This window comes from Chelonoidis abingdonii, chromosome 19 (assembly GCF_003597395.2).
Source record: "Chelonoidis abingdonii isolate Lonesome George chromosome 19, CheloAbing_2.0, whole genome shotgun sequence".
In the NCBI taxonomy this organism is placed as follows: Eukaryota; Metazoa; Chordata; order Testudines; family Testudinidae; genus Chelonoidis; species Chelonoidis abingdonii.
This window is the reverse complement of record NC_133787.1, coordinates 20,384,169-20,528,347: the sequence shown is the minus strand read 5'-3', so window position 1 is coordinate 20,528,347 and position 144,179 is coordinate 20,384,169. Positions and strand designations below refer to the sequence as shown.

At 42.3% G+C, this 144,179-nt stretch overlaps 3 protein-coding genes across 4 annotated transcripts in view; 2 read left to right on the top strand and 1 right to left on the bottom strand.

Moving 5' to 3' along the window:
• Positions 1-52,438: 52,438 nt before the first annotated feature.
• Positions 52,439-67,541, bottom strand: CCNE1 (cyclin E1). 2 transcript variants are annotated; one of them, XM_032764182.2, is made up of 12 exons: positions 67,448-67,541; positions 67,080-67,130; positions 66,859-66,949; positions 66,483-66,551; positions 58,664-58,806; positions 58,443-58,578; positions 56,881-57,027; positions 55,445-55,540; positions 54,936-55,070; positions 54,721-54,832; positions 54,482-54,639; positions 52,439-53,095 (listed from the first exon to the last, which is right to left on the bottom strand). In XM_032764182.2, the coding sequence occupies exons 2-12, from the start codon at positions 67,091-67,093 to the stop codon at positions 52,973-52,975; spliced, it is 1,224 nt and encodes a 407-aa protein (XP_032620073.1). In that variant the 5' UTR covers positions 67,094-67,130; positions 67,448-67,541; the 3' UTR covers positions 52,439-52,972. The 2 variants fall into 2 exon arrangements, with proteins under 2 accessions (XP_032620073.1, XP_032620074.1); XM_032764183.2 differs by lacking the exons at positions 58,443-58,578; positions 58,664-58,806.
• Positions 67,542-67,882: 341 nt separating this feature from the next.
• On the top strand, positions 67,883-119,924 carry LOC116815656 (uncharacterized protein F13E9.13, mitochondrial-like). The gene is made up of 7 exons (XM_032764185.2): positions 67,883-67,999; positions 68,299-68,374; positions 70,131-70,213; positions 83,674-83,854; positions 99,827-99,977; positions 102,268-102,395; positions 115,228-119,924. The coding sequence occupies exons 2-7, from the start codon at positions 68,302-68,304 to the stop codon at positions 115,416-115,418; spliced, it is 807 nt and encodes a 268-aa protein (XP_032620076.2). The 5' UTR covers positions 67,883-67,999; positions 68,299-68,301; the 3' UTR covers positions 115,419-119,924.
• Positions 119,925-135,440: 15,516 nt separating this feature from the next.
• Positions 135,441-144,179, top strand: part of C19H19orf12 (chromosome 19 C19orf12 homolog) — a 56,585-nt gene continuing 47,846 nt past the window's right edge. Inside the window, exons 1-2 of the mRNA XM_075073648.1 lie at positions 135,441-135,557; positions 142,485-142,573. The gene's annotated coding sequence lies outside the window, so the exon portion shown is untranslated. The remainder of the gene's footprint in view (positions 135,558-142,484; positions 142,574-144,179) is intronic.

The following is a 144,179-nucleotide window of genomic DNA, read 5'->3' as shown; positions in this document are numbered from 1 at the left end:
TCTGCCTATAAATGTCCTTCTGCTCTCTGTTATTAGCCTTAAGAATTAATATCTTAATTTGCCATACAATAGTCCAAATTCAACCTGGTGTAAGTGGTGTTTGCCACTGACTTTGACAGAGTTGTATTTGTTTAGACAAGATCTGAATTTGGCCCAAAATCTTTATATCACAGTTTTCTGTAATAATAACCCCACTATTACCACTTACATAATGGGCCCACAGGGTCAAAAAAGAGGCTTAAAAATATAATGCCAGCCTCACAGAATCGCTTAGGGGGAAATTTTCAAAAGTGGTTTCTGATTTTGGGTGCTCAGTTTATGAGTGCCTACCTGAGACATCTACAGTCTGATTTTCAGAAATGCTGAGACCCCACCACTCCAAGATAAGTTAACAGAAACTGAGGGGGATCAATACCTCAGAAAACCAGGACTCAGCTGTCTAATGTTGGGCCTTAAAAGTGGAAGCACCCAGAATTAGAGGCCACTTTTGCAAATTTGAGCCTCTGTTGCTAAAGTCACGCAAGAAGTTTTCAGATTTCCTGGCTCCCAATTCTGTGCCTCAACAAGAAATCTATTCTCTTTACCCTACCACATAATTTTTGGCTACTCTAAGCCACCAGATTTGTGTTTGGAGCAACCCCCAACCTTCCTTGTGGCAATGGTTGGTGCATTGAAGACAGGAAGATGTTGGCAGCACAACTCCAGAGAAAGCCATGAGGGCAGGTGACACAAGGAGCCTTGGAAAGTAATACAGACGGGACAACCCCTCTTCACTTGCTGTAGCCCCTTGGAACTCAGAACATCTATGGGGCAAGAGGGTTGTACCCACACCATAGCAATCCCCTCACATCTCCCTCTAGCCATAGAAATTCTGAGCAGAAATGTGATTTTTTTCTGAGTATCTTTAGCCCTCCTGTAGGTTCTTCTGCCAGAGGACATGCTTGGCCCTTGGCTAGCTACAATACCTTTAAATTGCAGCATTTGCCCACAGACAACTAATTACCAAGCAGTAAACTTTAATTACAACTGGTAAATTTTAAAAGGAGAGAAAAATATTGCTGCTTATAGACTTAAAAACAAAAATACAAGAATAAAAAGGAACAAAGTAAAATAAATAACCACTTTTCTGCAAAGGCTGTAAAATATATAAATAACATTGAAGAATGAAGTCAGCAGTTAGTCAGAATATAAATAACAGAAACTACCACAAATAGACCAGGTCATAAAAAAGTTATAGATAAACTAAGGAGGAGCAGTACACTAGAAAAATATGATTTTAAATCAAATTCATAGAAGCTTCTTTCTAATGTTCTATAACTCAGAGCTTAGAATATTTTTTTCACTGTAAGAACTTATACAAAAATGACAAAGAGGGAAAAATATATAAAAAGTCAAGAAATAATGACTTTTTAATCTTTGATGATATGTCTCAAAGGGTAACTTATCTGTGAGGACTGCAAAATTTAACCTATCATTTTCATAGTGACAACAGAATTTATAGTTCAAAGATTTATAGATTTGAAACATTTGGAACTGGACCACCTGGCTCTGAGATAGCCAGTCCCAGCCCCAGTGCTTCAATAGCTAGATCTTTTCTAAGTGAACAAAAGCCAAACCTCAAGTCATCAGCAGCATCTGGCTCCAATAAAGCCTTTATCCAACATACAGTATTCAGAAATATACTACTAAATTAACAGGATGTGTCTGAGAAATAGAGCTACATAAATGAACAGACGGAACCTCGCTGTGTTTCCTTTGAGAAAGTTTGAACAAAGTATTGAATCTGTGTCTCTCTCTAGATCATGAAGTGTCTGATTAAAACTGGATACATGTACATTAAATTTTTAAAAATCTGTTCAAATAACATTAAAAGGTCAATTCCAACCCAGACTGGTGTTGTGAAGGGAGACATTGACAGTTGTGTCCTATTGGCCAGGAAAAGATTTCCAGAAGTGCCTGAGGGACAGGTGGTGCAATGTCCTTTGCTGCTGCTCTAAATGGGAGCACCATATGCCCCCACCTAGCATAGGGAGGGAGGCCTGACTGTTATGGGTCTTTTACAGGAGTGGGTGGGTGAGATTCTGTGGCCTGCAATGTACAGGTCAGACTAGATGATCACGATGGTCCCTTCTGGCTTTATAGTCTATGAGACGGTAGTGTGCCATTGAACTGGCTGGAAATGGTTTCTGCCTATCATAATACACCCATGCCTTCCCTTCCAGCATTAGGGAGCAATCCTGCCCTTCTCTTGCAGATGAGGAAGAGGCATCTGACACTCAGCAAACTGGAGCTGACAAGGGACGGCTCTAGCACTATGGGACAAATCACCCACATCTCCCAGATGGGAATTCAAGACTCAAAAAGCAGTGGAACCACTGTGGTTCTGCTATGTGAGGAACCAGTAGAAGGCTGTAGATAAACCATGCAGCAGCATGGTGGTTGAACTGGGAGGGAGATACTGGGTGGTCAGCAGGAGCACAAGCTATGAGGATCTACTGGCCAAGACCTCTGAATATGACATATGCCACAGGTTGCCAACAACTGATGTATCCAAAAGAAAGTCCACTTATCCAGGCTTTGGAAGCACAAATTTAGCCTTAAGTGTTTAACAAAATCAAATCTATTCACCATACCCCAACCTGCTGTGCCTCAGTATAGTAGGAGTTTCAGAATAGTGGGTGATCTCACATCTTATAAAAACATAGGCATAATTGGATGAATGTATTGTATTGGCTGTATTTTCAGTTCTGAATTTTCTTGTTTTACTGGATTTAGGCTTCACTCTTAGGCATGGGCGGCCTGTGACCCGGCTGTTTGGGGAAGCTAGCCCCCAGCTCCTTCCCTTGTGCCCGAGGTGCCACCCCTCCCCTTCCTTTTCTTCCCCCCACTGTCCCCACAGGAGCCCAGAGAACCCCCACCATGGCCCCTGGCTCCCAGGTGGCCAGGCAGCATGGTTGCAGAGCCCCCAGCCCGGGTGCACTGGGCAGCCAGGCAACAGAGCCACAGCACTTCCAGCCCCGGAGCACCAGGTGGGCAGCACGGCCCCAGTGCCAGCAACCCTGAGTCCTCACAGCAGGCCAGCCAGCCCCAGCCCCAGCCAGCCTGGGCCAGGGCAGAGTGCCAGGAACTGCAGCAGGAGGGGGCGTGAGGGCAGAGCATGGACGGGGCCATACCAGGCTGTTTGGGGAGGCACAGACTGTGATACCCATCGCCCATGCTCTTAAGGCTCAGTCCTTCCCCCTTGTACAAAGTGGGCCATGTCCTTTGGTCATGTCCTCAGTGCACTGGAAGGCAGGCTTGAAACAGTTATTTTGTCTATTTTGGGATAGTTTCTGTTTTTCAATTGCAATTCAGAAATAAAACTCTTAAAATAAAGTTTTCCTTGACATATGATAACTGCATTTGCACTGACAAGTGCAGGAGACACATTTATTGACATTGTAACAACTCCTTCAGGACAACGCTTTTTAAAAAAAGTGAAAGACTAAAGATAAACCTTCCATAGATATTGTAATGAATCTTTCATTGATACCATAACAGCTCTGATTAAATTCTTGTATAGGGAACAGCTCATTTAAAAAAATATCTTTGTTGGCTACTGCATGGGGTCTACGGCTCCTTCAGACCCAATATGGCAGCAACGGGAATGCTCTGACTCCTACTTACTTGTTGAAAAAGTTTAAGATTTTATGAAATTGAGAAAGTGATATGTACACTCACATTAGTATGTTAGTATGTTAGTATGAATTGTATGATTTCTTGCATAGATTGTGTGAATTAAAAGGCTAATTTGATCATCCAATTACCATGACTGCACGTGCAGATTAGAGCAATTTCACACGTAAATGGTAATAGACTGGGTACACAATTGCTGCATGACAAACACTGTAATTATGCCTGTACACAGGACACAGGATTGCTTATCATTCTAAAAATCTGTTCCTTGCTGTATAGTGTTTAAGGACTTCTCTGCACAGCACAATTTTCTGTTTTGAGGATTGTGATATAATCTGTGGCAGGTAAGCAAATGGACTAGAGCAGGAGTAAATGCAATACATAACTGAGAACACTGAGGGAGTTTAGGGACAGTGTCAGGCTCAGAAGTAGGAGAACATCAAGATGGTGGAATTATTACATTTTACAAGCATGTGTGAGTAGGTGACTCTCCTACCCTGCTTTGAACAGAAGTATACACACACATCATAGGAGGTCCAAACTTAGCTTCTTTCTGGGTCCAAATGTATCCCTTTCAGAGACATTGATCTTGTGACGTGTCATTCCATATTCTCTATGAAAACATGCTATATGAATATGACATAACTGAGATATACTTTATGCAAGATGGCTCATGTGAGATATCTTTGGAAAGGTTATGATTTACTGAATGTGATTATCCTATTTGTATGCATCTATCATTTCTGTAACTGAAATTAGGAATATTGACTCTGTATCTGTATTTCGATTGTGCTCCTTTGGGTGACACCCACTGCCAACACTCCAAGTACAACAGTGGAAAAGCCAGACAGGGCGGATGGCCCATCAACAAAGACAATGGACTGTAGAAGAGCTTAGTCTTCCTGTGAATATGTGGGTCAGCCTGTGAAGAATGGCTACAGGGGCCCCACATAATCAGGTGGTCTTGTTACCTGATACTAAAACATTACCTGGGATTTCTTGTAACTTTCCACTGTAAGGGAAGAGGGGGTCAAACTAGGAAACAAAGGACTCCTGCCTTATGCAAATCCTATTTCAGGGTGGAAAGTGAGGTAATTCAGGTTTTGAGTTCTCCCCTGCTACCCTATCCAAGATGACTGCTGGAAACAACTAAGACTGAACAGGGGGAAAGAACTGGGCCCAGGCTGGAAGGGCGTCTGGCCTGTGAAGAAGGTTATTAAAACCACATTTAGGGTGAGAACTCACATGTAACCAGTTTCTTTAGTGTATTAAGCTTCGTGTGCGTGCTCTGTTTTATTTTCTTAGTCATCTGCTTTGTTCTGTCTGCTACCTCCTTAACTACTTAAAATACACCTGTTACACTTAATACATTTATTTCTGGTTTATAATACAACTCAGTTTATGTGATTTCTAACTGGGGGATGGGGGAGTGAGAAATTCTGCATACCCTCTTCCACATTGAGGAAGGGGGCAAATATAATATATCTTTGGGTCTGTACTCCAAGGGAGGTGGACATCTGAGTGCTGGAGTAAATCCCTTAAGCTGAATCTTCCCAGAGCTGATCTGCAGCTGGGTGTGCCCCTACCTGTGTGTGTGCTGGAGGAGGTTTTAAGATCCTGGCTCAGCAAGACAGGTTAAAGGGGGCCCAGGCTGGCAGAACAGGTAGATTCAGTGGTATCTCAGCACATCAGGTGCCTTCCCAAGGGGTCCAACCCATCACAGGTCTATTGCATGAAAACACCACATAGTCCTTCATGGTTGGAAGTCTCAGCTCAAAAGGGCCAGGATTATACTGGTATAACCCCTTTGGAGTTTAGAGAGCATGGCCCCTTTAAATCTTTTTCCCAGGAGGAGGGGGAGAGTAAGAAAAAGGAGGGACACTCCAGGGGGCAGCGCTGGAGCTCCAGGGAGAGAGAGGAGAGCCAGCTGGCCCTGGAAAAGTGAAGCAGGGGGAACCTGCCTGAGGAGGACAGGAACCCGGAGCAGCACTGTGCCGGGGGAATCGCCCGAGAAGGACAGGCAGGAGCTGGACCCAGTATCACAGCTGCCCAGAGCTGTGTGGGGCTGTGACTCTGCACTGGGAACAAGAAGGGAGGTTGTAGCTAGTTAAGTGGGGAGGTGGTCACTCTGTGGGGGCACCGGAGGGGTTTGCTGGGGAGAGTTCACTGGCACCAAAGATAACCAGGAGCACCCAAGACTCACCACTAGACCGGAACTTTGTTCAGGCCTCCTGAACTCTGTGTGCAGACACATTACTCAGTGTCTGCCGTTCCAGACTGTGCTACCACTGGGCCCGTGGGGTTTTGGTTTGAATGCAGTCCTGTTTTACTGCTCCCCCTATATTTCCCCTTGTTGTTTTTCTCCTCTCATCCCTCTGTAAATAAATATCTCCCTTTGTTATATCCATTGTACTTTTCCTGTGGGTGTGTGTGTTCACTCTGGGGTGGTTGGAACAGCCCTGGGGTGGAAGGGATTTCTCCTGCTGCATTCCTGCACGAGCCTTCTCTTGGCCAGAGCTGCCTGCAGAGCAGACTCCATCTTGGCCACAAGGGCGCTAAAGTTACACTGGCAAGGTTACAATGGAGACATATTGACTGAACTATGTGAGAACCTTCCTAACAATTGTCTGTCCTATGCCTGTGGCTCTAGCCTTTGTTTTCATAAGCACCAGATTCACATACAGAATCTCTTTTTTTTTAATGAAGAAAGGCATCAGATCTTCAAATCTGTAGACTCAAAGTTCTTTGGAAAAATCAAAAAATAAAAGCTTAATATTAAGGGGAGTAAAACAGAGAAATATATGCCTGAACCAACTAATAAAGTTTTGTGTCAACCAAGCCATAAGTTGGTAGAGATTTGCTGGGCTTTAGTAATAACTGAAGTAGCAAGAGTTTCCTTATAATACGCTCTTAAGAAAAACTCCAGAGTTCAATGTATCTGAACAGCATGCTTTAGGTTCAGTTTACTGAAGTCTTTTGTGCCATTTATGGACCATTTCTGCACATAAAGCAGGAAATTAGTGCACTAAAAATGACTGATGCACCAAATTAGTCTGTTTTCATACTCACAAAATCCCAAAGCAGCTGTATTTAACTTTGACCCAAGCATTCACCTCAGGGGTGAATTACCTAGAGAAGCTGGAATCGGATGGAAAAGTACTCACAGCTCTAGGAAGTATATTTTGTATATTCACCAATAACATTTTTTCTTCCAAAAACATAGGTCCCACATGCCCTGTGTAAGGCCCTATGTGGCCATAACAATCACTGGAGCACTGAATCCCTACAGTACTGCTCCACCTCAATACCTGGTCATTTTTATTCTTTCCATCACTGAGGTGTATCTTAGAAATTCATTCCAGTTAAAAAATTATGCTGTTTAAAAAATGTTTTGATTTGTCCTCCTATCTGGCTTAGTGCATTTCAATCTAATTAAAGCAGTGATCATATTTTTTCTCAAAACCGTCCCTATTAATAACCACTACATATCTGTATCTCTGCTTTTCCTAACCTGAAGTATTTGAGTGGTAGCGCCCAAGATTTAAAGGAAGGCCCTACCCTCACAACTTCAACGCATAAAGTGAGGGAAACAGAGTGGTAGAGAACACATGGAAGATCCATGCCTGCATGGGGCATGATAGTTCAGGGGGGTTCTGGAGTCAACAAGCTCCACATAACACATGTGCTCCCCTTGAGGCCTGCTGTCAACAGAGTTGAAGGTCTGACCAATCATTTAAATCAGTGACCACACCCCTTGGTGTCATGCAGCACCTCTGAGCATGTTAGCCAGTCTCCCAGACTAGCATAAAGAACAAATGATCTTCCTTTGTAGGATTTCTGAATTTCCAGGTATCATACAGAGTTCAAAGTTGTTCTAGAGGAAGCACTTCCAGGTTAGCCACTCTCAGAATCCTGGGTGAAGGTACGCAGGACTAGTGGCAGGAGCTTGGAAGCCATGAACTGAAGCCAGGGGTCAGAGCCAGTATCATGCCCAAAGTGTCTGCCAGAAGCTCAAGCTGGAGTCAGAGTCAGGAATCAGGCTGAGGTATCAGAAGCCATGTGGGGATCCCAGGGTCAATCAGGAGTCAAAATCCAAGTCAGAGGAAAGGCCAATACCAAGAAATGAGAAGCAGAATAATCATAGTAGCTAATCAAGGACCTGCGTTGTTTCCTGGACCCTGTTACTGGTATGTCCCATGGGCTTATATAAGATCAAGGAGCCAATAAGTAGTCGCTAAGACCATTGTCTGTTAGATATCTTGAGGCACAACTTCCTGTGGCGTGCAATCTCTGTGGCTTGTGGGTCATAGGGAGCAGCCAGGTTACAGCTGCTGCTGGGTGATAATGTGGGAGTGTTAGTGGGTTCAAATCCTGCTGAACCTTAAAACCAATAAAATAGGGTTGAATTGTGTTGAAGTCCCCACTCAAGACTAGGGGAACCCTTCATGTCCACTAATTGTACAGTTAGGCCTTGTCTACACTACAGGGTTTTGTCTACACAAGTTACGCAGACACTCAGCCATCGCTGTAATTAAACCGCTATTGCATGTCCATACTATGATCCTTGTGTCGGTGGAGTGCACCCACAATAGCGGCTCTTGCATCAACACAGAGAGCAGTGCACTGTGGGTAGCTATCCCACTGTGCAACTGGCTGCAAGGTGCTTTGGGAAGGGTTTGCAATGCCTCATGGGGGCAGGTACAGCATCACATGATGAAGGTTTCTCATAGGCATCCTACTAGATTGCCAGCCGTTTTTCAACTGTCCTAGTATCCTGCAACCCAGTGATCTCTGGAAGCATGGATCTTGCAATGCTGTTCAGGATTGTGCTGTGTGTTATGAACACAAGGCTATAAGAGGAACCAAACAAAGGGCTATTCAGCTGGGGGATGCCTTGAAGGAGCATATTAACAATAAGCCACAGTAATGTGTGTTGCTGGAGTGTGCTGAGCCTGGTATTATTTTCTTGTTCCATGCTATGGACCTTGTAATGATTGCTGTGTGTGCCCAAAGAGTAACACATTTTAAATCACTTTTTAAAGTAGCACTTGGTACAGACATTGCTGAACACTAACAAAAGAAGCCCATAGAAGTGTATGTGCGTGTGTGTGTGTGTGTGTGAGAGAGAGAGAGAGAGAGAGAGAGAGAGAGAGAGATGGTTGCCAACCCTCCAGAACTGGCCTAGAGTCTCCCGGAATTGGCGTTGACTTCGCGATCTGGGAGATTTTAATAGGATATCTTAAGAAAATGACATTCTGTCATTGGGGAGGGGGGAATCTCCGGGAATAGCTTCAGTCAGAGTTGGCAACCCTAGAGACAGACGTGTTGGGGGAGAGTGAGTGTGTCAGGACGCTGTCTCTTTAAGTTCTGACAGCAGCTGGAAGCAACCAATCCTGTGGCAGAAGATGGTTCAGGACAGCGCTGTCCCTCTGTCCTTCCACCCACCTCCCAGACAGGCAGTAGAAGCTCTCCCAACATAGCACTGTCTACACAGGGGGTTATCACAGAATCATAAAAGATTAGGGTTGGAAGAGACCTCAAGAGGTCATCTAGTCCAACCTCCTGCTCTAAGCAGGACCAATCCCAAGTAAATCCTCCCAGCCAGGGCTTTGTCAAGCCAGGCCTTAAAAACCTCTAAGGATGGAGATTCCATCATCACCCTAGGTAACCCATTCCAGTGCTTCATCAGCCTCCTAGTGAAATAGTGTTTCCTAATATCCAATCTAGACCCCCACCTCACTGCAACTTGAGACCATTGCTTCTTGTTTTGTCATCTGTCACAACTGAGAACAGCCGAGCTCCATCCTCTTTGGAACCCCACTTCAGGTAGTTGATGTTTGCTATCAAATCCCCCCTCACTCTTCTCTTCTTCAGACTAAATACGCCCTGTTCCCACAACCTCTCCTTGTAGGTCATGTGCCCCAGCCCCCTAATCATTTTTGTTGCCCTCCGCTGGACTCTCTCCAATTTGTCCATATCCTTTCTGGAGTGGGGGGCCCAAAACTGGACACAATACTCCAGATGTGGCCTCAACAGTGCCAAATAGAGGGGAATAATCACTTCCCTCAATCTGCTCGCAATGTAATGTAAAGTAATGTAGCCCAATATGCCGTTAGCCCTCTTGGCAACAAGGGCACACTGTCGACTCATATCCAGCATCTTGTCCACTGTAATCCCCAGATCCTTATCTGCAGAACTGCCACTTTGCCAGTCGGTCCCCAGCCTGTGGCAGTGCATGGGATTCTTCCGTTCTAAGTGCAGGACCCTGCACTTGTCCTTGTTGAACGTCATCAGATTCCTCCAATTTGTCTAGGTCACTCTGGACCCTGTCCCTACCCTCCAGCATATCTACCTCTCCCCACATCTTAGTGTCGTCAGCGAGCTTGCTGAGCGTGCAATCCATCCCATCATCCAGATCATTAATGAAGATGTTGAACAAAACCGGCGCCAGGACTGACCCCGGGGCATTCTGCTTGATACCAGCTTCCAATTAGACATCGAGTCGTTGATCAATACCTGTTGAGCCCGATGATCTAGCCACCTTTCTATCCACCTTATAGTCCATTCATCCAATCCATACTTTTTTAATTTGCTAGCAAGAATACTGTGGGAGACCGTATCAAAAGCTTTGCTAAAGCATATCCACAGAGCCAGTTATCTCATCGTACAAGGCAATCAGGTTGGTCAGGCATCACTTGCCCTTGGTGAATCCATGTTGACTGTTCCTGTTCACCTTCCTCTCCTCCAAGTGCTTCAAAATGGATTCCTTGAGGACCTGCCTGATGATCTTTCCAGGCACTGAGGTGAGGCTGTAGTTCCCCAGTTTCTCCTTCTTCTCTTTTTAGACTGGTTCTGACAGAGTTAGGCTGGTATAACTATGTTGCTCAGGGGGTGGATTTTTTACACTGTAGAGTGACATAGTTATATCGATAAAGGTCTGTAGTGTAGACCTGTGCTGAGTCAGATCCTTATACCATCATGCTGACAAAACAATTAAAGGAATGGAAAAAGAAAAAAAAAACCCACAATTTGGAGAATTAACCTAATTTTGTTAATCAGAGAATTTTCCAAATCCTTTAAAATTAGATCCACTGTAGCACAGTAAAACCTCTAGACATAATGGAGAAAAGGTGTTCTAAATGTCTATAAATGGAGCTCCCAGGAAGAGGTCATGCCTCACTGTGAGGCTGCCATATCATCATAATTCTTTACCGTTTGAATGAACTGGAATATGTAGAGAACTGGACAAGAAAAACCAGGAACAGAGCACAGGAGTCTCAATTCCTAACTACAAACCTCTAATGCAAAATGACCATAAAAGGCAAACAGACCAGGCAAATTCTGCTCTCGGTTATACCAAATGGGGCTTCCATGGGTGAATACCAGACCTTCATTTTTAAAAGCTCATTTTTTCTTTTACTTATTCACATTGGGGGACAATGAAAGACAGGAGATATCACTGAGCAGTCTGATTTTTAAATGATTATACTGCAAGGTGAATTTATGTATAATAACATTTGCTTACATTTTAGCATTTTGCAAGTCAGTGAGCAGATACCCACAAGCCTGAGAGTCAGAGATGGGCCAAAACAGAGTCTTCAGCTTGAGCCCCTTTGAATTTCTGGGTCATTTGGAAATGGATCCTTAGATCCTTGATACAATCCAACACTGAACAGGCCTATCTGTCCAGTTTCAGTTTAGAAATGACCAAAATCTCAAGGGAACAGCTTGCAAAAATTTTAGCACTGTCAAATTCAATCCTCAAGTTCTATCCCCAGTTCTTCCTCAAACCATGAATATAAACTGGAGTCAAATGTCATTTCCTCAGCCCAGCTGTCTTTAGCATGAATGAAAATTACAAAATGCCTAGAGAATATTAACATGTCTTTTATATCTCCGAGAAAACGTTCAGTTACTGATCTCTGAAAAGAGCAGAGTTCTCAAAACCTTCCCATTCCTGCCACACAGTGGATCATGTGCCCTCAGCATTAAAGGGGGGTAAACACTCCTAAATATGCAGTGAAATCCACCCTCCCCTATTGTCATCAACTGAGTAATAAAATTCACACAGCTAAGTGAGAGATTGTTGTTAATTATTTTATACAGTCATTCCCAGTTCATTCTCTCTTGTGCAACACTGAGGTCGGTTAAGTGCCAAAGCTTGCTCAATACTTCACCTCCAAAATCATGCACGTGCAGAGCAGAGAAGGACAGACTGAGGGTACGTCTACACTATGGGATTATTCCGATTTTACATAAACCAGTTTTGTAAAACAGATTGTATAAAGTCGAGTGCAGGCAGCCACACTAAGCACATTAATTCAGTGGTGTGCGTCCATGGTCCGAGGCTAGCGTAGATTTCTGGAGCTACTGTGGGTAGCTATTCCATAGCTATCCCATAGTTCTCGCAGTCTCCCCCGCCCCTTGGAATTCTGGGTTGAGATCCTAGTGCCTGATGGGGCAAAAATCATTGTCGCGAGTGGTGCTGGGTAAATGTCATCAGTCATTCCTTCCTCTGGGAAAGCAACGGCAGACAATCATTTTGCACCTTTTTTCCCTGGATTGCCCCTGGCAGCACCATAGCACGGCAACCATGGGAGCACGTTCCAGCTTTTTTTCCTGTCACCAGTAGGTGTACTGGATGCCGCGACAGGGCGATACCTCGGCAGCGCCAACACAAAAAAAAAACAGCAGCAAGCGTTCATCTTGCCTTGCATGACAGCAAAGGACGGTTATCAGTCGTCTGTACCGTCCGCTGCGCCTGTAAATGCATGAGATGATGGTTTATCTAGTTGGTTCTGGTACCATCATGCTGCCTGTCAGGGTCCCTGGCTGAGGTCGCCCTGGGGCACAAAGACAAAAATTGGGAAGTGACTCCCCCGATCAATCTCTCTTTAATGTATCTAAAAATAGAGTCCAGTCCTGCCTAGAAAAAATATGGGGCAAAGTGTACTAAGAAGAACCAGTGGTATCAGAAGAACGCAGAGAGCCACAGCCGCTCCGTGTAGATCCCGACCAGAAATGATGAGCTGCTGCAATTCTAGGTGTCCGCACAACCCCACCCGTTGCTTCCCTCCTCCCAACCTCCTGGGCTACCGTGGCAAGGTCCCGCCCATTTGTGTGAGGAAGTAAAAATGCAGGAATAAGAACACACGGACTTGTTAGTGAGATAAAATGGGTTGGGAGGCAAGCCTCCTGGAGTATGACAGTCCAGGCAAACATTAAGCAGTGCGGGGGAGAGGACCCAGCATGCCCACTGCATGATGGTCCAGGCGATACATCATCTTTTCTTACACAGGAAAGGGAGGGGGGCTGATGGAGCTCAGCCCGCCCAAAGTTGGGGTATGAGAAGACGGTTACCAGCCGTTGCCTGGTACGGCATCTTAACTGGAGGAATGGGGACCGAGTCATTCCTTTTTTACCCAAGCGTGCGCCGGCCAAAGCTCAACCTGAGCCAGCCAGGACCACCACGGGGCTGATGATGGGACGACCAAATAGGCAGTCCTCTGCATTGTCTGCCACCGGGAGGGAGAAGGGAGCAATAACTGCTTCTTCCACTGGCCACGCACCGAACGGGTCTACCAGCACATGTCCAAGTAGACATAGGGTACTTGAAAAAGCAGAAAGACGATGTTTTTTTCCTTTTCTTTCAACGGATGGGGAGAGGGATACCATTGACGAGCCTAGTAGCCTTGGATACCCCAAATGTGTTTGATCCTACAGGCGATGGAGCGTCAGCCAAGAATAGCGATATGCTTTTCAGAGGACTTCTGGGGGGGACTGTGGGATAGCTGGAGTCCTCATGTACCCCCTCCCACTTCCATGAGCCCATCCATTTGATTCTTTGGTTCATTACGGCTCGTGTCACGCAGCACTGGCTTGACTCGTATCACGTAGGCATCCTGAATTTTTCCAAAATGCTGTTTGGCCATTTCCGTCTTCTGTCACGGAGCTCTGATAGAACAGATTGTCTCCAAACAGGCGAGCAGATCAGTACTCTCCCATACGGTCCATGTCTGGAAGCCCTTTTTTGGATTTTGGGACAGGCATTGCCACCCATGCGAAATCAGAGCCCACAGCTGGGCAAACAGGGAAATGCAATTCAAAAGTTCGTGGGGCTTTCCCCTGTTTACAACTGGCCCAGGCATCTGAGTTCAAAGATTGCTAGTCGCAAGAGTGGTCACAATGGTGACTGTGGGATACCCGCCCGAGCCAAAATACGGCATGTTGCGGCAGCACTAACCTAACGATATGGGTCAACCTGATTTTTAGCGCTACCCATCTCTCGTTGGGGAGGAGTACAGAAACCGGTTTAAAGAGCCTTTTATATCGATATAAAGGGCCTCGTAGTGTGGATGGGTACAGCGCTAAATCGGTTTAACTCTACTAAAATCGGTTTAAACGTGTAGTGTAGACCAGGCCTGAGAGGTGGATTTCTTCAGGCACACCAAGCAGGGCACGTTTGCCAATTGATTACTAAACCTAGCAGAGATCAGACAGCTGAGATTGAGGAGAACGTGATATTGTAGCATGCAGCAAGTACTGAGGCTAATTCCAGACCAAAGGGGAAGTAAGATAAGAGGAAATTTATGAGTAAGCTCTTGAAGTAATGAAACGAAAATAATGTTGATTGGCCTCATTTACAACTGTTCAAACCAGATTGTCACCACTGCAGTGGTGAAGGATCAACTGACAATCATTTCTACTACAGAGAAACAGGAGTTACCTTAAACTGGTTGAGAGAGAAGCTCTTCCTAGGCCCTCTGGCGACAGCATGGTCTAGCAGTGTGAGCACATGACTAGAAGGCAGTTAGTTCTGGCTCTGTGACTGGCCCTGGGCACTTCATTTAGCAGATCTTAGCACACAGAGGCTAAAGTTATGGGTCCCTTACAATGCTTAATAACAACAGTGACAATAATAAGCTCACTGCCTCACTTTCTCCCTCTGTAGTATGAGGAGAGTAACAGCCACAGCAGTGGTGAGAGGAATAGCTGGTTAGTATATAGAAAGTTCATCAGAAGATAAAAAGCACAATATAAGTGCTAAGTGTTGTTATTGTCACGGTTATTTAAACTAAGTCAAATGTTTGCAGAGGCAACTATTGTTTCTCCCTTAAGAAATGTAAACAGAGAGATCTGTCACATCACACAAAGTGAATTACTTAAATTAGTGCTTCTCATCTACATGTGGCCAGCTAGGGCCCAATACTGCTCCCACTCCCACAGCTGGGCACCCACCACACAGAACCATGTACACCAACACTAATGCCCTTCCCCACAAACCCATCCACCTACCACTTAATGAAGATTATGCCTATTCCACCTCTTCTGGGGCTCTCAGTACCCTCTAAATGCCCCCCTTTCTGGACTCTCAGGGGTCCTCAGGCTTCTGGATTTTTCATGTGCCCTCATGACTCCCGCCTGAGTATCTCAGCCCCTGGGTTCCCAACAGCGACGTTCTGGGTCCCTCAGCCTCCCCCTCCCCATTCCCTGCCCCAGATCTATCAGAATCCCTCTTGAACCCTTGTGGCCCAATCCTCTCTTTCTGGATCTCTCGGGGGACCCTCAGTTATCCCTTATGGATTCCCCCCATGTCTCCATCTAACTCTTTCATGTCCCCCCTCCACTCACTCTGTCTCTCTTCCTGAGGTGGCTGCAGGGGGAGAAATAGAGTTGGGGACCTGGAGGGCCTCTCTGATCTGCTTCCCCTGTTCACAGAGCCCCCTAGTCCCTTCCAGTCTTCACCAGTCCCCTTCAGCCTGTGCTAGCACTACAGGGTCTGGGACGTGGCAGAAACTTGGGGGAGGGGGTTGGGGGGGAAGAGAAGAGATGGGAGGAAGTTAGGGGGAGGAACAGCATGAGCCACAAGAGTCTGGCTGCTCCCCAACGAAAGGGCTAGAGCACTGCAGGAGGAAAGGAATGGAGAAGGAACCGCATATAACATGCGATGTCTCATGAAAGTGCTCAGACTTTGTGGCGAGGGTGGCCCTAGGCATTTTGCCAGCCAAGGTGGAAAACATTTGTGATGCCCACCCCCACCCCCAAGAAAAGCCACAAAAAAAACAAAACAAAGCAAAAGAAACAAACAGCTTAGAAGCACACAGTGGTATGGCACCCCCTTCCCCCCTGGACATTGGCCCCCACTGTGACCGCCCTGCTCTCCTCCCCCTAGAACTGGTCCTTGTGAAGGGCATAGTATAAGAATCTGAACAGAATGGAATAGGCCTTTATTTGCACTGGCTGCAGGTAGGCCCAGTGGGCACTTGCCTATGAAGCCACCCTTAATATCCACCCAAGCTTCCCTGAGGTCTAGTTAGGCTCAAGGATGCACTATAGACATTGAGAAATGAACATGGCCAATTGACTTTAATGGGAGCAGGACTGGGCCCTTAACTTTCAAATAGTCTCAAAGTTGTGAACTTCTTTGAGTCTCAACTCCCACTTTGAGTAACAGACATATCCTGCAGCTGGTTCATCTTCTCCCAAGCACAGCATACCTAAAGTCTTCAGAGAGCTGCTAACACAAATCTTTTGATGCTGCCCTCTGATGCAAGGCTGGTGTTACACATTAGCAGAATCACGTGACCAAGACCATATGATCATCATTCTCCTATCCCAGTCTGAATAAGAAAGACCATTCTAAATTACAGCAGCTGATAAAACCAACAAATCAAAATAAAACATAGTGCATCACCTTTATTCTATCAGTGGTCTCAAACTTTTGTATTGGTGACCCTTTTTTATACAGCAAGCCTCTGAATGTGACTTCTCATAAATTAAAACATATTTTTTATGTTTAATACTATTATAAATGCTGGAGGTGAAGCACAGTTTGGGGGTGGAGGCTGACAGATCGCGACCCCTCATGTAATAACCTTGCAACCCCCTGAGGGGTCATGACCCTCCATTTTAGACCCCCCTGTTCTAGACCCTATTTTTAGAATGTAGGACAATTGTCTCCCAGATACTGTGTAATACACTAATCCAGAAGCAAGATAGAGGGAAATAATGCCACTAGATCGAATTGATCACTATTGTAATTCCAGTGAAGCCACTGAATTTGCCCTATTATGTTTATACATTTGAATGTCATTATGTTCGACTATTTGGAAAACATTTGCTACTTTTGAGTTTGAACATAGCCATCAAACCATGGTTTGCTCAGAAACGTTCATAGCCAAATACCAGATAGTACTCAGTTCTGTGAAATCTTTTGTCTCTTCCAGGCTGATGTATCATGTTGTGACTAATTTTGCAGGTCATACTACATTATGTCCCGAGCTGTAATCAATGTAGCATGCCTGATAAAATCACATATGATACCATGCAGCACAGTACGTAAGATTTGAAATTATGGATGGGGAAATGGCAATTTCCACATAAATACTGACTTAATTAAGAATGAAACAAAAATTCACTCTATGTAAACACTTGTTGTTCAAGAATGCAGTATTGTACCTGAATTCCTACACCTGAAAAAGTAGGTTTATTTCTTTAAGGTTTACATTTTAATATTAAAAACAGATTTTTTAAATTAATCCTAATCTACAAATTATGACACAATCGGTTTATAATAATAATATTGCCAGGTTTATGGAAATTAGTGATTTCCTGTGTAGATCCCCATCAATAAGCAAAATGAAAGCTAGAACTATGCAATACTTGGTGATTTTACTTCGCTGACTATTGTTTTGTTCAGTTCATGTGGGCTCATTCCTTTGGTGTTTCACTTTGTGATTCAGGTTCTAGCAAACCACAACACTCAAAATGAAATCCAGCTGAAATGACCAAGATTTGCCTGTGCTCATGTCAAAACCATCCCAAGCCAAAAAAAGTCAATCGCCTCAAAGGTGGCACTCAAAGTTTTGCAGGATTGGACCCTTAGATTGTAAATTCTTTAAAGTAAAAACCAGTCATTTTTATTTGTCTGCAAAGCACCATGCATATATATGGTGCCATATATATAATATCTAATAAGAATATTCAGAACAGGATGATGTTCTTTTCCAATCTGTTATATTTGCATAAGTATATACTTATCCACAAGATGGCAGTAGAATCTTTGAAATATCCTAGCTAGATAATCAATACCTACATGCATTTTTAAATAAATGGAAGTACAACTGTTTGATCTCGAATTATAACATTTAATATTGTAAGATGAAAGTAGATTTAGTCTGAAACAAGCACAGTGAAGCTAAACATGTTTGGAACATTCTTTCACCCACTTCTTTTATGAACAAAGAACAAATCTAAATAATGTCATGGGCTGATTATAAATCTCAATCGATTAATCAGAGCTTTTCATTCCCAAATTCCCAAACACTCCCCTCTTGATAACTGTCATCCCACCCAGCACATCCGCACATGCTCCTTCTTTCCCTAATGCAGGTTTAGAAACCAGGCACAGGGGACTGATACTACATGCAGATCATTTTTTTAAAAAATGAAATGAAAATAACTAACGAGGAACAGTAAAACTGTAAAGTGGTCTTCGACTTCCACTGCTCCTGTAGAAGTGTTTGCTAGTTCATTGCATATAAAATAATAACTAAGTTGCCCAGAGACAACGTTCTCTTTTCCTTCACTGTATTGATGCTAGAGACTGGTCCAAATCAGCCCAGTACCTTCTAACTATAGGAAAGTTTCAAAACTGATCTAGAACTGGGTCTCAGCTTTGTGACTCAGATCCACCTCTGAGGGATGCTAGGACCTTGGGATAGTACTGTTCACTCAATAATACTCTTACCTTATATGTTCATACTGAAGGTAAAAGTCCAGAGAGTGCCTGTGTAATGAATCTCCCACAGTGTGATCTTATATCAAAGTCGGATTTCCCTTTTTATCATCTCTCTGGAGGGGATTATAGAACGAAATGAAAGTATCTCTAGAAGGTAGCTTAGTTCAGCCTGATTCCCTGGGTTTAGACCCGATAGGCGAGAGACCAGGAGAAAGCAGAATCATTGTAACCGCTATCTTTATAACAACATTGCTTTCTTCACCTTATCAGGCTCTAACAGTTTCACCATATTAAGTGCAGCTTGTTGTGACTCCAGCTTACAAAGGCTGGAGACTGGAATACTTGAAATGCTGTTACCATAATAAAAGGAGAAACCTTTTTCTTAAATATTTTTACAAAACGGCATACGCCCCCATCCAGTCACAGAGGAAATGCAATAAATCACTTGTAAGCAAGTAATATTCCTGGAGCACCAAGGCACAAAATTTTTTAGGGACCCTTTCCCCATCAAACATGCTAGACATTAGGTTTGGGGAGAAGTTTTGAAACATTGAATGAGACTTGGACCTTCTGTGATTTCATAATCAAAAGCTGAGTCAGGCTGGACAGGCCTTGACTTGCAATGAATGGGCCATGGCTGATTCTGCCAGCACAACGGACCGGCCAGGCATGACATGAGGCACTAGACAAGCCAGCCAGTGCTTAGATGTAATCACAAGGCATAATCACTGACCCACTTTCAAATATGATACCATAAAAATTCTACCTATGGTAAATAAATCTTGGAGGGTTAAGGGTTTTTCCATCCTAAGGTTGAAAATATTAACACTGAAGCTCTGTTCACACTGTGATTTTTTTCCAGGCAGCTCATCCACTAATAGAGGTGCTATACATCTCCTCAATTAAGCAGTCAAGGCATTCTGAATAATAAATGAGCACAGGAAGGACTCAGTGATGCAACTAGAACCCAAATCCCCTGGTTACCCTTGCAAGTGCTCTGCCAGTTGAGTTAGTGGAACAGTTCTGCAAGCTCAAGATAGCAGAAAATACTCCAGCTTTACAGTGCCTTTCTGTACTCACTCCATCTGGATAAGTGAAACATTTTAGGATGAGGGCTTTCTAGACATCCCCATGTGGCCTTTCACTTGTTCTACCCTCCCAGCCACTGCACAGCCCAAAGGGGCTGATGATTAAAGGACGCAATTCGGTAAAAACTGAGACATGTTGATATAAACATCCAAACCCCCACTCTTGGCTGCCTCTCTTCCTTCTGCTCACAACAGCAGTCAGTTCCTTGCAGTCTTTAGGATGGCTGCTAGAAAAGCACTGAAAACAGATCCTGAAAAGTCAGCAAGAATAAGGTGAATGTGGCAAGTTAAATAACCTCCTCCTGTGCTCCCTTTGTAATGTAACAATCCTCTTTAACAGTGAAATACGGGGGAAGAAATAAAAAAGGAAAGAGAATCAACGTAATTAACGCATCTGTAAAGGACTGTGCCATCTTATGTGCCTGCATGCAGCATGGCATCACATGCACCATGTGAACCTGACTGGGGCCTTTGGACACTGCTATACTACTAATTAACTTCCAGCTAGATCGGTGCAAAACAAGTTGTGCTTTTTGCTAGAGAGATTGTCAGAGAACAGCTACGAGAAAGAAAGTTTGTTTAACTTTCATTTTTTATTGAGCAGCAAAAACCAGATAGACTACTGCCTACTGTACGTGCACCTTAGAGCAAAGGGCGAGATAACTATACAGTTTACATATTAACCTTATTAATGAAGCTATAACCTGATAGAGCCTATTAGTGTGTATTTGATACATAAATAAGGCTAACGTAAATGTCAGGAAGGACAACCCATGAACATCAAACAAGATCAATTTTTCGTTTACAAGAAATTATGGGTCTCCCCCATTTGGGATGTTTTCTCATCATTTACACCTGCAAAGTGGATGTAATGGTATAATTTTACACTCACTTTGGATAACATTTTACACTTGCTTAAAATACTACACAATGTGCAGCAGAGTGGAGACCCAGGCCCAATGACTACATATACACCTCTACCTCGATATAACGCTGTCCTTGGGAGCCAAAACATCTGAGCATGTTATAAGTGAAACCGTGCTCTATCGAACTTGCTTTGAGCCACTGGAGTGAGCAGCCCTGCTCCCCCGGAGCACTGCTTTACGCGTTATATCCAAATTCGTGTTATATTGGGCGGCGTTATCAAACAGTTCATTGTTTGGGTGGGTGAAGGGACAATAAGCAAATCCAAAACATTGGCTCTCAGGAACCTGTAGAAGTAGCTAAACCCAGCAACTAGTCAACTAACTGTTTCATGATAAATACAAATGTACTTAAAGTAAAACATCACTGTATCTTGGGGGGGTGAGCCCACTTTTCAAAATTCAAGTTTGGTACCTACATTTATAGTTTCATAATTAAGTGCTAAATACAGGTATCTACTCATGGTGCCTAAATTAAAAATTTTGGTGACTCTGATGTAGGTGCCTAACATTAAGTGAAAGTTTAATCTGGGTAATTTAGAAACAGGAAAGTTTAGAACGTTTGCAAATAATTCTTCTATCCAGTGTGAACTCTGCATGTCACAGGCAGCACAAGGGGACCATGTGATGTGGTACCTTCTCATTTTTTGCTTCAGTAGACTCATTTTTTATTGAATAGCAGAGTAAATATTTAAGTAAAACTAGTGTAAACTGTTGGCAGGTATGCCATGCTAAGTAGCAGTCATTTACTTTTAAATAATTAAAAGTCAATATACAAGCACAGCGTTCTTGTTTCAGTGCAGAATACAGCACTGAAGCTCTGTCTACTCTATGTGCTCTTTCAGAGCCTGATTTACTAGCACAACATTTAGCCCAGCTTACTTTACAAAAAAAGTTGTTTTTAAAATTCTCCTACTTTATGGAATGATTTTAAGTGTTTTGGCTGAACAGACCCATTATTTCTATGTAATGCTAAATTCACGCTACTTGATAAAAAGGGCCCTGATTTCCTTTGTATTATGCATAATGGAGGTGTCCGGATGACTTTAATGATATTTAATTCAATATTTGGCCGTGTTTAATTAATTAAATATTTAAACATTAAATACTAAATATGATGTGATATCTGCTTGGTGGACATTATGTCTCAATAGCCATTAGTCATTTAATAGAACTCAAATTGGCCCTACCAGGCTTCCCCCAGCTAAGTGAGGCCTTAAGTATAGGCACTTTTGGATCCTCATTAATAAGTAACTGAGGCTGGATTCACACTAAGTAGCCACACAGATATCCCTATTAACTGAAATGTTAATATCTCTAGCTGAGAGGAGGCTCTCCAGTCCAGACAGCTGAGGATGTACTGAGAATAAACTAATGAGATGCGCTGCTTTTTAAAGTGATTTAGACCACAGCAACCCCCCACCCACCACCCCTGCTGCATTGTTAAAAATAGTAACACAAATGCTCCTCCACATCACACATTTGTGGCACTCCTTGCTAACCCAGCATCAGCAGAGATCTGCTGGACACAGGATGCACAATGGAAACCATCTGCATGATTCATAAAGAGAAAGGTCCTTGTTACAAGCTCTTCAGTGCCACCTGCTGGGCTCTAGCTGAAAGAGCCATGGTTGGAGGACTCTTGCTCTTCACATGAAAGAGTGGGAAGTCGTGAGCAGAGAACAAAGGTGTAAAGTTGTGTAGATGCCTGTGGTCTCCCAGCACATACAAATAAAATATCCTGCCTATTTTTAGGTTAGCTTCAGGGAATTTTACACCAGTTACACGGTTTAGAATTCACGTACATTTACACTCACTGCCAGAGCCACGTAAAGTGGCTATTGTGTAAATGAGAATCCGGCTCTCTATTCCCACCACCTGCCATATTCTCCATAACCGTTCATTATGGCTTTAATTTATCAAAACATTGATGCATGGGCCTAGCTTTAAGCATAGGAGTAATCCCATAGAAGTCAACAGAACTGCTCAAGTACTTAAAGTTAAGCAGGTGGTCAAACGCCTTGCTGAATCAAGGCATATCAAAAGTGACTCAGGCTTTCAAACTTTTATGATGTTTCCCTGCTATAAATAATATTTTAAAGGCTTCTGTGGTCTTGCATTTCCTATTTCATTATTGTCTATTCCCAAGACAATCACCTGTGGAGAGGATTTAATATTTTTTCATCCCAGTGATATTATTATTTTTTACCACTAAATCTTATTGGGCAACAATATCAAATTATATATTTTCTGTTTCCTTCCTCATTTCAATTTCATCAACACTGCATGGCAATAATTTCACGAATGACTCATCTGGCATGGGGGAATCCCGTCTCTATACCATCCCTGCCTTCTGACCACAGCATAAAGAATGTGTTGGGCCAAGTTGGGCCAAGTGCCCACTGTACTCCAGCATCCCAAGCCAGCATAATGGCCTTTGGGGGATCCAGTATAAACTAGTGTAATTTAGAACAGCCCAGAGATGGTTCCGAGTGACACTTCCCCCCAGACCTATTCCCAGCAACACCAGGAACTGGGGAGGTGAGAGCACAGAAGTGGCTTAAAGTCACCTTTGTCCCCATCCCCTTCAGCAGCTTTTAAAGGTATATTCCTTTTGGGTGAAGTGTGGTCCTGTGCTAGGCCTTATGAAGGTCCTTTGTACAGGAGCAAATAAACTCTTAAGGAGGGAGCCATATACCAAGAAATTCGCTCCTGGAGGCACTCACCTGTGTTCTAAACTTGGGACCAAATCCATATTGTTGTCTTCCATTAGGAAATCCTGTCTGGTCTCTTTGTAGCGATTGTTTGATTATAGTCTCCTCTTTGCTGCCAGCACTTAGCATAAGTTTTAATTTCTACATTTTAAAAGGAAATTGATTTGTAGGATCCACAATTATCTCTGGATTCACCCTCCTTGGAATCAGTGCAATTAACAGTAGCTTGTTGCATGCTTTCCAGGAAACTACTCTTTTCTAAAATTTCAGCAAAGACTCAACTTAATAAGGGAATAAGTTGTTGCCTAAAAGTTGTTAGGAGCTTGGCTCCCTAGACTTCCAGCCTTGGGTTTCTCCCAGACTTTGCTGTTTGTAGTCCTTTACTCTCCACCAACATATGTGCTCCTCTAATCTAATTGCATCTTTCTCTCCTAGAACTGGCAGTTTTGATTTGTTTGAAATACTGTTGTGCCTGCTCCTGGGATTTGCACATTTTGACGTACATAAATTTGTATAGAAATCAGATCCAGGTCTTCCATTGCAAAGATCTCCATGATGGAGTTATTTATGAAAGAAAGGGTATCTCCTCCTCCCTCTCCTGCTGTAAGACTCACAAACCTCAGATTAAATTTTCTTTCTTCAGCCCCTGCCAGTTTCTCCTGGATCCTGGCAATCTCAGTTTAATTTTTACTGATCAAAGCTTGGGCTGCAGATCCTCTGCTGTCAATGCTCTCAGTCTAGTGCTCTGCTCCTGATATTCTCTCTTGGAATCCTCCTTCATACCAGGTTTAATATCAATTACTGTTTTCTGCACAGACATCATTTGGCCAGTAAGGAGAATATAATTCTAGAATATTTTTATTTGTTGCTTCAGGGTTTCCAACACCTGATGTCTGCCCTATGTCTGGCTCTAGAGGATCTGATTCTAGATTAGAGTCAGCTGATGAATCAGTCATTTTACCTTTGTATTTCATCCCTACCAGCTTCCTGAGGTTCTTAGAAGTTGCCATCTCAATACTTTGGCGGAGGATAAATCAGTCCTGGTGATGGATTTCTGTGGAGGTAGAGCAACCCTCTGCCATCTTGGTGACTGCTAGTTGCATCCATTTCCATTTCAAGAAATTGAAACAGTGCCTGGAGCCATTGGGTTAGGCCCTTTAAAGTAATCTAAAGAATATAAAATGTCAAACATTAAGCAGCACATTCACTTTCCAAATTACTAGCTAGCTGTGCAGTGTGGATTTACTTTTCAATTTTAGTGCATCTTGTTTTGCAGTGTCAAGCTGTCAGAAAACACAGCCTAAAGAATACAAAACAAATAGAAGTGTCACACTTACTAATCATTCAAGCAACTAGCTCCTCTGTCCCATATTATCTGCACAGCCCACAGTGGAGTGAGTGGGTCTGAATTGCTCACAATCTGGTCCACTCCCCTGGATTACTGCTATCCCAGTTCTTTCTTGTAGTAGTTTTGTATGCTTGTTGCTTGCTGTTAAAGGGCTTTTCATTTTTTGACAATTTATAAATATGTATTGGAACTGAAGGATGCAGGTGAAACAACTGCTGTTTCTTTTTTAAAACAAAATTAAACATGCCATACTTAGTTATTCATGCAAACCATCAGCCTGTTATCTCTGATTATGCAGGTGAATATGAGTGAATGAGTCCATTCATCAAAGTAAACTGTCAGAGGCAGGAACACAGTTTTAACCTACCCTTACCTATTTTCTTTTGTACTTATATTTCATTATCTTCAACAGGCAGTTCAGTTGCCTAATACTGAGAGTACCTATTTCTCTACAAGTGTATTTTAAGGAGCTTAATCAACCTTGAGAAATTGGTGGAGAAAATCTGCACTTACCTATCTATTGCTTTAAAGCATTGCTTCATTAAGCTATTTTAAGCGCACAGTCCGGAACATATGGTATTTCAAGAACAGAAGCTGAAAGCACAGTACATATGTATTCTTTCACACATGTATTCCTTCACGCAGAGAGCATTCAGAGTTTAAGTATTTTGGTAAGCCTCTTTATGTGTACATGTATAAGTATGTGTGGGAAAAATAAGCAGAAATAAACTTCACACAGAGAAATAAATGACACATTTATTTTCATCTCTGCTCCAACCTGCCCCATACCAACAGTGAAAGCTTAGGATATGTAAACTTGAGAAAACAAGAAATATTTTATCAAATCATCTGAATTTATGGAAAGTGCCTAAGTTTACTCTCATTTTTTAATCAAGAAAATCCATTCCAGCTGGTAGTAAGGCATGGATTTAGCTCAGGATGGTGACCTGTTCCAGCTTTTGGCATTAATGCAACTCTCATTTCAACAGGAGGCAGCTACAGGTCATGAGACATGGCGGAGGGCATTTTGGCAGTGGCTTGTCACCCTGAGAAGGAAGAGGAAGCAGACTTTGGTTAGAAAATCTTGCAAGCTGCATGCAGACATGATGGAGAGGATACAGCTAATGCAGGTTTTAATAGCTGTAGAATCCCCTGAGCTGACTGGTTCTAGAGCAGGGCCGTAAGCACAGAGTGGTGCGATCATATTGTCCTATGACAATATGGCTCCAGAACTTCCATATGAAAGACACTGTCATGGAGCCGTGTGAGGAGCTTGCCCCGACCCTTCAGCACCAGAACACGCAGATGAGAGGCCATACGCATCCAGAAGTGGGTTGCTATTGCTATCTGGAAGCTGGCTCAGTTCAGTGGCTAATCAATTTGGAGTTGAAAAGTCAACTGTGGTGCTGTGGGGATGGAGATTTTTGGGGTAATTACTGCTGCAGTTTAGCCACAAATGGTGAAAATTCCTAAGATCCACAAAATATTAGCTGGCTTTAAGAGAATAGGGTTCCCAATTTGTGCTGGGGCTATTGTTGGCACACATCTGCCCATTGTTTACTCACCTTCAAAATGCCCATAAGTATGTCAGAGAAAGGATACTATCTCGTTTGTTATGCAGAGCTTGATTGATTGACCACAGAAGGAGATTCAGAAACATTAATGTCAGATGCACCTGCAGTGCATGACACTAGGGTGGTCAGAGGATCAGAGTTTTAACTTTTTTGGACTAGAAGGGACTTTATTCACTCCTCATAAAATGGATATCAGCAGGTGTCTGTGTTCACTGGGGACTCAGCCTATCCTCTACTGCCCTGGCTAATGGAACTGTATCCTGATTTCAGACCACCTGGGCAGAAGGAGGTTTAATTACACACTGAGTAGTTGCAGCATGGTGATAGAATGTGTATTTGACTGACTGAAGGCAAGATGGCGCTGCCTACAAATTGCTCAGATGCAAATGTGTATAATACCATTCATGTTGCTGGTAACTTCTATGGTAAACTACACCAGTGGTTCTTAACCAGGGGTATATGTACCCCTGGAGTAAGCCGAGGTCTTCCAGGGGATACATCAACTCATCTAGATATTTGCATAGTTTTACAACAGGCTACATAAAAAGCACTAGCAAAGTCAGTACAAATTAAAATTTCACGGACAATGATTTGTTTATACTGCTCTATATACTATATACTGAAATGTAAGTACAATATTTATATTCCAATTGATTTATTTTATAATTTTATGGTAAAAATGAGAAATTCAGCAATTTTTCAGTAATAGTGCGCTGGGATATTATTGTATTTTTGTGTCTGTTTTTGTAAGTTTTTAAGTGAGGTGAAACTTGGTGGTACTCAAGACAAATCAGACTCTTGAAAGGGGTATGGTAGTCTGCAAAGGTTGACAGCCTCTGAACTACACAACATATGTGACCATAAGGGAGAGAATTTGAACCAGGAAAGGGTGCATGTCTGTGCTTGTTTATGGGCCTGATAGAGGTAAGCAGGAAGAGCATCTTTGATCACTGAAGCTGGGCCCAGTAGACTGAGGGAAGAAAAGGATTACTTGTATGCTTACATCCTTGCTTTACAGGGGGCATGCATGGGGAAATGTGGTGATGTGGGATAGTGTCATTTACCCACAGTACACATATCAATTTATCTAGTGCTGTTATAAGACTCTATTAAAAGCTTTGGTTTAAGCTTCCTGCCTATTTATTGTTTCCCAAGCGCTCACGCATCAGTGGATTGTGTACCCAAATACTTACATAAGAACAAAACAGGCGCCCCAGCTGCCACTTCACAGAGAGTGCAAATGTTAATAGGAGTGGAAAGTGCAAAGATAACTAACAAACAATAAAGCAACATCACTGGTAATGGAACTGCACATCAACACTGCACTTGTTCTCTTTCCCCTACCATTGCATGGAAGTCGAGTGAACAGGAAACATCTGCCCCACACATTTACATATTTCCATTCCAGGAGTTCATGAACTGGCTCATTGCCCACCCACAAGTATCCAGTGGCTGCAGGATGTAGTAATGTGGAGCAGTGTCCATTGGAGATTGCTGCATCAGAGCAGTCAGTGTGTAGAGGCGGGTACTGGAATCTGTTGCCTTCTGGCCATCAGGCTAAGCAATTTCTCGAACAGTTCCCTCTGCTGTTGTTGTTCCTGCTCTTTCATCATCCTGTCATTTTCAGTGAATTTCACCTCATTCTCTCCTCCCTCTCCAGCATTTCTCTCTGCATTTCTATGTGATACTCTGATCTGTGGCCAAAGTCCTTCTGTGTGTCCTGCAGCGAGTCATCCCTGAGCCTTTTGCAAGAGATATTTTACTGCCTGGTGACTCATCAGCAAATTACTGGAAAGTAGAACTGGCCAAAATTTGTGATTTTTGGTTCATGAGAATTTTTTTTTTTTGGAATTTGGGTTCATTCTACATCAAAATTAAAGCAAATTTGCCCAAAGTCTCTGAGAATCAACAATTTTGTTTAGGAAACACTGAAACATTGCCTTTCCAAAATGAAACGTGGAACTGACATTCCTGAGTCTGTGGCTCAGGGACAGTTTGTTCCCAAAGCTGCCTGACTCTAGTAAAACCCTGCCTGTGGTTTGATAAAGGTCTTGTCAAATCTGTAATAGATTTGGTGAAACATTTGCTTTGGTGAATTGCCATTTTCCAATGAAATTCAGAACTTCAACCAGCTCTAGCAAAGTAAGCTAGGTAGGAGGTAATGGAAAGTTTGCCCTGTTCAGTAATCTCAGACCATCTTGAATTTCTCTTCTATGAAAAGCTTTCAAGCATCATCAACCAGGGGTGGACTAAAATTTGGAGGAACGATAAACAGGATGCTGAACTAAGATTCAAACACTTCATTATAACAGATGTGGCTTTTCAAATTACCCTGCATGCACAGCAGACTTGCAGTTACCAAGAGAATATAAACAGCTCTGCACTTAAGCTGCAGGTCATACAATGGGACATACAATCTAGACTATTTTAGACAATACTTTAATGCTAGTGTCACTGCGAGAATAAACAGATTGCAGTATGTATATGAATATGCATATATGCTTTATGCTGCATGTGTCCCTGCATCTGCCGGCATTGCTCAGTTTAAGATCCCAGCTTTGCACACATGTAATAGAATAAATCAGTAGTTGCATGTTTACATTTCTTTTCTCTGCTTGCATTCCATCTTGGATCATGTGTCCAGGAGGAAAGGAGAGGAAAAGGAGCCAGGAAATGACCTCATTTCCACCTCAACTGAAGCAAAGGCCATCCCACAGCGTAATATCCTCCATGGCAATAATTACATTGGTAATAAACCAGCAAACCCCTCCCACTTATGTTGTAATTTCTCCCCACACAATAATAAAGATGGCAGCAGTGACTTAACCAGCTGCAGTTGTGATGGTGCATCCTCCTGCTCCGTTCCCAAGCCCCTTCCCCAACAGATCCATGGGCTCCGGGCCATCATCATTCTCCAGTCCCCCTGCACATGGGGTCTCCAGACCCTCTGCCACTGTGGTCTCTTCTGGCCCCTCTGGTCCTCCTGGCCCCTTTCCATATATTAGTTCATTCAATGTCCAAAGCTCATCCAGCGTAACTGTGAGCTCTGTACATAGCTCAGAGCTGAACACCCAGTCAAACTCCTTGTAGTCAGGTCAGGTTGAGGGGGACTTTCCAAACTTGCTGTTGGTGTTTTCTTCTTGCAGTATGAAGTCTTCAGGTTTTTTAATCTCTCCCTCCATTGAATTGCCATCTACTTAATCCCTTCCTCTGCCAGCCTCTTGGTGCTTCTATCACCCCAGTGATGATTTCAGGGTACATCTCCCCAAACTGTGGACTTTACTGACCTCACACTAGATGTCCCTCCGAGCCTTGGTGGGAGCTCTGGCCAGCGAGAAGCGTGCTGGGAGGAGGATCTCCCACATCACATTTCTGTTCAGGTACTGTTTGAGTGCTGTGCAGAAAAGGAGCAGGCACATAGAATGTGAGGTTTAAACACCAATTAGCTACATATCAACTGGTAGGTGACTTCTGGTGCAGACAAAGGGAGTCGGTAGAAAGGCAGGAACGTACAGTCCTTGAGAACTGTGGAAAGGCATTGTAGGACTATCAGCACCCAAGTTTTGTAACCTGGGTTAAAGCCTTCATCCACACTCAAAGTAGGTGGGTTAGAGCCCAAATTAAATAGCAAAACTCAGGCTCTAACCTATAAGAACATCGATACTGGGACAGACCAAAGGTCCATCTAGCCAAGTATCCTGTCTTCCATCAGCGGCCCATGCCAGCTGCCCCAGAGGAAATGAATAGAACAGGTAATCACAAGTGGTCCGTCCCCTGTTGCCCATTCCCAGCTTCTGGCAAACAGAGGCTGGGGACACCATCCCTGCCCATCCTGGCTAATAGCCATTGATGGACCTATTCTCCATAAACCTATCTAGTTCTTTTTTGAACCCTGTTATAGTCTTGGGCTTCACAAGACTTGGCTTACCCAAGCTGGGTAAGCTAGTCTGGTTTCAAAGCACATATTAATCCAGGTAAAAGGTTTGTTGTGTGCGTGGACAGTACAGAGGAGGAGGAGAGAGCTGTTAAAGCTAAAACACAGGTAAGAGCCTGGATTAACTCTGAAGTGAAGACATACCTTGTGTGGGTGAGGTGCTCTTATCTCAATCTTTGTCCTAGGGGGCATTTGGAAAGGATGATCCCCTCCCCTTTCAGATGTTTTGGAAATACATGCTCATGACCAAGGCTGGTCCTAGAAGAGGTCTAATTGGCACTGCTCTGCATTTGGAGAGGCCCCAAGCACTCAGAGCCCTCCTGTGAGCTCCTGTCCATGACTTGATGATCTCCTCCCACACAGGAACCCAGAGATCCAAATCCAGAGGGACCCAGGGACCCTCAGACTGTTAAAATGAGAATTGCCCAGTCCATTTTGAGTAACAGCATTTGGAAAAAGGGGTCTTAGTATGAGCCCAACAGGAGAGGAAAGCAGGAGGCAAAACATAGCTAAGTAGTACCTGTCACAGTGTCAGGGTAACCTCACCTGCACTCTCCCCCCCATAACCCCTGGAATGGACCATTCCAGGAGTGCTTAGTCGGGCATCCTAGCATCACCTATCTCTGGGCAGGGACCCTTGTCCCACTCCCTTCTGACTAGGGGTTCTAAGGCTGCACAGCTCCCTGCCTTACACTGTGATAGCTCCAGTGTCTGTGTTGCTTTCTCTCCGAGGGCAACAAACTATGTTGTGCCCACAGTTACAAGTTACCACATAGCTCTTTCTAAGCAAGCACATTTATTTTAAAGTATACAGAGAAATATTTTTTTTAAATGTTCCTATACTCATGCAAAAAGCTTACCAGCCATCAGCAGTTGGTTTCATGGAGCCATAGTAGGTTGAAGTCTTTCCAATTCTCCTGAAAAGGTTGGGAACCCCTTGGATAGAAGGTCCTGTCTATTTGCTGCATCAAAAAGGCAGTCCTGGATCAGTACAAATGCAGCCTTTTTATGCCCAAACCCCTTTCTTTGTTTCCTATTCCCTGGAAACACAACTTGAATCAGTATATGCAAACCACTCCAGGAGCTGGTACTTCTCTAGAGTTGTTTAGTCTCAGTGACTCACCTTAATCATTTTCCACTGTTTTTAGTTCCGGTAGGATCTGTGGTAATCCTTCTCCATGAAGTAAAACACAGTCATTCACAAACCATTCATAAATTTCATACAAAGCCCTGTAAGATACTGCACGGGGTTGCCATGTCTGTCACTGTACCCTCCACATTACTTTTCTCAGGGCCTTTTGACAGCTGGGACTGACCCTGTGGCAGGGAAAGGGGGATTGATGGCCTAGGTAATGCAGGAGAAAATAGGCTTGATGGGCTACCCTTGGTCCCTCCAAGTCAGAGTGGAATCAGATTGACAGTGCAGCATGTGGGCAGTGTGTAGTGCTTCTGTCTGTGCTCTACTTTTTCTGTTGAGAACTCTGAAGAGAATTACAGTCTCCAAGGTCCTGCCCTAGAACCACAGAAACACAGACAGATTTTTTATTCTTATGCATTAATCTTGTGTCATGTACATTTTATATTTCAGCTCCTTTATAAAAAAAGTCAATCAACCTGCCCTTGAAAGACCTTTGACCTCTCCCTAAATACCCCAAAGTTACACATGTGAGTCAATGAAAACAGATGGTCTGGCCTCTATTTCATTTCTTATTTGTGTCCTATCCATTTTTAACTGAATCTGAGGCTAGCACAGTCACTGCTTTTTATTGTGCATCGCACCCTCTGGCTGGTTTCATCAATGTCCACGTTAAAGGAGACTCAGCACAGGATAAAATTATTTCAAGCACACTTGTTTTAAATAACTGACCAGGCAAAAATAACATTTAGGCAAAAAGTCAATGTACCATAATGCCTAACTGGCAAGAACGTAAGTGATTTGCCCAGCAGTTTCTGCCTGAACTGTAACAGCTTGCAACAGAAACCAAGCTAGAGTACATGATCATAATAAGAGGCCTATACCACCCTGCCTGTGAGCGTGTATCTCCCATTAATGTTTTTTAATACCTTTATCTTTATCTCAGGGTGCACACACACACTGGGAAGGGCTGATTACTGTTTAATGTGACACATTTGGATCATCTGTGCAAAATTTGCAAGTTAATTAATTGGTTACAAATCTTTTTTTGAAGAACATTAACGTTGTATTGAAAAGTACTTCCTGCTTGGGTAATGTCAGGAGGCTGTTGACGCCTTCCTGCCTCCCACTGTCTTATGCCTTGCGGACATCGCTTTCACCATTGATTCAGCTCATTTTGGTGGAAGCAGAAGAGTAGAATTTTAAATCTTCAGTGGCACTCACAGTAAGCCACTGTCCCTGCTGTGCTGTTGAAGGCATGCGATGCATGAGGAGTATAATTGGCCAGACACGTTCAGGGTGGAGTGGAGGGGAAGGAGGACTGTTTGCAACAAAAGAACCTCACTGTAATACAATATGACTTTTTGGCATTGGAAAAAATCCACACCATTATACCATCCATCATATACCCAGTGGTTGAGGCAGTTTGACAGTGAGATTATTTAATGTTACCCTCCTCCCCTATTGTTGCAGTGTTTTGAACACTGCATATGTATTCACAGTTTCCTTTCCATTCAAATCTCTTTCTGACCTTCTCTTACTCATTTCCAAGGTGCCCACTGACCTTCATGCTAATTTATGATTACTAATAGATAAGGATAATGTGACTTCTGAACTGTACTTTTGTGTGCACTGTACTACTTGATTGGCATATTCTGCATTTCTTGACTGGACTGAGATCGTTTGAAATTAAAGCAGATCCTGGTAGACAACTTTCAAAGCTTTCAAAGTGCCAATGAGTGTTTAGAATTGCACTTTAAACGTGGCAAGCTACTGCAACATTCTATACACCTGTGAACGAAGCAAACTGAAAAACACACATCACCCCCTTTTTACCACAGACATGTTACACATGTCTCTTATTAGCTATTATGATTAGCTTTAATAGTATCACAGTGTACTTAAGCATACTGTTGATACAGTAATTCTTTACATATTGCATCTGATACAAGGACCTCACAGCACTTTACAGACATCCAGTAATTAACCCACACAACCCCTGTAGTGTATGTTTGTGGTGAAAAAGAGTCCTATTTTGAGCTAGGCCCCTGACTTTCTGGATCGCTTTTGAGAAGTCACTTCAAATCTTTATGACTCAGTGGGTAACATTAATCTGGCAATCTGAGTCACTAAGAATTAAAATGAGTTTTTAAAAGCTAGCCAGAGTCAGCAGCATAATTCAGAATAGAACTCAGGAGTCCCAGACCTCATTCACCTGCTCTAACTATCAGAAAATACTACCTCTCTATGATTCAGTAATAATGACAAGCATATTTCATACACAAATGGATTATTATTGGAATCTCATAGATGAAGCCATTCATCTTGTAAGGCCCTTGGGAATTTGAGTAGCTGACACATATCAAGACACAGAGAGAGAGACAATAGCAAACATGCACCACAAAGGCATGGTGAGCAGAGTCATGTACAGAAATGTCAAGAGGGAGAGAGGTTAAATGGAGAAGTAACTCCTTATCTGACACACAGTTCTTTATCATTCAGAAGATGTATGTACCACTACATGTTCTAAGCCAGTTTTTCAAATACCTTAAGAACACAGGGTGAGATTTTCAAAAGTACGTTAGCGAGTTAAATAGCTAACTCCCATTGACTTCCACTTGCTTTTGAAAATCCCAAAAATATACAGTGTCCACTTCGGTTATTTGCATACATAATTATCTAATTTGCATGCACAATGGCAGCAATATTATTTGTAAATTAGGCACACAATTGCACAAGGATTTTGGACACACAGTTGCATACCTAAATTATTTGAACATCTGGCACTATAGGCTTTTGCAATGATTAAAGGGAAGAGCAATATTCTTTAGGCTTCATATCTAGTAAGTACTCTGGTACCATCATGACGGGTACAATATGAAGACCCTGATTAGGATATAATAGAAAATCAATAATGAAATAAATAAAGTTGGGTCCCACATCTTTGTGTACACATACTCCTTTTACAAGTGTTCTGCAGTGGGTTGCTATATGAAGGTTGTGTGAGGCTCACAGCTGGACAGAATACAAAGCACCATGTGAACTTTTCTCAGGTTATACAGAAATTGGCGACAGGCAGTAGTAACCAGTTATTCCTTTCATTCTGAATAGATCATTCACTCTACCATCTTATTTAGTCACTGGTTCTTTTCCCAGAGTGACAGATAATATAACTGGCATCAGTCAGGCAATCATTGTACAGACCTTGACACAATTACAGTTTCCATGTCATTAGATTAGAAAATACCAATAAAAGTGACCAGAGTTTTTTCAAAGTGCAGTTGGAAATGCTGACTGCATGTATATGGAGTGATTAGGTGTTTCCACATACACACAAAAAAGTGGGGGAAGGGAGTGCAGTTGGAATACACAGCCAGCACACACACAAAAAAAGTTTCAGCGTATGAATATGCATCTTATCATAGCAAAATAAGACAATCTTCAGCAGCGATGCCAAGCATGCAGATTAATGACAACGCTTCTGTGAAAATGGCCTTGCTGACTCAGAACACGTTGTTACGAGATGCCAGATTTTGTAAGTAAGCAAAAATGTTGAGCTGTCTGTTTGCTTTAAACAATTATGTCAGCCCTGCAAGTAAAATACATTCCCTCAATTGACCTCTCCACAACAGCAAGGTGGAGTAGCATCTCACTGTCTCTTGGGCTATGTCTACACTGTAGCTTATGTCGGCAGAATTTATGTTGCTCAGGGGTGTGAATAAACTACTGAGCGACATAAGTTACCCTGACTTAAGCGCCAATGTGGACAGCACTTTATCAGCGGGAGAGCTTCTCCCACTGACATACTTTTGCCACTTGCAGAGGTGGTTTTATTATGCTGATTGGAGAGCTCTCTCTCATTGACTTAGAGCATCTTCACCATTGATGTAGCTGCCCTGCTGCAGCACTGTATGTGTAGACATGCCCTTAGTTTAACACAGATACCCTGGGACAGCTGGAGATTTCCAGCAGGGAAGGAAGGGAGAGTGCAGCAGTACAGGGGTGAAGGATATGGATCCACCTGGGATGCTACTGGATTATTGTAGTAAAGAATTATTAAATTAAAGATTTAAAGATTATTGCAGGAAAGCCTACAAGGCATGTTGTTCATTTGTATTACACTGGCACCCAAGGCCTCAAGAAAGACCAGAGCCCGTTTCTGTTAGGTACTGTACATAACACACAGTAAGAAACAGCCTCTGCCCAGAACAGCTTGCAACTGAAAGGCCAGATTTTCAGAGGTGTTCAGCATTTAGTAGTTCCCATCGTTCCCAATAGAATCTTCAGCACTTTTGAAAATCTAACATCTTTATAAAGACCCTGATTACAATAGGAAAATTCACACTGGTGTAATTACTTCAGTATAGTTACATGGCTGGAAGTTTCTCTGATGTAGACAGGGTCTTTGGTGCCCAAAAGAGAGCTGAGCTATTTTGAAACTTACACGGGTGCCTAAATGGGAGCTGAGGTCTTTGGAAAATCTAGTCCTAAATACACAATATAAAGGTTGGGTGAAGGAAGGTAATTACTATCCACTTCATAGGTAGGGTTCTGATGCAGAAAGAGATGAAATTAACTATCCACAGTCTAGAAAGTTTGTGGCAGAACTAAAAATTGAACCAACATCCAGAGGGTTGCAGTCCAGTACATTAAGCACAAAACCAACCTTCCACTTCCACTCAATGGAAGAAAATTAAAAGGTAGGAGAAATATTCTGAGACATTGAAGCAGACTATCAACATTTTTAGAACTTGTCAACTGTCACCATGCTGCTGTCTAAAGAAATGTCTGCTGTCAATCACAGCAGCAAGTTCATATTGTAGGTATCCAAGACAAACACCCCACCACTTTCTAAGGACTCTTCTCTGGATTTACCCAAAACAGCCCAGGGCCAACCTTCACATAAGGATGTTTACATTAAACCTAAACTATTTTTACAATGGCATGACAGATATGCAGGAATAAATGTTTACACAGGGGAGTTATACCAGTATACTATAGCGGTGTAATTATGCTGGTAAAATTTGGCTGGTAAATTTCCATATGCAGACAAACCCTAAGAGCTTCTAAAGCAGGGGTCGGCAACCTTTGGCACGCAGCACATCAGGGTAATCAGCTAGCGAGCTGTGTGAGACATTTTGTTTACATTGACTGTCCGCAGCCACGGCCTCCCACAGCTCCCAGTGGCCAGGAACGGTGAACCGCAGCCACTGGGAACTGCTGGGAGCCGTGCCTGCGGACGATCAATGTAAACAAAATGTCTCGCGTGGCCTGTCAGCAGATTACCCTGATGGGCCACGTGCCGAACGTTGCCGACCCCTGTAAACTATCTTTTCCCTTGAGCTAACTGAATCTACCATTTGTAGTTTACCTCTTAGGCTGATCCTTGATCTCTAGGCTAAACCATAACATTTCTAACCTGGCACTAATCTTTGAGGCATGTTCAAACAAGCCTTTAGAAACGTGATAACTACATTGAGTAAGCTGGCAAAATTAGAGGGAAACTTTAGCATAGACATACCTTAAATATTCCATTGTCATTATCTTCACAGTCATTTAAACAATATGGTTGCATATGGCAGATCACGCTGGGTGCAAAATGACTAGAATGCCAGAAACCTCATGCCAAAAGGACTGATTGTGGCATAAAACCTTTATGAAACCAAGCAAGTAGTCGAGAAAGGTTTCTTCATTTCCATCACACCACAGCATCTGCAAAGTTCTGATGAGGAGGAAAAAAATAGCGAGTCAAGGCTGTTTATATCTGCTGACAGAAATAAGTATTTCTCTTTGTGAGTTTTCAAGTTTCTTTGCAGATCTCAACCTCAGACTAAGCTGTCTATATCATGGTAGGAGAGCCATGTAGGTTGTGTGGAGAAACTAAATATTGGACAGGGAAAGTTTAGAGTTTTAACTTTTTTATGATAACACCTTGCAGCATGCTAGTAAAGGTCTTTCTGACAGGGTGCTCTACTTTACTGCTATGATGGCACCTCCTCTTGGTTGCTCTAGGGAATAGCTCCTGAGGTTGACACCCCTTCCCACAGTTGCACGCCATCCTCTGCCTCTCTCTCTCTCTCTCTCTCTGTCTGCAATCCCTCTCTTGCTCCAGGCACTGCTATGGTCTCTTCGTGACTCAGCCCTCTGGCCAGTTGCTCTACATGTTTCCTCCTTCTGGGATACCAAAGTCTTCTTCAACAATCCTGGGCAGTCTTCCTGTTCACTGCCTCTTAGCACCACTCTTGCACTGGCTGGCAGTGGAACCCAGTCCCATCCTGTACTCCGGGTTCTGGCACAGGGCCCCTCTAGCAATCAAGGTCTGTTCCCTTCTAGATCTTACTGCCTTTCCCTGAGCCCTGTCCTACCTTCCTGGCTTCCCTTCCTCCTCCTCCCCGGATTTGTCAGCACAACCACACCTCCTTTCCCTCAGGGAGTGACTGCAGACTTTCCCAGCCACCCCTTCTGTTTTCATTTTCCTGTCTTTTATAGAAGCCCTGCCTGTCTCTCACAGGTGAACTTCTCTCTGACTAGCTGCCTCCAGCCTGTTTGCAGTCTAACTAGCTAATTGGACCCACCTGGTCCAACTCAGCTCTTGCAGGGCCATAGTGTATTTTACAAAAGTACTAAGGTCTTAGTAACACAAGACCTCCCTGCACCATTCTGCTAACTATAATAGAATGCGCTTCTCATACTGCAACTGTACATAAAGCCAATGGTCTTTTAAGTTCAACCCAGAAAAAAAAATGTGCATACATGGATATACAGGGATTACTTAGAACACTTCCAGTGCTACGTTCAGGTAAAGAGAGAACACTGAGAACATTACATAACAAACACCAAAATTTTGATAATCCTTTAACTTCTGGTATTTCAACCTCCCAACTGTCATCAGGTGAGAGGGAAATATAGTTTGCCATTGCCAGTCTTGAGTGAGTAGGATACTTTAGCAGCATCCAAAAATCATTTATAATCATCATAGTCCAGGAAACAGATCTAATTTTCTCAAAAATAATTTGGCAATTCACTGGGCAGAAAATTGCTATTTCTGCTCCAACACTGAATTCCATTTTTTAATTATTGAAATTTCTACTATGTGCAATAATAATATTCTTCATACTATCTCTCCTTCTTGGTTCAAACATACCATCAGCTTTTTCAAAAGGAATCATGCACTGAGCAGACATAGATCTTGTTGCTCAGGGTCAGTCATTCTTAACTTCGGAACCAACTCCTGTGTATGACAGAGGATGAAAGTTTGTGTATATTCCAGGACAAGTGGTTACCAAAATCAATAGCTTTTGGTAGCATGAAATTCTTACTCTAAATCTTGTTCTAATGTGCTCATCAACTGGTTATACTGTAATAATTAAAGGATAATTCTCATCTCCAGCATATATGGATCAAGAACATGTTTTAATATGGTTAAATGTAAATTTATATATCTAGGAACAAAGAATGTTGGCCATACTTACAGAAAGGGGGACTCTATCCTGGGAGGCAGTGACTCTGAAAAAGATTTGGGAGTCATGGTGGATAATGAGCTGAACATGAGCTCCCAGCGTGACACAGTGGCCAAAAGAGCTAATGCGATCCTGGGAATCTAAGGTAGAAATAAAGGGGTTATTTTGTCTCTCATATTTGGCAGTGGTGCTACCACTGCTGGAATTCTTTGTCTAGTTCTGGGGCCCACAATTCAAGAATGTTGATATATTGGAGAAGGGTTAAGAGAAGAACCACGAGAATGACTACAGGATTAGGAAACATGCCTGATAGTGATAATTGAAATAAATTGAGCTCTTTTAGAGTCTAACAAAGAGAAGGTTAAGGGGTGACTTGTTTACAGTCTATAAGTATCTACATGGGGATTAAATATTTAATAATGGGCTCTTTAATCTAGCAGGGAAAGGTACAACATTATCCAATGGTTCGAAGCTGAAGCTAGACAAATTCAGACTGGTGATAAGGTGTAAATTTTTAAGAGTAAGGGTAATTAAGCATTGGAACAATGTACCAAGGTTCATGATGGATTCACCATCACTGACAATTTTTAAATCAAGATTGGATGTTTTTCTCAAATATCTGCTCTAGGAATTATTTTCAGGAAGTTCTACAGCCAGTGTAACACTGGAGCTCAGTTAGATGATCACGTTGGTCCCTTCTGGCCCTGGACTCTGAACGTAGAATTTATTGTGAAAACAAAGCAAACTGAGCATCCAGTTCCACAAACAGAGTCACTAACCCGGACATATGTGGCACTCCACTAAAGAGAATGGTATGTGACACAGATACCAGGTGTCCATGCTAGTGAATATGTTTGCAAATTCAGAAACCTAGACAATAATGGAAGAGTGTCTTGACTCATAGATTAGCAAACGCAAAGGCATCCGTATGCAGTGATTAGTCATCCTGTAGAATTCATCAGCTTAGAGCATTGACTCATTTCATAAAGGATAACAAAATACTCTCCAAGGGCAACAATTTGCGATGTCTGGCTCAAATCAGTCCCGGTTAGAAACAGCTGAGAAGTAAAGGACTCCAAATACACACATACTGGTTGGGAGCTACATACCAAGGATTATCAATGCATTTTTAAAGATATACAAAGACGATAAATTAGCTGCTTTATACAGATTGTCTCCAGAAGCTTAGTGTTTCCTTTTTCAGTTCCTTCTGGAATGTAATACCTTCACTGTAATGCCTACTGGAATGTAATACCTTCACTGATCTGAATCAATAGCCTTAATAGGTAGTTTATAGTTACATACAAGGTGCATCAAAACTGATGAAAACTGAGTGCATAATTCTTCACAGGCACAGTTCCATCAATGCAAACCAGAGTCAGAGCTATAACCCAGACAAGGCCCACCCCATCACCTGTGCGTAGAAGGGGGCACTTGGGCTGTCCCAGTGTGGGCAGGAGTGGGAGGATACACTGATTTGTCCTCTGCGCATGTCTGGAAGAGAAAAGACACAGTGGGTTGGTCCACAGCTAATGTGTGTGGGCACAGAGGGCATGTGGGCTAACCACCTGTGTGAGTGTCCAAGGAGCCATGTGCATGTGGGTGAGGGGGCTATAAGAATCAGCTGTGTGTGTATGTGTGTGTGGGGTGGAGTATGAGGATATGGAAAAGTGATGGACTCCTATCTCCCAAATATAAATCTCATAGCCTGCTTTATGGTTTTAAATGCATAGAATAGATTTCCCACTCCTGCAAGAAAAGACTTTATTCATTACATCGGCCCAATACAAAATAAAGCTAATACCTCAAGGAACTATCTTGCAGACACACGGAGACATTCTGAAAACAAGGACAAGTGGCAACCCTACAACGATCTAACTAGCTGAAAACACTTCATTACTTTATATTGTAACATTATAATCGACAAGAGCAAGCCTCAAGCTAAGGCTCAGCACCCTTCTTCTCTTGAGCAGAGCTTTCTTGGCTTCTATTTTCTAATACAGACCTTTTCAAACCAATACCTGCAAGCCCAGACCATTATCTCCTTTATTTATGATCCTTGTCCGTCCACATTCAAAATTACTGCTGCTCTTCCCAGCCAGGATCTTTGCTGCAGTGACAGCCATTCCATCCACTAAAGACTCACTCTGGCATCTGCTCTGACAATGTTCCACTGATGCTGAATAAAAGATCACATTTAAATCAAACCAAACAATATCCCCCAATTAAGCTCTTTCAATATAAATCACAATTTAAAGCAGTCCCCCCATGTGAGCACACTGGAAACCCTTGCTAGTCAGCATTTGAAGCCTCCAGCCTGTCCACATTCCCCTTTGAAGAATGCCTGCTGGCTGCTCATTTACAATTACAACTCTTTTCAATTTCTCTCTCTCTTCTTTTTTTTTTTTTTCCATTTAAAAAGATTGAGAGGAATTTAAAAAAAACCCCTCATCCATCAGATTTATCAAATACAATTTCAGAGGTAAAGTCAGCTGCAACTACACACTATGAGACAACACAGACAGCTGCAGCTATGAAAGGAACAGTTGTAATTCACAGCTGAGGTGCTCTGTCCTAAGTTTAAAGGCTCAGTCCTACAGTGAAGTCGATGGGGCTGCTCATATGCTTAAACGTAAGCACAAGCTTAAGTGCTTCGCTGGATCGGAGCCAGAGTGCTTGGCACCTCACACGATCAAACCCTAATTGCACAGATCTTGATCAGTAGATTTGGGGGTGAGTACGTGCTGGATTTGTTATTTGTGTGTGCATATCTTTCTCACACTTCTTTAAATTAGCCTGACATTATCATTATTTATTATTTGCATTATTGTAACAGTTAACTTTGTGTGAGGCTTGAATCTGACAGATTTTCTGCCTTTCTCCTTGGGTAAGTTGGTAACTAAATAGCTAATAATAGAATAATGAAAACAAAAGATTGAATTTTTTTTCCAAGGGAGGGGGATCCAGACAGAAAATAATAATAAATAATAATAATGACATTTGTGTGAGAAACCAATGTGTGTATGAGCAGCATGGGTACATCATTCTTCTGAGATAACAGTCATATGCCATTCAAGTTGTACAAAAGCTAGGATGAGAGAAAAGGACATAGGGTGAAATTCTGATCCCACTGAAGTCAATGGCAAAACTCTCGTTTACTTCAATAGGGATCAAGATTTCACCCACTATGTCAATTTTTCCCCACAGAGAAAATTTCAACTACACAGCTGTTCTCTACTGTGGGTCGGACCCCACTTTAGTGGGGTTGCCAGGGCTGGCTTAGAATTGCTGGGGCCTAGGGCTGAAACCCGAACCCCACCACTCAGGGCCAAAGCCAAAGCTCAAGGGCTTCAGGTTACAGGTCCCCTGCCTGGGGATGAAGCCCTTGGGCTTCAGCTTTGACACACTCACCTCCCTCCCCCCATCCAGAGAGGCGGGGCTCAGGATTTGGCCCCCCCACCCAGGGAAGTGGGGTTCGGGTGAGCTCAGGCTTTGGTCTGCTCTCCTGGGTTGTGTAGTAATTTTTGTTGTCAGAAAGGGGCCACGGTACAATGAAGTTTGAGAACTCCTGAACTACAATATTGCAAACACTCTGCAATACCATCTGAATACATAAGCGATTACACTATTACCCTCCTCCCAAACCCACTCCCACTACCAAAAAAATTGCTTATTTCTGAAGATATAATTCTATAATTGCTGTGAGGGTTCAGTACATTAACAGCACCCAAACACAACCATCTCTCTTTTTATATGAATACTGGCACATTCCTAGTTTGGGTTTCTTCGTATGGTCCAGTACATATGAAAATGCTAATAAAAGACAAATGGGTGACATGCACGATTGTCAGAAGGTTTTTCCCCTAGCGATACCCATCGGGTCGGCTGTGAAGCCCCCTGGAATGGTGCCTTCATGGCCATGTATATAGGTCCCTGCCAACTCGCCACCTCTTCAGTTCCTTCTTGCCGGATACTCCAACCAGGAAGGGGGTGGATCTTGGAATGGACATGAGCAACACGTCTTGAAGAAGAACAGTTATGAAAGGTAGGTAACCGTTTTTTCTTCTTCGAGTGATTGCTCATGTCAATTCCAAGTAGGCAACTCCCAAGCAGTTTCTCTGAGTTCACCAAGTTGCAAACTGAAGCAGGGCTCTACCAAATGCGGCATCATCCCTAGCCTGCTGTGTGATGGTATAGTGCAACATAAAGGTATGGATAGATGACCACGTTGCCGCCCTGAAGAAGTCCTGAATGGGAACCTGCACCAAAAATGCTGCAGATGAAGCCTGCACTCTCGTGGAGCGCACAGTCAACTCTGGGGCTGGAATCTTTGCCAGGCTGGAATCAGCACATCCTGAGGCTGGCCATGATCCAATATATCTATTTTGAGATGAGGCAACCACATCTGCATGCAGTATTCAAGATGTGGGTGTACCATGGATTTATATAGAGGCAATATGATATTTTCTGTCTTATTATCTATCCTTTCTTAATGTTTCCCAACATTCTGTTTGCTTTTTTGACTGACATTTCACTTTGAGTGGATGCTTTCAGAGAACTATCCACAATGACTCCAAGATCTCTTTCTTGAGTGGTAATAGCTATACCCCATTGTATTATATGTATAGTTGGGATTATGTTTTCCAATGTGCATTACTTTGAATTTATCAGCATTGAATTTCATCTGCCATTTTGTTACCCAGTCATCTATTTTTGTGAGATCCTTTTGTAGCTCTTCACAGTCCACTGTGGACTTAATTATCTTGAGTAGTTTTGTATCATCTGCAAATTTTGCCACTTCACTGATTACCTCTTTTTCCAGATCATTTATGAATATGTTGAATAGGACTGGTCCCAGTACAGACCCCTGGGGGACACCAATATGTAGCTCTCTGTATTCTGAAAAATGACCTTTCATTCCTACCCTTTGTTTCCTATCTTTTAACCTGATACTGATCTATAACAGGAACTTCCTTTTTATCTCATGACAGCTTACTTTGCTTAAGAGCCTTTGGTGAGGGACCTTGTCAAAGGCTTTCAGCCATGTAAAGTTCTTCATGTTGCTCCTGCCAAGGCACATCTACTGTGACCTCTAGCGATCACCTTTATGGGAGCGGAACACCTGCCTATTCACTCCTTCCTGCTCAGACCTCCAACAAGAGTGCCAATTGCCATATGGACACTTCTCCACAAGAAACTGAACTGTGTTGACCAACTTGTTTTATACAGTATCAGAGGGGTAGCTGTGTTAGTCTGGCTCTGTAAAAAGTGACAAAGAGTCCTGTGGCACCTTATAGACTAACAGATGTATTGGAGCATAAGCTTTTGTGGGTGAATATCCACTTCATCAGATGCATGTGGTGGAAATTTCCAGAGGCAGGTATAAATATGCAGGAGAGAATCAGTCTAGAGATAATGAGGTTAGTTCAATCAGGGAGGATGAGCCCCTGTTCTAGCAATTGAGGTGTGAATACCAAGGGAGGAGAAATTGCTTTTGTAGTTGGCAAGCCATTCACAGTCGTTGTTTAATCCTGAGCTGATAGTGTCAAATTTGCAAATGAACTGAAACTTAGCAGTTTCTCTTTGAAGTCTGGTCCTGAAGTTTTTTTGCTGCAGGATGGCTACCTTTAAATCTGCTACTGTGTGTCCGGGGAGACTGAAGGGTGCACCTACAGGTTTTTGTATATTGCCATTCCTAATATCAGACATGTGTCCATTTATCCTTTTACATAGGGACTGTCCAGTTTGGCCAATGTACATAGTCTGGCTTGGTTTGTATAAGCTATCAAAGCTCTGTCAAATGGTAAAGATTTCCAGTCATCATTCACCAGAGCAAACTCTGAAATAGCAAGCTAGTTAGAGCCACAAAATATTTTAGGCTATTTGACAGTCCCCTGAGACATCCAAAACTCTTAATCTGCTGCTTTTAGTATGAACAGCCTCTGCAAAGACAAAGTGTATTAGAATTAAACAAACTTCATTATCTTTTGCCTTTCTCTGAAAATTTGTGCAATTCTGAAGAAAATACAGTTGTATTTAAATTCAGATTTATAATTATTTTTCATGCTTTAGCTACCACCAAGAGATCTTATACGATTTATAGAGGTAATAACGTATTTAAACAGTCAATTTGCTGAAAATTTAACCATAACAGTGGATTAATGGTCAATCTATTAACATTCAAATATATTATGTTACTTGAATCTGGGTTTTGGACCCTTCGTGGTATATTCTCTTCATAATACATTAACAAAATATATACTCTTTACTGTTGATATTTCCAACATTATCTTGTTTGCTTTTTCTTTCATTATAAGCAAAAATTATGTTTGTCCACTGAGCCTTTTCCAGGACAAATGTCATAATTCGTGCTTGCAGAGGCAATGAAAAATTAAAGGAAATGATGTTAGATGCTAACATTAAATGTCAAAAAATGATTTTAAGTGATTACTAATATGCTAGTGTGTATGCATTTTATTCAGAAAACCTTTTAAGCATATTCATCTGGGAATATTCAACTTATTATGTAGAACAATATGATATTAACATGCTAGCTCCTATTTAATGCTTTGGTTCATAGCAACAAAAATACCAATGAGAAATCATTAAACCAATATGTGATTTTTGCAGTATAATAGGTCCATGTTTGGAACTATTGGAAAAACTCACTGAGCTCAAACTGATAGAAAATTGCAATGATCAGGCAAAGTACAGCAATGTTGTAAGTGTTAACAGATTTCAGAAAGTGATTTTATGTTAATTCAAATGTTAATGTTCACAGCAGTTGAAAGGAATGCAAGTCTGTGAGACGAGATAGATAATGTAGTCAATAAGAAAGCAAAGGGCACACAAAAGGCTTGCTTTTTGGTGCAGGATGGTGAGTTTTATTAATTATATTTCCTTTAGAAATGTAATAATAACATGTCAGTAATCTACACAGAATGTATTTAATTGATGTTAATGATTTCACTGTTCCATTGTTTTTGCTGGTGGAATCTCTCCATGCCCGCTCTGGCCAAAATGCGGCTAGATGGGTCCTGAAAATCCTTGCCTTTTAACACTCTTCTCTCTTAGGGCCTTATCATGCTCCCAGTTAAGTCACTGAGAGTTTTGCCATCAAGCCTATAATACTCATACCATCTCCATACTCCTGTCTTTCATCCAAGTCCTCTCACAGCTATCTCCTCCAACCTGCTTTCTGAATCTGTTAAAATCACTAACCATTCAGCAGAGGCCACGAAGGATTGATGGGTTTGCCTTTTCTCCCTCTTCTCCAACCTAAAGGACTAAGCACACAGAACCTGCACACTTGGGAAGGGAAATAAAAGCAATAATCAAACCTGTCTTCTAGTTTTGAGTAAAAAATGCTACTAAGGCCTCAGGGCAAGCCTGGACTCTATTGTCTGTAATACATATAACAGACTGATGGGTGCAAATGCGCACACATACATCTGAACACCAAAATGTTTGTGCTCCAACATCCAAGATTTTTTATGTATAAATCCAAAGTAGGATGAGCTCAGTAAGTATAAAGGGCCAGCTCACCCTGTGACAAAAACAAAATCAGACGTGCAAATATGAAGGCTATATGGAGGCATAAGTGCTAGAACTATGGGTGTGGGGGGTGCTGCAGGACCCCCTGACTTGAAGTGTTTTTCATTATATACAGGGTTCAGAGTTTGGTTCAATGGCTCTCAGCATCCCCACTATACAAATTGTTCCAGGACCCCTGGCTTGAGGTCCCTTAAAAAACATGACCCTTAGAGCACTTGTCCCTTTAAGCCTTGCCAGTCTCTCAGCTCCATTCACAGAACACAGGGAAGTAACACGTTACTCTGAGTAGTAATACGTACTGTGTGCACACTCGTTTCATATTATCCAGGGTGCAGCCACTCCAACACCTCAAACCCAAGTAACCTGGCTTTAAGAAAATGATCTGTAGGGATGTTATGAGACAAAATCCACTTTGCAATATGAGGCCTGGACACAGAGCTGTAGCACAACCATATACAGGCTACGGTAGCAGCCACTACATCACTTGCATGAACTCTCAGAACACTGTGTAGCCCTAAACAGCCCTGTGGATGCATGCTTCTATGTAGTTTGACTATTTAGTGTAGTCCTAGAGTGCATACAGCTTGTGGCGCTCACAAGCATAATGTGTTTTAGCTGCACAAAATAGGTGGCTTCTTTTTGTTATTTAACAAATAGATCTTTCACACCTTCCTAGTGTAATTTGAAACATAGGATAGCAAATGATGTGTAGAAAATAAACCTCTTCTTTGGTACCGATCTTGTCTTCTTGTCATAATGAACTCAGGGATAATCCAATAGGATCCTTTGATGGCCTGAATGTTGTACCATTTCCCTGTAGAACAGAGGTGGTCCAGGCAGCAAAACATTTATTAAATTATTCTGTTGTCATTGGTGAGGGGAAAATATGTTTAAATATAACAAAATGAATATTGAGAATTCTCAGGGATATTTTGTTATGTTAATAACTGTTTCCAGCTGTCCGCTTTATGTTAAAGGACTGACTCATTTTCAGTTTGGGTGAGAAGATGATTTGCTTTTACCTCGCAGTCCTTTTGCACTCACCCAAACTACTCATGTGAAAATACTTTAATATGAAAAAAACATTGTCTGGAGCAATTATTATTCTATAGTTTGAAGCACAGAATACTAATAAAACAACTAAAGATAAACCAACCATTTCTCATTCTGCAAGATTTAGGCCAAAATTAATACCTGTCTCTCTGACTGATTTGCCACTTCACAAATTATGATTTAAAAACAGAAGTTTTTATTTTTTCCTTCACTTTGCTAAAAACTATGTTCCAGTATGTGTGTAACTGGGCTTGTGGGAGACATCCCTAGAAACGTTAAACACTGAAAAAAATAGAAAATGCACAATCAGCATTTTGCAGAGCTGGTTGAGAGGACAAAGGAACTTACCTCCTTTGAGTGGCCTCTAAAGGGTGTCTCACAACTGGACCTTACTGGGAGCTCAAAAATATTACTGATAAGTACTTTGAAGGTTAATGTAATATGAAAGAACTATTGCCTATTGAACTCATCACTCCCAATAATTATTAGCGTACACAAATGTTACTGAAGGAACACCCGTTTGCAGCAACTATAGCCTCTAGAATAAAGAATCCAATTAAAAAAGCAACAGCTGAGTATGAGGGTTATTAAAATACTGTTCTGTAGTGGTACTCAACCTTTCCAGACTACTGTACCCCTTTCAGGAGGCTGATTTTTCTTGCGTACCCCAAGTTTCACTTCACTAAAAAGTTACTTGCTTACAAAAATCAGACAATACAGAAGTGTCACAGTACACTATTACCGAAAAATTGCTTACTTTCTCATTTTTATCATATAATTATAAACTAAATCAACTGGAATATAAATACTGTACTTCCATTTCAGTGTATAGTATATAGAGTGGTATAAACAAGTCATTGTATGAAATTTTAATTTATACTGATTTTGTTAGCACGTTTATTGTAGCCTGTTGTAAAACTAGGCAAATATCTAGACGAGTCAACGTACCCCCTGGTAGACCTCTGCATACCCCTGGCTGAGAACCACTGGCGTACTGTATTACTCATTTTGCCTTTCTTTTTGATGACGTAACTCTAGGATTCAGGTGAGAAATACTTTTCATACTATTCATTCTAGTTACCTGATCAGTATGTATTAAGTGCACACAAGTGAAATCAGACCACAATAACTGTAGACCTGGCAAGGCACAGCTGTTGCTGCGTCTCAATTTTATAAACACTTGGAAAAAAAGAGAAATACTTCCTGCAGTTTACCGGTTCTATACAGTCATTGCAGTGGGTGCTTAACTTCCAGTCAAGTTCCTGTATTTTTGGTTCATTTCATTAGTCTCCTCGCATGCATATTAGAGTTACTGGCCCAGATTCAGAGTTCAACTGATTTACTCTAGAAGGGGCTGCAAAAACTTAAAACTTGTGCAAGTAACACGCTTATTCCAGCTAACATGTTGCAGTTGCAGATTTGCAGTTTCAATTTTTCAGCTTTTGTTTCCTTGCACTACCATGGAGTCAGTTGGCTAATGAACATTGTTATTTGTGAAAGAAAGTAATTTTGATGTGGGGGGGTGGAAAAGGAGGGAAGGAAGGGACACAAGTCTTGGAATATCTAAGTTTTTCTTCTATTTACACAGTAACTAAAAGAATCAGTTTCTAATATAGAGAAATGCATGTGATGTTGAGCAGTGTGCACATGGTCTTTGCTTTTCATACTGGGAGCCTAATTTCTATGATGATGCTACTTTCCTGGAATACTTTCCTTTTTTGGGATGAATAAAACATTTCATATGGTTAATTTAAGGGTTTCTTTCTATGTTGGTAAAACAGACTCAAGACTGCAAGCATAATTTACTTCTTAACCAAGACGTGGCGTAGTTTCAGTGTCAAGGTTGTCTTTTTAATCTCAATTTGTACAAATACCCAGGCCATTTTATTATACTTTTGAAGTTCAAAAGACAACTCATTTTTGGCACACTATTTAGGTGGCATTTTAAAAAAAGACTTTTTATAAAAGCTAAGACCCCTCGAAATTTTTTTTAATTACAATGGAAGGTATTTTTAAACAATTCAACATTCCCTACCGTATATGAAATAACAGGCACCAGAACAAAAAAAGTATAGCAGATCGCAGTTACAAACCTCAATTCTTTTGTGAGCCCTATAGCCACACTTGAACAAACTTATCCAAGCAAGCTTGAAATATATGGGAAGGGAAAATCCTGAGCAAAAGTCATTGTGGATAGTTCTCTGAAAACATCCACTCAACGTGCAGCGGCAGTCAAAACAGCAAACAGAATGTTGGGAATCATTAAGAAAGGGATAGATAATAGGACAGAAAATATGTTGCCTCTATATAAATCCATGGTATCTCCACATCTTGACTACTCTGTGCAGGTGTGGTCACCCCATCTCAAAAAAGATGTATTGGAATTGGAAGAGGTTCAGAAAAGGGCAACAAAAGTTTTTAGGGTATGGAACAGCTTCCATCTGAGGAAAGATTAATAAGACTGGGACTTTTCAGCTTGGAAAAGAGATGGCTAATGGGAGATATGATTGAGGTCTATAAAATTATGACTGGTGTAGAGAAAGTAGATAAGGAAGTGTTTACTACTTCTTATAACAGAAGAACTAAGAGTCACCAAGTGAAATTAATAGAGAGCAGGTTTAAAACAAATAAAAGGAAGTATTTCTTCACACAATGCACAGTCAACCTGTAGAACTCCTTGCCAGAGGATGTTGTGAAGGCCAAGACCATAACAGGATTCAAAAAAAGAACTAGATAAGTTCATGGAGGATAGGTCCAGTAATAGCTATTAGCCAGGGTGGGCAGAAATGGTGTTCATAGCCTGTTTGTCAGAAGCTGGGAATGAGCAACAAGGGATGGATCATTTGATGATTACCTGTTAATTCCCTCTGGTGCACCTGGCACTGGCCACTGTCAGGAGAAAGGTCACTTGGCTAGATGGACCTTTGGTCTGACCGAGCAGGGCTTTTCTTATGTAACGTTTACTGTTTTGTGCTTACCAAAGTTCTTTGAGAATTAAATGGATATTTCAAGAGATTGACAGGTGACATTTAAAAATGGTGCAGGTTCCATCAGAGGCAGATGTTAATTAAAACCTGAAAGGAGCAAATTATATGCAAAGTGAAGCAAATATTTAATTCAGACTGTTTGCTGATGAATTCCAGATAGTATGCTGACTGATCTAGTCACCAAAAGCAGCAGAGTCTTGTGGCACCTTATAGACTAACAGATGTTTTGGAGCATGAGTTCATACTCCAAAACGTCTGTTAGTCTATAAGGTGCCACAAGACTCTTTGCTGCTTTTACAGATCCAGACTAATATGGCTACTCCTCTGATACTAGTCACCAAAGTTATACTATGCAAGAACCTAAAAGAGTTAAAGTTAAAAGTGTGTTTTTATGGGCACTTTACACAGTATACAAGTTCTACAACTTTTACAAATCCCAAGTGAAAGGATTCCTCAATCACACTCATTCCATCCAGCCTACTCCTCCCTCCCAGACAATGTTGCACTTTGAAATCTGAAGAAACATATTTCCATTTCCTATTCAAACAATCAATTTCTAGAAATCTACTGTTATTTTAACTTGTTATTCAGAGAGTTTTCCATTCTGAGACAATGTAACATAGCTCATTACCACTCACTACACTGACTCCCATCTTCGACCCCTCTCTACATATAATCCATGTCCAAGTCAAATGAATTCAAAACACAGTCCAAAAAATTTAAACTCTGCTTTGTGTCTAACTCATGAAAACAGCTGTGTATTAGTGTGGCCTAGGCTGTGGTGGCAGATAATTAGAGGGGTTTAGGGAGGGTTATGATTAAGTGTACTCTGAACACAAGTCTCCTTTCCTCAGAAATAAGGCATTTTAAACTTTTTTTCAAAGTTACCATCACTTATAGTTAGAATCTAAAGTAGGATGACTATATAAGTCAGGCTTCATTTTGGCTAGAGACAACTGCTCATTGAAATTGAGTTCCAGGAGGTACAACTTAGTTCTATCCAGATATCTTTCCACAGGGGTATGGAACACTTGCATTTATTCTCAAACATTAGAATGTCCAACCAGAAAGATCTTTTTTTCTAATTGAAACTGAAAATTAGTGCTTGTCACATTTGCTGTGTTTGCTACTGTCTTCAATTTTTCACAATTGGAGAAGGCGGACTATTAAGGTCCTAAATTAAAAGTGTAACATCCCATTATAAACAGTCAAATGGGGGTTTTGTATGTGGTACTCATTATTTAATACTGAAGCTTTTATAGAAAGCATTAGAAATCATGACAGGAAGGCTTGCATTAAAAACTGATTTCTCATCAATTACAAGGTATGCCTAGACTATTCTTTCATGAATCAATTCTGAAATACTTTTGCTCAGGTTTTAAATGAACATGCGGATATTTAAGAGTAGTGCTAAGCTACACGCATTTCCACCACTCATGAGCATTTCTCACATTCCTTTCAATAGAATCCATGTCTCACTGTTAGTCATAGCTGCTGCCAGAAATAAGAACTTCAAGTTGGTAGCTGCCAACTTGTTCTGCTGACATTTACACTTGTTCCTTTAATGTCCAATTTACAACCTTTCAGAGGATCTTTCAAGAGACTGAACAGCATCATGAAGATAAAAATGAATTGTTTAACCATTAGTAGCATTATCTAACACTTGATCAAGTCTGTTTTTTTTTCCAATGTATTGGGGCTTTAGATTTTGTCAGATTCCCCCCCACTCCATGCACTAAATTACCTCCAAACACTATAGTTACCAGCAAGCTTTAGTTTGAACACCAGAAATTTAATGAAAATACAAGAACAACTTGTATTCCATTCCTCAGTTTCATGCTGCTAATGCTTAGTTTATGGGAAACTAGCATGAGTAATGCTGAAAGCTTCCCAGAATTTTCAGCATTGCATTTGCAGTAGAAACTGCTCACTGACATTTTGAAAAACAAGTGCAATGACGAACTGAAAAGTTGTTTTACATTTCCTCCTCTCTATAATACGTGGAGGTGGAAGTTTCCAGAAATAGTCATTCAAAATATTTGGAAAAAACCCACAATATGAATAGACTCTGTTTTCAATTGCATTAACAGCTTTATTTTCTGGATGTTCACAGTTCTATATCCAAGAAGAGACTTAGTTCGCAGGGAAGCAGTTGGTGGTAAACAGAAGATACTTCCCCACAGCCCCACGTTTTCTGCTTTGAAACATCTACCGTTACCATACTGATACAACAAATACACATAAAACCAGCTGTCTAGGACAGCATTTTTATTTAAAAATTGATATACAGAGACATAGCAGCATTTACATAAAGGGTTTTTAAAAAGTCATCAAGTTGTAAGCCAATAGCTTGTAAAGAGGCTCTAAAATGTAGTCTTCCACAACATTCTCAAGCCCATTTGCCCTCACAAGGTGAAATGATCCCAGGATATCCAAAGAGAGACAGACACACGGACACACACACAGTTGCAGTTTTTAACTTCAAGCCTTTTTTTTTTTTTTGGAACAGTTGGTCACATCAAGTATCACCTTCCTTAGCAGCATTTGGAGCACTCTTCAGCGTTCTTTTAAGTGGCTGGTGTACTTGATCCATTTATTTAAAATATCAATAGTTAATAAAAATTTTCATATAGAAGATTCTTCTGTCACAAAAAAATGCAAATTTCCTTTTTAGAATCCATAAAAGCTTATAAACTTCACTGGCAGCATTTCCATAATGGAGCAGGATTCAGAACCAGCAAAAATAGGCACTTCAGCTAAATTGTCTCTGATGTAGACAGTTTGCAGTCATATCAGCTTCAGCCCAGTGGACTGTTTCTTACTACTCTGTGGTGGTGTGAGGACACCACTGGGTAAAGGAGAAGTCCTATTTTGCTCAGCCAACATGGCCTGTTTTGCTTGAGCTTTGTCCTGAACAAGTAAAAAAAAGTAACATTTAAGTTAGCATGTGTTACAAAATCAACTTTGATATTCCAGCCACACATTAATAAAAGATGCAAAAGACTTGAGGTATTACTTAAATGCCCATTATGTTTCCAAAGCTATTATTTGCACATTTAAACTTCTCTAGTTTGTTTTCACCAGCCTATTATCCCATTTTAAAATTCTTACACCATACTACTGAAATTTCTTCAAAGCTAAGACTGCCTCTGAACAACCAGCTGATAGCAGAATAAGTCTGAGAGTAACGAAGCACTGCTAATTCTTCAATTTAGGTTATTTTCCAGGGTGCAGCTTTGCCTTAAAAGTATTACCGATGTGAGTCCAGAGTGCAATTTGGCAAGGTTTCTATATCTACATCCTACTTGAATTATATTTTTGACCTACCAAACAACTTTACTGTAGTAAGATGCATGTATTATATTGCTAGTCAGACACTGTAAATCATGACAGATCAAAAAGTTAGCAGCATTTTGAATTCTCTTCATCAGTATTAGATATAGCCCTTACAAGTGTATAAGGAAACAGAATTTCAGTTGCTACTAAACTTTAGAGGTGTTTTTATAATCTACTACATTTTAATCAAAATCATTTTAATATAAAAGAATTAGTGAATAAAAGTTAACTCCAGTTTATGATACATGGAGCTATAATGCATCAAGCAAATATATTCTGACCCTTAAAACATTAATGCTTGATTTATTCAACTAGTCAATTGCTAGCAAACCTTGGGACCATAAGATATTGCTCTTACGGGCCTATAGTGAGAATTTAGTCACTGGCAGAGGAAAAAAGCTTTTAAAAAATAAATCAAAAGCAGTCATCCAAATTGGGGACGTGTTTTCTTTCCTAAAATTAGACTATTCTATCTTTCCAAACATAATGAGGAAGCTCCATGTTCTATAATCCTTGTCAAGCATCCCAAAGTTGATACCAAGTTAGTGGAAAATCAAGCTAGAGGGGTTTTGTTTATTGCTTTGACAAGTATCTGCAAGATGACAGTATGTTTCTGACCTAATCTATACAAACAACTATCAAGTGCTCAGTGTATTATGCCATCACCAAGAGCTGACAGTCTGAAGAGTGGCCCTTTTGTGCTAAGCATGGTGCAAAAGAGGACAGTCTCTGCCCAAAAGAACTTGCAACTTAAGCTCAAGTTTATCATCAGCAGCACTCTTAAGTATAGGTCCTTAAACATATACTGTGTATCACTTCTTAAAGGCATTTAGTTTCTGAATTTGCTCTATCAGGTCACAAATTTAAAAAAAAAAAGCCTTGATATTCCTATACTCTACAAGAGAATATAGTTTTTGCCTCTAGAGATTACATAAAGATTAAAAAAAGAAAAAGGCATACCAGCAAATCCAAGCTGTTTATGTGTGTTTGTATATTGTGCAAATCTTCAGAAGCTATGCCTCTGAAGTGTTTTAGTTTGGAGCTTCCTGCTTCCCTGATAGCAATAGCAAATGGAACCATCCATTTTACACACTCTTCTATGTCATACCATTCATAACCTGGAAGGTAAAGATACTTAGGTGAGCCTTAGGTTAACCTACTTGTCAGACAAACATCTGCAACTAGAAAGCGTTAATTACCCGAAACCTTCTGCATCAGTTCAGATGAGGAGAAGTGGTACAAAGCAGAAGCGGCAAGTACTCCATATGTATATTCCAAGCAGCCAATATCGAGCACACAGAGATCCAAAAGCTACACAGAGAGAAGACAGACTCCTAATATGTGACAATCTCATATTACAAATGACAAGTCTTAGCATGAGATGCATGGTGTTTGGGGATGAAGTCACCCTTACCTCTGCTATCTGTACAAAGATTTGCTGGGGATATTGTGGCAGCAACACCTCATAAAGCTCATTTAGATATGCAACTTGCATGTAAATATTTAGCCATGATACAACTGTCAGTGGATTTAAGTTCCAATTAAGAGCCTAAAAAAAGATACATATAATGTTGACAAAAATGTTAACAAAAATGTTAACATTAGAATATGTGGCTTACTCTCTACATCATTACCTAGTGTTGGTGGGACACTGCATTCCCATCTATAGTAGCAGTGCAAAGAAAACAATGTTCTTTTTTCTAGTGAAACTGAACTTTCCCATGTAAAAAAGCCTAACCAAACCATCTTATCTGTAACCTTTGAGAAGTATGCAATTACTACATCTTACAGGGCACTAGTTTTAACTACAGAAAAATATTACTCTACCAGAATATTACAACACTAATTGTAGCTCTCCGCTGTAGTCAACCACACAATGTTTTGGTCCTTACAGAAACGTAAATGATACTATTTTATTACTACCTTCATAATGATCAGTTCCATGCTGAGGATTTCATCTTCTGCACAAGCTCCGTCTGTAACATAAGCAAACTGGTGCAACTTTGGTGGATAGATTTCCTGAAAGATAGAAGATCAAAAATAGAATTCAAGTAGAATGTAGATATTCCACGTGTTAAAAAAACTTGAACATTTAAAGTTGTTTAAAACTAAAATCTCGTGGGAGCCCAAGCGTTTGTTGACTCTCATGAGTCATGGTAGTGATAAAAAAAATGTCTTCACAAATAGCAAATTTCTTGTTCATAGTCTTCGTTTTCCATTTTTGTTTAATTAGTACAAGTGCAAAATAGAGTTTGACTGCAAGGGATACAATGCATGTTCTTTTAGCTCATTATCAAGATCTTCATGTCAGTTATTCCACCACCTCACAAATTTGCCTCTGTATACTCCTACTACATACATGGAGAGATAACACCTGCATATTCCTAAAAATGTTCTAATAAAGGCTGAATATTGTGCCACCACATTTTCTAGGGGCCAGGTTCCAATCTTAGCATGGGGGTCTATTTTTGTGTCACATTACAAAAGGATTAGCCCTCTAAAAGAAATATCATTATTAGGAACAGCATGGTCAATGACCTATTCTAATTTCCCAAATGTAGGACTATAAACCTGGTGTCCAATGCAGATGTGGTATGAGGATGTACCTCTGGAGGTTATGGGATATGTCTGGTCTAAATTTGGCTTGCTAGAAAAGAGGCAGTGGGGAGAGGAAGAAACAGACATTAGCCTCAATTAGGCTCAACAATTTAAATGCTCTTTTAACATATCTGTTTTTTCAGACAAGTTGGCTTCCCCAACCCTTCCATTCAATTGACCGGTGTAAGCTTTACCTTACACATACCTAAAAAAGAAAAAACAAAAAACAAAAAACACCAATCTGATGAGGCGTTATGATTTAGAAACAGAGCAAGGATGTGTGCCAAAGAATACCTTAAAGAATCAGATACATTCCAGAGATTTCTATTCATCTTCCCCTTTAAGAGTTAAAACCAGGGAAAGTCACTTATTTTAATAGTCGAGTTATTTGAACAATTGAGGGATAACTCCTGAGTTATGTCATCTAGTTCCAATGTCAGTTATGCTCTTTATTGGCAGAGTACTTAGAAGTGGTCTCTGGATACAGAGGCCAGCCTTAAAACTCAAGGTAACTAACTTGACTTCAATTTTTGTATTTCCTAGGAGTACAAAGGAATGGAAGATTCTGATGTAACCTTATATAGAGTAAAATGGGTCAGAGGGGGGACTGTAGCAAGAGTTGAATCTTCTTTCTTCCCACAAACCCCTCCAAAAATTATTTTCCCCTTAATGACTTCCATAAAACAAAGATGTGCCCAGCACACAACAGAAGCAAGCATTTCCTTGCCACTCATGTTTAGGTAGAAGCTAAAGACTTTTACCTCAAGCTTTGCAGCTATGAATAAAGATGAAATGCCAATAAGCTGCAACAGTGTTTTTACAACATTTTGTTGTGTTGCCATAAATCGATCAAAGAAATCTTGTGCCAAGTAAAAAGTCTCTCTGTGAAGCTTGTAGACCTCACAAACCTGCAAGAGATAAACAGTAATGAATATTCATAAGGAAAGCACACAGACTACAAACAAGTCCTTTTAGGTATCAAACCAATTCATGTACCTACAATGGCGGTTCTGTCTCAAGCAGCATATAACATTTAATAAGACAAATTTAGGGATATTTTTCATACAGTAGCTTTTAATATAAAGAGCTGAAATCAAATATGGGGTAAGAAGAGTGGTGGCATGTCCTATGGTAGGTCAACTTGCAGCCGCCACAGTAATGTCTTTCCAGGGGACATCTATGACCTTTCAGTCCTAGTAATTACTGCAGTGACTGATGCCAACTGAAGAGGAGCAGCATGAGGGGTTTAGAACCAAGGCTCTCAGCTCCACACAGCTCAGTTGGGAGCCCAGCTGCCCCCCAGGCTTTTGCCTCCCTGCTCCCCATCAGGAGCGGAGGAGCAGCTACCCAGGCTTCTTGGCTCCCTAAGCAGGGAGCCTCTGGGCAGTAGCCCAACTGGGAGTGGGGAGCTGGAGGCAGGTGGGCGCTAACTGCCTGTCTTGTCAGTTTTCACACAATGTCTGCACAGACACTGTACTACCCTAACTATATTAACAAAAGCCCAGTAGAAGCGGTCTCATGAAAGTGGAGTTATGTCAGTGTACAACTGCACTTACATCAGTGGGACAAGGCTGTCATGTATAAAACAAAAAAAACCCACACGTGGGAAAGCATGTATGTTACAAGACCAGAGCATCAGGTCTTCATATATAAGAAAAAAGAGGTAGCCTTTCCACAGTTCATAACAGAAAGAAGAATTCTCACAAGCTGGTTGTGACTGAGACAGAACTCTTCAGTCCTCTAAGCCAGTAGGTGGCCAACAGGAAGATACTGTGCAACAAGAATGTTTAAAAATAGCATCTTTTCAATTCTAAGATTATCATGTTAGAAACAGTTGTAATATCATGTAGTATATGCTGAAACTATTAGAATTATGAAACATTAGGAGTTACATCAGGGTTCCCAACTTCTCTACAAACACCGTCACTTCCCCTCCACCATAATTTCATCTTCTTTTGCTTTAGCCTAGAACACAAAATGCTGCAATAAAACATTTTATGGAAGTTCCAGGCAGAAGTAATCATTCACATTCATGGAGTACAAGTTTGATAAACTATTCTTATATTAGATATGAAATTATCAAATTGCACACTTGAAACTTGGAACCATTAAGTTCTACTTATTTGGTTCTAACACTCCAGTAAAATTTCTTAGATGTGCACTGAGTAAACAAGTTCCACTAATATTCTGGTACTTTATGCATTACGTAAAGTTCATGAAAATGCAGCTCATACTAGGTATTTAGAAAAATCCATGTTATTCAGGACATCTCTATACCTACCTACAGCATGCTTAAAGTGTTAGCAAGAACAGCAAAGCTCACCTCCATTAGCCAGTCTAGAAGAATTGTTCGCATTTTAGGTTGCAAGAGAGGGTGCTTTTGCATATAATGTTTATCTTTCATATATGTCTGTTCTTTGTTTAGCATGTTTTTCCATACATCATCTCTATTTGCCCAGCTAAGGAAAAAATATAAACATGTTAAGTATCAACTGTTAAGTGGTGAATGGAACAGACAAAGAAAGGGGAATGAAATACAATTACCCCAGAATTGGTAGCGGTGAAGTTCTAGCTGGACTAAGTCTGAGGTCTACAAAATGAGAGAAACCAATATTAACTGGCTCATCTTTATCTGGTGTGGGAATCAGCATATGGGGACTTTTCTGGACATCCTTATTCCAAGATGGCTATTAAAAGGAAAGAAAAAAATGTTGCACTATAACTGTTTTTTTAGTTTCTAGGGCTATTAATGCACACAGACTCCACACAAGACACATTACATCAGAGAGGTGATCATACTCCTGTAGGCAGCTAAAATTCAGAACAAGTTAAAGGTGTATTTTCACATAAGAAAGACTTTCAATTGCTGATCTTAAACAAGTCATTTACTTTCCATGTTTTGGGATTGAAGGGTCGTAGATGTCCCATAGAAAGACAAGTGTTCTATAAAGAGAGAGTTCTGTCGCTATGTTTCAGATGGAAGGAGATTTTGCATGAAAGTAGGATTTTTGTCTAGGAGTCGCATCTGCTTATTCCCCACCTGAAGTTCTGATCCCTTGGTTTATGGCAGGAGTTGGCAACCTTTCAGAAGTGGCGTGCCGAGTCTTCATTTATTCACTCCAACTTAAGGTTTCACGTGCTGGTAATACATTTTTAGAAGGTCTCTTTCTATAAAAGTCTATAATATATAACTAAACTATTGTTGTATATAAAGTAAATAAGGTTTTCAAGATGTTTAAGAAGCTTCATTTAAAATTAAACTAAAATGTAGAGCCTCCCGGACTGGTGGCCAGGACCTGGGCAGTGCGAGTGCCACTGAAAATCAGCTCACGTGCCGCCTTCGGCACGAGTGCCATAGGTTGCCTACCCCTGGTTTATGGCATCACAATCCCAGCCAGCTTTCTTGGCCTGGGCCAGGCACTAATGATCCAATACCAGCAGACCAAATTCAGTGATGAATGCTGGTCACATGCCACGAGGCATGTTGCACATATGCTAAAAAGACAATCAAGGATTAGGACTCAGGTGAGGAATAAGCAAATGGGATTCCCAGACAAAGAGCCTGCTTTTGTGCAAAATGTCCTTGGTAATGAACACAGAGGAGGAATGCTGATTTTGTTTTGTCTTTCAAGATTCAGAGGTTATTGACTGCTCATCTTGTGAAGTTGGTTAAGCACAAAGCTAACACTTTGCTATCACTTCAGACATATGAAAATGACTTTGTATACATTTTATTTGCCCAAGGATGTTCCCTCTTAGAAAAGAGCGAACAAACTCATAACAACTAGTCCATTCATATACAGAATAGATACTAACAAATCTGTAAATGTTAGACACCTGACATTCCAGCTATTATAACTTGATATTTATGTATTTGGAACAGTACACAGACCTAACGCTAATTTCCTTTAAAGAAGGCTTATCCTGCCAAACTAGATTTTTTTAAAAAGGAAGATATTGGTATAAAGTTATTATCCCAGTTCCTAAAGAAAGATAGAACCCATTTTGCTTAGCCCAATGTTCTGAAAGTTCACAAAGACAGAAAATCCTATGACCATGAATAAGCACATTTATTTTTATTTTAACTAAAACTTGGCATTTGAGCCTAGTACTGGAGACAACCATCTTACAAATTACATCCCTTTTTCAGTATCAGTGGCAGGGTCAAAAAGCTCCAGCAAGTCCCCAACCTGCTTTAAATAGAAGACACTTGTTTTACAAGTTAAAAATAAAGACTTATGAATCAGTTTCCAAACCTGGGTTTTTCGTCTGCCTTTGTCACAACAGACAATGCTTTCCAGCACTAGATTCAAAATGCTCCTAACCACATTTTGGTTTATTCATAGTGAAAATTGCTTTGTACTATTTGAGCCACTGCTTGAAAAAGCTAGGCAGTTTTCCTCTTTAAAAAGAGGTCTCAAAATTGTGCATGCAAATCTATCATAGCCATGTGCCCAGCTGTGTCCAAGATCCCAATGAATAGTAACACAAACAGCAACTGGGGCGGCGGGAGGGGGGAGGAAGGTGTATCATTCTGAGTAAGATGACAGTAGATTCCCTATGAACTGAAAGTTTGAAGTGTCACATTGGCACTTAAGTTAATTTTTGCCCTTCCTCTAAGTTAGATATTAGTCACACCTTGTTCTCCAATTACATGGAAGGTATGGATGACAGTCCTTTGAGCGCAGTTAATCAAACAGACTGTGCTGGATAAGAGATGTAAGGAGGGAGAATTATATTCTCTCTGTATATGGCACATGCCCAGCACCTCAGAAAGACAAGGTCCCTGCCCCAAAGAGCTCACAATTTAAACATGTAGACAAAACGAGGGCACAGGGGATGAAAAAAAGGCAATGCAATTCATCAGTGCACTACAGTACAGTGGGTGTTTTTAAATAAAAAAAAAGTAAACAAACCTCAACAGGACTGGAATGAGAGGACATGCTAGGGTTTAAGAGCAAAATGCTGTTTAAGAGTGAAATGATAGGTGAGGGGCTAGGTGTGATCAGAGCAGCAAGCAAGGTAGATTATCTTTAGAGGCAGCATTTTAGATAGCCATCTTGCTTCTCTTTAGCCTATCTAACAAGCTAGTGAGGAGGAAGGGGCTACAGTCATTGAAGTGAGGGATTATTATTGCTTAGATAAGGGTTTTTGCAGGGGAGATGGAGATGGTGCTGTCACAACATCTGTAGTCAATTTCAGATGAGGAAATGTATCAGAAGAGTTGTATTACATCAACTGAGAGGATTGTTGGGTTGCCATTTGTGGAAAAAAAAAAATGGGTAAAGGCTTAGGTGGAAAAACTAGTTCAATTTTTGCCAAGCTTAGTTTAGGTTTGTATAAAGTTAACTAGTCTCCAAATTCTGGAGCTGCAATCAGCTCCTCTGCAGGGATCCCCCCTTGTCCAGGATGGCAGGTGCAGCTGAAAATCTTGGCAGCATAGCAAAGGAAATTCTATGGTTCGTGGGCTCCTCCAAAGGCACTCTGCAATGCTAGAGCAGGAGCCAAAGTCGGATGCAAGCCTAGACCATGATTCAGAAAGAAAGGGAAGCAAAAGAATCTAGTGTGGAAGAGGAGTGGTTTTATATGTGAGGGTCATGGAGTTCTTTGGCAAGGCTCAGACACTGCTATGACAGCTGCAGTAAAAAACCCTGTATTTTATTTATATGCTACTGTAGCAGAGTGGATCGCTGCTCCGGCCCTGAAGGGGTTAAAAACAGCCCAGGGAAGGGGTTGGGGCTGGAGAAAGCAGCCTTTTAGGCTGGGCTGATTGGGGAAGTGGCTGCAGCTGGGGCCATGCCCCAAACTGAGCCACAGGCCCTTATAAAAGGGCAGAGAAGCCAGGAACCCAGAGAGTCTCTCTCTGTGTTCAGAGGGAGAAAGGCCTGGCTGCTGCAAGGGACCCGACAAGGTACCCAGGGTGAAGCAGGGCTGGGGAAGACAGCGGAGCCAGGGAGCTCCTGCCTGGAAAGCCCCAGGCTGCAGCCTAGGAGTAGGCTAAGAGGTACTGGGGTTGCAGGGTGCAACCCAGGGCTAGGCCAAGGCAGCAGATCCAAACCCCTTTGCCGATGATGAGAGGCTAATACTGCAGTCTGCCCCAGGACGTGGGGCTAGCTAATGACTGGGCAGTTACCAAGACCCTGAGGCAAAGTGGGGATGGGGGGGGGGGTTCCCAGGAGGGGGAACCCCTAAGAGAAAGGGGTTACTGCCAGGGGGCAGAACCCCACATAGAAGGGGCACCGGGATCCAGGGAGGGACACGGGGCCAGTAGCAGAAGGCAGATCACCAGTCTGCAGAGGGCGCTCCAGCTGAAAATTCGAGCTAATTCCCAGGAGTGACCAGCAGGAGGCGCAGCAGGGGTGAGTCACGCCCGGTTACAGCTACCTATATCAACAGAAAGGAGGAGTTGGTGAATTCAAGAAAGTTAATGGCTTGGTGGTCATAGGACAAAAAAAAAAAAAAAAGGACAGAAGACAGATGAAGAATGAAGAAATCTATCCACGAGAGAACAAGCAGCAATGCACAGCTCCGAATAAAGTCCAGACCATGGCTGTATGTAGGAGGCTGACTCAGAAGTACTAAGGAACAGAGGAAATAAGAAGCAGAAGATTAGATGGATCATGAACATGGAAGCTGAAGTTACCAAACATGAAGGTGGGATCAGAAAAGAAAGAGGGATATATACTTCACCCTTCCCTGCACCATACCCAGCATGTGCTAGCAACTAGTGCCTTAAGCCAAGTTTTAGGAATAATGCTGTTCTCCTGCAGTTTGCCTACAGAAAGTGACATGTAAAGTAATTCTAGTTAGTTTCATTCACTGAAGGCACTAGGCCGCGGTTCTCAACCGGCAGGCCCGTGGACCACTTGCAACCCAACCGGCTTACAGCTGCTGCCCATATGACATCCTCAGAGCCATACAGGCAGTACTGGATGTGGCCCACAATGATAAGCAGGTTGAGAACCACTGCATTAGAGACAAGTATTATGGCACAGGAAAGATATACAAGGCAGTTCTACCAGCCAGCTTCAAGAAGCGAAGAGAAATGTTAAAGAAGTCAGACAAGGGAAGGTATCATTGTGATTAACACTTCAATTCGCAACCCTAAATTTGATAATCCACATAATTTATATCAAAGATTATGTTGGCTACTAAACTCACCATCTGGGTCTCCCTTTGGTATGTTATGTGAAAAAATAATCTCAGTTTAAAGGACTTTTGTTTCACAAGACATCCTGCTAATGTACCAACACTCATGTTAGGTATGATGAAAATTAGACTGAGAATTGCGAACAGTGCCTGTTATTTTACTTCAAAACCAAATACAGAATTTCTGCAGTACTCTGCTTCCATCAGCCTAATATAACCACCCTTTCATCACATAAAGGCTAACTGCATCCTAATTAAAAGTTCAGGCCTTATGTTCAGCAGAAACAAACTAATGAATTGAGTATTAACATGCCAAAAGTGGGATGTGACAGTGCTACTTTACACATGGAGCCAAATGGAGCTTCAACTAGTATACAATAATTGATTTAATGCAAAAAGCCACGCAGTGTATGTTGCACAGGATTTACAGCTACTTGCACATTGAAGTTTGCTGCGCACCATCTTGCTTTCTCACTAGAAATCATACAGGCTTGCTCTACTCCTGGTAGAACTGCACAGTCTCATTAGTGGCCTATGGCAATTTATATCAGAGAATAGCTTGTGTCACACACAGACTGAAGAGCTGCTGCTGTGCAACCAAATGTTAGCTTCCTGGATTTGTCAAAGGATAACAGTTATAACAAAAGTATCCACAGAATCTTCTCAATGTACAGACTGATACTCAGGTACCTCTTATTTATGAACTACAGAGTTGCAGGGCCTTATCAGTGCCAAGTGGGTTTACAGAAAGCTAAGTCTTTAATTTACACTTCAGGAATTGGTGCTTTAACTGTGTTTCAATATACCAATCATTCTTGAAGGAATTGCCTCAGAATCTATTAAAAAGATCTGATTTTCATGTTAAGACAGGACAGTAATTCCCATTTCTAGTTCTGGAATAAGAGGAGTAACAGTAAGTGCATTTTATGCTAAACATGTCAACTTTATTTCTACTGCCATTTTGGGGAGAGGGGATAAATACCTGGGTACATGTTAGTAGCTATTTACTAAAATAAACTCTATGTAATATTAAAAAACAATCAAAAAAAATTGAGGGATGCTTTTTGGGAGAATGGAGAAAAGGAATTGTAATGAAGGACAGACAGCTCCCCCTTGTTAAAAGTGAGAAATTAGTTTAATGTATTGCATAAAAGGAAGACAGACGGGAAGGAGAGATCCCCTCATTAAATGCTCTCCATTTGAGCCCTGCTTAATACGTTGAGTGATAACTAGTATATGCGGTTGCAACAAGCAGAGACCATTCCAAACAATGACATCCATCTGCTATGTAGCACTTCAGTCTTCAAATTTGCAGTTACCACTTCTGGTTAGATGCACCATATTATGCATAAAGTAGGGCCCTACCAAATTCACAGTCCATTTTGGTCAATTTCAGAGTCATGGGATTTTAAAAATCATAAATTTCATGATTTCAGCTATTTAAATCTGAAATTTCACAGTGTTGTAATTGTAGGGGTCCTGACCCAAAGAGGAGTTTGGGGGGGCGGGGGGGGAGACATCGCAAGGTTATTATAGGGAGGATTGCGCTACTTCTACCTTTACTTCTGCACTGCTGCTGGAAGTGGTGCTGCCTTCAGAGCTTGGCAACTGGAGAGAGGCGGTTGCTGGCCTGGAGTCTAGCTTTGAAGGCAGAACCACTGCCAGCATTAGCGCAGGAGTAGGATGGCATGAGATGGTATTGCCACTATTACTTCTCCACCCCTGGCCACCCAGCTCCGAAGGCAGTAGCACAGAAGTAAATGATGGCATGGTATGGGATTGCCACCCTTACTTCTGTGCTGCTGCTGGCAGGGTGCTGCCTTCAGAGCTGGGTGTCCAGCTAACAGTCAACATTCTCCGGCCGCCCTGCTCTAAAAAGCACAGAAGTAGGGTGGCAATACCGCAACCCCCCTAAAATAGCCTTGTGACCCCCCCTTTTGTGTCAGGACCCCCAATTTGAGAAACGCTGGTCTCCCCAGTGCAATCTGTATAGTATAGTGTAATAGCACGTAAAAAGACCAGATTTCACAGTCTGCAACGTGTTTTTCATGGCCATGAATTTGGTAGGTCCCTATGCATAAGTAACCCTATTACTGAATGAACAGGGTACTGTATTCCCTACCTATGACTTCTGTAGCTTAAATATCCTCCTACATGTGCACTAATTAGCTGAAGTCCGAACAAGAAAGAGCATGTATGTATATTCTATTTCTTCGTGCCTCAGCCAAATTTAATCTGCACATACCTTAAAGGTGTACAGCAAGTGCAAACTCAGTACACATCTCATATTGTGTATGAAAGTGTGGGGCATTAACTGATAGCATACCCAAGTTTGTGGAACAAAGGAAGAACAGAAGTGGAATGGAAGAATGGAACGAACAAATGAAGTTTAGAATACTACTGTTTCAAAATCAAAATTAAGTTATCTTATTATCATCACAGGGAGATTTAAAAAGCTAGCACTGCCTGCTAAGGACATTGTTTCTCCTCCCCATCTCCACTCCTCCTAGACCAGTTAGTGCTATCTATCTGAACCCCTAGTGCCTTTATAGGGATTACTATGCCTTATCTAGAAGCTTCAGTCCCAGCAATGCCACTGAAGTGTACACCCCCTATGCCTAGTATATAACATAAAAAGTTTCCAAATCCTAACTGTGCACCTTCTGATTTTTTGGCACTCAGACAACATTCAGTGTCACAGCAACAACAAATCATTAATGGGCTGGAAGAGGAATACAGATGTCCTCTTTTCCACATTCATATTTAAAGTAGGGAGACAGCTGCAAGAGGGTCCAGACTATCAATTATATGGAAGTGGCTAGGACATGTGTCCTAGACTTCAGTCCTGCAGTGTACAACTCTTTAATGAGGTAAATCGGGTTCTGTGCAGCTCTCTACTCATGCAAAAGTAAGCCTTAATACATGAAGCCCATTCAAACCCAGGACATTTAGTCATGCTAGAGTAATACTACAAGAATTCAGACAGACCTCATCTGTTTTATGCGAATGTTAAAGATCCCATGTCACCTTGTGTAAATTGAAGGGGTTTCTCTTAGTGTTCCTGGCCAAAAGTCTCCCCTCCCCTATTACCATGCAGCATGTTAGTGGTGCATGGTATAGAGTCGGTGAAATGCTCTAAGCTCCAAGAAAACTGTATAAATTAAAAATACTACAGTAATATCAGTAACTATGTATCCACAGCCAAATCAATTACCTGGCTTTCATATTGCTTTTTCTTGTTCATTTCCATTTTAGCAATTTCTTCATCAGGATCCTGTAAGAACTACAGTGGGGAGAAAAGAAAAGAGAGCCATGTGCTAACACGAATACAGACTCCAGGCCAAACTCTGCCACTCTGAGGCACACTGGTGTAAATCCAGTTGTTACTCCCGGCACATTACGCCGGTGCGACAGAGCACAGCACTTGACCCAATTACTGTACACTCAAAATGCCACATGGACATTCATAATCCAGCAAGGGCACAAGAGGCCATGGTCCAAATATTTCAGCAGAGAGAATCCACATTTACACTGGAATGACAGTGCAGGACTTGGCCCTAGAGGATCAAAGTGAGCCATTTTGTACTTACAGTGGCCACATCAGCTTTCCTCTTTCGGGCTCGCATGGCAAGATCAGCAGCACCCTCACCCTTGGAAGGAACCTTCTCATCCACGTAGTCACTGCCAAGAAAGAGAGATACAGGGCCATAAACCCCTCGAGGGAGTCTCCTCTGGGATCTGCCTAATGGAGACCGTGGCCTACCCCACTTCCACCCCCGCCCGCCCTGCAGAGGGCTGGGGAGAGACTCACCTCTCCCCGCGCATGGTGCCTGGATGGGACGGGGTGAGGCTGGCTCCGACCCTAGGAGGAGGGAAAGGCAGAGGGTTACAGGGGGCAGGTCACCTCCTCACAAAGGCGAAGGCGGCAGCAGCTGCAGCTCCCCAGCCCCACAAAGGGCTCCGGCCGCGCGCGGTGGGGGCGGGGGTGGCCCTCATCGCCGGGCGGGGGCACCTGAGCGGAGTCCGCCGGGGTCGGATGCGGGGTGCGTGGGGAGGGGGCGATCGGATGGGGCCGGGACCTCCCCCTCCCCTGCCCCCTAACTGGGGCACCTCCAGGAAATGGCCGAGGGGGAGCCCCGGGCACAAGCACCCGCTCCTCACCGCCCACCCCCGCCTTACCCGGGGAGAGGGTGCCCGGAACGCGCGAGCCCTGTGCGAGGCGCTGCCCGGCGGCTGCGGACTGGGCGCGGGGCAGGGCGGGCGGGGAGCGAAGCGCGGGCGGGCTCCGCTGGGTCGCCTCCTGCCTTCATCAGCGCGGGCGCTGCCGCGCCCTGCGCATAGAGCGCCTCGTCCGAGCGGGACAGATAAGTAGAGGGTCGCGGGGGCCTCCCGGTGCCCGGCCGCACAACGTGGCTCTCCGCTCGGGGGCACCGCCGGCACACCGGCCGGGGCGGGTCTAGCCCTGCGGGGAGCGGGATGCGCGCGCGGGGGATTCTGAGCGCCGGATGGCGCAGATGTGTATGCGAAATTGGATGAGTCGGGACCTGGCTGCGCGGCCATCCGCTCGCGGGTCAAGCCGCTCTGGGCGGGGCCTCCGGGCGCGGGGGAGGAGCCGGCGGCCCAGACGCGGAAGCGGGAGGAAGCAGCGTGGCTTCCCCTGGATGTAAACAGGGCGGCAGGGCCGTGCCAAGGGGGTCGCACCGCGGGGCTTCTCCGAGAGACCCTGCTCAGGTAACGGGGAGCGGCCGGGGCAGGGCTGCGTTGGGAGGGGAAGAGCCTGGGGGGAGCTGACTGGGGCAGGCGGCCCGGCCGAGCTTCATAGCGCCTGCTTGGGTGGGCCGTTTGCCTGCCCTGGCTCAGTACATCCCGACTTTCCGCGCTGGGAAGCTCCTGAGCTTTAAATCGCATCTCTTCCCTTCCCATGGATTGCCGCAGTCACACTGGGCTGTAGCTCTCATTAATGAACCACGTGAGTGTTCAGAGCTTGCCCCCCTGAGACTGACTGATACCCCCGGTCTGTTTTTCCATAGGTCATGAAGTTTCTGAAGCTCTTTGGGCGGTTAAAATCAGTTGTCATTGGGATGGTGCACGTGAGGGCATTGCCAGGTAAAAAAAAACAGAAGAGTTTTTAGATTGATTGCAGCTCAGATAAACCTGTGTCCATTGAGTCTGATTTAAGAACTACCTTACTGACCCATGTTTGCTATTTCTCAACATCCAAGAAGACACAGAAGAGAAGTGGGGAGGAGCTAGCATATTGACATTCTTCCACACCGTCCACCTTGCTGCCTCTTGCCTACCTCCATATGTCTGTAATCTAGCAAGGTAGAAATGCACTATTCACTATATGATCACAACATAGCAGGTGCTATTACATGTAACCAGATCCAGTCTTTGCGTAGGAGTGCGCTCCCTGGACTTTACCTAAGTTGCACAAGTTTGTTGGCTGGATTTGCTCTGCTGTCCAGAACATTAGAATAAGTGACATTTTATGAGATCCCCCATGCGGCCCTGGCTGAGTGGGACATTTAAGCTTCCACACCTTGAGCTCCTGGGAAGGGAGCCAGAAGAACTGCAGCCCCTGTTGTTGTTGTGTGGGTTTGTTTTGTTTGTTTGTTTTGTTGTTGTTGTTTTGTTTTTAGGGAAGATTGGAAGTTAACAGTGTTGCTGAGCTCGCGGTTCCCAGGGAGGGAAGGTGATGGAGAGTGACTAGGGGGAACTGAGAATTTATGGGCGGGAGTGGGAGACAAAAGATCAGGGCAAACTTCTTGTCAGGATACAGTGACAGTGACTTAGCTGGAAGCCCAATAGCTGAGATGAGCATGCAGGTTTTTCTCTGAGACATTTGCCCTTGACTTCACAATGGAGCATCTGTAATATTAGCTAGTCAGTGTCAGGCAAATTCTTCAGGCCCTGCGGAGAGTGATCTTATGGCTGTGGCAGACAAATTGAAGGTGAACACGCACTAGACTCAGTATTTTTAGAGTGGCTTCTAAGTTTGGTTGCCCAATTTTGTGACACCTACAGCCTGATTTTCAGAGATGCTGAATGCCTCTTCTGTTGGAATTGTGTGTTCAGCACCTCTGAAAATAAAGCCTAAAGTTAGGCACGAAAATATCAGAGGACACTTGAAAGTTTTTGGACTCCAGCTTATCTTTAGGGAGAATAGACAGAAAAACAGCAGACTTCACTGCTTTTTGCCTGTTACTCATCAATAAGTTATTTTGCAACAGTTTACTATCGCAGTTATGTCTCGGTGTCTTGGATACAGTCCTGTGTACTAAGAACCTTCCTTCTAGCACTAATGCAGTCTTTAAATTTTCTCCTGTGCATCATTCCTGTTTATGTGCCTCTGGGAAAATTGGAATGCAAGACTTTACCTCCACTTCTCATGAATCATTGGAGAATCCCTACCAAGGATCCCTACCTGTCAGTTTCTTTGGTCTTCTTCGTATTAATTTCCCATCACCGGTGCAGCGTAATTGCCTGTGACATTGCCACTGATTGAAATACATGCATTGTCACTGGTAAAGAATGAGATGTGATCACAATTACAGGCAAGAATGACAAGCTAGGTGCTGGTCTGCTTCAGTGTAAGGTTATGTTTGATATTCCTGAAGTATAAGGGCTTTTAAACCATTTTTAGGAACTCAGTAGTAAAAGCATGTCAATCAAGTTCTACTAGGGACAAGATTCCATTAAGGTATGAGACACTGTGCAACAGCCTACTACTCATTATTTACTCTGGCAATTTATGCCTACTTTGGCATTTCTGTCAATGGTTGCAATAATCTTAATCTAACTCTGACTTGGTTTTGACTTCTGCTTGTATCATGGCATATAAGATTATTGTTCTTTGCAGGGACACCACGGAGCAGTTTGCTATTGACCCAGATCACTGATGAAGCCTGTCATGAGGCTGAGATTTATAAGGATGCTGGAGTTGTAAGTTTCATTTTTCATCCTTCTCTTTTAATTTTTGAATAAAGATATTGCTATGTCAGAATACAACAGATCTTGGTTCTGTGGAGCTAATATTTTCAAGATCACATTTACATTAGAGTTCTTGCCAAAACCTGGATCCAGACTGACATGCAGATTGTTAGAAGGTGTTTGAAATTCAATCTTAGATCCACATTTTGCAGATGGCCTCAATTTCTATAATAGTCTAGATCTCAGTATTCCTGAACTTTGAAAGAATCTGGATCAGCACTTTGCAGCTCAGGGCCAATCACTTAAGCATATCTACAATCAACTTCTAGAAGAATCAGACCAGTTGAGTATCAGAGGGGTAGCCGTGTTAGTCTGGATCTGTAAAAGCAGCAGAGGATCCTGTGGCACCTTATAGACTAACAGACATTTTGGAGCGTTGAGGAAGTCAGATTGTCATCTCTTGTTTTGTGTTTGTACAGTGCCTACCACATGGGTTCCTGTTACATAAATAGGTCTCTTAGGCACTATGATAACACAAATATTAATTAATATGATTAAGAAAAGTTGATTATTGCCAAAAATCTAGTCAACTCTGTTCTTTGATAAAATTGCACAACTGGTCTGACAAAGTGGTTTATTTGTTTGCCCTACATATCGTATTTTAATATAATTAAAATGCTCTGTTTTGTCGTCTCACTGGAGAATGGAGTATGCCCAGGCAGCAGATGAAGCGTCTCCACTTCCCCTCTAAGCAGATCCAACCTGTTCTGGTTGTGCTTGCCCCTTTGTAGTATATATTATGCAGGGTACAAAAAGCACCTTTGTTCGTTTCTGCTAAGTGTAAACCTTCCAAGATATACCCCTGGCAGTAAGTGCTCTTCTACTTTGCATATCTTGAAGAGAAGATCTGAAAGGCCAGTCTCAGCCAAAGGCAACAAAATGCAGGTACTAGTGACTGAATTTCTATGGACCTCAGGTGTTGTAGTAATTTCCGTAGTTCAGCAGATTTTTAACAGGGTGCATGTCCTTTTAAAAGGTCAGGGTATGTTTTAAACATTTCATTGCGCTCTGTATCCATGTGTTGCTGCACTTTTTGCTTTGACTTGACTGGAGTGCAAGTTTCTGGCATGGCAATAATGCAGGGTCTCAGTGACTGGAGTTTAAACAGGGCTTAAATGGATAAACAGTCACTCCTGTGAACTACTTTTATTTTCTGCATAACATTTTGAATATGTTTTATTTTTATATAGTATCATAAATTCACATGGTACTTTACAGTCAGAGTAAGATTGAATCTAAAAGAGCGTAATCTTAAATTACAGAAAGCTAGAAATGAGACGCAGAACAACATTTAATGTAAAGAAGAGTGTGCAGAGTATTGGATGGATAAGCTAGAAGGAGTCATGGTAAAAGTGGGGAAGGAGAATAGGGTGCGTGAAAGTGAAAGAATGAGATGAAAGGGAGTATTAAGAAGAAATCTGTGAGGAGTAGAAGACATATCAGTTGTTAGTGGGCACGAGGTTATGTATGGTCTTGAAGGCAGAGACCGAAGTAGAATTTGAGATATTAAAAACTTATGCCCAAACCATGTGAACAGCTCCATGGAGGCAGACCTCTGTGCCTACAAAGAGGGCCATTGGCTTCACAGAGTTTACCCATGCAGATTTTTCTGGACTGATGCCTCAGGCTGTAAGATAGTTGAGGCAGGATCTGTGGGTTTGGGGGTTTTTCTTCTGTCTTCTACAGTAAGGGATCTGAACCTTTTTCTTTCTGAGGCCCTTCAACATGCTATAAAAACTCCGCAGCCCACCTGTACCACAACTGTTTTTCTGCACATCTAGTAGATTAAAAGATGTATTAAACTGATAGTTATACAGTTAAACACACACATATATAATAAAGAAAAGGATAAAATAGGCACAAAAATAAAAAACTGAATATTATTTTTGTTTTATTTACTTAGTGTAAATCTGGCAGGGTGCGGGCTTCGGCTTGAGGCCTAAGTGGCACGACGAGGGCTTTGGCTCCTTAGTCTCTGCCCTGCACCCCAGTGAGTCTAGCGCTGGCCCTGAAACCTGCTTGTGGACCCCCCAGTTGAGATCTGCCATTCTACAGCACAAACCATTCTGAGCACTTACTGAAAATACAACAGGAAATAAGTGACAGAATTAAGGCAACTAGAATGTGATGTGGTTAGAGTGGCAGGAGAGGAAAAAGACTAGCAGTAGGGCTTTGTGTAGAATCGCCGGAGTAGGGAAGCTAGAGATGAACATTGTGGTAGAGGGTTTGGGTACAAAGGTAATCTGTAGTTCTCTTAAAGCCACTGTCACACATTCCATTATTTGACTATACTACTAGAGCTTAAATTAACATTTAGCAGGAGGAATTTTGTTTCCCTTGTGTAAGGAGTTATATACTGAAGCCTTTAGGGACAGAACTGAAACAGTATCAAAAATACATTTTAAAAAATCTGATGAAGAAAATGTATACACTTAAATATAACTCCCTTAGTTGGCCTCAGTTTTAGAACACCTTCAGGAATTTTAGATAAGTCACTAGTATTATTATATATGTTTGTTAAAAATTTTTTTTTTTTACTTTTTGCCTTTCTTTGCTGGATCCTCAATTCCCCTTCTTCAATTAATGTAACAAATCCTGGACTGACTGGGCTGCCATACTTTACAGTATCAAAATTGCTAAGCTCTTCACTTGCAAGCTTTAAAACTTGCTCTGTAGATAGATGAAAGGTTAATGCAGTAATTTCTCTGCATATTAAATCTTATATTCACTCAAAGTAGAAGTAGGAGCACAAACATTCCATGTAGCATTCACAAGCGCAGCAATAGTTTAATTCCAAAGTTGAACATTTGAGATAGGCTTTGCAGTTGAAACACCTTACTGCATTGTGATTGCAACACCAAACACATGAGAACTCTAAAAAAAACAATGAAAACCACACACCTACTTTTTTTGATAATGAGGGTCAGAAATAACTGTGAATATCAATAAGGAGGCTGTTATCAAATTGTGCTGAGAACCCTGATAATGCTTTCCTTCTGCTACCCTATATCACTTGAACCATTTTCTTTAGCACTTTGAATGGTATACTGGTTCTCATGATACCTCAAAGGATTCCTGGTTTCTGGTTGTTGAGAGAGCGCTCAACTCCTCCAAACTCAGCTTCCTCTGGGGAGGCAAGGAATCTATTGTCTCTCTCCCTCATGGGGACTTGAGGAATGGTTAGACTGCCTCTTCTCTTCTCTTGAAGGGTCCTGATGGTTCTCCTCTCCCACTAGAAGATGGATGTTCTTTAGTGCCTCAGACACTGGAAGTGTTACTCAAATCTACCCAACCGCTGTCTGGCAACTACCTGTTGATAATTACTTGTTTATGTAGGCAGGAGTGCCCTGTGTACCCAAGCCAATTAAGAATTTAGTATCTATGGTTTAGAATCAGAAGTCCTGAACAATAGCTATGGGTCCTTGTAAAAGGTCTTCCCCCTTTGATCTCCTACATCATTGCATATAACTATTTCCTCCATGCTAAGAATCTTCACAATATTGTAACGTTTCTCTGTCTAAGTGAATTGGACATAACTGCTTTTGAGCTAGCTGATCTTGAAGCAGCACCATCTATCATAGGCATTCCTAACGTGCCCATTACCATGGTAGAAAATTGACAAGATCAGCTGGCAGGCTTTACCACTGAAGTGACTCTTCCTCTTTTGGAAGAGGCGCTTACACAGCAACAATCCTAAGCCCCATCAGCCCTACTGCAGAGGTTGGATTTTAAGATTCATACTTTGGTCACCCACCGGGAAACACAGGATTTTACCACTATCGCTCATGAATTCTATCTACAATAGACGTTTTAGCAAGCATTTCTCACTAGGGCTATCACCACTCCCATTGTAGATAAGGCTTTCCGTGACTTCAAGGCTGAGAATTGTTAAAATTGCTTAGTGTAGACAAAGCTAAAACAAAGCTAAATTTTCAAAGCCCTCTGTATGCACATCATTGATTAAAGGAAGTCCTGCATCTTTAGAAGGTGCCTTGCCCAGTCCATTAGCAGTTTTTTAACATAATACATATGAAGGATTTATAATGTTGGAGCACAATAATGAAGACAAGTGAGTGCTCAGATAGGAGGCCATCTGTGCTGAAAAATATCAAATACCATGTTCTTGTATTGCCAAATAACCAGGTTGCCTACACAAGATTTTATACGTGACAGATTCTAAGACTTTAAAGTCTCTGTAATTTTTTCCAGTGTTCTGCTTTCATTTTAAGAAGGTGTTTATAGCAAAAATACAGGGTTCACAGTGTAAATCACTGGACCTACGTTAACTCAGCCTCACAGAAAGCTTCTACATTGAAACAACAAAGATTCAAGTTTTCCTTCTTCACATCATTTACTTTCATTAACAATTACTTTAATCACCTAGTTGAGACTATTTAAATACTAAAATGAAGTAGAGGCAATTTAAAAATACAGCAAAATACTCAGCTAGCATGAGAACATTGCTAAAGAAACGTGGACTCTGTTGTCAATTTTTACCCATATAGTTTCCCAAACAAGTTGTCTTGTCTCACTGACTCCTTGTAAAGAATTTGGGATTCTTCCTACCTCCTTTGTACTTGGAAAGTTTTACATCTATATGCCTAATTTGTATTAGTTTTTTAACTTCACTTAAAAGCTGCTGCATGGATATGGCAAGGATTGATGGTTGGAGTCTTAGTGGAACCTGCACTTTAGCATGGAGAAAAGTCTTTGTAAGTATCCTTTACTCCTGAGGGAATTCTGAGCCCCTACAGACAGAGAATTCATGTCCCTCGCAGATTCCCTTTTCTACCTGGTAGAAAATAGATTTTGCCAGGGAAGTGCTGCAGTTACTCCTTTTGCCCACCAGAGACTGCTGTGGCACCAAAAGAAAGGGCAGATGGCTCTAGGCCGGGCAGCCAGCCGTGGAGAGGGAGACAGCAATGGCCGCCTTTCTCACAGTGCCCTGCCCACAGGGCCAAGTGAGGAGGCACGGGATATGGGGGAGGGGAACAGACTGAGGCACTTGGTGCTGCTAGGGGGTCACCTAAACTGGGGTTCAGAAGGGCTAGTGGGGATCACAGGGGCTGAACAGGAGTGGAGGTTCAGGAGCACATGAGGATGGGGGCAGCAGGCTGGCTGAGTGGGGGTGCAGGGATGTTACCACTGACTCCCCCAAGTCTTTGCGCTGCTTCTGAGAGGTGTGAGGAATACATTCCTGTATTGTAATTTAAATGAATTATTACTCAAAGTCTATATTAATAAGACTAGTAAGAAATCTATTTGTCAGAAAATATTTCTGAATATTTTTTGTTGTCTGTATTGTTACAGATACACTTGCTGACAGGTATTTTGAAATAAATTGTCAAAATAATTGAACTGGCATGATTATATTGTGTTGTTTTGACAAATAAAATATGCAGAATTTTAAAATATTATGCACAGAATTTTTTATTTCCCCAGGAGTAATCCTTGCGCTGGTCAGTTTCTTAAGTCCCATCCACACTACAGTGTGGTGGGATCTTGCATAATTATTATCTGATATACCTTGATTTAGTAACAGAGTAGTACACAAAAGACCCCTTGCTTACTTTAGATAAAGAAGAAATCTTTTTGTTCAAGCAGAGCTTTTGAAGGAAAGCTGGTCTTGTGTTTAGGGTAGATTACTCCTACAAAAAGAAATTAGATCTTGTAGGACAGTGGTCTCCAACCTTTTTTACACACGATCACTTTTTGAATTTAAGTGCAACCCAAGATCTGCCCCACCCCTTCCCCAAGGCCCCGCTCCACTCAGTCCACCCCCCCAATTGCTCGCTCTCCCCCACCCTCACTTTCACCTGGCTGGGGTAGGAGGTTGGGGTGTGGGCTCTGGGCTGGGTCCAAGGGGTTTGAAGTGTGGGAGGGGGCTCCAGGCTGAGTCTGTGGCAGGGGTTGGGATGCAGGAGGGGTGAGGGGTGCATGTTCTGGGAGGAAGTTTGGGTGGAGGAGGAGGCTGTGGGCTGGGTCAGATTGTTGGAGTGCAGGAAGCGGTACAGGGTGCTGGCTCTGGGAGAGAGCTCAGGGCTAGAGAAGGGGGTTGGAGTGCAGGAGGGGTATGGGATGTCGGCTCTGGGAGGAGGCTCAGCATTGGAGCAGGGAGGTGTACGGGATGCTGGCTCTACGAGGGGGTTCAGGGCTGGGGGTGCGGGAGAGATGTGGGCTCCCGTCGGGTGGCATTTACCTTGGTCGACTACCGGTTGGCGGCACAGCGGAGCTTAGGCAGGCTCCCTCCTGCCCCGGCCCCAGGCCACTCTCAGAAGTGGCTAGCATGCCCCTGTGGCCCCTGGCGGGGGCACGTGGCTCCACACACTGCCCGTCTCTGCAGGCACCACCTCTGCAGCTCCCATTGACCTCAGTTCCCCGTTTCTGGGCAATGGGAGCTGCAGGAGCGGTGCGCAGAGACTCCTGCACCCCCCAGCATGCTGGCTGCTTCCGGGAACGGCGTGGAGCCTGCCTTAGCCCTGCTGCACTGCTAGACTTTTAGTGGCAGAGGCTCCAGGATCAATTGGCGGGTTGGCACATTATCCAACAACAGTGGTCACCAAGTGATTTCCTGTTTATAGGGGAGCGGCTGAGGCAGAGCTAGAGGCATTGATTTGTCCAGAACGCACCTGAGTGCTGGAAAGGAGATATAAACTGATGATTTCTAAGTGAAAACTCCACCAGAGAGGTCCTTTGGGGCCATCTGCCTGTCCCAAGTCAGGATAAAGGAGGAGGGTTGGGCGTGGGGCTAGCAACTCCACCCCGTAAAAAAATCAACCTGCTACAGAAATGCCAACAATAGAGACAACAGAGACTTTTACCCTGGAAAAAGAAGGGTCTTCAACTCGAAGATACATGATGCTGGGTGGTGAAAACCGTGAGGAAGTGAAAGTTAGTTTTCTACTAGACTGTTGTTTGTGTAACTATATCAGTATTAAGGTAAATGGTAGACTCGCCCTGTAGTCAGAAGAACAAATATCCAATAGCTAATTGTAACAAAAGGAGAGCTTTTTGTTATAATATTTTGCACGTAATACATTTTAGACACACAAACACATCAGTCAGAATGAAAGGGATTACAAGCAATTTTGTATATGAGAAGGGAGGCAATTGTCTGAATAAGTAAGACATAAATAATCTTAATATTCAACTAAAAAGAAATGCTAGAGAAATAATTAGAAGAGTTTTATCTGTTCCTATCCAAATACATTCTGTTTTGAAATTTGTAATACAGTAACTGTTGCCATAGATTTCTGCTCTATAAGCTTAAGTTCCAAGAACTTTAATGCAGCATAACTATTTTCTCTCCACCATTTTAATTAGCTGTCTGATAATAATGAAATCTGTTTTATATACACATGAATTCAGTAAAAACACAAAAATCTGTAAGTGTTATAGTTTTGACACGAAAATAAGAAAGAAAGCTTTGAGTTAATATATCTGTAATTCAGCTCACTGTGTTGCAGAACATATGTCCTCTTTTTTTAATTAAACAAAACATGATGTGCAAAAGAACACAGTTCTATCTGATGGTACCCAGAGAATAACATGTTATTAAAGTAATACCCAGAGCCTATGGCATTGCCCAGGGCTTAGGGGCACTCTGGCAGAGGAACAGATCTACTGAAGTGTCTGGCTATAGGTGGGTTAATGGGAAAGGTCAATTTTTGTGCATAACGGCATGTACACTTTTGATTGGAGCTGTTGTGCTTTAATATCTTGTGGCAGGAGCTGTTGCAATAATAAAATGCAAAGTCCTACTGATTTTGGTAATGCCTCCATAAATAGTATACACAGGATCATCAGAACGGTAATAGGAGAGGCTTTCATTTTTGGATTTTAATGAATAAATGACATACTGTGTTTTTTTTAATGCTCCTAGAAGAATTTCAGAAGTTTTCATAAATAATTTTAGTGAGAATTTTCTATCTGGACTGTTATCAATATAAAATATTTGTATTCTCTGGATCACCTAATGTGCTATATGTCTACAAACCCAGGGCCGGCGCTTCCATTTAGGCGCACTAGGATTTAGGGGGGTGGCATTTTGCCACCCTCAGCGGCAATTCGGTGGCAGGGGATCCTTCTGCGCTCTGGGTCTTCGGCGGCAATTCTGTGGCGAGTCCTTAACTCGCTCCGGAACCCGCTGCCAAAGTGCCCCGAGAACCGGGAGCTGCGGAAGGAACCCCCCGCCACAGAATTGCCGCCAACGACCGGGAGCGTGGAAGGACCCTCGCCTAGGGTGCCAAAAACCCTTGCGCCGCTCCTGTACAAACCACACAATCAAAAATTACCACTTGAGCCATTCAGTGTTTTGTTTTGTTTTTTTTCCCCATCATGAAGCACAGTGTGGACAGCATTAATCTGAGGCCTAGACATAGCCCTCTATGACTTCCCTCAAACTGTGGGTCAGCACATAGTCTGCTTCCTCTCTTCTTAGAAGCTGCTGTGAAATGCCGCCTGTTACACAGTCCAGTCCCTCACGTCTGCTCTCTTCATAGGAACAGACATAGACACTGTTCTTCCTATTTGTTTTATGGTTCATGAGAATGATCTTTTGGGGTGGATTGAGCTTGGTCAGTGCATACACAAAGCAGTGCATCTTCCCAGGCTGTATGTTGGTGGCGGGTATATTGGTGAGACTGGCTAACAGGGTGGAATTGAGAAAGGGAGAGGAGACGCTGATGTTAGGCTCATTGAACTAATGCTTCTCTTCTTACTCCATGGCAGTGATCAGGACTTGGGAACCCTTCCTACCACAATAGAAATATGGGAGTGGGGGCTTCTCGCCCTGGGAGGATAGGAGTTCTAGCCCTCCTCCTGTAACTCTGCAGTGAAGAAGAGACTTTCCTGTAACTCTGGGGTAAAGAAGAGAATTCCCATCTCATGAGTTCTAAGAATTTGTAATATAATAAAAAAAACAAACCCACAAACAACCACCGGCTAGGGTCCTTTTTGCCTCTCAAATGATGCATACACACACAATAAATCATTACTTTTACAGTTCTAGGGCTCTACTAGCTTCTACATCCTGTACGACAGTATAAACCAGGGGTAGGCAACCTATGGCACGGGTGCAAGCTGATTTTCAGTGGCACTCACACTGGCCAGGACCTGGCCACCGGTCCGGGGGGCTCTGCATTTTAATTTAATTTTAAATTAAGCTTCTTAAACATTTAAAAAACCTTATTTACTTTACATACAGCAATAGTTTAGTTATATATTATAGATTTATAGAAAGAGACCTTTTAAAAACATTAAAATGTATTACTGGCACGCGAAACCTTAAATCAGAGTGAATAGCTGAAGACTCGGCACGCTACTTCCGAAAGGTTGCCGACCCCTGGTATAAACTCTTAAGATACTTGGGGGTTGGTTTTTCCCTTTCAGTTATAGGGTGTTCTGTATTAGTTATTCTTAAAACTGTGTGGACTTTTGCCCTCCGGCTGCTCAGGCAAATAAAAATCTAATAGCATAATTTCTCCCTCCATGGTGATCATTTTTATTGTGCCCAAGGTCGTGGCAGGTGACTTGAATCTCGCAGTGGGCAGCCACCTCATTGCCTGTGATCCAGGAAAAGGCCTTCTGTGAGATTGGAGAGTTTGGAAACTGCTTGCCAAGGTGACTGACTTCCTTACCATTTTGGAGGGAGATATGATGCTGCCAGTGGAAGCAAGGAATCCTATATTCTATCTGTTGGCCACCTTCTGGTTCCTCATGGTGGCTGTTATCTGCTTGGTGATGGATCAGAGTTTAGTGCAAGGCTGCATTTCATGTTTGCAGATGATGCAGCCCTTGTGGCTCACAGTGTTGATACCCTACATCTTATTACTAAGTTCTCTGATTCGTATAAAATCTTTGGGCTAGCAATAAGCTTGAAGAAGACCTATCATGCACCAAGGCTCTTCAGAACCAATTCCAGATATCACCTTAAATGGTACTCATCTGGATGTTGTTGCCCAATTTTGCTGTGTTGACTCTACTGTTACCAGCATTGTAGATCTTGATGCTGAGTTGACTAGAAAAATTGGCAAAGCAGCCAGGAACTTTGGTCTTTTGCAAAACAGAACCTGGTACAATAACAAATTGTCAACTAAAGTGAAAATCTATATTTATGAGATGTGCTTTATCCACTCTTCTATATGGCTCAGAAACATGGACAACTTGCGTCAAATGTATCAAAAGACTAAACAGCTTTAATATTAGATGCTTGTGTAAAATTCTTCGAATAAAATCACAAGATAGGCTGATAAATATGGAAGTGTTTAAATTGTGCTGGTATGTCATTCATAGCAATGTTGATTAGTAAAAAAAGACTAAGGTAGTTTGGATATGTCAACCAAATGCCAGATAACAGGATCCCAAAGTGTGTGCTGTACTCTGAAGATTGCAATGGGTCTAAAAAGAGAGGCAGACTGCTGCATAGATTTCAGGGTGCTTGCAAGGATGATGGAGTATCCTTTGGAATCTCTGTGGATGATTGGGAAATGCTGTTCTGGTATTCGGAGTCAGCTTGTAGATGGAGTGAGGCATTGTGAGGCGGACTGGATTGAGTTTTGTGATGACCGAATTTAGAGGAGGAAATAATCTGCTGCTCTGATTCAGAGCATTGCTAGTGTGCCCTACCTGAGGATGGGAATGTCACTTGTGCATTGGACTGAGCAGCCATCAAAGAATTCAGCAGCATATACCCCATGCTAAGCAAAGAAAGACCATGCCAGTAGCATTTCAGTACAAGAAGTTTTTGTTTCATGCACAACACCCTTTCTGTCATGGCCAGACTGTTTAAATAAAAAAAAGTAAACTGACTCATAGAGCTGGTCAGAAGTTCTTTAATGGAACCTTTTTTAGTCAGAGAATTTCAATTTTGACAAATTGGCAAACTTTTTGCAGAGACTTTGACAAATCTGCAATTTTTGGAAATATTTCTGGCTTCCTACCAGCTCATCCACCCGGTTCTTCAGCAGCCCAGGCTCCTAGTTTTTTCAGCAGCTGAGAGCCTACAAGCATTGGGATCCCCAGCTCCTAAACTCCCAGGCTCTTTGGTCCTTCCATAGCTTGCCTGGCAGAGTATCATGGAACAGGTCTTCTTAGGGTTTTCAAGTCCCAACTTACGAGGTTCCTGCTCAGCCAGGGTCCCAGAGCTTTCAGGGTCTGTAGCTGTGGGGCAACCCACTGAGAGGACTGCCCAGAGTTGAGACCCCAGTCTGTTTTGAAGAGAGTTGTGAAATTTAATAAAACCAAATTTTGAAATATCTTAAATCTTCTTCTGCAAAATGGAATAGCACAGCTCTACAAATCAGGAACTTTGGGACCAGAAAGAAATTCTGTCTTTTAAAGTAGATTAACATGAGTGTGTGAGAGAGAAGGGTGAAGGATTTACCTTTCCTTTGACGTCAGCTGGGTTCAGCAGGCCTTTTTGAATGAGTAGACTAGAGAGCATTTGATCAAGTTGGAATTTCTGGGACAATTATTTGCTGCATCTCAGAGATTTTTATGAAATGTTTTTAATTGTGTAATTCTGAGAGTCCTATATAGTGACTGATGGTTAGTCAGTCAACTTTATCCCAAAGTATAAGCACAGGATGAGAAGTGAAGGTGTTAAGCTGTTAAATTGTGCAGTTGAATTGGACATGATTAAGAACAGATTTGAGGCTTCTTTATCAATACCTGTACTGTTTCTCATGGTTGGGGGATCCTTGACTTGCAAAGCTGAGTCCTCCCGGTGAAGAAACATCAGACGGTGAATGGCTCCATTAATTGGTTTGAGCTTTAGGGCTAGGTTCATTGCTGAATAACCATTTGTTATTAGCCAACTAATAAAACTGTGACCTGTTGCCTTTAAGGAGATGTGTCTCCTATTTATTTAGGTATTTAACTGTCAGTCACTTGGGGACATCAGCAGTATCCTATTATGTTATTTTCTATAAAATTCATTTTAGTATGGTTCATGTATTTGGTTTTATCACACTTTCAAGAGACTGTTTAAATGCTCAAATTTGTTTTCCCATTCCTTAATTTTAGGTGTCTGTTTGTGATGTCAGATGTTTAGTCTTCAACTCGGTCATCACACGCTGGCTGCACATTTATGATATTGTATCTTTTGTTGCAGAAATATCTTCTGCATTAAAAAATACCGTTAAAATGAAAAAAATGTACAAATGTAATGTTTCCTTAAAAATATTTGTCTTTCTTCCTGGTTCTACATTCTTACCATTAGCCGCACCTCATAGATTGTTATTTCACCTGTTATTGTCCCTATGGTAAAATTTTCTTTGTTGAAATGCTGTCTCTGGTGCCTTCCAAACCTGTTTAGTTCAGTTAGGACACCCTTGATAGGCTAAGTCCTCTTGGAACAATCTCACTTTCCCCTAATTATGGAGTTGTAAAGAAAATAGGAGTTATGTATTTTTTTCAAATTATTCCCTTCTGTACTTTTAGATTTAAGTGAAGATAGGTTAGGGAGTTCCAAATTCTTTTAAGAATCCTTACGTGAAGGCAAAACATTAGATTTGAATTGATCTTTCAAGGATACATGTTTAAACTTATTAGTCCTGGACATAATTATATATGATTTTCAGCTACTGATAGTTTTCTAATGTATACCATACTGATGATTAAAAAAACCAACCAACGTCCCATATAATATACAAAGATGTTAAATAAATCACACAGGTTGAATCAGCAGAATAGTTTATAGCCACTCCATTGTTTACCAAATATGTGTTTCTTCCAAATGAGACATAATAGTAGACAATAATTGGCAACATCTTCTGTTAAGCAATCTTGAATCTAAAATATGAGCAGTGCTGAAGCTTAATACCAAAGTTATAGGCACCTTAAAAATACTATAGATAGATATTTAATTCCTCCTCTTCTCCCTCAAATTTTAGTCATTTGAAAACATTTTCATTGATACAGTTTAAAAAAAAAGAAACAAAGAAACATATGTTTATCCAAAATAAGTTTAGTCTCTTGATATTAATTAATTTGAAAATTTCCTTGATTATATAAAAATGCAGTTGTCCAAACTTACTCAATATACCCTATTCCATCTGAATAATTGAGGTTTGACTCTGCAGTATGTGTTGTAAATTAGATCTATGATTTAACCTGTTCCTTTATAGTTCGCATTGTAGTACAGATTCAAAGGAAATCTAGTTGACAAAATGTGTAATTGAAATCATATTTATTTTGTTTGTGATTACAGATATCATGATGTTGATTAAAGCATTTTTGCAAGTGGGTATTTGCATCAACAATTTACTGTAGATAATCCCTTCTTTGAAGAAAAATCTTTAAATATAGTGTTTCTTTTTAATACAAGTCTTTGTCTAATATCAAAATAGCTATGATTTTTTTGAAATGGCTCTTCTCAGTTTAATCAGATTTCTCTATAATAATCTCCACAGGATGGCTTGATAGTGGAAAATATGCACGACCTTCCTTACACGGTTTATGTTGGGCCAGAAATAACTGCAGCAATGGCAGTCATTAGTGCTGCAGTGAAACACACCTGCCCACGTCTCCCATTGGGTATCCAGATTCTGTGTTCTGCAAACCAACAGGCTGTAGCTGTTGCTCTTGCTGCAGGTAATAGAAATGACTCATAATTTGGTACTGGTAATTGATGTAATATTTCCTCTCTGAAACTTGTGTGCTAACATAGACACCCTCAGGAAGGAGACAGGAAGGGCACAGATCCTTCAGTACTCTCTCTCGCCTGAAAAGTCACAAAGAGGGTTGTATAAAAGATGCCGACTTCATATTAAGAGATGATCCCTATTCATTGTCCCAGTGAGAAGCAAATAAAGATTAATTTAATCTACAATGGTTAAACATCTGATTTCAGTTATATCTTGGGATACTCTTGGTAGCTACTGTAACTATCATTTCATTTTCGTAAATGAATGAAATGAATGTTTTGATGTGGTAGTTAATAAGAAGATAGTCTTCTTCAAGTGATTGCTCATGTCCATTCAACTTAGGTGTGTGTGCTTGCCACATGCGCTGGTGCCAGAAGTTTTTCCCTCAGCAGTATCTGTAGGGGATCGGGTCTGGCATCCCCTGGCGTGGTGCGTGTGTGCCGCAACATGTAGGGTGCTGCCAGTCCCCTCCACCCTCAGTTCCTTCTTGCCGCCGCTGACGCTGCATGGAACTGGTGATGCTTCAGCTAGAGTTGTTGCTTTTCGTTCGAACTCTTTTGCCTCTTGCAAATATTACTGTATATAGTTTCCCTCTAGTTTAGCTCAACCTATTTAAGTTGGAGACTTAGTAGGTCCCTAAAGAGACTTCGCCTCAGAATGGGGCATGCCCGGTCCCCAGGATTTAAACCCTGCAGTTGCTGTAAAAGGCCCATGTCCATTAGTGATCCATATAATAGTTGTTTACAGTGCTTGGGCAAAGGTCACATTAGTGATAAGTGCAAAATCTGCAAGTCCTTCAAGCCCAGGACAAAGAAGGAGCGTGACATTCGCTTGAAGGTGCTCCTGATGGAGTCTGCCCTTACCCCGATGTTGGAGAAGCGCTTTGATTCTGCGCCAAGCATCGTGACTTCGGTGCGCAGTGCCCCGCCAGTACTGCCTATGAGCCTGCACCAGCCGCCTTCCATGGCTCCAGCCAAGAAGCCCAGGATGATGGGGCGAGGAACGTCTCTAGCTTCCCACAAGGGAAAGGACAAGTCTAGGGTGGACCAAGGCTCTGTCTCGGGAGCCTTTTCACCCTCTTCGGGATCCTGGGCCCCAGCCTAAGTTGAGTAGTGTACCCCAGCCCGCAGCGGTGGAGGTCCTCGTCCCCTCTGGGTGCCGTCCACACTGGAGGCCCTCCAAGGAGTGCAGGACATTATGTCCCTCTCGGTGCCACCCACTCCGGTCCCTGCGGGTCCTGGGGTAAACTTGTGTTGGGACCACCAGTCTTCATCTTTCTGGCAGCACTCCGCGTTGCGGGGGACATCCTGCCAGCGGTCACCCTCTTGCGGCTGACACGCTTTTGACTGTAATAAGCAGAAGCTTCTTAGCCTCATCCGGTCTCCGGACTTAAGACAAGGGTAGAGAGGCTCGAGGCGTGGCTTGCCGTTAACCGAGCGCATGTGCCTGGAGGCATGCGCCTCCCTGCAGGAGTTTGAGTCAGCACCCAGAATATCTGTGGCACCAGTGCTGCTCCAGAGACAGGTTGAGGGACCAACGGTACCATTCCCCAGACTGTCGCTGATCCCTCAGGGCGGTGTCACCACATGCAGCTGCATCTAGTTCCCGATCCCGCTCCACATCCCGGTACTGCTCTTTAAGTGTGAGGCATAGATCGCCAGCCAGGGGCCATCGTGGATCTGCCGAGCACCGCCGGTCGCCAGAGCCCCTATCCAGACGCTCCTCAAGGTCAGCGGCATCCAACTTTGGGAGGGGTGACTGGTACCGATCCCGACAGAGCCACCAATCAGCCCCGTCTTGGTCGCAGGGGAGCAATCACTCGGGCTCTGGCACAAGATTTCCTAGGCGTGGGAGCAAGGCTCTGACACCTACGATGCAGAATATGTGGGCAGCACTGCAGCCAGACCCGTGGCCTCAGACTCCGTGGCCAGCATAGCAGTACCCATGGAACCCATGGGGGTTCACTCAGGCTGCTCGCTCGGTATCTGGAGCTTCAGAGAGACCGGTTACAGCCCTCTCCCACCCACCTACAGCCCAAGAGGCCTCGGGTGCAGGCACCCTGCAGGCACAGGAGGAAGTGGACGAGTAAGCTGCTGGACCACCTATGGTTGCGGAGGGCCACTTGGTACTGGCTTCCTCCTCATCGTTGCCAGACGATAGTAAGGCCCCCTCCACTGGTGCTCCAGGATGATGGTAAGGCACATCAGGAGTTGCTAAAGAGGGTTGCCGCCAACCTGGGCCTCCAGGTGGAGGAGTTAAAGAAACCTGCAGACTCCCTGTTTAATGTTCTCTGCCCCATGGCCCCGGCCAGGGTAGCCTTGCCCCTACATGAGAGGGTCACTAAAATTACAAGTGCCCCCTGGCAAACCCCCTTCTCCTTGCCTCTGATCTCCAAGAGGGTATGGCACAAGTAGTTAGTGCCATCCAAGGGCCACGAGTACCCTTTATACCCACCCTGCTCCCTATTCCCTAGTGGTAGAGGCAGTCAACCACAGGGAGAGACAGGGTCAGCTGGGGGCTACCCCTGAGAATAAAGATTCCAGGAGTCTGGATTTGCGCAGGGCTTTGTGGCTGCTCCTCTCTGGCTTTTCCGCGGAGGCTCAGCAGTCAATGCAATACCTCCCTTTGACGGGCACACCGTGTTCGCAGAACAGACAGACATTAAGGTCCATGGCCTTAAAGATTCCCATATGACCCTGAAAACACTGGGCCTCTACGTCCCTGGCCCTGCCCGCAAACGGTTTAAGCCACAGCAGCCTCAAAGTCAGGGGAGCCACCCTCACCAGGAGCCTCCCCACAAAAGATCCAGGGGCTACAAGAAGCACCCTGGCCACCAACCCCAGTCTACATCCCAGACGGGCTCAATCTGCAGTAAGCTGATGGGCATGCACCCGTTTTGAGGGTACACCCTTGGGTGAGCTACCAGACTTTCCCCAGATCCTTCCTCGCTTCTGTTTGCCAGTCACCTTTTTGCCTTCCTCCCTGCATGGCATCTATAACATTGGACCGATGGGTCCTCAGTACGGTGGCCCAGGGTTACACCCTTCAGTTACTTTCTACCCCCCTTCCCACCCACCCCTCCCCGTCCCTCATTAGGGACCCGTCTCACGAGAATCTTCTTGTGCAGGAGGTAGAGAGTCGACTGCAGCTGGCTGTGGTGGTGGTAGTTCCTGTGGAGTACAGGAGCAAGGGGTTCTATTCCTGATACTTTTTAATCCCCAAAGCCAATGGCGGTCTGTGGGGCTTGAACCTCAACTTAGTGAAACTGAAATTCCTCATGGTCTCTGTGGCTTGCACCGTCCCCTCCCTGGATCCAGAAGACTGGTACACCGCCCTCGATCTGAAAGATGCGTACTTCCACATCGCTATCTTTGAGGGACACAGATGCTTCCTCCGGTTCACGGTAGGTCCCAACCAGTATCAGGTCGCAGTCCTCCTGTTTGGCCTAGCGATAGCACCACGAGTATTTACCAAGTGCATGTTGGTGGTGGCGGCTTACCTCAGACATCGGGGTATCCAGATCTACCTGTACCTTGATGACTGGCTCGTCAAGGGCAACTCTAGGACCAAGAAGACATTGCGGTGCTGCTAGCCAAGTGTAGTCATCTCGGCCTGTTGATGAACGACAAAATATTCATGTTAGTTCCAGTACAGAGGACAGAGCTCATCGGAGCAGTGCTCGACTCAACCTGTGCCAGGGCATTCCTGTTGCTGGAAAGATTCAGGGTACCAGACCTCATTGTGGAAGTCTGTGTTTTCCCTGACCACGGCCAGGGTTTGCCTCCTCATACTAGGTCACATGGTGACATGTGCATATGTGGTGCACCACACCAGGCTCCAGATGCAACCCCTTAAGCAATGGCTAGCGACAGTCTACTGCCAGTCCAGGGACCACCTGGAGAAGGTTTTCAGCATCCCTGCGACAGTACTTACCTCACTGCAATGGCGGACTGACCCCGGGAAAGTCCTGGAAGGAGTTCCGTTCGTCAGCACTCCTCACTCAGTTGAGTTGGTTTCAGACGCCTCGGACCTCACATGCGAGGTGCACCTACATATATAAACATCGAAGAGCTATGGGTGGTGCGCAGAGCATGCGCAGCCTTCCTGCCTCACCTGTCGGACAGAGTGGTCAAAGTCGTCACAGACAACATGGCCTCGATGTTCTACACCAACAGGCAAAGGGAATCGCAATCCTCATCCCTTTGCCAAGAGGCACTCCATCTCTGGGACTTCTGCATCGACCACGGAATCCATCTAGAGACTTGTCACCTTCCAGGGGCCAGGAACACGCAAGCAGATCGCCTAAGCAGGGACTTCTCTCACCATGAGTGAGTGATTCACCCGAAGGTAGCCGGCATGATTTTCCAGAGGTGGGGAACTCACCAGGTGGATTTGTTCACCACCAGGCAGAACAGGAAGTGCCACAGGTTTTGCTTCAGATGGGGTCTGGGCAAGGGCTTCTTCTCTGATGCCTTCCTCCTGCCGTGGTCAGGAAGGCTGATGTATGCTGTCAGGGTTCCTTCTCCACTCTGAACTCTAGTGTGCAGACATGGGGACCGGAATGAAAGACCCTCTAAGCTTATTTTTACCAGTTTAGGTTAAAAACTCCCCAAGGCACAATTTCTCTCTTATACCTTTGATTAAGTAACGTTGCCACCACCAAGTGATTTAATCAAACATTTAGGGAGGATCACTTGGAGCTCTACCTTCACCAAATATCTCCCCAAGCCCCAACACCCCTTTTCCTGGGCAGGCTTGAGAATAATCCCCCAATCCCCTACACCCCCTTTCCTGGGAAGGCTTGAGAATAATATCCTTAAAAATTGGTACAGGTGAACACAGACCTAAACCCTTGGATCTTAAAACAATGAAGAATCAATCAGGTTCTTAAAAGAAGAATTTTAGTTAAAGAAAAGGTAAAAGAATTACCTGTGTAAAATTGGGATGGTAAGTACTTTACAGAATAACAAAAGGCTCAAGAACACAGAGGATCTCCCCTTTAGGCAAAACCTTAAAGTTACAAAACCAGGCGTAAATCTTCCTCTTACACAAAGGAAAAGACAAGCCAAAATAAAAGTAAACTAACACATTTCCTTGCTAAATACTTACTAACTTTATAGGAGCTGGATTGCTTGCTTCCTTGATCTGTGTCCAGCAAAAGCCCACAGAACAGACAGACAAAGCCCGTTCCCCCTGCCTCCGATTTGAAAGTATCTTGTCTCCTCATTGGTCCTTTTGGTCAGGTGTCAGCAGGGCCGGTGCAACCATTTAGGCAAACTAGGCAGTCGCCTAGGGTGCCTAGTGGTTGGGGGCACCTAAAAGCCTCCTCAGGTGAGGAGGTGGAGTGAGCTGGGGGGGGGGCGCGCGGAGAGGGTTGCCCGCAATAACGAGGGGGGGCGCACAGGGAACAGCTCCCGCCCCAGCTCACCTCCGCTCTGCTCCTCTGCTGAGCACACAGCCCAGCTCTAAGTCTCCTCCAATCAGTGCCGCAAGCCTGGCGGGGAGGAGATTAGAGGCAGCGCCGAAGTGCTCAGTGGAGGAGGCGGAGCCGAGGTGAGCTGGGGCGGGCTACTCAGGCAGGGTTAGCTTCCGCAGGAGGGCTCCCAAGCAGGGTTAGCTGCTGGGGAAGAGGGGAAGTCTCCCAGGCAGATTTAGCTGCTGGGGGAGCAGGGGAGGGGGGAAATCTCCCCAAGCAGGGTTAGCTGCCAGGGAGGGGAAGAGGGGAAGTCTCCGCAAGCAGGTTAGCTGCCGGGGGGATGGGGGGAAGTCTCCCCCACGCAGGATTAGCTGCCATGGGGGGCCGGGGGGAGAGGGGTTAGCTGTTGCGGTGGCGTGGTAGCTGCTGCAGGGGGGGCTCCCCGGGTGGGGGCTGGTTAGCTGCCTTGGGGGGGGCGGGGTTAGCTGGGGGGGTGCAAGATGGAAGTTTCGTCTAGGGCACGAAACTTCCTTGCACCGGCCCTGGGTGTCAGATAGGTTACCTGAGCTTCTTAACCCCTTACAGGGTAAAGAGGGATTTTATGCTACCCTTAGCTATATGTTTATGACATATGCGTTTCCTCTGAATCTGCTCATCAGCAAGGTCGTAGTGAAAATCAAGAGGGACAAGGCACAGCTAGTCATGATTGCCCTGCCGTGGCCTCACCAGCACTGGTTTGGAACACTATCAAGCTTGTCAGTGATCCCTCCGTGGGCAATGCCGAAATGACCGGACCTGCTGTCACAGGATCATGGCCGACTTTTGCACCTCAACCTCACGTCCCTCCACCTCATGGCGTGGATGTTGCATGGCTGAACCCGGATGAACGGGCCTGTTCGGAAAGGGTCCAGAAGGTCCTCGAGAGTAGAAAGCCCTGGGCTAGGCAGATATATCTGGCATAATGGGTGAGGTTCTCCCGCTGGGAGTCTGAGCGACGCATCTCCCTTTCGCATTCTTCAGTGCAGTCGATCTTGGACTTCATTTAAGGAACCAGGGCTTGGCGCACTGCTCTATCAGGATGCGCCTGGCGGCCATTTCACCCTTTCATCCGCCAATCCAGGGGGAGACTGTGTTCTCCCATGACATGACTGTCAGGTTCCTTAGAGGCCTCGAGGTTCGTTCCTCAAGTCCGGTCCCTGGTCCCACAGTGAGATCTCAACTTGGTTCTGTCCAGGCTCATGGGCCCGCCCTTTGAGTCTTTGGCCTCATGCTCTCTCTCTCACCTATTACGGAAGGCAGCTTTCCTGGTGGTGGTAATGTCAGTGAGGCGAGTCTCCAAGTTGTGAGCCCTGACCTCAGAACTAGCGTACATGGTCTTCTGTAAGGACAGGGTCCAGTTCCGGCCCCATCTGGCCTTCCTTCCCAAAGTGGTGTCTACTCTCCACATGAGCCAGGACATCTTTCTTCTGGTCTTCTGCCCTAAGCCCCATGAGACTAGTGAAGAGAGTCGCCTTCACGCTTTGAACATAGGAAGGGCTCTGGCTTTCTACCTAGACTGGACAAAGTCTTTCCGTAAATCGACTTAACTTTTCCTCTCTACAGCTGATAGGATGAAGGGCCTCCCAGTGTTCACGCAAAGGATTTTTAACTGAATCACTTCTTGCATTTGGACCTGCTACGAGTTAGCAGGAGTCCCGCCGCTGCCAATTGTGAGAGCCCACTCGACTACAGCGCAGGCATCCTCAGCGGCCTTCCTGGCACACCTCCCGATCCAGGACATCTGTCGAGCCACAACATGGTCCTTGGTACACACGTTCGTGGCTCACTGTACCATCATGCAGCAGGCCAGGGACGATGTTGGGTTTGGCAGAGCTGTATTGCAATCTACATGTCCCTGAACTCCTTACCTGCCTCCCTGGGTACTGCTGGGAGTCACCTAAGTTGAATGGACATGAGCAATCACTTGAAGAAAAAAGACAGTTACCTTTTTCCGTAACTGGTGTTCTTCGAGATGTGTTGCTCATGATTGTTCCAGAATGTGCCCTCCTTCCCCACGATCGGAGTTTCCGGCTAGAAGGAACTGAAGGTGGAGGGGGCTGGCAGTGCCCTATATGCCGCAGCATATGCGCACCACTCCAGGAGGCACCAGAGCTAGTCACCTACGGATACTGCTGAGGGAAAAACTTCCGGCACCAAAGCATGTGGCGAGCACAAACACCTAAGTTGAATGGACATGAGCAACACATCTTGAAGAACTGTCTTTACTCTTAACCAAAATATTAAGCAATTTAAATTGTGCTTAGAAAAGTTAAATGTAAATTCAACTTCCCTTGCTACATGAATCCTATAAGAAACAGCAAGGCTAGCAAAGATTGTACTATCTATTCCTCCCTGTGGAAAGTTTGGTTAAAACAATTTGTGTTCCCCATGTTTGTTTCTTGGTTTAAAGCTGATGGCTGAATTAACACTGAAAGCTTGCATTTCCTATCGTTACCTTTAAGTAGTGACAAACAAATCTCAGGTTATATTGGCATGCTCTTTTCTAGTTTGCAAGTATATTTTCCATGATCTATTTTATCTTCTTGCATTGCGGTATTACCTTTTTCTTCCATGCTTCACAATGCACTCTGTTGTAGGTAAGTTCTCAGGCTTCTTTGAACCACCGTAGTCTTTTAGCTACAGAGTCATGGTGAGTGGAGAGCAGATGCATCTTCTTATAATATCATACCATTTAAATGGTTGTTTTTACCAGCTTTTGCTTCTAATGCTTTTGTAATATTTTAGAAACTTTCCCCTAATGATTTTATCCTTTTTGTTGAGAAAACACTTTTCTTTTCTCCCTGTATTTTGAATGGAGTTCATCTGAGTATCAGTTTTAATTTTAATACAAATGACAGTTACTTTGATTACTAAGATTCTTGTCATATCAGAATATTTTTGTTGGTGATTGAGCTTCTCTGATTTTTTTTTTTTTTTTTTTTTTAAGCTCAACTCTGGAAATAATGTCTACTGCTGCAGAGCCAGGCAGGCAGCACATACCATTCCATGTCAATGAATTGTGTGCATGCAAAAATATGTGCACATACTTTCTTTGATGCATTTAAAATCACAGGACTCACATGTAAAGGACCATTTAAACTGCTCTGACTGGTGGGTGGCATGTGCATTTACCCAGATTGCTCATGCACTAGCAGTATATTCACATATTTTTGCATGTATAGTTCCAAAAACCTGGCACTTTCTTTTGCAAGACCCACAAAATTAAAAGATGTTTATTTTAACTTTGTGGTTTAAAAAAAATTAAAAACACCATTCAAAAAATGTAGACTTGTCAATTAGAGTGCCAGCTGTAATTTGGTTGAATTTTTCTCTGAAAATCTTAATAGTCTGTTTTTAAGGGAGTTTTTATTAATAGAAGTGTTTTAACTGTGATTTATTTTTAACATTTTAAAAACTGAAAACTGAATTTTTTCTGTTGATCTGGTTGGTAAACTAGCAAGCTTAATCCATTTTCATTGCTGCCCTAAAGCCTATAGGAAAACCCATGGCTGCAATAAAAATTAACGAACAAAATCCCATTCTCTTCTAATTTTTAGGTACAGTTTCCATGTAAGGATACTGGATGTGCTTAAGTGCTTGCAAACACATCAATGTATTGTATTTCAAAAAACCTGAACCGAATGCTTTAAGTTAACTGGGGTTCATTTAGGGACATGTTGCAGTACCAAAAGGAGAATATATTGAAGGAGCAATGTATTTCTACAACTTCTTAGTCATTATTAATGAAGGTACTGTTAGAGTTTTCCACATCTCTGCTGCTGTTCTGCACTACTTGCTCTGTAACTGAGGGACTGGAGCTCTGAAGAACCTGTGTTTAATGCATTTCATTCAACTGCTGCAAAAATGATTGTCTCAAGCTCCATGAACAGGAAAGCAAGAAGAAAGAGGGAATCACTGTAATCTGAAGAGCCCCTTTCAACAACTCTTCATTAAAGTGAATGTTGCTTTGTAGATACCACATCTTTGATAAGTATTTCTGTAGTGATACAGTAGTGACTTGATTGTGTAATGCTGAAGTTTTAATGGTGAATAGAGGTGACTATGAATAAACAGAGCACTGCACATTTTAGTCTTTGTTACAAAAATACTTAAAGATGTGGTACTTGAAAAAGCAGATGCAGCAGTAGCAACATCTCCTGCTATTATGCAGCTATTTCATTCCCTTTGGGGAATGTGTCTGTCTTCTCTCTGTCAGTAATAATACTTTTGAACAGAATTGTGCTGGAAACCAGCAGTTGGCTTCTTGGTGCATACAGTGGCATTACTGCCCTTCACCCCCCAGAAATATATATATATATATATATATATTTCTGGGGGGTGAAGGGCNAAAAAAAAAAAAGGCACAGGCTACAAGCCAAAAACTAGCCAACAAGCAACTCACAAGCCAATTAAGCCAAAAACAAGCCCAATTTCTGCATTTTTTTTTCATGGGTTTGGCATGTCTGATGTCCACAGTTATTTACCTAACCATTATTGTTTTCTGCATAATCAGCAGACCGCATTGCATTTTCTTGAGGCTGCTTGAAACTGATGCATGTCGTCATGCACCTTGATCTCTCTTTTACAGAGCTGTAGAATTAACAAATATATAGGTCTGTAAAGAAACCAAGTTCCACCAAGTGAGTGTATTTATGATGGACTAAAAGAAAAAAGGCTATGTTCCTTTCTGTGACCATTATTCTTACACAATAAAAAAAGGGAGGTGCCGCCTTCCTTTAACTTTCTTAAACGTAGCACCATATGACTGCCATGTCAGATTTATCTGAGAATTCCTTTGAGTTAAAATATTGGGGGGAAATTGAGAAGTTCATCTCTGCTTCATTCCTCACCTACATCCAAAATGTTTGCGTGAGTGACAAAGTGCTGGTACTTCTTCTGATTTCCTTCCACTTTCTCAAAAAAATAAAAATAAAAAATATATATATAAAATACAGTGGCATTACTGCCCTTCACCCCCCAGAAATATATATATATATATATATATTTCTGGGGGGTGAAGGGCAGTAATGCCACTGTATTTTATATATATATTTTTTATTTTTATTTTTTTGAGAAAGTGGAAGGAAATCAGAAGAAGTACCAGCACTTTGTCACTCACGCAAACATTTTGGATGTAGGTGAGGAATGAAGCAGAGATGAACTTCTCAATTTCCCCCCAATATTTTAACTCAAAGGAATTCTCAGATAAATCTGACATGGCAGTCATATGGTGCTACGTTTAAGAAAGTTAAAGGAAGGCGGCACCTCCCTTTTTTTATTGTGTAAGAATAATGGTCACAGAAAGGAACATAGCCTTTTTTCTTTTAGTCCATCATAAATACACTCACTTGGTGGAACTTGGTTTCTTTACAGACCTATATATTTGTTAATTCTACAGCTCTGTAAAAGAGAGATCAAGGTGCATGACGACATGCATCAGTTTCAAGCAGCCTCAAGAAAATGCAATGCGGTCTGCTGATTATGCAGAAAACAATAATGGTTAGGTAAATAACTGTGGACATCAGACATGCCAAACCCATGAAAAAAAAATGCAGAAATTGGGCTTGTTTTTGGCTTAATTGGCTTGTGAGTTGCTTGTTGGCTAGTTTTTGGCTTGTAGCCTGTGCCTTTTTTTTTTTTTAATCAGCTTCCAGCAAAGGGGGGCAAGCAGGGGCCAGTGAGGGGGTAGGAATGAGGAAGAGAGCCAGGGATGCACAGTGGGCCCACCACAGGGCCAAACTATACACCAGGGGGATCTAGTCACATAGAGTGTTGGGGTTCTTAGGGATTGACTTGTTTTGGTCTTGTTTTGAAATGGAATTAGCTTGATTTTGGACTTATTGTGGAAGTCGAGGTGCTTATTTATCACATGAAAGTTGGCAACTGTGGTGAACATCTATTCTAAGAGGTCTCTGGAAAAATAACTGTAGTAGCAAAAGAAAATGCTGTGTACTTCTATATGGAGTTGATAGTGCCACCTATAGCTAAGATTCTTGTTACAGGACTCTGTTCTCATCATCTTAAAATTTCTCAAACTTAAACCCTTCAGGCTGAAATTTTCTATGCCGGGCAATTACTTCAGGCTGAATTGTTTTGGAAAGTTTCAGCAAAAATGATTGAACTATTTCCAAGAATGAGACTAGAAAAATACATTTTTGCCATATTAACAAATTAGTTTTAAGAGTGTCTTTTTAGATGTTCTAGCATCTATGCTTTGGAGCCCGGACTACCTTGTTAGGAGGGGTCACCATGGTATCAGGAATGTGCTTTTCACTGTTTCTGTGAAAAACTGCCCTAATAAGACCAATTTATTGGCTTCTTTAAAAAAAAATTGCAGTTTGCACATGCTCAGTAGACAGTTGTTAGTTTCACTGCTAAATTCTCTGAAGATTATGTCTGTAGTGAGCATGCTCCAACTCTTCTCAAGAGTTTATGATCAGAGTGCATGTGTGCCATCTAGAGTGTCCAGATAGCAAGTGTAAAAAATCAGGATGGGGGTAATAGGTGCCTATTTAAGAAAAAGCCCAAAAAATCAGGACTGTCCCTATAAAATCTAGTCACCTTTATGCCATCCTGAGAGAGTGATTAAGCATGGGGCTGGAGGGACTGAAGGATTTTCCCACATTTGCTCTTCCGGACCACTCTGGCACTGAGCACCAAAACTGAAAGCAAGTAAACTGTTTTTCCTGTGCTCTCAGTGCCTCCCTGCTGGTGCCCAGGGAGTGGGGAGAAGGATGAAGAATGAAGAATTGGCTATGGCTTGCAGGAGTTAACAGATGGGGAGAAGCAGAGGGCAGGGACAGTTGCTGGAAAGTAGTGAGAGGGAGCACTGAGTGATAGGAGTTGGGGAGAGCAGAGGAGGATGGGGAGGAGTTGGGTAAAAGCAGAGTGGTGAAAAGACACCCATTGTTTCATATTTTGTGTGTGTGTGTGTGTGTGTGTGTGTGTGTGTGTGTCTTCCTACTATATTTTCCACTGCATGCATCCGATGAAGTGGGCTGTAACCCACGAAAGCTTATGATCAAATACATTTGTTAGTCTCTAAGGTGCCACAAGTACTCCTGTTCTTTTTGCAGATACAGACTAACACAGCTGCTACTCTGAAACATGTAAATAAAGGCTAACATAATCCATACATATGAGGAGGCCAAATTAAGATTGCTTGTGCAACCTTGCTTTTGGCATTTCCTAAAGTGATGCTTGACTTCTTCACTTTGTTTTAACATAGAATTTTTTTAAAATGTAAAATAGTAATATCTGTAAACAAACAACATAGACCATAATACTTGGAGATAATACAATGGTGTGTAGTTCTCTGTTCATTTTCTTGTTTGGAGGATATCTTTATATCCAATGCATTTTCAAATCAAAAATACAACCTTGTAAGAGTTGATTTTAATACCCTCATCAGAATATCACGTCATCTACATTCTGTTCTGTTTTTATTAAACTTAAAATGCTCTTTGTGGAGATACACAGAACTACTGTGTCTGAATTTGTTTGCTACAGTTAGTTCTCAATTGGTTCATTATTAACAGGTGTACTATGTATTCTTACCATGTTTTCCTGTTTGTAGATCCTGATATAATTAACTACATCTGTTTGAGGCTTACATAGAATGATTCATATAATGAGCTCTTAGGAACATTTGTGGAGGAGACAAAAATACATGTATTATCGCCTCTTACTGATCAGCAAGCATCACTGGATATCTTTTTGTATGTGCTCAGGAATGTTCAGTATATGTTTGGAGCACAATGCTGTCAGCGTTTTCTAGATGGGCAGTGTGCCTGGTTTCTTAAAGTTAACCATTTCAGATATGTACCAATATCTGCTAGATTCCGTAAGCCAGTGCTGTTCTTTGTTGTTGTGCTGTTCCTCATAGCATGGTTCATAACTAGGGTTTTCTTTGCAAATTTACCAAAGAAACACTAAACATTTTTTCAAAATGGAGCAGTAGCCATATCGGAGAGGAGGCCAGGCTCTTACTGTTTGCTGGAGGAATGATCAAAAGTAGAGCCAGCAATCTGAATTCACAACACACTTATTATCTTTTTTTACTGGGCTGGTGAAATATACTTCTCTCCCCTAATATTATTAATCAAGATGTTAGCCTTTGTGAAAGAGATGTTTGGTCAGTATGCTGACAACACTAAACTGTTAAACAAACTGTGTCATCACTGTTACCAGAAGGCAGTGCTTAGAAGAAATAAATGTGGATTAAAAACAGCTGACTCATGATTAATCCAGGGAAGATTAAATTAATGCTCCAAAGGTTGGAGGAAACAGTTTGAGAAGCTGCTGGAATATTGACATTGTCCTCTGCTGACAGTATCTGCCACTCATCATCCAGGAAGTATAGAGTCTTATTTTGGACTCTTCACTGTTTAAAACATGCAGTTTGCAAAAGGGACTGACCTTTTTCACCTTCATCTAGCCAGGAAATTGCTCTTTCCCATCTGATGAGCATGGTGCCTCTGAAGTTTGTGCAGTCATCACTGCAGAGATAGACAACAGCAACTCATTCGACTTGGGGTGAAATTCACACACAAATGTCAATTTGCATAACAAGCAACTGGTAGTTTATTAGGCAAACCAATCATTGACTGATACCTAGACATTTCCAGAGGCAATTCCAAGGCCTAGTCCTTATCTACATGGGCTTTAATAGGCTGGGGCCTCACTGTTTTTAAGACAGTCTTTTTCGCTGCAACTCAACATGACTGCTTACTGCACAAGCATGATGCAGTTGATAGAACCCAGGGTGAGTCTCTGAGGGGCTGAGGACAACATTCTCGGTGTCAGATTCCTTCTGTGGAATCCTGACCACAAGAGATGAGATTGAACCTGACAGTTTTCAGAAGACAAAACAGAAAGCAATGTCATTTAGCCGTTTTGTGCCTCAGTTCCCCATTTGTAAAGTGGGGATGGGACAAAGTGCTCTGCCAACCACTGGATAGCACCACCTCCTGGCAGTTCTGGGGATTAGCTTGGTCAGGCCAACACCCCTTCCAGCGGTTATACCCAGTTAGCTTCTTCTCTGCAGCTCCTCTCTTGCTCTCAGGAGCCACAGCTGTCCTCCTGACTTAGCCCTCCAGCCAGGTCACTATCCTGGTTTCCCTTTCAGGTGGATGAGTCAAGGGTCCTGCTCTCCAACAGTCTCAAACAGTCTTCTGTTTCATTTCCTCACAGTGCCACTACTGCAGTAGCTGGTAAAGGAACCCAGGCCCACCCTCTAGTTCAGGTTTGGCTCAGGTTCCCTCTACACAGCAGCTGAAGTCCAGTCCCTATATCTTGCTGCTTTTCCCTGAGATGCTTCTATATCCCCTGGCCTTCCCCACTTCTCTGGGTTTGCCAGTCTCCTCACTCCCTCCTCCCAGGGAATAACTAGGCAACTTGCTTCTGCAGCCTCTCAAACACTTCTCCCTGTTACCCCTTGTGTTTCCATTTTCCTGTCTTTTATAGAAGCCCTGCCTATCTCTCACAGGTGAGCTTCTCTCTAATTAGCTATCCCCAGGCTAAAGCTCCCTAATTAGGGAGCCTAATTTTGCAGCCTAATTAGGTGATTTTCTCCACCTGGTCCAACTCAGCTCTTGCAGGGCCAATGTGGGGTGCACACCTTGTCACAGGAGATAATAGCACTTTCCTACATCACAGGATAGATAAGTTAAAGATAGGGAGGTGCTCAGATACTACAGTGCAGGGAGCCATATAATTAATGTAGATTCATCTTGTTCCTTTACTACCTATTGTTGCTTCTTCATAGCATCAAACACTATAGCTGATGCAAGGCAGATGTGAGTTTGGTATACTGGGAGGGGAGAGAATGTGGGGGAAAGGGAAAAATGAAAGTCATTGTCTTAAATAGAGCCCCACAGTGTGCAAAAGTTTGAGAACTGCCATTTTACTGGGTTAACCAGTAATGTTCTAAGTTCACAACTGAAAATCATTTTTAATTGGGCCTGATTTTAATAGGGCATTCAACCTCTGTAAGGATTGCAAGTCCAGATCTCTAAATTTGACCAATTAAATAAAAACTGCAGAAAGTTTTAGAAATCGGTTTTCAAATCTGAAATTTGTACATCAAAATCCAAAGATTGTATCTTAGCTGCAGTTAGGAGATATCTCACCATCCAGCTTACAGATTTTATCTTGTAGTGGGCCTGGGAGGTACAAAGTGTGTGTGTGGAGGCTCTTTGTGGAAATTCAGTTTGTGTTGCTCTTGATGTATCCCCTGCATCCAAAGGCCACAGTGATGGGTTGCACTAAAAATCATTAACACATGTTTTAACTAGACTTGACAAACTGCTTATCAGAAGAGACTTGCTTTTTGTGCCAATGTCTGAGAACCTCTCATTACTGTATCAGAATAGACGAAAATGTAATTACAGGATGAAATTTAGGAGAAATGTAATTTCTCTTCGCAGTTCAATTTCATCTTCAGATTTCAAATTTCTTTTCTAGGTCTTGATTTTATCCGAGTTGAAGGGTTTGTTTTTTCCCATGTTGCTGATGAAGGGATGATAAATGCCTGTGCAGGTGATCTGCTAAGATACCGAAAACAGATTGGAGCACAGCATGTTCAAATTTTTGCCGATATTAAAAAGAAACACAGGTAAATATGAGCACTGTTTACGTATGTGTTAATGTAAAAATGATCTGATGTTCATTTTACATTCATCTTATTAATTGCTCAGAAATGAATATTGGGAGAACTTTACTGCTCACGCAGGGTCTTGCAAAACTATTAAACTTGCACCTATAAACTGCAGCTTTCTGCGTCTGTAGAATTTGCAGTTGTTTAACTTTCAGAATTTGTAAATGTCTTATGTGTGACATAACGTGATGCATTCTATCAGTTAGATGTATCTCCTTATTATGTTTACAAATAAATCATGTTTCGTGAGGTTAAGCATCTAAAATGGCTAATTCAAGTTATATGAGTGGCTACCAAATGTGACACATACAAATAATGAGATTTTTGCCACGTTAAAAGCTCTTATCCCTTCCCCTCCATCTAATATTGGTTTCTTCAATTTTAAATCAATGCTGTATGTGGATATGGAGTATGTGTTATGATTATCAGACAGCAAGCATCTTATGACAGCTATGTGAATTCCAGCTGACATTTCATCACAATTGTCACACAGTCCTTTCTGTTATTAGATGTTTCTTTGAAATTTAGTTCAGAAAAAGAGAGAACCAAAAAGCTGCAAATTGCATGTATCAAGTAGCTTGAATTCAAGAAAGATGTTTGTACAGAGTGTGGGAAAAGTCATGAAAATAGCTGGGTTTGGGGCATGTTTAATATTTGATTTTTAAGAAAAGAAACATTTCATTATAATAAATGAAATGCAGCATTTTCAACGTAAGTTTAAAGGTTCCTTCAAAGCATTTTCTTTTTAGCTTCATTTCTGCATATTCTGCACATCCGCACAGTGATATTTCTTCTCCTGAGAAGTCCCAGAACATGGTACTTTGTGCATGTATTCTCATCTTTGTCATATGAGATACTAATATTTAGAATGTACACTGAGTTGTTCATTGTCTGATGCAATGTGGTGTTTGTTATTTGCTTGGTTAGTAGTGGAAAGGAGAATGTGATCTAACCAGTTTATGGGAAACAAATATTCACAGGATTATTGAACTAAAGAGCAAGGGTTAAAGGGCTGTGGTATTTTCCCTAACAACAACAACAACAACAACAAAATGCCTGGCACCAAGAATTAGCAGTATCCAATTCTCTAACTTGACAAACTGTTCCCTAGGTTAGCCTCTGCTACTAGCGTCAGGAATTTCCGTTGCCTTTAACTCTGTTTTTTCCCTCCGTATTTTTACATATGCACAACCTCGTCAAGGCCCTGACATCACAATGACTTTCTTCTGGCTGCAAAAAGTAGTTTGATATTCTTTTTGTACCACAGTCACACTACTGGAGAGGGTCATGGCAGAGTGAATGTGCCGGAAGAGGCACTGCCTCTCAATATTAGTGAAGCAAGTTCCTTCTATTCCATTCTCAGATCTGGTTGGTCCAAAAAGAAAGACTCTAGTCCCAGGACTACTGGTCTTTTGTGGTTAGTGCTCAGTACTACCAGAACAGGATATCAGGTTACTGTATAATATTGTCTTTCGTAACTATCATATTTCCTGATTTTATAGTAGAAAAGTTAAGGGAAAATTATAAATGTAAAAGTTGATGTTTCAAAGGCTAAAACTTTCTCAAATTTTTGAAGCTGTCTAAAGCTGAAGTTGCTGTAGATAGATGTAGGTTTCGGAAAAAGAGGCTAGCTTACACATCTTACTGACAGTTACTGCTTAAAATTTGAATGGCACATCTTTGGATGCATGAAGCAAATAGTGTTTGAAGATAGCTGCTTTCAGTTTTTCTCCAAAGACAGATATCCAGGATATAGTGCTTGCAAATGACTGAAAGTTAGTACTTTTTGTTGGCCTTTATGAAATGAGGTGATGCTCTTAATCCAATTCCTGAAGGACAAGGACCTGATTTACAGAAGAGCTGAGCACCTACAACTCCACTTGAAATCAGGAGAGTTCAGCATCTATGAAAATTGGGCATTCAATACAAAAGCTGCCAGCTCAGTTGGTACTCCGGGATGACAGTCTAGCACATTTAGCAGTCACTGTGTAGATAGGGTGAGACCCAGACAAAGAGACAAATGGATTATGGGGGATAGGATGGCAAAACTTTTTTTCTTCCTCACATTGTGTTTTTAATTTCAACTGTAAAAAGTGCTTTTAACACTCAAAAAGCCAATCTTCCGTGGTTCTGACAACAGGGAACTGAAATACAGTCATGAGTTGTAAGAAAAGCAGTCTAACATGGAACAAGGTGGATGGCAAGTGTGTATGCTGAAAGTAACAGGTTATGTTTCTGCTGTTTACAGTGCTCACTCTCTGACAGCAGATGTCAGTATATCAGAGACTGCTAAGGCTGCTGAGCTCTTCCTCGCTGATGGGATTGTATTGACTGGAACAGCTACTGGAATGCAGGCAGATCCTAAAGAATTGAAAGGTGAGAGCTGTCACACGAAGGTCAGGCAACAACCAGTGAATCATTTTCTGGATTAATATAGAGAGAAATCTATACGTTCTCTGTCCTAAAAACAGAGAAGCTTTCTTTCACTGTAGAGTTTGATTTGGTCTAGCACAAACCATAGCAATTTGGGTTCTGGTTGGATGTACAGTAGCATGTTTATAAAAACAATTTTTATAGCATAAAAGTTAAAATTATTGTAAATATTGAGAAAATATGCTTGGTAAAATTGTTACTCATATTGGCATCCTGTAAGAAAAGGAAGGCTCAATTTCTACATGATTATAATTTAAGAATGAGATTGTCCATAGCCTTTTTTAAAAAAAGGCTCATAACTAGGCTAACTAAAAATACTTAACTATTAACATGGAATGAATATTTATAATTGGATTTCTCATTGTGAAACTGATATTCCAGCAGGAAGAGAGGAATCTGCTGAGATTAAGGGCTTGGCTACACTTGTGAGTTACAGCGCATTAAAGGAACCCCGGGCACACTAGCTCACTACCTGTCCACACTGGCAAGACACGTAGAGTGTTCTGACTCCATGGCTAGAGCACCCCTGGTGCTCCACCTCGGCGAGTAGAATAACGTTTGATGCACCCCCTCTGAAGCGCCCCAGCGTCAGTGTGAACGAGGTGTTGCATTACTGCACTCTGATCAGCTTCCGGAAATGTCCCATAATCCCCTTAAATCAAGTGGCCACTCTTGTCATTGTTTTGGATATGCCTTTTGAAAGCTCAGTTTGACAGCCGGCTGCTTATCTGCTCCGAGACAAAGCAACCATTACTCTGGAAAGCTGTGTGTGAGAGAGAGAGGCGGGAGGGAGGCGGAGGAGAAGATCTGTTGCTGTCTGAACTTACAAGACAGCATGCTGACATGCTCTCAGCCCTCCAAAACCCCACTCTCTTCCTCCCCCCCCACATATACACAACACACTGCCTGTCACACTCCACCCCACCTCATTTGAAAAGCACCTTGCAGCCACTTGCATGCTGGGATAGCTACCACAATTTACTACTCTCTGTGGCAGTTGCAAGAACTGCTAATGTGGCCACGCCAGTGCGCTGGCAGCTGTCAGTGTGGACAGACTGGAGCGCTTTCCCTACTGCGCTCTACGAAGGCTAGTTTAACTCAAAGTGCTCTACATCTGCAAGTGTAGCCATGCCCTTAGACATTTCAGTGCAGTAATACTAGGGGAAGTGTAGCCTTTAAGATTTGAAAAAGAATTCTCTTTCTCTGATAAATGGAAAAATATGTGACATTTAAATTACTTTTAAATGGCGTATTTGTTTCTAAGGGGGAGCAACTTGACCCATGATTTCTGACCTGTGTAGATATCATGTGTGGTGCCTAATGTTACTATATTGGCACAGGTTTGAATTGTCTTCAACAGATTGGATTGCTCCTTTGTTACAGTTGATTCTGTTAAGGATTGATACTCACATAGGTGAATGGCCTGAATCTGAGAAATGCTGAGCACCCGCAACTTTCATCTGAAGTCAGCTCCCATCAACATGGCTGGTGTTCATCACCTCCCAGGATCAGCTCTGAAAATAATCATCATATGCTCAACCAAGACAGGGAACATTTTTAGCATCTTTTTAGCAAAAATCATTTGAAGAAACAAGAAGGCTACTTTTATGGGTTCCATTCTTGCTGCTTTAAACATGGCTCTTTCTGGTCTAAAGACAATCAGTCATTCATCCTTCCTTATTACAATTCTAAAGAAGAAAAGGCAGGTGAAAAACATACTACATGTTTTACATATTTAGCAGAGATCTGTGTATCAGACCACATTCGGAATGTTACATAGTTATTGGAAATTTCCAGTATTTATCCATATAATACAAGTTCAACACTATATTGTTTCAAGGCATATTAAACTTGTCAGAACAGGTTTTCATATGCATATACAGAATTAAAACAAAGCCCTTGCCAAAGATAGATGATAAATGACTACATTTTAGCCCATGATTAGGTAAACTGCAGTGGAAAGTTGGCCTATGAAGATAGGCCTCTTAAAGTAATAGATTTTCTCAGTATTAAACAAAAATTGTTTCATGAAACAGAACCTTCTGAAAACAATGTGAATATAAAGTTTGACAGACCTAACCTTGTATCACCCACACCCTTAAATTAGCAACAAAGAGTCCTGTGGCACCTTATAGACTAACAGACGTTTTGGAGCATGAGCTTTCGTGGGTGAATATCCACTTTGTTGGATGCATCAAGTGGATATTCACCCATGAAAGCTCATGCTCCAAAATGTCTGTTAGTCTGTAAGGTGCCACAGGACTCTTTGCTGCTTTTACAGATCCAGACTAACATGGCTACCCTTCTGATATCTGACACCCTTAAATTAGTTTTTTGTTTCCCCTTTCTTCAATGGAAAAACCAGATGAGTCTCAAAAAGTCATAAAAACCAGAAGGCAAAATTCTGTTCTCGGATGTGTGCACATAGCTTCCCTTGACTTGAGAAATGACACAAAGTATACCCATTTGTGTAGCTTTCACTTTTGTGTCGTGAATACAACAAACCTAGTATCCTGGGTTTGTTTTGGTTAGGTCACACAGCTAAGTGCTGAGATTTTGTGACCGTATGGGAATCCCTCGTTTAAGAGGGTCAGTAATTTTGAATTGTTAATTGGGGAGGGACCTCTTGAAAAATCAGTATTCTCGGGTAGGAAATGACAGTTTAAGCACATCAGTGTTGGTAATCTCTCTAAAGGAATCAGACCTACAGTGCACAAAGTTGAATGTTCGTGTGAGTGAAGTTTTGCATTTCACAAGTTTCTGTGTTGTTAGAAGTACAGTTACAATGAAGGCTAAATGTAGACAAAATTGGACACCTTTCATCATGTTACAAAATGTATAATTTAAAACATTTTATGCCAACTTAAGCTTTGATCTGATCAGCTGTCTCTTGAAAGCAGAACTGAAAAGGGAATTGAGATTTTGCCATATCCTTTTTCAGATTTGTTATGCAACTATACAGAAATGCGAGTGCCTTTGTCTCTGATGTATTGAATTGACTGTGATTTGAGGTAGGAAAGAAGTGTTTCTGTCAAACAAGGAAACTGTGTGTAGGGGCTAGAATTTTGTTTTTAGTTTGTGTCGATACCTTAATTCAAGCCTCCTAATGTGGTGATGCTTTGCCATGACCAGCCCTGACCAAAGGTCCTTTCACATGATATCCTGAGGATCTCTCATATATTAATCTCTGGAAATCTTTTATAGATGACTACAGATATGCAGGGCCGGTGCAAGGATGTTTTGTGCCCTAGGCGAAACTTCCACCTTGCGCCCTCCTCCATCCCCAAGCCCCCACCCTGAGGCGCCCCCCCCCGCAGCCCCCTCCGCCATTGAGGCGCCCCCCCGCGACAGCTTCCCCACCCCTTCGCTTCTGAGGCACACCCCCACCCCAGCGTCACCCCTGCCTCCTCCCTGAGCACGCCATTGCTGCTTCACTTCTCTCGCCTCCCAGGCCTGCAGTGCCAATCAGCTTAGACGCTGTGAGCCTGGGAGGCGGGGGAAGTGAAGCAGTGATGGTATGCTCGGGGAGGAGGTGGGGCAGGGGTGAGCTGGGGCAGGGAGTTCCCCTGCGTGCCACTCCCCCCCTTACTTGCTGCAGGGGGTCGTCCCTGCAACCCCCTGCCCCAGCTCCCTCCGCCTAAATACCGGCAGTGACCGGGGTGGCCAAAGATCCAGCCGCCGCGGTCACTGCCGAAGAAAATGATGCCCACCAAATCCTAGTGCTCTAGACAACCACCTAGGTCACCTAAATGGTTGCACCGGCCCTGCTATGTCGCTTTTCCTCTGTTTATGAGTGCAGGCAAGCAGGCTCCTCTGAGGCAACTACCAGTCCATTCTACATAGCAGCTGGCAGGCATTACTTATGCTGTCAGTGACTATTGGCCTCTCTGTAGTACCCAGCTACTTCGGTTCTACAAAGTACCTAAGCAGCACTAGTCTAGGAAGTGAGGGACCCAAAGTCCCTTGTGCTCTTGTATTCTGCCCCTGCCAGGCCATTAAGAAGCCTAGAATGCTGAGCATTTTATGTTGCATTTAATTTCTTAGCAGATTATATTTCTGTTTGAGAATGTGTTTATCTTTCAGATAGGCAAAATTATATTATAAAAATGTCTATGGTGGGAGACTTGTCCAAGTCTAAATAGCTCAAGGTTTGCTTTTGGAGGATAGGTGCTTTCATCTTTAGATCTCCAGTCCATATCCAGTCCAGGTTGGAAGTGACTAAAAAGTTTTTACTATCTGATGACTGTTTGATGAACTATGGGAAAATGAGTTAGTGGCTGTAGTCAAATAACCACTGGACAAATGCCCATGTCACAAAAACCACCAGCGTAGATAGTAATAATTTGCACCTTTGTTGGCATTGTTCACAGTGGGGACCTGGAGACCAATTTACCTTTCTGCACGTAGGTGGTTTGCTTATGTTGGGGTAGAGGCACATTGCTGCTGCCTGTGCTGTACCTGTTCTATAGATAAAGAGAGGACTTCTGTCTCTAATCTGCACTTTTTACAAGCGCTAAGCATAATGATGAAAAAAAAACCCTTTGAATTCAAATAACTAAAATGTGTCACAGTGCAGGACATACGATAAATACAGTCTGTATGGTACAATGATTATTGCATATGAAAAAACATGTTAAAGAAAAGTATTTGATCAGGTTATTGGGACATTGTTTAGTTTTACACTATTGGCCTTTTTTTTAAAGGTATGAATTTTTGGCCTTTATTTCATGCAACTTGTGCATATCCTAGTTCAAAAGCTTTCATTATGCTTTGCAACTAAATCCTATTTCATCTGATTTTTATTAGACGTGTATGTAGATGTACTGTCACAAGAAAGAGCACAGTGCCCTCTAGTTATCGTTTATTGAAGCAGAGGAATGTCTAAGTATAATTGTATAAACTTTGAGATCTCGTCACATAGAATGCATAGTCACAAAATTATCTGAAAAAGTACAGTAGCTTGAGAAGAGTTGGCTTAAGAGTTACAAACAAGGTTTTGAGTTTAGAGACAATTAACAAATGTAATAATTGTTTAATTTTACTATGCAGAAACATCATACCGTACTGATTCCCTTACTGCTGTTGCCTATTTAAAAAATAAAAAGTTAGAATTTGGGCAGTGGTATAGTGCGAGTCTTATTAAACAATACCAAAATGTAAACCATTTGATATGGATCAACATTATGTTTTACTGTGTGAAAGTATCTGTTTAAAATAATTTGAGTGACTTCACACTCAATTTGGTAACCAAATGTAATGCCAAAGTGGGTAGTAGGGATGGTGTATGTTCCCTCTCCTGGCACTTTCTGGCTGGCTCCACCTTCTGCACAGGAAGAGACAGATCTTTGTGTGGAGGGTCTATTTCACACACAGATTACAGCAGGATGCTTGATCCTTTGTTATTTAAGGAACCCTTTGAAATAGCACATTTCAGTTTTCATTGTCCCGGGCCTGGTCTACACTACGCGTTTAAACTGATTTTAGCAGCGTTAAACCCATTTAACGCTGTACCCGTCCACACAACAAGGTCCTTTATATCGATATAAAGGGCTCTTTAAATCGGTTTCTGTACTCCTCCCCGACAAGAGGAGTAGCGCTAAAATTGGTAGTACATATCGAATGAGAGTTAAATGGGGCCGCAATCGAGGTTTGGCTCCGGATGGTATCCCTCTTAGCTGCACCATTGTGACGCTCTGGGGCGACAGCCAAGTCTCAACTCTGATTCACTGTGCACAGGTAGACAGGAAAAGTCCCCAGCAACTTTGAATTTCGATTTCCTGTTTGAGCCGGCTGGAGCTCTATCAGCGCAGGTGACACACAATGAGCTCATCAGCAAGTAACATGCGTCTTTCCTGATACTCGAAAAAGAGCTCCCAGCATGGACTGCAGGGGAGCGTACTGGGGATCTGCGCATATATGGGAGAGGATTCTGTGCTAACAAAACTCCGGTTCCAAAGACAAAAATGAAAAATATTTGAAAAATTTCCAAGGTATTGTGGAGAACAACAGGGGGACTCGTGCGTGCGAGGAAGTTAAGAAGCTTCAGAGAAGCTACCAGATAAACCAAGAGAGCAATGGAAGGTCCAGGCAGGACCAAAACATTAGCCTTTTTGCTGAGCTGCATGCATTCTAGGTGTGTCCGCCACCGCCACTCCACCCGTGTCTGGATTCCGAAGTGGTTTGTTAATCTCAGCAAACTGGGATTCTGTGGGCGGGAAATGAGGAGGAGGAAGAGGAGGACGAGCTTGCAGAGAGACACAGCACTCTGTTAGCCCAACAGCCAGGAGCTTTTCTACCAGACGGAATGACCTCCCAGCCTCCAGCATAGCCGGACGTGAAGCCATGGACCCGATCCTCTGTGAGCGTACCTTTGTAATATAAAACATGGTTTAAAGAGCAGCATGTTTATGATTGATTTTGCCTGAGACTTGGGATGCATTTTCGCGGCCAGACAGTTATGGAAATGGTTTTTAACCATGTCTGGGATGCGACGCGGAAATCCTCCGGGACATCTCATGAAGCGTCCTGGAGGTACTCAAAGCCTTTTAAGAAGGTTTTCTGGGCAGGCAGCCTTTATTTCTGTCCACCTTCGTGACCATTTACCAGCCATGCAGCTGTAGCAGTAATCAGGTATCACTGCATGACCAACATAGCTGATATGGTCTGGTGATTGTGGCATTTCAAGAAACATCCGTTATGGTTTATCTCGCTGTGTTTATCCATCAGGAGAGTGATATCGTTCTGGTAACACTGGTTGAAATTTCAGGGAATTTAAGTAAGGGGACAGAGATGCCATCCTACTGGGTGTTGTGCATGTGCTTTTAAAGAAGAAATGTTTCTTGCAACATAGCCAACGGGGGAGGGGAATAGCGCGGGAGCTTTTTTGCGTTTGTCTACAGGGATCTTCCGCTACTACCAGCCATGTCAGTGTGAGGGGTTCGGGAGGAGGGTGATTAGGCAGTGCTTTTCACGTCGATACCAGATGGGGTGGTGGGAGGGGTTAAAGGATTCACACAGAATTGCGAGAGGGCGTGCTTTCTGCTGTCTGTCTTGTAACACGAAAAAAGCATCCAACTGAACGGATTTGCTGGTGGGTTTTGGGAAAGGAGGGCATGTATATGTGAAGGTGTGCAGAAGCCCGAAGGACAATGGCTTACCATAGGCGCGGGCAAGCTGATTCTGATGCCCGGGCGCTGCGTCTGTGAGTTCTGTAGACAGCCGCCAGAGCCGCTGGCACTCAATATTAAGATTGCAAAATGCGACCTTGTTTAGTGAAATCACATGTGCTATGTAGTGAATAGTTTGTTCACTGCCGATAAGAGTATACATTGTTCTGTCAATGTATCTTTTTAAATGATTTCTCCTTTTTCCCTCCTCTGCAGCGCCATTCTTCACGTCTCCCTACTCATCCGAAGGCTATCTCAGAATAAGGCGGAGGAAAAGAGACACGAGGACAATGTTCTTGAAATCATGGAAGTACCCGCAATGAAAGGTTAATGCTGATAGGGTGGTAAGGACGTGTTATCAAGTACAAGGAGATTGCCAGGCGTGAGGATAGGAGGGCGAACTGAGGAGTAGGAGGACCGCTGCGAGATGAGATGCGGCACGGAAGATCGAGCAATGGCGGGGAGCAACGCGGGGGATGCTGCGTGATCAAACTGATATCCTCCGACGTCTGGTGGGCTTCAGGAAGAGCAAGCGGGTCACAGCAGTGCGCTGCAGCCCTTGTGTAACCAGCCCTGACCACTGCACCAATGTTCCATGTGCTTCCTCACCCAATGTTGTAGAACTGAGTGGGGGAAGGCCTTCGTGCACTGTCACTTCACCGTCCCGTGACAGGGCCCAACCAACAAGGCTGTCTATTACACATTTGAATGTTTTTAGTAGTCTTCCTCCCTCCTATCCTCCTCAACCACCACCTGGATGTACCCTTGTCATGTCTCTCCTCTTTTTATAATGACTTTTTAATATAAGAATACATTACTTTTAAATAGGTGACTTTATTTCTTCAACAAGCTGTAATCGAAGGGAGAGGGTGGTTCTTACAGGGAGGGGCAATCCAGAGGGGGTCATCAAGGGAAAAAACAAACAGTTACACCATCCCTGGCCGTGATGAAATCGTTTCAAGCTTTCTTCTGTTTGGCGCACCGCTGCGTGGTGTCTCTTTTAATCGGCCTGGTGTGGGCTGTGCGTAATCCGGCCAGCTGATTGTTCTCAGCCTCGCCAACCCACCATAAGGTCCTCCCTCCTTACTCTTCATGGAGACTGTGGAGCAAGCAGGCAGCAGCAAACAATGGGGACGTATGGTTTTGCGAAGTCTGACGAGTCAGTAATGGTGCGCCAGGCACTTTAAATGGCCCAAATGGCACTTCTACCACCAGTTCTGCCTTGTCATGCCTGTTAGGTTGAACAGCTCCTGACCACTGTCCAGGCTGCCTGTGTCAGGGCTTCAGAGCCATGGCATCAAGGGTGGTTGGGTCACCCCGGATAACTACAGATTTCATAAAATCCCCAACGCCGTTTTTTTCTGGTCTGGGATAATTCTTTGCTGCAGCGTTAAAACGGGTGTGTCCTGAATGCGAGGTCACAAACCTTCTGGCATTTCCGTGGTTGTGGGTTGACTCCTTGTTGATCCATCTTGCGCACCATTGAAAAGTACCCCTTGCGTTTACATTTACTGGGCACCCTGGTGTCTCGTGCAAGATAGGGATATGGGTTCATCTGATCGCCCCTCCGTTAGGGAATCCGATTTCAGCAAGCCATCGACTCTAGTTGCGTTTGCCAGGAGTCGCACCTTGTTGTAGTGCAGCTTAATGATTGCTTTGCAGCTACTTCATCACTAGCCGTCCCCACAGTCAGATTTTCCACTCCTAAAGTGTGTTCCTACTTGACCGGTAGCTGTCTGGTGTTGTGCAAGCTTTCAGAGGTATTGCACTCGCTCTTCAGTGAGCGGACTGCTCTCATCTTGGTTTGGCGTTTTCAGGCAGGGGAAATGGCAGGTCACCATAGTTTCCACGAAGTCTCTTTCGCATGCAAAAACGTATTTCGCAGCCACTGCGAATCGTCCCACACTTGCAAAACTATGCGGTCCCGCCAGTCTGTGCTTGTTTCCCAGGCCCAAAATCGGCGTTCAGTGGCTAGAACCTGCCCCATTACCAGCAGGATCTCCAAAGCGCAGGGGCCCGCGGTTTGAGAGAATTCTGTGTCCATGTCCTCATCACCCTCGTCGCCGCACTGCCATAGCCGCCGCCTCCTCCTCGCCTGGCTTTGCAGATCCCGGTTCAGCATAGACTGTACGAGAATGCGCGAGGTGTTTACAATGTCCACGATTGCGGTATTGATCTGAGCAGGCTCCATGCTTGCCATGCTATGGCGTCTGCACAGTTCACCCAGGATAAAAGGGAGCGAAACGGTTGTCTGCTGCTTTCACAGAGGAAGGAATGAGTGACGACCATGGACGCACGCCGCTGAATTAATGTGCCTAGTGTGGCCATGTGCACTCGACTTTATACAATCTGTTTTACAAAACCAGTTTATGTAAAATGGGAATAATCCCATAGTGTAGACGTACCCCTGGTCTTTGCTTCTTAGAGCTTCTCTCAGGCCCATATATCAGTTTAGATATTCTACTCTTCCTGCATGATCAGTTTACTTTTTGACATAGTATAATTATATAGTGCCTGCAATGTGTCCTGTGCACTTTTCATAAAAACAAATAGACTTGTGGCCAAATTCTCCTGGGACAGCAGTTGAGTACTGCAACGCATATCTGTGAAAAGAATGTCATGTTAAATCTGTATTTGAGCCTAAGTAAAGCTGATATAGATCTTAATAGATAGGGCATTGTATAAATAAAATTCTGATTTTGTTTTTGTTTGGTAATATAGTGGAAACCTAATGAATATTATTGTGAGCAGGACTCCTGTCAGGATATAAAATAGGCATGAAAAGGGCTATAGCCGGACTCATCTGATGCGTCTAATTCAGGGCAAGGCTTTGCTTAAAATTGTCTTCCACTGTAGGATGGTCTTATTCTTCTGGGTTTACATTATGTGACAGATGGTGTTTGTTTTAGATAGAGGAAGGCTGGCACATCTGACCTAGAGAAAGCTTCAGTAGCATTTGTATAGGTAGTTCTTCTCTTGGTGAAGCAGAATGGCAGTAAATAGTCTTTCCTGTAGCATCATTAACAAGTTACACTTCTTATGAAAAGTAAACAACATTTTCTTTCAGAGTTTTATATTTCACGTATGTATCCTTTCCCTTAGCTCCCTGATGCTTTAACCACCTATGCCAGCTTGTTATCACCAAGTAAAGCAATTTTTATACGTCTGTAAAGGTCAGAAATAATGCTCTACTCCATTTTCTTTGATGAAGCAAATAGAGCATCCAATCCTGCAAGGCACCGAGTCATTTTTGTGAGATCCAGTTTGAAGTTAATGATCATGAGGAAGTTCAGCACCTATTAGAACTGGACCTTTATTTTTTCATAGCTAGCTACTGACTTGTGCCTTTGAGAGACTCCTGTTAATCATCTGTCCTTTCTCCATAAAAGAAACTGAACATAATAATAAATTTGTGATCTGAACTACAAACTACTTTCTCTGGGCCTGTATCAATTTCTGTCATATAAAAAAAACCCCCAAACCTCAGAATGCTTACATCTCACAGTGAACACAGTCACGTGAATAAACCTGAGGGAAATTCACCCTTGTGCACAGGGACTGCACAAGGGCTGAAGAGGGACTTCAGTGTTGCATAAACCTTGTCTTCTGCCCAGGGGTGAATTTCACCATATGCAACCTGGCGAAGGTTCGACTTCTTAAGTGACGTGTTATTTCTAGATAAAATAATGTGCTGCTTTTATGTCCCATTGCCCTTTTAAAACAAAAACAATCTCTACTAGCACTGCCTTTGGCCTGCAAATAAAGTAGATGGAGTTGTCCAAATAGTCCTCAGGACCACTGTTTGCTTCTCTACTTCCCTTCCCCTAAATTAGAAGATCAACTAGCGAGCCTGTTCATTTTTCCTTTCACAGGGAATAGCACTGTTTTGCTGCCTCTTCCCTGAAAATCTTGTTCTAGCCATCTGTATAGCATGAATTCAGCAAAGAGACCTGGTAGAAATATACACTTCTCCAACTACCATTATTGTGATTTAAACTGATAACTAAAGAATTGTAATGAACACAGCACTATTGAATAGTTCTGCCATTTTAATAATCTCACCGCCTCCACCCAAAAAAACCCATCTGTGCTGATATAAATGGAAACAAGAATAACGTCGTTGTCTTGTTACTGTTACACTTTAATTATCATATAGAAAGATTTGTTTTTATTCTTTTCCTTTTGGGATGAGAGAGAAATTGATAACACAGTTAAGAATCCTTATTTTGATGTTTAAGTAACTCCCACAGGAATAAATTCTGTCCCCAAGACACTGGGTTCCGACTTGAGTGATCTGGGTTCTATTTTAGGTGCTACAGCAATATAAATGATTGCCTCTTTCTATGTGTTTGTACAGCACCTAGCGAAATGAGGCTCTGATCTCATTTGGATGCTAGGTACTGCTGTAATATTAGTAACAAGGGAATCCAAGATGCAGAAGAATCATTATACTTCTGCTGTGCAAGGGAGCTCCCTCAAAAGCTCAGTTCAGCAGAGACTTCTTGGTAGGGTTGCCAACTGCCTAATCACACAAACCCAAACACCCTTGAGTTGTGGGAGGGGGTGCAGGATCCAGTCTCTGGGAGGGAGTTTGGGTGCAGGAGGGGGTGCAAGCTCTGGGAGGGAGTTTGGGTGTGGGCTGAGGCAGGGGGCTGGGGTGCTGGAGGAGGTGTGGGGGATGGTGCTTACCTCGGCTGGCTCCTGAAAGCGACCAGCACGTCACACTGGCAGTGGCTTCTAGGAGAGGGCAGCATGCGGAGACACACACACACCCCAATCTCCCCCCAGGAGCCAGAGGGATGTGCCAGCCGCTTCCGGGAGCTGTGCGGAGCCAAGGCAGGTAGGGAGTCTGCCTTAGACCAGCTGCACCGCCAGACTGTCAGTGCTTAAAATCTCTCAGTTTGGCTGCAGTAGCCTCTGGGAGACAAGAGTGTCATTCCAGTAGACTCCCAGCAAAATCGAGAGGGTTGGCAACCCTACTTCTTGGGCATCTTTGTGCAGCCTGGTTTGGGGGGGCAGGAGAAGAAAGAGCTAGTGCAAGTGAAGCCAGTGGATTCACTCATTGCCCCATGTGGAGTGGGGGTCACAAGAGTGGCCATTAATTATTTCAGTCCCAGGCTTTGCCTTTTCCTCAGCACCGAAACTGCCGTGTGATGCATGGCCAATGGTGGTCTCGTGTGACCCCAACTCTCAGTTTCCTTTGCTTAAATAGTGCTATGCAAAACAAATGCAGTTTTGTTAGTATGCAGTTTTGTTGTAGCTGTGTTGGTCCCAGAATATGAGAAAGACAAGGTGGGTCAGGTAATAGCTTTTGTTTATTCTCAGTTGGTGAGAGAGACAAGTTCGAAAGCTTACACAGAGCTCTTCTTTTGTTAGCAGTCATTACAAGTGGTTTCAATAGACAAGCCATGTAATTCGTTACCAGAGAAACCAAGACTATGTGTTGCTGACAATCAGTATCGTTTTTTAGCAAAATATCAGTTGAAATTGGATAAGTCAAGGCTGGTTAATTTCATCTCTGTAATTTTAAGGGTGGGAGAAGGGAGAATGATTCTAGAGCAGGCTTAATCCTAATGCTGGATTTACATACATGGCTTTCTTCACCTTAGAAGTTGAACATGCTGTGAAGATTCCAGTGCTGATTGGGTCTGGAGTGACGCTGGAGAATGTAAGGAGCTACTTGGATGCAAATGCTTTAATAATTGGTTCATATTTCAAGAAAGAAGGTTACTGGGCAAATAGTGTTGATCCTGACCGAGTAAAGAAATTTATGGATCATATAGGTAAACTGAGAGAATGAATTTATCATCATATAGTATTGTGTTTGTGCAGAATAAAATCTGGCCACAGGAGAACTTCTGTGGGTTACCATACACATCCAATATGATATACATTACTATGCACAAGTAACCTCCATTAGCATTCATGGAAGTTGCATGGGAATTGGAATTGGTTAATACAATATGAGGGGGGGAAATCTTCTCCATGGCTAGCCCATAAATCAGGTGGCATTTTAAAGACAACAGTTGTTCTCAGTTTCATTTGTTAGCACATTTCTGCGTCTCTACTCCCATATTCCAATACTAAATTATCTCTTAGAAGTTTACAGGAATATATTCTTTACAACAGGTAAAGAATTTGTTCAGCTTAAGAAGTAGCTGAGTTTTGTTTTATGTATGGAATATAATAGGACACCCTAAGATTGCAGCCACCAGAATTGTAAATTGGGCAGGTCAGTTAGCCTCTGTGTGTCTCAGTTTCTTCATCTGTAAAATCGGGATAGTACCTATTTTAAAAAATGTTGTAGAACATAATGAATGAGTTTTTGTAAAGCAGTTTCTTCTAATAAAATAATAATCAAACTGTCAAAAATGCAGTAAAAATGCTATAAGTTAGTAAAGTCGATTTATTCATGTCTGAATACTGGTGACATCATAGCAGAATTTTTGGAAGTCTTGATCCATCACTAACTTCGGACATTCAGCAGCTGCCTCGCCCAGTTATGAGTGGCACCCCATCTGTTTATCTCCTTGCTGGGCCTTTACTATGATGACCCATCAGGAACTCCTTCCATGATAACTTTCTCAAAATTATTTCCATCTCTATGGCTGATGTGAGCAAACTACATAAGTTTGTGCCTGTTGATTTCCGAGAGCAGAGAGTCCTCTTTTCTCCAATAATATTTCAAACATAAGAGTCTATGCCAGCACCCCATTTCAAAGGCTTCCATTTTCTTCTAGTAATCCACATTAGCTCCCTAAGATTCACCTCCATAAGTCGCTATGGAAAAAAATTAAACTTTTCACTAGTTGAACCTTTGTATACCACGGTTTTTCCACACTTTTATAAAGAAGGCCATGGCTGAACAACCCATCCCTAGTCTTCTTCCGATTTCTCTAGAATAGCCTTCTTGGTTGGAATATGTCTGATCCCAGGTAATTAAATGAATCTACTACCTCTACATCTTGACCATTAATCTTGATGTCCCCCTGCATCCTGATATTATTGATAGTGTCAAGATACATGCATTTTTATTTTTGCCCCTTTCAGGAATAGTCCATATTTTTCATTAACTGTTTTTAACAGACTCCAACATTTGTTGAATTCCATTGATGGTTGCAACAAAAAACATTTCTGAGTTCCTTCCACTTTATCAAAACTTTCAGGGCTTGTCTCAGAATAAATTCTGCACCCATGTTAAAAAGACTTGGGGACAGAATGCGCCCTGGTCTCCCATGTGCCAGTGGAAAACCTACTGATGTTTGCACCATGATCTGTTGATGGTGGAGACTTGTGATGAATTCATTTAGATGCTTTGGAATCCCCATATGTGCCAGTATTCTCCAGAGGGTGCTATGATGGATGATCTCAAATGCTTTGGCATAGCCAGAGAAACGCCTAATCAGTGGATTGCTGGATATTCACAGTTTGATCATATTTGCCTCGGCCCTCTCTGAAATCAACTTGGTGATGGTAGTTCTGCTTCTGTCATTTTCTTTGTGCCATCCTGAATTATACAGAGGAACACTTTACTTGCATGCTATATCAGGAAGATGGTACGATTGTCACTGTACTGCTATATTTCCTTTCTTTGGTAAGAGCAGAAAAATTCCCTTTGTCCAATCATCCAGTCAATTTCTAGTCATTCATGCATTGTTGCAAATTTTCCACATGAGATCAATACCACCGTCACCAATCACTTTCAGCAATTCTACTGGCACATTATCTACCCCTGGTGCTTTCCCAGGCTTCATTTTCATAAAAGCACGCACCACTTCCTCGCTCAGGATTGATGACTCTGGCTCTGTACTCTGTTCTCTGTCATCCTGTATTGTAAGTGGCTCTGATGAGGCATAGAAGTTGGCACAGTAATCTCTCTGTGTTTGAAATCACCACCTTCAATAAAAACACTGCCATCATGATCTTTTATTATGGTTGGTTGCAGGGAAAACTTATTACTAAAATGTCTGACCACTGTGAACATACCTTTTGTTTTATTATTTTAATTCTCAAGTTCCTTACATTTTGCTTTAATGTATTTGCTCTTGTCTCTTCTAGTCTACCTTTCAATCTGTCTGCTCAGTTCTTACAGTATATTTTCTGTCCTTCATTCTTCAGTCTCCAAGCCACTCCCACTCTGCATAGTCATTTCGGCAGCTCAGTCACCTTCTCTGTTAATTGTGGTGCTGTCCGACACTGGCTTTTTGGAATGTATGCCTTGGAAGCTTCAAGCATGATAGTTTTCATTTTATCCCAAAATTCATCTGGGTTGTTCTTCTCTTTTACTATGATAGTGACTCAAACCTGTTCTTGACATGTAGTTTTCAGGACAAGTGCAGACACAGCAGACCTGCCAAATGTCTTATCTTTTTATATTTTAAATTTATGTTTGAGGGTAACAGTTGATGGTCTGACCCACGGTGTGCACTCAGAGACATCTTTGTCCATTGGACACTTTATCTCCAGTGTCCCTGTATCATTACATAGTTGATCTGGTTCTTTGTTACACTGTCAGGTGACCTCCATATATGTAAACATATAGGATGTTGGGTGGAGATAGTGTTTGTAATGACCAGATGATTACAGTAACAGACTTCGACTAAACATCTTCCTCTCATATTGTAAACCCAGTCCATTGTCTCCCTTTATTTCTTTAAGAGCTTACAGCTCCAACTTTCGTGTTCAGATCTTCAATTACAAGGGTGATGTCTTCACTTGGTGTTTTAATAAGTGTCTCTTCAAATCATTCATAGAATGCCATAAATTGTTCGCTCATCAGCTGCATTGAGGCATGAACCTGTATGATCAACATTTTAACTGACTTTGCTTGAAGGCGAATTGTAATGATTGTATCGCTGATTGGATTATATCCAAGTGCACACTTTGGTGTCTCCTTAAATAAAATAAATGCAACCCCTTTTCTCTCACTTTCTCGGAACATGAGTATACACCACATACCCATCCATCATCATGAAATGACCTCTACCATTCCATCACAGCTCAGATTCCATATATATATATATATATATATATATATATATATATATATATATATATACACACACACACACATCTTTGATCACAATGGCAAAGTTCCCTTCATACATACTCCTCACAATCCATCTTCCTGTTCTGATAATTCTTTATGAAGGTTCAAATTATTCTTTTCTTTGGTGCAAACATCAAGTACTGTACTTCCCAAAGGAGTTGGTACAGCACCATCTAACTGCAGCTGGTACTCTTGATGGCTGGAACCTCCTCCCCAGGATAATTTGATGAGCCGTTTGGCATGGGAGGTATCTCACCATCCAGTGCCACACATGAATCATGTTGCCTTTGTTCTGCCATGATTGGTCTCATGGGAGAAAATACAGGGGGTGGTTTCCTATTGCCTTCCCTCTGGTTTGTGGTTGCTGTTTAATAACTCTTCTCCCTGTCGAATGCATTTCCTCCATTGGAGGCCCCAATATTCTCCACAGGAGTTCATCTATCTGAAGCCATTAGTACTTCCTGAGGTTTCAGGCAGTTGTAGGTGGAATAGTCTACTGGCATTACAGCATCAGGCTGACTTGAAAATAGATTCACTTACTTAATGAATAGTAAGTGTAAATATTTAAATATATTTTAAATAGAGCTTCTGGAATTTTTTTTTTAATTTTGACAAAATATTTTAATAAAAAACATTTGAAATGAAGATTTAATGCTGTTTCCAGACCAGTTAATACAGCTCTGCACCTCTCATAATTAGTATTAGTGATGATGAAGACGGCCAAGATCCTTCCTAATACACACAGAAATAATTATGATGGAAGCCTTTCTTGTAGTACTGAGGGGTAAACACAGATTTTCATTTTTTCACAAAGAATTCATCATCATAGGAGACAATATTGGATAGATTCAACCATCTCTTAAAACTAAAATTATTACATATAAAAATGATTTTCCTTAGCCAAAAAGGTCTAGAAGTCATTGTGTGCTTATGTAAAATCAGAGAATGATAGAAGTACTAAAAGATTTTTAAAAAATCTTTTTTGTTGTTTGGGTTCATAGTGTGAAAATCTTGTGTGATGTTTTAATGAGAATGGTGTGGACCCAGACATGTTCTACATGGATACATTTCAGAGAGGTGTTTTCATATGGGCACCCAAATGAAAGAGAAGAAATTGTGCACGATATTATGTTTTATAATTATCTTTATTGTATTTTGCAGATTCATTGGGTTGGGTTGGAAATGTATTTACTTCATGAACTATCTTGTGAAAAAAACAGTCAAATGAAAATAAAAAAATGACAATTTCTGATTATATTTTGAGAGATTTTACTCTTTCATTTTTGATAATTTGGCTCTAAAGGGGATAAAACCCAGAATCTGAAGTGTCATGAATATATGTGTGTTTTCATTCTTTGGGACTGTGAGTGAAATCTGTCCACTGGGATCTCTCTCTTGACATCTGTGACATCTGTGCATAGCTTCCATTAATGCTGATGAAAATGATGTTGTGTATATCAAAGGATAAATGTGTAAACCCTTTGTAAGCTGGTGGAGTCTCCATCCATCTCCAAACAAATGCAGCACACTCGTTGTAGAGCAAAAATATCATCTCCCAGAGGTTTTGTTTTGTAAAAATGCAGGTAGTTCCAAAAAACACAGTGTGAAATTCAACATAAGCCTTCTCCCATGGTTCCTTCTCTCTGGACTTACCTGCCTGTCCCATGGTTCCACCAAAGGCTGTTGAATCCTCTGACTTGCTGTGGTCTATAGAATGCACAGATGCTTCAGAAGCATGTGTGTATGGTTGCAAATTTCTGTGTCTACAGTAACTTGCACTCCTTCCCCTGCAATTTGATGGGACTGGCTCGTCTATTCCCTCCAGAACTACAGAACATCTGCAGGGAAGAGTAGGCTATGTCCTAAAGATGATACTCTTACCTTTTCATGCATCCCCAGCCCCCAAGCAGAGTCTGCATGCACAGGCTGTGTGCAGAAGTATTGGGAAGCATGGGGTCCTTCATATTTAAATTATTTTTCACCCATTTACGCTCTGTATATTGTAACATATTAATCTATATGCTAGCCAGCATGTTCATTTTGTTTATTTTTAAGTCCTTAATACTAAATTATGAGACCCATATTATATAGTACTTGTCCTGTTTACAAAGGCACATGCTGTATAAAATTAAAAAGCAGTGTGTTTAGAATTCAGTAAAAACAACTGATTTCCATGTTTTAAAGTTAATAATGATTTTTTTCTCACCTGTGTGTTTCTGGGGAGGTTTCAAGCAATTCACAACTTGCATATATATCCATACCTGATTGCACAGTAGATGAAGTTCTTCTTGTAGTGTCAGACATTTTCTAGTGGAATTATCACCAACTTTGAAATTCATTGTTAAGAAAATGATGCAACTAGAAAGACTAGCATGTGAACAAAGAGCACCAGCTACTAATCAATCTAGTGTTGGAAACATTTTAAAGCAGTCAATCGGAAAGTGCAACAAATACATTGATAATGACTGTGCAGCAATGATTGTTTTTAAAGACACTGATTACAGTTGCTAAAAGTCACATTAATCACTGTGAAGGTGAAAATCTAATGTGTTACTGTGGTGTTACTAGAAACAAAGAAAAATAAAATTACTTGGCCTGATTTTCTACTCACTTATACCATGTTAGTCAAGAGTAACTCTAATGACATCAGTGAAGTTACAAGATTAAAGAAGGGGGGCATTAAGTGAGAAGAGAATCAGGCTCAATGTGTTTAATACCATTGCTGTGAACTAAGTGAGGAACTCAACATGCCCTATTTCTGCAATAGCTATTCTTAGCAACCAAGGAATCTGCACGTTTTGGTAATGTCTATAAGGTCTAAAATGAAATAACATCAGGTACATCACAACCTTGTAAAAGAGAACCCTTCTAGTGAGTTTGTGCAATACTCCAAATATGCACTGAATGTCTCAGACAGAGCATCTCCACTCAGTGATTACTACAGCTCCACACCCACCGTACTGCTCTTAAAAGAGGACCAAGATCATAATTTGGCCCTAAATTATTATATAAAAATATAACTGCAGGATTTAGGGACCCTTGTCAAAGAAAAGCAGATTTTAAAGCCTGAGAGGGATTGATCACCAACTCTTTATCATTCTTTCTGCTGAAAGTATTTGTCTAGCAGCATTAAGCATCTGCTTCTCTGTTGCACACAGATGCTGTAAATAGAATTTGACCTTTTTGTTTAGAAAATGCTTGAATATTTAATGTAAAAATATTAAGTTATCAGGAACGCTGTGTCTTTTGGGAAGAATGCTCAATTTTACACAAATTCTCAGAGTACTGCAGAGCATGAATAGCTTTACTGTAGAACAAAGCAGCCAATGTTGTGTAGAAGCTCTAGAAGTGAATAACAGCTGTTCAAGAAGGACTTATATTAAATATGTATTAATTAATTTGAAGTGCATCACTTAAATATGTGAAGAGATTATCTTGTGTTAATTTACATTAAAACATTACAGCACTTGTTAGCTTCATTATAGTATCCTAAAGTACTACCTCAGCCTACACTGGAGCATTTTGTTGTGTGTTGATTGTTTTCAGTTTGCCCTTTTAAAATGTCAGTGGCCTCTTTCTTGTTGGATTTTGTTCTTACACAGATACTGCACTTTCTTCTGAGCATAGAATGGACACAAATAATGAGCCAAACTGTATGAAGAAACTTCAGACAAAGAGAACATGTGAAAATATGGTTTCATACACAGCCCTGTAAATGGGGTTCAAGGAGCTGATGTGATACTATAAGCATTGCAATTGTGAAACTTACAAAATTGGTTAATAGTATTTACTTTCTGTAGTTAAATCAATGTACAAACTTTGACTAATCCTCATTAAATCTGTAGAGGTAAGAACATAAGAACGGCCATACTGGGTCAGACCAAAGGTCCATCTAGCTCAGTATCCTGTCTTCTGACAGTGGCCAATGCCAAGTCAGAGGGAATGAACAGGTAATCGTCAAATGATCCATTCCCTGTTGCTCATGCCCAGCTTCTGGGAAACAGAACTAGGGACACCATCCCTGCCCATCCAGGCTAATAGTCATTGACGGACCTATCCTCCATGAACTTATCTAGTTCTTTTTTGAACCCTGTTATAGTCTTGGCCTTCACAACATCCTCTGGCAAAGAGTTCCACAGATTGACTCTTCATTGCATGAAGAAATACTTCCTTTTGTTTGTTTTAAACCTGATGCCTATTAATTTCATTTGGTGACGCCTAGTTCTTGTGTTATGAGAAGGAGTAAATAACACTTCCTATTTACTTTCTCCACACCAGTCATGATTTTATAGACCTCAATCACATCCCTCTTAGTTTTCTCATTTCCAGGCTGAAAAGTCCCAGTCTTATTAATCTGTTCTCATATGGCAGCCAGTGTATACCCCTAAACATTTTTGTTGCTCTTTTCTGACCTTTTCCCATTCCAACGTATCTGCACGCAGTATTCAAGATGTGGGCCTACCAAGGATTTATATAGAGGCAATATGATATTTTTTGGTCCTATTATCTATCCTTTTCTTAATGTTTCCCATCATTCTGTTTCCTTTTTTGACTGCTGTTGCACATTGAGTGGATGTTTTGAGAGAATTATCTACAATGACTCCAAGATCTCTTTCTTGAGTGGTAACAGCTAATTTAAACCCCATCGTATTATATGTATAGCTGGGATTATGTTTTCCAATGTGCATTACTTTGCATTTATCAACATTGAATTTCATCTGCCATTGTGTTGCCCAGTCAACCAGTTTTGAGAGATCCTTTTGTAGCTTTTCGCAATCTGCCTGAGACTGAACTATCTTGAGTAGTTTTGTATCACCTGCAAATTTTGCCACCTCACTGTTTGCCTGTTTTTCCAGATCATTTATGAATATGTTGAAGAGGACTGTTCCCAGTACAGACCTCTGGGGGACACCACTATTTACCTCTCTCCATTCTGAAAATTGACCATTGATTCCTACCCTTTGTTTCCTATCTTTTAACCAGTTACCAATGCATGAGAGGATCTTCCCTCTTATCCCATGACAGCTTAGTTTGCTTTATAGCCTTTGGTGAGGGACCTTGTCAAAAGCTTTCTGAAAATCGAAGTACACTATATCCACTAGATCCCCCTTGTTGTCCCCCTCAAAGAATTCTAGCAGATTGGTGAGGCATGATTTCCCTTTACAAAAAACATGTTGACTCTTCCCCAACAAGTTTTGTTCATCTATGTGTCTGACAATTTTGTTCTTTACTGTCATTTCAAGCGGTTTGTCTGGTACTGAAGTCAGGTTTGCTGGCCTGTAATTGCCAGGATTGGCTCTGGAGCTCTTTTTAAAAATTGGCATCACATTAGCTATCCTCCAGTCATTTGGTACAGAAGCTGATTTAAATGATAGATTACCAACTACATTTAGTAGTTCTGCAATTAGTTTGCCTATTATATCAATATCCTCGTTTAATACATGGCACTCTAGGTCAGCTATCTTATTATTTAGACTTCTAGCATTGGTATATAGGTATGTTAAAAACGTGTCACTTTTTAGCTGTCTGCCATAACGTGATGTAATTGAATGGGATTTTTTTTAATTTAACTCTTTCTCATCAGATCCTACCTGTATTTTATCATCTTCCATCCTCTCCTCCTTACTAGGACATAGGGGAGGTTCTACTAAGGAGATTCTCTAAGGGATATCTCTGCACACCACTTGGTTTCCCCCCAGGCCCTAGTTTAAAAACTGCTCTACAACCTTTTTAAGTGCCGAGAATTTGGTTCCATTTTGGTTTAGGTGGAGCCCATTCTTCTTGTATAGGCTCTCTCTTTCCCAAAAGTTTCCCCAGTTCCTAATCTAAACCTCTCCTCCCTACACTATTGTCTCATACACACTGAGACCCTGCAGTTCTGCCTGTCTACCTGGCCCTGCTCATGGAACTGGAACCATTTCAGAGAATGCTACCATAGAGGTCCTGAACTTCAGACTCTTACCTAGCAATCTAAATATGGCTTCCAGGACCTCTCTCCTATCCTTCCCTATGTCATTGGTACCTACATGTACCACGACCACCAGCTTCTCCCTAGCACTACACATAAGGCTATCTAGATGTCTCGAGAGATCCACAACCTTCGCACCAGGCCGGCAAGTCATGATGCAGTTCTCCCGATCATGGCAAACCGAGCTATCTATGTTTCTAATGATTGAATCGCCCATTACTAATACCTGTCTCTTCCTAATAACTGGAGTTCCCTCCCCCGGAGAGGTATCTTCAGTGCGAGAGGCTACCACAGCGTCATCTGGAAGGATGGTTTCCCTCTGCTCCAGTTGGATGTTCTCCTTCCCTGAAACTTTCATCCTCCTCAACAGCACAGAGTCCGTCAGGCTGGGGGTGGGGCCATTCTACTGAGGCCTGGAAAGTCTCATCTATGTACCTGTCATCTCTCTTAGCTCCTCCAATTCAGCCACTCTGGTCTCCAAAGCCTGTACATGGTCTCTGAGGGCCAGGAGCATCTTGTACTGAATGCACACCTATACCACCTGCCCATAGGGCAAGTAATCAGACATGCCGCATTGGGTGCAATAAACTGAATAGCCTCCACTCTGTTGCTGGACTTCTGCCTGCATTCTCTTTTTACTCCTGAAGTTAGTTCCTTTGCTGAGGGTTTTTTGTTTTTTTTTTTCCACGAGGTGTTTTTGGCTTTAAGTTTAAAGAATGTATCTAGCCCTCCCTCGCAAAACTCCCGTTCATTAGCTCCTCTGGTCGCTTAGGTAGGTGTTTTTATCCTCAGTTAGAAATAGGAAAACTGGGTTAGAGAAGCTAAGTGACTTCGCTGAAACCCCAGAAGGAAGTCATTGTATGAATCCCAGTTGGAGCCTTGAGTTCTTGGCTTTCAGTCCTGTGCACTAACGACTGGATCATGCCACTCTCTCAGTCTTAGTTCTGGTTCTAAGTGGTGTGTAGAACAGGACCCCATGCAGTCTGCAGCATAATTGGCCAAATTTCACAGCAGCAACCTCTAAATTCTGTGGCAACATTAATTTATTTTGACACCATTAAATACCCTTCTTTCCCATCCTCTAGCCCTGACATTAATGCACACGGCAATGGCTTATAGTTGCAAATACTAATGGATGTAAATCATTGATCATTTTCAAGCATGTGTTTTTCGTTATGCTTTCCAGGGGCCTTGGATCCACTTTCTAAGCCTCAACTCCTGCACTGTTCTCCAGGCTGCTTACCTCACCACCTTGCACTTGTCTCCCCATCACTACAAGCTGGAGACCATCTCTGGCTTCCCAGCCTTGCTCTGCTAAGCTCCATGAAACAGTATGGGGAACATGCAGAGTAATCAAGTCAGCTCCCCCTTGTGAGAAAACTGGAGAGCCAGAGGCATAGGGAGGGTAACAGAAAACAAAATGCTGAGCATTTGGCTGCAGCAAAATGCTAAATTCCAGGGGGTTCCTGGCTGAGGTGAAGAGGGATGTTCACACCTCTCAGAGCTATTGTTTCAGGCTGTTTGCAGAAGTAGGCAGGTGAGGAAGCATCTGTTTACACTTGGTTCACATTTTCAAGATGATCTCTACAACTATACGCATTAGATTTTTTTAATGAAATCTGAGATGCTGAAGGACTTTCTGTGACAACAAGGCTAATTCTGTGGCAGATTTCCTGATCATAGAATATCCGGAGACCTGTTTTAGGAACAGATTTATCTGAACTATAGGAATCTTTAAAAAGAAACCATTAAAGCATTTGTTATACTTAAATTAAAATGCATTTTTAATAAATTCACAATCTCTTTCCCCATTCCGTCCCCAAGCCTCTGCAATTATAGCCATACATTGCTCTTTGTTCGCTGTGCTAGAGCCATCTGTGCTTTCTAGACTAGAAGTTCATCAAGAAGGGAATGGCTTCTATCCTGTGTTTAACCTGTTGTAAAGAATGGTGTCCTGTAATGGTGCTATATAAATGATGAAGAATGAGAAAAATAACTCCTTGGAAACTTGAAAATTATAATAATTAGAAAGGCATCACATCCCTAAGAAACTGACAGAAAAAAAAATTCCCCAAACAACTCAATGCACCTAACAAACAAACCTAAACTTTATTCAGTTTAATGCATTGAATGCAACATGTATGATTACCTGCCTCATGGGCAGATGGGGTGTGTGTGTGTGCAGTGCAAGCAACTCACGGCCTTCAGAGACATTTCGGGCTAATGAGGCCAGAGTGGCTGAACTGGAGAAGCCAAGAGAGACAGAGGTACATACAGAGAACTTGTAGGGTCATAGTAGAGCAGTCCTACCACCTGTCTAACAACCCCTGTGCTGTTAAGGAGAATGAAAGTCTCATGAGAGCAGGGTTGGCTTCAGGCTGATTCACCTGATTCCCTGGAATTGGGCCCTGTGCCTTAGGCACCTTTTTAGTTTTTAAAATTTTTTTTACTCATCCAGTCTGCTCCAAGTCTTCGGTGCCATTTTGGTGACAGGGAGTCCTTCGGTGCCGCAGAAGACCCGGAGCGGACCTCCTGCCGCTGAAGTGCCGCCGAAGCCCCGGACTGCCACCGGGTATTCGAATCGGGGCCCGCAGTTCATAAAGCCGGCCGTGCATGGCAGGAGAACATCAAGCTGGAGCAGAGAGAAACAGCCCAATAGCTGGGACCCACCTTCCAGATGCTGTCATGATATCTTCTCGCATTGTGGATATCTATCCAGGGCCAGAGACCAGTTATTAGGAAGAGACAGGCATAATAGTGAGGGATTCAATTATTAGAATCTCCATTATTATTTGGGTTTGTGGTGACTGGGAGAACTGAACGGTCAATATCTTGTGCGGTGCAAAGGTTGCAGATCTCACGAAACATCTAGGTAGCCTTACAGGTCGTGCTGGGGAGGAGCTGGTGGTCTTGGTACGTGTAAGTACAAATGACCTAGGGAAAGGTAGGAGAAGGGTCCTGGAGCCAGATTTAGACTGCTAGGTAAGAAGTCCAAGACCTTCATGGCTCATGTGAGATATCATTGGAAAGGTTATGATTTACTGAATGCGATTATCCAATTTGTATGCCTGTATCATTTCTGTATCTGTAGTTAGGAATATTAACTATGTATCTGTATTTCAAATGTGTTACTTTGGGTGTCACCCTCAACCAGTGCTTCAGATACAACAATGGAAAAGCCGGACAGGGCTAATGGGACATTAGCAGAGACAATGGACTGTGAAAGAGCGTTGTCTTCCTGTGGACACTGGAGACAGCCTATGAGCAGTGCTGCCTCAGCCCTGCAGAGACATGGGTCTTGTCACCTGATAAGAAACATTACCTGGGACTTCTTGTAACTTTTCACTGGAAGAGAAGGGAAGTCAAGTCTGGGAGAAAAAAAAGGATTCCCGCCTATTTAAGGGTGGGAAGGAAGGCAAATGGAACTCCTCCTCTCCATAGCTGTCTGCCCAAGAAGAAAGACTGCAAAAGCCACCTGAAGGGAAGGCAAGAGGGAAGTCCAGACTGAGACAGGGGTCCAGTCTGAAAAGGAATATAACTGGAACTCTGAACCACAGAAACTTTGTGACCTGCCTAAAATAACATTTAGGGTGAGAATTTACATTTTGTAACCTATTTCTTAAGTATATTGAGCTTAGTTTGCATATTCTGTTTTATTTGGTCAGTAATCTGCTTTGTTCTGTCAGTTATCTCTTATATTCACTTAAAATTCACCTTTTGTAGTTAATAAACATATTGCTTGTTTATAATAGGACCCATTTATCCAACTGTGCGGGCAAGAAGTGTGCATACCTCTCTTCACATGAGGAAGAGAGTGGATTTTTATGAGCTTACGCTGTGCAGATTTTTCTGTACAGCTCAAGACAGTATTATTTTGGGTTTATCTCCCAAAAAGGGGTGTGCACTTGAGTGCTGGGGGAGTCCTCTCGCACAGAGCTAACTCCAGTATGTGTCTGCATCGGGGTGTGCCCCTACCTCTGTGTGTGTGTGTGTGTGTGTGCTGCAAAAGGCTGGAGAGCCTAATTCAGCAAAGCCGGGAGAGGGAGCCCAGGCTGATTGAGCAGGGGAGGCTCAGTGAAATCCCAGTACATCAGGAGCATCTGAGAAGTGGGGTCCAACCCATCACAGGTGTCAACAAGCATATGGACAAGGGTGATCCAGTGGATATAGTGTACTTAGACTTTCAGAAAGCCTTGACAAGGTCTATCACCAAATGCTCTTAAGCCAAGTAAGTAGTCATGGGATAAACGGTAAGAGCCTCTCATGAATGAGTAACTGGTTAAAAGATAGGAAACAAAGGGTAGGAATAACTGGTCAGTTTTCACAATGGAGAGTGGGCCCGCAAGGATCTGTACTAAGACCTGTGTTATTCAACATATTCATTAATCATCTGGAAAAGGGGGTGAGCTGTGTAGAGGCAAAGTTTGCAGACAAATCAAAATTATTCAAGATAGTGAAGTCCAAAGCAAACTGCTAGGATTTACAGAAGGATTACACAAAACTGGATGACTGGACAACAAAATGCCAAATGAAATTAAACCTTTGTAAGTGTAAAATAATGCACATTGGAAAAAAAATCCCAATTCTACATATGCAGTCATGAACTCTATATTAGCTGTTACCACCCAAGAAAGAGATCTTAGTGTCACTGTGGATAGTTCTAGGAAAGCTTCTGCTAAATACACCTCAGCAGTCAAAAAGACTAACAGTATGTTAGGGACTATTAAGAAAGGCCAAAAAAAATAGAAAACAGACAGAAAATATCATATTGCCACAAAATACATTAATGGAGCGCTATTGTCGTGTCCAGTTCTGGACATCCCATCTCAAAAAGCACATAGTGGAATTATAAAAGGTTCAGAGAAGAGCAGCAAGGATGATGACAGCTATGGAATGGCTTCCACATGAGGCGAGACTAAAAAAAATAGGAATGTTCAGCTTAGAAAAGAGATGACTCATGGTGGATGTGATAGAGGTCAATAAAATCATGAATGGTGTGGAAAAAAGTAAATAGAGAAGTGTTATTTACTCTTTCCCACAATAAAAAACCAGGGATCACCTGATTAAATTAATAAGGGGGAGGGATAGCTCAGTGGTTTGAGCCTTGGCTTGCTAAACCCAGGGTTGCGAGCTCAATCCTTGAGGGGGCCTCTTAGGGATCTGGGGCAAAAATTGGTCTTGCTAGTGAGGGCAGGGGGCTGGACTTGATGACCTTTCAAGATCCCTTCCCATTCTAGGAGATTGGTATATCTCCTGTTAGTATTTGGTAGTACTTTTTCACTCAGTACACAGCTAACCTGTGGAGCTCATTGCCATGTGATGTTGTGTTGGCCAAAAGTATAACTGGGTTAGAAAGAGAACTGGATAAGTTCCTGGAGGATAGGCCCATCCTTGGCTATTAGCCAAGATGGTCAGGGATGCAACTCCATGCTTGGGGTGACACTAAACCAATGACTACCAGAAATTAGAAGTGGAAGACAGGTGTATCCCTGCATGATTTCCCTGTTCTGTGCACTCACCCTGTTGGAGATGAGATTCTGGTCAAGATAAACCATTGTCTGACCCAGTATAACAGCTCTTATGTTCTTCCAGCTGAGCTGTCTCCTATCTGAATTGTTTCCTTGCATTCATGATGATTGTGCACACAGGTTTCTTAGATTAGTATTGCTGATGATTTGAAAAGGGCAAATCATTGGACTAGGATGTCTTCTTGTAGCTAGGTCTCAGGTCTCTGCTCGATTCTTCTCCACTGGTGTTGGGGGATGGAGCAGAGGACAATCCATGCTACATTGCATTGTCCCTGCAGAGCCCAGTGCAGAAATCTGGTTTGGAGTGTTATGTTTCTCTGGGTCCCCTCCAGGGGTGTTATTGAAGCACTGCAGGGAAACGTACCCTATAGCTGCCTTGCATCTACAGGAGACATTGTGCCTGGGGGAAGAAGACCCACTGGAGCTATGTTTAAGAACAGCTGTTACTGCAGACAGCTCTGTCTCTGCAGATGTGTATGGGGGATCTCATCCTCTCATGGCTACCCTGGATCTACTTAATGCCTTACAGGAAATTCTGCACATTGAACCTTATGGAATTTTCCTGTCTGTCCTTCCCAATCTCAGCCCCCTTTCCATCTCCCAATGAGAGGGATGATTTGACCCTTTGAAACCTTTACTTTGGGGAAAAAACTCATTTACCAAAAAAGTTAATTGAAAAAGGGACACATTTTGGGTCTAACCACCTCAATCATGTCCCTCCAACATGATGAATAGTTCAGAATCTTCTGTTGGTAAATCTATGCTCAGTCAATACAAGTTTGAAAACATTGTCACTTCGCCCCATTCATATTCCTGACTTCTTCTCTCAACAAGAAACTTTCAGACACTCACTTGTTTTAGCCCAGACAGAGCTATTAAATACTTATGTCAGATTATTCTTCAACTAACAGTACTACCACTCCTCTCCTCTATGTGCTATTTTAGATCGATGCCTTTGGGTCATTGAAGTATCCCAGCCCTCATTATAGATGACTCCCTTCTTCCCCTATGCTTTACTCACATTCAGTGAACAGTTGTCGCTGCCTTTCATCCTGTGTACAATCTGCATCACATACAGAAAACAGAGGTAGCAGCTGAAGCACCAGCCAGAGCAGAGGGGTCTCCAGCAAAATGTTAGCAAGTAAAGTATGAAATCTTTTCCTCCTTTAACCAGGCAGCTAACTGAAAACACACGTTCCTCTGTACAAATTTGATAACCTTTCACCTCGGGCGACCCAACCTCTGTTTATTTGCTTACAATTTGAAGTTGCAGAAGTGCTGGTAAACCTGTGGGGAGTGTGAGGCTCTCTTTGTGGAACCTCTCTAGATGGGCAGAGATGTGTGAGGGGAATCGTTTTGGTAAGATTAAAAATTTATTTGTTTTATTCAGACATGGTTTTGTATTCAAGCCATCAAAAAAGTGACTTTGCTGCTTTCGGCTGAGATGACTCCCCACCCTTCTACACTTAACCTTCCCCCTTCTCTCCCCACAAATTCTGTGGGGGAAAAAATGCATAGTTCCACAAAGTCGAGCCTATGGGCAGCGAGCCACTGCATTTCACAGGATTTCTTTTTTCCCAAAGGACAAAACTCCCATTGAAATGAATGGGACAGAGATGCCATTCACTTGATTGGGATGCTAGATTATCATATGTTCCTGCTCCGAACGATGTGTTCTGTTGAAAGGATTTCATTGTTTTTGAAACCAGCATCCAACCTTGCAAAAACAAAATCAAGGGCATATGCAGAATGGTAGACTGAGGAAATTTCAGAAGGGTGCAGAGTCCCCTTCGTTAGCATATTCAGTGGGTCAAATTCAGTGGCCCATTGTTAACAATCTCTCAATCCTTAACCAGCGTTTAAAACTTGTGAATGCAACCTCCCTTCCACCCCATTTGTGTGTGCTAATCAGCTTGCTGTGCATAGTGAAATAACAACAGGTTTGTATGGAACTGTGGGGAATAATATTTAGCACCATTATAGTGTATCACAAACAACATCTAATTCATCCCCACAACCACACCCCTATGAGGTTTGAGATAGGCATGGTAAGTATTACCATTCCCATTTTACAAATGGGGAAACTCAGGCAAAGAGGCTAAGTGATTGGCCATGTCTCCAGATGGAGTCTGTGTGAATGTTAGGCACAGCGAAAGATTTCCCCCACCCCCAAAAGTGCCCTCTTATAGTTGAGCTTTATCCCAGTTTCCTGTTCTTTCACTTTGCTTCTCACCCCTGCCTTATCTATACACATAAACTAAAGCATACTATGCAGGGGAACTAGGAATACTACAAGGGCAGAAACTTACTTAATAAAGACGTTCTTGTGATAGACAAAAGACTCTTTGCACCAGATGCATATAAATAAAAAGAAAAGCAGATGCACTTAGAAATGAAGTGAAGAATAGAGATGGGCCCTTCTGCCTTCTTGCACTATAGAAACCTGCTCAGACCCTCCTGGTTGGCAATCCAGGCTGCGCTTTTTATGTATGCTCCCTCCTACAGTTCTGTTCAGCAATACCATGCACAATATCCCTTCTATCCTCAGCCCTTTTCCCAAGGCCCAAGAGAAGATTTCTTCCTTCTTGGAGACCTTTCTGACCGCATACTCCACTATCCCTCTTCCTCTGCCTTACAAGTCCTTCCTATGCCTTTTTTATCAGTCCTTAGCTGATGGGCTAATCAATCCTTTAACTTCCTCAGCCTGCCATTCTGATGAGTGAATTAATTATCTTTCATTCCCAATCAGACTTCTCTGGGGGAGCCAATTAGTGCCAGAGTGATCAGAGTGCAGGCTCACTTGCTAGCTTCTAGCTCTCTATCACAGGCTTTAGCTGGGATCCAAACTGCCTGAAAGTTCAGTGGGTGAGAGGATCTTGATTTTGTTTGTGGTTAATCACTAATAAAGAAAAAAAATAAGGGAAGCATTTGGTGGGAAATAACATTTGACTTATGGTTTCTAGATGTTGTTCTGGGAGGTTTTGGCTTCATGACTGAGGTTCCAAAAGAGGAGGATGTGTGCTGACCCTTCTCTCTTACTGTGCTCTAGTGTGTCCATATGACAAGGCAGCAGGACATTACACTGCTGCCAAAATGCAAGGATAAACTCTTTGTTAAGGGGGACCATGTTTAAATCCCTTGTTTCAAAACTATATGAACCTTTATCAGACCTAGATCCCAGTCCAAGAGTTCTGTTTTCTCCTTTGAATCCTTTCTGATAACCTCTAGCCGCACCCCAAATAGGGTAGGGATATAACCACCCTTTCAGCTTCTCGGGGGAGATTTTAAAAGGCACAAAGGTACCCGCTTGACTTCTCTTGAACCTTTCTGAGGAAATCCCAGGTAGATAAGGAGGCAGAGACTATCAGCATAGAGGACTATTTGGCAGAGATCTAAGGATTAAATTCTAGTTTTGTTTCAGTGTGATGCATAGCATGCAGGTCGATGGGACAGAGTGGGACTGAGGTGTCATAGTCAAGTGGAGGTTCCTTGGGCTGTCTGGCCTGTAAAGGGCAGTAAATTAAGAACCCACAAAGGGAAACTCTTGTTCATACCATAGTCAACCTGTGCAGTTCACGGGGTCAGATGCTGCAGCTGAATTTCAAAACAGGGCTGGAGAATTCTTTTCTACATTTCTACACTAGCAATATGCGAGCTAGGACAATGATGTGAGTAATTCCAGGCAGATGCTGGTCACCTGCCAGGTTCAGGAAGGAGTACTGTTCGCATTGATCTATTAGCTGGGTGCAATATGGGATTCTCCCTTTCTCTGAAGCATCAAACACTAGCCGTAGCTGGGACAGGATAGCTGATTAAATAGACCAACAGTCCAGTCCACTATGACAATTCCTATGTAACCAAAACCAGGAAATATAGAAGAGAGAGATTGCAGGGTTAGTAGTGGCTTGTATTTTCAATAATTTATCAAGATTCAAGAGTACAGATTTCCTTTGGGGAATATTAGTTCTTAGGTTTACAAAGTGCCTCAGTTGTAAATACCCATAAAAATGACAATTTGGTAGGTTGTATTTTTTCTTAAGTGGGTCAAAGGACATTAGTGTATTCCTACTGTATAAATCTGTCAAATACTGAATTTCTTCATGCTCCCAAATCACAAGGGCACCTCTTATAGGTCAGGAGAAAATGTAGCATTGTTGCCAATCAAGGACAATCAGCAATCATATGAATCCTTGCCCAATAACTTTTGTCCCTCACCAAGTTTTTATCACTGAAACTGGATGCATCAAGGGACTGGCTTTAATATACACGTACAATGCAGATTTATTATGGAGGAGAAATACAATCCAGCCTTACTACCCAGATTACTGTTTTAGCACTCATTTTATACCTAGGCTTAGAGTTATATTGGCACCTATTATGATTCTTCCTTCAAACAAGGCTTGACCCCAAATTTTTCAGACTTCATTGTGTGTGTGCCAAAGTCTTAGCTGTGCCCAGCAGACACAGGGCACAGCTGAAGTGGGCGAGGGGAGGGAGGTTACAAAAGAATTAGATGTGGCTTCTTGATTCTGAGACAAATTCTGTGCCAGTCTTGACCCTGGCATATAAGCCTGTTCTAAAGCATGCTAGTTAGAACAACGCCCTGGGATCTGTCCACCAACAGGGGATTGTGGGAGCAAAGGAGAGCTCTGGCATGTGCCTTCTCAGCCCTAGTACGTCTTGTATGACCTCTTTCTAGTGAGTGAGATCCAGCTACTTTTGAGACCCTTTTTGCCAGGAAACAGTGCAAAGGGGGCAGATCACAGTGGAGGATCTGACTTACTACCTCAGTAGAGCTCCCTTGCACTGTCTGAGCACCATAGTATTAAAGCTTCAAGATATACATGGCATTTCAAACTCCATGGCATGAACTGTCAAATAGCACTTTGGAAGGCAAGGGAATCCTCTGTGCTATAGTGATGTAGAAGGATCTGCCAAACACATTCCTCCGCTGTAACACCCTCCCAGATTTTCAGCCAGGAGTCTTGTTCAAAACATCACTGAAACACCTCATGCTCTTTAGGGCATAAATGAAGAACTGCACCAGGGAAAAACAAGACAGGGCCAAGGCTATCCTGGGTGTAACTCCACTGAAGTGACCCAGGTGTTTTTTGCTCTAAGTGTGCAAGGTGCATATCCTAGGGCTTGGCCAGCTGTGCCTTATTATTATAAGTTTTAAAGTGTGGCTGGGTTTTTACATATCTGTGCAAAATAAATTGTACCTGGTTGCTTCTTTCACCTCTTTTCAGTAGACAATTACATGAGTGGTTCCTGTGCACCATAGATTGCAGGGGCTCCTTCCTACTGCCCTCTGGTGATGCAAGACATTTCAAAGAGTTCTGGAAGGGTATTGAGTCCCTGGCCCCAGGCCTTTCTCCATTCTCTGATGGTCAAGTGAGTAGGGGATGCATGCTGAAGTGGTGTAACAGCAGACGTGCTCTTCTGTGCACTGGGGAGCTCCTCGGGGAATTCTGCCACAGAGAGCAGCTGGTTCTTGGTTCTGCCACCTCCTGGCCTCCTCTCAGAAGCACAGAAGAATCAATTTGCCAGTGAGCCTCAGCACAGGAGTTTGTCTTTGTTGAAGGAACAGCATGGAACAGTCTTGCAGAGCTGCACCTCCCAGTTGGCTATCAGTCTTCCCCATACAGCAGCGGCTCCAGGCACCAGCGCTCCGAGTGTGTGTCTGGGGCAGCAAGCCACGGGGGGGGGGTGCCCTGCCGGTCCCTGTGAGGGCAGCAGTCAGGCAGCCTTCAGCGGCTTGCCTGCAGGAAGTCCGCCGGTCCCATGGATTCAGCAGCAATTCAGCGGTGAGTACGCCAAAGCCGTGGGAACAGCGGACCTCTCGCAGGCGCGCCACCAAATCAGCGGGACCAGGGACCTCCCACAAGCAACCACCGAAGGCAGCCTGCCTGCCATGCTTAGGGTGGCAAAAAAGCTAAAGCCGCCCCTGTCCCTATATCATCTGAGCCTTTCTGAGGGAAAGTCGACAGGTGCAGAGGACAACATGGTTCAGACAGAGATATCCCTTAAGGGAAGATTTGCTAAAGGGAATATTCTATATCCTAGGAAAGAGGATAAGACAGAAGTTGATAACATACAGGTAGGAACTGAAGAGAAACTGTCAAACAAAACAGAGTTCCATTCAATTATATCACATGAAGGCAGATAACTAAATATTGACAAATTTTGTAAGTGTTCATGTACAAAAGCCAGAAGTCTAAATACTAAGATGGGTGAACTTGAGTTCCTGGTATTAAATGAGAATATTAATATAATAGGCATCACAGATCCTTGGCAGAACAATGATAATCAATGGGATATTGTAATATCAGGGTACCAAATATATAGGAATGATGGAGAAGATCAGGTTGTTGAGGGAATGGCACTGTATGTTAAAAAAATCATAAAGTCAAATATAATAAACATCTTAATTGAATTAAACTGTATCATAGAATCTGTGTGGATAGAAATTCCATGCCTGAACAATAAGAGTATAGCAGTCAGAATATACTGACCACCTGATCAGGATGATGACAGTGATTGTGAAATGCTCAGAGAGATTAGAGAGGCTGCAAAAACGGAAAACCCAATAATAATGGTGAATTTCAATTATTCCCCCTATTGACTAAGTGTGTGTCACCTAAGGACAGGATGCAAAGATAAAATTTCTAGACACCATTAAAAACTACTTCTTGGAGCAGCTTGTCCTGGAACCCACAAGGGGAGAGACAATTCTTGATTTAGTCCTAAGTGAAGCACAGGATCTGATCCAAGAGGTGAATATAGCTGTGTCACTAGATAATAGAAACTATAATGGAATTAAATTTGACAATAAACCCACCACAGGAGCATTTAACTTTAAAAAGGGGAAACACACAAAAATGAGGAAGTTAGTTAAACAGAAATCAAAAGGAACAGTCACAAGGGTGAAATGCCTGCAAGCTGAATGAAAAGTATTTAAAAACACCATATTAGGCACAAACTAAATGAATACCAAGTAAAAAAAAAAACAATAATAGGACCAAAAAATGCCACCATGGCTAAACAGAAGAGTAAAAGAAGTGGTTAGAGGCACAAAGGCAGCCTTGAAAAACTGGAAGTCAGATCCTACTGAGGAAAATAGAAAGGAGCATAAATACTAGCAAGTCAAGTGTAAAAGCGTAATTCGGCAGGTCAAAAAAGAATTTGAAGAGTAATTAGCAAAAGACACAAAAGCTAACAGCAGTTTTTTTCAAGTATATCAGAAGTGGGAAGCATGCCAAACAATCAATGGGGCCACTGGATGATCAAAGTACTAAAGGAGCATGCAAGGAAGACAAGGCCATTTCAGATAAACTAAATGAATTCTTAGCATGGGTGTTCACTGCAGAGGATGTGAGGGAGATTCCCACACCAGAGCTATTATTTTTAGGTACAGAGAAGAGCACCAAATATGATTAAGGGTATAGAACAGAGTCCATACGAGTAGAGATTACAAAGATTGGGACTGTTCAGTTTAGAAAAGAAACTACTGTGGAGGGATATGCTAGAGGTCTATAAAATCATGAGTTAATAGAGAAGTATTGTTTACCCCTTCCCAACACAAGAAACGGGGGCCACTCAATAAAATTAATAGACAGTAAGTTTAAAATAAACACAAGTAAGTATTTCTTCATACAATGCACAGTCAACCTGTGGAACTCATTGCCAGTGGATGTAGTGAAGGCCAAAACTATAATTGGGTTCAAAAAAGAATTAGATAAGTTCATGGAGGATAGGCTGATCAATGGGTATTAGCCAAAATGGTCAGAGACGCAACACCATGCTCAAGGTGACCCTAAATCTCCAACTGCCAGAAGCTGATACTGGATGACAGGGGCTGAATCACACAATAATTTTTCTGTTTTGTTCATTCCCTCTGAAGCATTTGACATTGGCCACTATCAAAAGCCAGGATAATGGGCTAGATGGACCATTGATCTGACTCGGTATGGCCTTTCTTATGTTCGTATGTATAAAATCCTTACAGACCTTTATTTCTGTATAGTTGAGAAAAGTAAAGGTAGGTTCACCCCATCAGACAAGTGATGAATTTGGCCCTTTGTGTGTGTATGTATATATACACGCTATTTATATATATATAATAGTGACTGGATAGCGTAGTGGTTAAGAGCGCCGCCCTTTGATACAGGAGACCACCCTTTGATATGAGAGACCGGGGTTCAAATCCTGGTTGGTACCCAACTTTCCAGTAGGGGTCCTTGGGCAAAAGACCCCCTAATGCTTCACCTGCCTACCTCAAATATGAGAGTGACATGAACTAGAAGAGTCATGCCGGCTCGGACGTCGCCCGGATTAACAAGGTCCGCGCCAGATGTTGAGGAACCAGGACAATCTGACGATAAGTGGTACTGGAACAAACCGTTTGTGGACGATACAAGAAACTGGATGATGAGATGCACTAAACAGTACCTAATGAGAGGGGATGTATGAGGGGACTATGGATGGACAAAGACTACATCATACTTACTAGAAACAGCTAGTTATCCAATCTTCAACATAGTAAAGAGAGCTGCTCTCACAGCTTGAGATGACCAACTCCACATTACATCCAGACTCAAGAAGACCTGGAAGACAAGTGATGTGCACCCAACTGAAGTGAAACTTCACTGCACCCTCCATTGCGAGCAACAGCTGGGATAGATAAGCAGTGCAAGTGACAGCAAACATCAGAGAAGGATATGGAACTCTGAAAGTACAGCCTGAAAGAGGAACTAGAAGATGTGGAAAGTGAATGGCCAAAGTGGTCCCAGTTGGTAGAGCACTTGGGGTGACTCCTAAGCTGGTAGATGTCCACAATCCCAGAGAACAACATCAGACTCTCTGTCAGAGAGCAGTCTAAGACAGCAAGATACTGCGCAGAACCCTCAAACTCCCAGGCCTCTGGTAGAGGACCCAAGGTTGAGGAAGACACATACCACCCATAGGGGTGAGAGGAGAATTTTTTTTTTTATATATATATTACTAAGGGAAGCACAGATTTCTGTTTTGGGGGAGAGGGCTCCTTTGCCCTGAATTGGAATATCTTTCATAAACCCATGTGAGTTCAAGACAGAGCTGAAAGTCATAGGAAGGAAAATAATTGTGAACCAACTTGAAGGCAGAGGGAGGAGGTAAAATGTTTCCCTCTTGAGGGTCTAAGCACTGGAAATGCTGAGCACCTCAACCCTCATTGAAATCTCTCAGGATCAGGACATCAGTGACAAGTGGGGCCCTGTGTAGCATTTTCTTCCATGAAATTCTCACCTTTCCAGGTAAATACACAACTCCTGTATTTGCTAGATTAGTGATGAATCATTACTTTATTCTGTCCATGTGAGAGCCTTTTTTTTTTCACCTTCAAACATTTAACTTACTTGCAGGGTTGACAGAAAAGCAGTAGATTTTCCCCCAAATATCCATTTGCCTTGCTATTTATCTACTTTGATCTAAAATACAGAACCTGATGGATGCCCTAGGTAAATCAAATATTTTCTGTCTGCCAAAACAGTTTTGCAAATGCTTATTTCATGCTATTACCATTTTTCTGTGTCTTGCACTAAATCAAGAAGTATCACCCATTCATCCACTTTAAAAAAGTAATGCCTTTCCTTTGCGTAATTACACATACCCAGTGGAGATATGTATGCACAGTAAATCTATTCCTTTAAAAGGTTTTGCCTTAAGTACAGCCGTGACATAAATTGGTGTAGAGCAAATTTATTTATTTAATAGGTTGATTCTTTTAACTGGGCTGCTAACTGTTATACTTTCATTGTTTGATTTGAGGGGAGTTCCTATTAATAGATCTGATTTATTTATGCAGTAGATGTTTACATAAAAAGGTCACACTGTGTAGGACATGTGGAAATTGGTATGTGTGTGTCATTTATTCTCATTACACCTTTATTCTTAACTGGTGTTCAGGGGGTCTTCACTATATCTACAATAGATCCTTGAGAATTAAGTAGCTTAATAAATGTGATGAGCAAAACCTGAAGGGAATATGAGTGCAAAAGAGTGTGCATTTGGACATACTTTATGGAAGGAAGACTAATGTAACCCATCCATAGTGTTAAAGGGATACAGGGAAAGAAATCAGCAAAAATAAAGCGTAATAAGTGCCCTGCACAATATTTTGGCAAAATGAATATACATGTTCATCTTCCTCATGTAAACTTGTTCATTTTTATAAATTGTGTCAAATCTAAAGCAGACGGGCCCAGCTGGTGGAAGCCTAGGAGTGAAATGCTGAATTTTTTAGCAGATCCAGGTTTATTTTTAGGCTTTATAGAATTATCTTTAGTTTCCCAGCAAGTGAGATTGAAAGGAAGCATCTTAAAAATTAAATTGTAAAATTAACAAAACTAGAGCAACAAGAATCAACAAGACACCAGAGCCTCCCTGCAGCCTAACTCACAAACAGGGCCTTTCCCTAGCATATATGCAGTTGCAACTATGGCTCGGACCCTGCAAACACTTATACACATGCTGAACTTATGAGAAAACTCCCATTGACTTCAGTGGAATGCCGCACACATGTGTAAAATACAAGGATTTGCAAGATCAAGGACTTAGATAGTGTTATTAGCAGTGTCATGGAGAACTGGACCAAATACTAGTGTAAATAAATTCTCTGTGGATAGAGCCTTAAACTTTCCATGCTACCAGATGTAGAGGTGAAATTCCAGGTGCAATGAAAAGATTATGCTGGAACATTGTTTTTTCACAGTGAAATGCAGATTTTAAATCTAAAAGAAGGTAATTTCATGAAGATGATCAAAACAAACTACTCTGGAATTTTACATTTTACAAAATGTTACATTCTCCTACCAGCTTTAGTAAAACCACTGGTGCTGTCTTTCATGCAGTTGAAAAGGACATATTGTTTTATGATCCAAGGCAAACCTGAGAAAATGTGCTGGCCATGGAACGGGAAGATGCATATAATTAGAGATCTGGCAAGGGCTACATAGATCAGTGATAGAGAATATATCACATGCTTCACATCCCTTGTCCATTAAGGTCACTCTTTTCAGATTTCAGTTAAAGTGGATCTGATTTTTTGTTGTTGTCTTTTTCCAGTTTAAGTAGATCAGAAGTTGCCAACTGTCCCTATTTGTTCCACCACTGACTAGTAGTAGTTGGCACCATATGGTTTAACTACAGCACAGGGGAAGAATAATTAATGCTTAGGGTGGAGAGCAGGGGGGAAACTGTGAGGAAAACATCCAGCTAAAACTTTAAGAGGCAGATCATCAGGTGGTGTAAAGGAGTGTAGCTGCATTGAAGTCAACAGAGCTATGCTAGTTCACATCATCTGAAGATCCGTCCCTAATTCTTCTGTTTCAGCTGAATTCCAGCCATTGTATCACACACTTACACTGAACTGTCACAGCAAACACCAGTTTTACAGTACGTAGGTGTATATGTGAATGTCACCAGTCTAACCGTTCCCACTAACTTGGCCAATGCACACTTCCAGGGAGATCTGATTTTTTGACATTTGGTGTGAATCTAACACTCATGAGAGCAGCTGGATTGAGAGCCCTGGAGACTAAAGGCTCTTTGGGACAGAACCAACTCAGAGAGCGAAAGCATAAGCCTCCTCTCAGGGCTCTACCAACATGTTTCAATTGTGATACGGGGGGGGGGGCACCTCAAAAGGGGAGAAACTACTTTAGATTCAGAGCATGTTCAGTGTTTGGCCCTCTTTGGAGATGACTTGCAGGATAGCTAATTAGGGAGATGGGTTTCGTGATGTGCACATTGGGGCAGGGACCATCTTTTTGCTCTGTTTTGTGCAGCACCTAGCACAGTGGGGTGCAGGTCCAGGACTGGGGCTTTAGGTGTCACAGTAATAGAAATAATAATCATGCACTGGGACATGGACTGAGGCCACCAAATCCATTTCACATAGGCCACTGAATCAACAGACCATCAGACGGCAGTGCTCTTCCGGTGCTATCAGCATACTGTAGCCTGGATTTGAATTGGTATTGGAGGCTCCAGTTCAGCAAAGCACTTAAGCTCGTGCCTGTCTTTAAGGATCTGCTTAACTTTAAATCCAGCTACATGCTTGAAGTTAAGCATATGCTTACATACTGCCGAATCAAGGTGCAAGTGCTAGTGGGTTCCCCCTCCCATTACCGACTTTCAGCTATGTAGTCCCCCAGGATGGGCCTGATTCTACTCCCACTACAGTTATTAGGAGTTTTGCCATTGACGTCCATGGAAGTAAGAGCAGTTCTATTTTTCATATCTACTCATTAATGACATGTTATTCATCGTTACTATTTACAGCTTGAATGTGCAGCCCTGACTCATGAGCAAGCACTTGCTCGGGTGAATAATCCCATTTGATGCCAATCTCCATATGAGTGCACACCAAAGTAAGTTTTCTACAATAGGTCCCTTATTGGTTATGCTTCTTATATATACATGTTCCATTCCAATTTTTCAGTCACTATTTAGATCTCTTCTTTTAGGTTTTATCGATTTGTAGGCATTTTAGATTGATTGATCATCTGTCTAGCTCTCACTAACTCTTTGTAGCCATGCACTATTGTATGTTTCTCCAAGCGTATGTAGCAAAAAGTTTTAAACTGTTAACAAGTGTTATGATATTGCCTCTCTCAAGTGCTTTAAATGTTGTTTTAAATGTGTATTTGGATCAGTGTGCATTGCTTTCATGTTTGGAATTAAATTTAAAATATTTAGTATAGCAGATAGATTGCCTTGTTAACAAGTGCTTTACTGAAATATCATGATCTATAGCACACCCTAGTGATATCTGGGAATCATGAAGTAGACCCAATCATTTCAGCTTATTCAGTGGTGAAACAGAGCGTAGGGACTTATGTCACTTAAAGGGATTCCTTCAGCTCTGACTTGGAAAAGACATTTGAATTCTTTTGTTTCTAGGAAGACAAAAAAAAAAAAGATTAGATTTAGGAAAGAACATGACCTATGAAGGAAGGATGAAAGAACTGGGTTTATTTAGTTTGGAAAAGAGAAGACTGAGAGGGGACATGATAGCAGTTTTCAGGTATCTAAAAGGGTGTCATCAGGAGGAGGGAGAAAACTTGTTCACCTTAGCCTCTAAAGATAGAACAAGAAGCAATGGGCTTAAACTGCAGCAAGGGAGATTTAGGGTGGACATTAGGAAAAACTTCTTTCCTAACTGTCAGGGTAGTTAAACACTGGAATAAATTGCCTAGGGAGGTTGTGGAATCTCCGTCTCTGGAGATATTTAAGAGTAGGTAAGATAAATGTCTATCAGGGATGGTCTAGACAGTATTTGGTCCTGCCATGAGGGCAGAGGACTGGTCTCAATGACCTCTCGAGGTCCCTCCCAGTCCTAGAGTCTATGAATCTATGAATCTATGAAAGTATACAACTACAGTATATTCTTCTATAAACAGAGCATCTGTTAAATGACTTCATGTCCTTTTCTGAAAATCTAAAGTGTTGGGCATATTCTGATAACAGAGCACAGGGAAAAGCAGCAATAGCTGTGTGGAAAGAGGAAAACGATCATTTTTTAAGTCTCAGGACAGTGTACAGAAAGGAGCAGGATAAAATGAAATAATTATCAATATTTTGAAGGAGACCAATGCTTAAGATTCTGCATGGGGCAGAAACCAGAATGATTAATATATTTCTGTTGTCTTATAGTGCATTATAGCTAAAATATTCAAACTAAAATTAGGCAATGCAATACCTACTTTTGTACCTGAACAGGTAGTCTGGTTTTCAGAGGTCCTTTGGAACCTAAATATGGGTTTAGATAGCTAACTGATCCTGCAAAGGGATATGTATATGTTTAACTTTTAAGCAATATTGAACTCACTTTTGGCAGGATCAGAATAATTTGGTTTCTTTTTAATGGTGTGGATTTACTGCTTATGAAGAGTACTGAATTGTTATTGCTCAGCGTTGTTATCTGAGAAAGGCAATAAGGTGTGAAAGGACAGAAGGGAGGTAAGAGTGATGGGA

Coding starts and splice junctions, on each gene's coding strand:
- CCNE1 (XM_032764182.2), bottom strand. Junction 54,833..54,935: donor TCTTTGTACAGATAGCAGAG/GTAAGGGTGACT, acceptor CTCTCTGTGTAG/CTTTTGGATCTCTGTGTGCT. Junction 53,096..54,481: donor TAAACAGCTTGGATTTGCTG/GTATGCCTTTTT, acceptor TTACTTGTTCAG/GACAAAGCTCAAGCAAAACA.
- LOC116815656 (XM_032764185.2), top strand. CDS start 68,302: ATGAAGTTTCTGAAGCTCTTTGGGCGGTTAAAATCAGTTGTCATTGGG. Junction 70,214..83,673: donor TTTATAAGGATGCTGGAGTT/GTAAGTTTCATT, acceptor TAATCTCCACAG/GATGGCTTGATAGTGGAAAA. Junction 99,978..102,267: donor GATATTAAAAAGAAACACAG/GTAAATATGAGC, acceptor TGCTGTTTACAG/TGCTCACTCTCTGACAGCAG.